The following is a 144,179-nucleotide window of genomic DNA, read 5'->3' on the forward strand; positions in this document are numbered from 1 at the left end:
CCAACTGCTGCAGTAAGATACTCTGACAGGTCTGGGTCAGTTATCCACGAAGAAGGTGAGGAGAAAGCAGCCTCCTGGCCACAGGAACTACACGGGGATCACGCTCAAGAAACTCATGGATGCAAAGACCTCCCTCGAGTATTACAGCTCATTTTCGACGGCAGATATGGAGTTAAAGCACACTTGCCCAGCCTCGACCGTGCTAATGTTTTGAGCTTATTAAAACGTTACTGACTTTGAGCTTTAACTCGGGGACCTGCTTTATTTGTATCTGTAAGTACTTCCTGCTGAGGTTTAATTTTTGGGACAGTAGCCTCGTTGCCTACTTGTTACTATTCTCTGACCCTGCTTCGAGGGTCAGAGCAGGGTCAGAGAATAGTTACAAGTAGGCAACGAGGCGCCGCTCAGGAAGCACTTACAGGGTTACAGCAAGTGCCCAAGTTGAAGTTAATTTCTTCGTAACCCTTTTGTAAACGGTTACAAAGAAATTAGCTTAAACTTGGGCACCTGCTGCTGTAATCCTGTAAGTGCTTCATAGAAAATTCGTCCCGTTCGCGGATTCGCTGATTTTTCTGCGAATTCGCGGATCGCGAAATCGCAGAAAATCCGCAAATTCCACAAGCGGAACGAATTTTTGGCCCACACTTACATTTAATTACTTGGCAGATTGATGAGGTACTTCTTTATGCGAAATATTGTGGTGATGATATTGAGTTGTAACATAAAAAATTAAAGGAGAAAATGATGTTGGCCCAGATGAAAGTGGTGAAGAAAGGAGGATTTTTGAATATGAATATGAATTTTACAGAAGTTTATCAGGGAAATGGTCAGAATACTACTGGAATGAGAGGTGTAGTGTCAAATGGAAATACTGTGATGCAAATGATACCAATACAAAGAAGGGAGCGGTCAAGGTAGTTATATTGATGAATTAAAAAAGAAATTTCCTTGTCATGCGTGCGGTAATTTGGGACATTGGAAGTACAAATGTAAAAGTTAACAAGCAAATAGTTGATACAGGGGCGGAGTCACTGAACTAATCTGAGACAAAATCCTAAACTTACTACTTTTGATTTTCACAGAAGGTATTTAGTAGTAGGAAAGTTAGGAATCTTAACTTTACTACTACTAAATGCCTTCTGAGAATACCAAAAGTAGTACGTTTAGGATTTTGTCTTATTTACTTTTGTCAATCGGGCCCCCAGTTTGTAGATACAGGAGTAAATGGAAGAAATTAGATGCAGATGAATAAACAAAATCAGAATCAGCAAATGTCAGTTGGTAGCAAATACCTCCAGCTCCTATGCATAATATGAATGGTCAAGTATAAAAATACAATGATCATTTATATGAAACCCCCATTCGCATTTAAATTTGAATGTGCAGGTGTCTTTGCAGTATTAGATGCAGGGGGATGGGGATGATTCAGATACATCTCAATGACGGTGCCTGAAAGGGGGGGGGGGGGGGGGGAGTGTCAGTCAGTCAGTCAAACAAAACTTTATTTGATTTGTTAAACCCTTAAAAGTACATTCCACATTCCGTGATAAGAGAAAGGACAGCAGCAAAACATGGCAATATTCAACATGAGAAAAAGCAGCAGCATAACATGATAATATTAAAACCACAATTACACCTCAAGATACATGTAATTTAACTTCTCTTTTTCCTTTTAAAACGGAGTATTATAACATTTATTTGTTAAAATCGCTAAAATTTTCCTATATATAACTTCTTCAGAATGCAATTTTTACTACTGTTGTCCCTTAGTATCTCTACCTTTATTCAAAGATAAGGGCTACACTATACATGTTCTTCTGCGCATTTGAGGAACAGCCTAACTTTATTCATATATTTCCCCAACGCACAGGCTATATCTAAATTCTCCATTTCCACCAAAAGAGTGGCAGCTTGCATTCTGTGCCAAATCTTATATTTTTTAAAAATCGGACATAAAAACTCCTTTCGAAAGTCTAAAAATCTCGTACAATCTAATAAAATATGTAAAATATCGCAGGTGGTTCCTAAAGTGCAAGTGCATTTCCCATTACATCCTATCATTAGGTTTCGAACCCCGTTATTTGCATAGCCTGGGTTTATGCCAATTCGCATTTTCAAGACTTCTCGCCTCAGACTATGGCTGGGTAACCGATCCACATAGGGGAAGTGTTGACTGCTCTCCCAAGCCACTTTCATGTGTGCTACCGAGGTCTTTTGAGCAAGGTATTCCCGATCATAACTACGGGACATATTGACCCCTTGAGTCTTTAATTCTTTTTTTCCAAATATTATGGGGTCTTGCGGCAAGCATACCTTCAAATCTAACACCCCATAAGCCTTGCATATTGAGGCTCTCACCTCTTTTGCCCAGGGGAGCTCACTAATGGTAATTTCCTCCTTAGCCCATTGGGAGATTTTAGCGATTTCCCCTACTCCCAACCGCTGCCAGAAGCGTACAAGGCTCATACAAGCTGTTATAGCCCAGGAGGTTATTCCCAGCTCCAGTCCTGCTGCCTGCACCATAGAGGATTTTGGCAGAGCGAATAAGCTTTTTAATATATTTCCCTCCTCACTATCCCAGGAGGTCTTGCCACTGAGATAAATAACCTCGGCTCCATTCAGAAATTGTGGGGGGACCATTGCTTAGTAGGCTTTTAAGACCGGTCTATCTGACCTTTCACCATAGGTGTTATTAAAGCTTTTTAGGCCTTTGACCGACGCCAGTGCCCTTATTTTTAATGCTTGCAGGTGTGTGTGCCATTTCAAGTTACCTGAGAACCACATTCCCAAATATCTGTAGTTGGCCACCCTCTCAAGCAAAATTGTACCAAGATACCACGAGAACTTCACTTTCCTTCTCCCAAAACATACAATTTTGGTCTTATCCATATTTACCACTAATTTTTTAATCGTACAGTATTCTTTAAACCTATTTAGTTTTCTCTGAAGGCCTATCTCCGTTTGATCCATAATTACTAGATCATCGGCATAAAGGAGGCACGATATGTGCTTTCCTCCCAATTTCGGGTTCGCCCCTCTTACATCTCTTAATACTTGGGGTAGGTCAGCTAAAAACAGGGCGAACAGCAGGGGGGCTAGGACGCACCCCTGTCTTAAGCCGTTCCCAATAGGGATTCTCCCGGTCAGTCCTCCATCCGTGTCCAATATTATCTGTGGCCAATTTTCTGTATGTAATGCTTGGACAAGGACCAGCAGGTCATCCTATAGTTCATACCCTACTAGTGTTGACCACAGCTGTTCCCTGTCCACAAGATCAAAGGCTGCACGGAAGTCAACGAAACAGCAGAATAAATTACTCCTCTGATCAATTGACTTCCGTGCGATGGACCACAGAGCAAAACAATGGTCAATCGTTGAGTGGCCTTCTTTAAACACCCCCTGCTCTGGGGGTATTATCTGTTTGTCTTCCACCCACTCCTTTAGTATCCCTAGGATTACCTTGGAGGGGGGGGTGTGCTTGGCGCATCCTTAGAGGTAGATCAGTGTGCTCCCTATGTGGATGGTGAGGTTGACAGAAAAACAATTACTTTCCTCATAGATTCTAGTGCTACCCGTTCCACTGTGAGAATTGTGAAAATTCCCAACCTACCCCTCTCGGGAGAAAGTATCCAAGTTGCAGGAGTTTTGAATACATTGATTACGTGACTAAACCAATGAAAGTACAGATTGGAGAATTTCAGTATTTACAAAAATTTGTGGTGTGACACAAGTCCAGTTAATCTATTAAGAAGGGACTTGTTGTGTAAAATGAACTATTCCATTTACTGAACACCAGAGGGAATAGCATTTCATACAAAAGATGAAGATGTCATTTTTAAAATGGCAAGGCAAGGAACAGAAGTGAATGATGTATATCGTCCATTTACAGCGGATGATTTGCCTGCTGAGTTGAGAGATACAGTACTGTATGATGTGTGAGACTTTTCAGGAAAAGATATTGGTTTGATGGAAGGAGTAGCTCCAATTCAGATTATGGTTAAACCAGATGCAGAATTTCTGCAAACACCTTACAAAATGAGTCCTGAAACAATTGCAGGAGTATCACCTATCTGAAAGAAACACTTTAGTTATAGATTCCTTATCTTAGAATTACCCCAAGGCATCAGACTGGATCCAGAAAGTTCTTTCGTCAGCAGTACCTCTGCACGTCAGAAGTTGGCATTTATCGGCTCAGCATCTGTCATTGGCATTGTCGCCAGGATGACATCGCAGCAGCTACTTAGACACCACCCTCGCATGCTGAGGTCAGTTCTTTCTTTTTCCCACCAGCGAGCGCAGATGGGGAAGAGCGGTACCTCCAGTCACTTTTTGACTGAATTTTTCTCAATTTTTGTCGACTCCTTTTTTGAGTCCATTGACTCCTGGGGCATGAGGGATGCCCAGCTTCAAGGCATGCAGTTCCTGTAACCGATCGATGTCGGTGATGGATCCACAACGCGTGTGCCTCTTTTGCCTGGAGCGTGACCATGACCCCAAGTTGTGCTCCGACTGCCGGTCAATGGTGCAGAAGATTTTGGGTGAGCGGTCCCAAAAGCTGCTTGAGCACCAGCAGTCAGCTCTGAGCCGCTCGAGGTCCTTGGCGTGAGGGAGTTTGCTGCACCGGTCGCGGAGCCACCAACACCATTTGTCCAAAATGTTGATGTCTTTGCACTCTGGTTCGGGTAAGTCGAAGAATAAGAAGAAGTTGAAGAAGCATCATTGCTCTTCGACTTCTCGTCAACCAAACCGATGAGTGATGCGGGTGGTGCCCCTTCCGCAAGCCCGAAGAGTCAACTCGGTGTTTCCCTCCCTTTCCGGGACCCGGAACGACTCCCGCCCAACTTTGCATGTTCTATGAGGCGATGCATGCCATCTTTGGGCAACCAGGACCCGCAGGCGCGCCTTCAGTCCCCGTGGAACTTGTTGTGGGGGCCTAGGCCGACTTCGCCGTCTGCTCTGTCCCCGGCACCGCAGGCCCCCCTTGGATCCAGGTCTGGAGCCGGATCGGCACTGGTTGACCTCATTACACCACCAACGGCGCCGATTCCTCTGGCACCATTACCACATTAGCCGCCGGTCAGCCCCCTGACCGGCGTCGGACCCAGCCTTCATCCTGATGTGGACCTGGAGCCAGACTGGAATTTCCCGACACCGGATCCGGCACCGAGAGGGGGTTTTGTGCCCCTTTTCACTCCTGGGGTCCCTTTTCATCCAGATTGGCACCCAGAGGATGAGGAGGGGACGGGGCGATGTCAGGTGACTCTTTCACTGATCAGATGGAATCAGAGCAGGACTGGAGAGAGGAACTGGGGGATGCCAGTGGTCTTGACACCTCCCCTGACCTTGGCATGTTGTCTCCTCCTACCGTGGCTACGGAGGAGGGAGCGTCGTACGCAGTGGTGTTGCCTAAGAAGGCTCTCAACCTCAAGCTTCCTACGGTGGCGGTCATGACTAACCTCCTGACAGAGGTGCTTCTACCGGCTGCAAGCTCTTCTGAGCCCCTGTTGCCATTTAATGAGGCCCTCACCGACGCCCATTTGGGCACATGGTCCAGGGCCAACACAGGGGCTCCAATGGACAGGATGATCGCCTGATGCCACGGTCTGGCTCCAGGCTACCCCACTTTCCTCTCCCAACACCCTACCCCGGAGAGCTTGGTGGTCCAAGCCTCCACTTACAAGAACTCTTTTGCTACCGCTTCTCCGGAAAAGGAATCCAAGAAGCTGGACCATCTTGGGAAGATTTTCTCTTCCGTCAGCTTAGGACTGTGGTCGGTAAACACCTAATGTCTCTTGGGCCATTATTACCACTCTGTGTGGGATACGGTTGCGCAGGTGCTGCCTCTGTGTCCAGAGGAGGCTTGGACAGTGCTCTTGGAGGCTGTTGCCGCTGGGAGGGATGCCGCGAAGTCTGCCATCCGTTGTGGGCTCGACACCGCCGACTCTGGGCAGGACCATTTCACGGCGGCGTCACAACACCTGGATGAGATAGTCTGCCCTCGATCTGCAAGACTGGTTGGTAGAGTTGGACTTGCAGGATGCTTATTTCCACATCCCCGTCCTGCTGGACCACCGGCGTTACCTGCGGTTCACGGTCAGCCAAGAGCATTTTCAGTTTACCTTGCTCCCCAGGGGCCTTACCAGCGCCCCTCGGCTGTTCACGAAAGTAATGGCGGTGGTCCCAGCTCATCTGCGCAGATCAGGGGTTTCATTCTTCCCCTATCTCGACGACTGGTTGTTGAAGGCGGGCTCACCCCAGGAAGTCATCTCCCACTTCCAGACTATGGCTGACGACCTGCTTTCACTGGGTTCTCTATCAATGTGCCAAAGTCACACCTGATTCCCTCCCGGAAGCTCCTCTTCATCGCAGCGGTTCTGGACACGATGTGGTTTCGGGTCTATCCTCCCGAACAGCGAGTCTGGGATATTCGGACTATGATTCTGATATTTTAGCCTCTATCCCGAGTTTCGGTTAGGCTGACCCTGAGGATGCTGTGCCTCATTGCCTCCTGCTGGTCCATAATGCCAGGTGGCATATGAGGGCTCTGCAGTGGGACCTGAAGTTCGACTGGGCACAGCATCAGGGGAATCTGTCTGATTGCGTCCAGATCTCTGAGGGCACAGCACATCAACTGCAGTGGTGGCTCACGAATCAGGAGTGGCTCAACGGCAGATCCCTCTCCCTTCCCCAACCAGATTACACAGTGGTGACAGATGCATCCTTTCTGGTATGGGGCGGCCACATGGGAAAGGCGGAGATCAGAGGCCTCTGGTCTCCGGCAGAGTCCGAGCTCCATATCAACCTTCTGGAGCTCTGGGCGATTCATCTTGCACTGAAGGCATTCCTTTCCTCTGTCAAGGGGAGAGTAGTGCAGGTGTTCACAGAGAACCCCACCACCATGTGGTACTGCAACAAACAGGGCAGGGTGGGGTCATGGACCCTATGTCAAGAGTCTTTGGACATGGCTGGAAAATCAGAGCATATCCCTGGTGGTTCAACACCTGGCAGGTTCTCTGAATGCCAGGGCTGACAAACTCAGCCACAGGTGCATGATGATCACGAATGGCGTCTGAACTCCGAGGTGGTGCAAGATCTCTTTTGACAGTGGGGAGAGCCTTGGTTAGATCTATTCACCACCAAAGAGAACCCGCAAGATTAGTAATTCTGCGTGTGATAATTCCCAAGGCGGCACTCGCTAGGTGACGCTTTTCGTCACGAGTGGAGTTGCGGTCTGTTGTACGCCTTTACACTTATACCACTTCTGCCCAGAGTGCTGAAGATCAGGCGTGACCGGGCCCAAGTCATTCTTGTGGCTCCGGATTGGGCACGTAGAGTCTGGTCTCCCGAGCTGCTCAACAAGGCCATGGATCCTCCGATCCGACTGCCTCTTCGGGAGGATCTTCTGTCACAGCAGCAGGGGACGGTCCTCCACCTGAACCTGTCAAGCCTCCACCTCCTTGTGTGGAGATTGAGCTGCGGCAGTTGATGTTTTTTGACTTCCCTAATGAAGTTTCTGATGTAATCTTGGCCGCCAAGCATCCCTCCACTAAGACAGTAAATGCCTGCCAGTGGAACAAATTTGTTGTATGGTGCACAGCAAAGGCTGTGGATCCCCTCTCTGCTCCTCTTTATGAGGTTTTCTTGTGCTTCCTTTCTTTGGCCCAGCAGGGCTCTGCTCTGAGCACTATCAAGGGCTATCTCTCGGCCAACTCTGCCTTCCTTCGGCTTCCATATCAGCCTTCTCTTTTCAAGTACCCGGTTGTAAATCCTTTTCTGAAAGGATTAACTCACCTCTTTCCTCATGTTCCTTTTGTTATGCCTCAGTGGGACTTGAATCTAGCATTGACCTATTTCATGTGTGCTCCCTTTGAGCCACTTCACAACTGTCCTTTAAGGCTTCTCATGCTTAAGACTGCTTTCCTGGTTGCCATCACGTCTGCCAGGAGAGTGAGTGAGCTCCAGGCTCTTTCATGTAAACCTCCTTTCTTATCTGTCCATCTGGACAAAGTGGTCCTTAGGACACGTCCATCCTTCTTGCCCAAGGTTATCAGTGCCTTTCACATCAGGCAGACCATTACTTTGCCCACCTTCTTCCTGCCTCTGCAGCCTTCGAAAGAGGAAGAGAGGCCCCACTGTCTGGACCCAAAACGTGCTCTTTCTTTATATCTGGATTGCACCAAACAGTTCTGGGTGGATGACCAACTCTTTGTTGGGTACGTAGGTGCAAAGAAAGGTCGAGCCGTACACAAACAAACTATCTCCTGATGGGTTGATTTGTGTATCAAAGTCTGCTATTCTCTACTGAAGAAGGAGCCTTCAGTGGGGCTGCTCGCCCATTCTACCAGGGCGACGGCAGCAACTACTGCTCTGGGATGAGGCGTTCCTCTAAATGACATCTGTCAAGCAGCTACGTGGACCTCGCTGCACACGTTTACAAAACACTACGGTCCTGATGGTCTGGTCCGGAGGGACGACTTCTTTGGCTCCAGGACTTTCTGGTATGGGATTGGTTCGCAGACCCACCACCATGGTTAGTATTGCTTGGGTATCTATTCTAAGGTAAGGAATCTATAACTAACGTGTGAAGTTACTTACCTTCATTACCGATATATCCGATAGAGATACTAGCCGCAGATTACTTCACGTAGAATTATCCCCAGGTGTGAGACTGGATCCGGAAACTTTTTGCCACAGCATACCTGCGTGCCGGGGGCGGGGCGACATCACGCGACTCCGCCCAGGCGTTGTCCGCGCACGTGACATCAGCGAGGTCACATAAGCCCCCCCTCGCCTACATCAGTTTTTTCAACGCAGATCCGGTCTTGCTGCGGGCCTGTTTGGGGCCAATTGTCTATTGTCTTTTATCTGGTAGAACAGTGTGCGAATGCCTTCGGGCTTCTAAACTTGCACGTCTTGTGGGCATCTTATGTCTGCGACGGACCCTCATCTCATTTGTATGTGGTGTTTGGGGGAGGATCACGGCACCACTGATTGTGAGGTGTGTCAACAGATGAAGCCGAAGTCGGGGCGGGAGCGCCGCATGAAACTTCTATTGGCGTTTCTCTCCAGGTCGACCTCCTCCCCTCGAACAGCTTCAGCAGACGGCTTCAGATACGGCTGTGGCCGTCGTCCTCATCCTTCTCCGATGTCGTGAGAGCGTCACTCACCGGTGTGTACGTGTTGCAGTTTGTCCCCAGGGGCTGGTCTTCAGCCTACCAGGGGCATGGGCTGTCCACGGGTGATGCGGCCCCGTGTGTCGCCCCCCTATCCACTGTTTCCTGGTGAAGGGGCATCGAGAGTCTAGATGGAGACATACACTGCAGCTTTGCGGGCCTCTCTGGTATCTCTTCCTCCCTCCCCTCCTGGGGCACCGGTGGATCCCTCGCTTCGTGCGGGGCTCTCCATGGCACCGAAGTAGCTCCAGCCCTGGCACCGACTGGTTTGGATCCAGGCTTGGAGGATGTGGTGCTGTTTGGGTGCCGCCCCTCTGGGGTCCCTCCTTTGCACCACGGCACCTCTGCCTCGCCACAAACTCCAGCAGGAGTCCCTGTGGTATCGCGGGAGGTCGCCGGGCATCGGGTCGCATCCCCGAGCCCCGCTCAGCCCCCTGGACAGGCAAAGGTCTCGTCCAAGACTGAGCTGACACCGTCCAGGTGCCAGTGTCTGCTTCAGGCAGAGCCACAAGGGTCAGTGACCTCTCCTCGTCTTGCTCTGGGCCGAGGTGGGGTAGGGACTCCTCATACCCCTCCGGGCCTTTCTCGTTCCTCCCTACAGGTGGCTGCCTTGTCAGGGGGCGAGTGGGAGGTTGAGTCTTCTTTGGCACCTCCACATGGGTTGCCGGACTGCCTCTGCTACATTCTGGGCTGAGTCTGGAGGAGGACTTCGGGTCACTCCCCCGGTCCCTCTCGTCCCTCCACGCAGGCGGCTGGCCACTTCGGCTCCAGCCTCACTCCGGTCCCCGGTGCGGTGTGACTTGGAGGAGCCCTATCCGGTCTCTCCTTTGGTGCCGGATGGTGCTGGCGTCCTACCTCGGGGAGCGGACTCCACGGCTCCACACGGAGGTCGTGCAGCAGATTCGTCTTCGGACGCTCCCTCTTCTCCGGAGGCTGGCTGCATTTTGGTGTCCTCTTCCCCTTGAGACTGGCCGCCACGTGGTGTCTTTTTCACCGACGTCGACGATTGGCTTACAGCCCTTTCTGAGGCCTAGGTGCTCGTCTGAGGAGCGGCAGGTGCCCCATTCCTCGGTACATTCTGCCTTTCCGGTCTGGCCCTTGCCTGTCCTGCTTGGCTTTAGGGACGGCTTTCTTAGTCTACAGCTGTCACCCATGGAGGAGCTGATTTCTTCTCTGCAGGGCCCTACAGAGGTGGGTGCGGCCTTTGCGCACGCGGTGTCCACAGCTGTGTGCATTCTGCGCATGGGGGACCTGATTGCTCATTTTCCGGCGGACCATCTCTTGGAGGTTCTCCACCAGGGCTCTGGTGGGAAGGATATGTTACTCCCCTTTGAGGGCTGCCGCCTTTCTTCTCTGGAGGGAGCTTGGAGACCTCCTGCCTCGGGAGATACGGTGCCTCAACATCTTCTGCACCGTCGCCTTCCGGCGCCACGTGACCCGGCGTGCCTCTCGCTCCATCCCTCTGCTACCAGTTCACTCTTGAGGACCGCTTTTCCCTCCCTGCCGCCACTGTTGACTCAGATGTCCTGGGAGGCCCACTGGCTGGACTCTTGGGGGTGAAATATGTTCTCCTCGACCAGCGCGGCACTGTGGACCCTTAACAGCTTGTGTGTTTTGGTGAGGGCCTCCTCTTGTCTGTGGGATTCTGCTGAGTCTCTGGGTTCCACGGCTTCCCAGGAGACCGTTCGGGTGAACTTACGGCATCCTGCTTTGGATGGCCGGGAGCTAGCGGCGTTTATTCTCCGCTCCGCTCTGGACATTTGGGAGGTGTTGGGCCGGACTATGGCTTCCTCATTCGCCCTCCGTTGCCATGCTTGGCTTCGGGACGGCGTGTTCCCTGAGAATATTTGGGAGCGACTTATTGATCTTCCGTTTGAAGCAGCTTGTTGTTCCAAGCTCTGGCTGACTCTACCATCCAGAGGTTCCTGGCGGGGCTCCGTCCTCCTCCTACTACTACTACTACTACATCTCCTCCTCCTCCTCTGCCTTGTTCTCCTTCTCCTCCTCCTCCTCCTCCTCCTCCTCCTCTTCCCCCTCCTCTTCCCCTCCTCAGTGACTGCTGAACTGCGCTGGGTTTGGGCCTTTTGGTTGCCCTTGTGGTAGGTGGTATTTGCTGGCCATTGAGTCCTCCTTGCTGGGACTTTGGCATTATTGGCTGCTGGACGGCCCTTGTTGCCTGTGTGTTTATGCTGGACTTGTTACACAGACCTGGCCCTGAGATTGGGCCGCCTGTTTTTCTTCGGCTGATGTCAAGCCTTCCGCTGGGCTGTTTTTCCCGTGGTGCTTTTGCTTTGCTTTCTCCTCTGCTGCGGAGGTTCTTCCAAAGAGGATTCCCGTGTTTGGGGACTTACTGTACCCTATGTGGGGTAGTGGGAGCTGTTATATAGCTTTGCTCTGCTGAGGAGTGCTGGTTGCCTTCTGGGTGCCCGTTCTCCATGGCTTTTTTGAATGTTGCTTATGCTTCTTGAGGCTGTGTGTGCAACCCTTTTAGTGGTAGGTCCGACCATTCCTCTCCTTCCTGCTCTTGTGCTGAGCTACTTCTCTGTCCTTCATGCTTCTGGCGGATTATGGTTATAGCTGCCATTCTGGCTGGCCTTTTGCCTTCCTTCTGGGTTGGGCCTGCCTCTTCCTTGGTTTCCACAGGCCCTCTGGCTTTCTTCTGTTCCTCTGCCTGTCCTGGCGTTGGGTGGAAGCTCGGTTGCCCTGGGGGTGAGTGGGGCGTTTGGACCTCCGGCCTTGTCCTTGGTTCCTCTGTTGTGAGTGTATGGCCCTCCACTCTTTCTTCTTCTTCCTCCTACATCCCTTTGGGGCTGCTGGCGTTTGACTTGTGGGGTTCCTCTTGCCTGGTGGGACGAGGTTGCCTCCCTTGTCTACAGGGCTGTTCCTCTGTGTGCCTTCTGTCCTGTCCAGCCGGGTGGGGTTCTTTCACAGACCCTCCTTTCCCTTGGGTATTTCTAGGGTATCTATTCTACGTGAAGGAATCTGCGGCTAGTAGTCTCTATCAGATGTACGAGTTTCTTACCTTCGTTAAGGATGTATCTGGTAGAGATGATTCTAGCTGCAGGTTCCTTCATGGCCCGCCCTTCCTCCCCGTTCTGCGAGGACACCTGGGCTGGTCCTTGGTACTCGCCTCCAGGTGGGTGCCATGTCCTCTGTGAGTGCCTTCTTTCACTCTTGACGATGTCTGTCTGGTTGCTGTTCTTCCCTCCTCTTTGGTTCTGGGAAGGTGGGGCTTCTGGTGTTCCTATGCCCTGCTGCTAAGTCTGGTCCAGGTTGGGGAGGTTTCTATCTCCCCCCCCTTTCTCTTGCTGCTAGGGGCCTGGCCCCTCTACCACCTCCGGGTTGGGGCTCTCTGGTCGCGCCTTACCCTTGTTTTGTGGGGGGTGGACACACTCTAGGTTGGAGTGGATGGAGGTTGGTCGTTCCTGCCTGTTGGGACTGTCTCCCCTTCCTTGTTTCAGGGGTGAATGTAGGTCTGTTAATGTTTCCTATCCCTCACTTCTCATTTTTCACTCTTCACACTCTATTCTTCACTTCTCATCTTTCCTTTCTCATCCTTCATGAATAATTACTCATGCCTCATTCCTTTCCTTCACTCTTCACATTATTTGCTACATGGTCCTCATCCCTCATCCCACAACCCTCACTCCTCATTCTTTACCTCTCATCTCTTAATCCTTGTCCTACACTTCTCCTCTCTTTCTCTTCAAAATTCACTCCTCGCTCAGTACCCCTTGACCTGCAGTCATCTCTGAAACCTCACTTTTAATCTCTCCCCTCCTGTGCCCCACTCTTTAATTTCTACTTCTCACTGGGGGCGGAGCTTGCTCGCGACCGAGATGGCCGCTTGAGCCGTGAGCTCCCTGGAACCAACACACTATCCTCCAACTATCCTGCAGCTGCGCTGTGCTAGCACCTAAAATTGGTGATTATCGAGCTCCTGGTTCCCGCAGGAACATTTTGCGGTGCCCCCGACTTCTCTGCGACAATCAGGACCGAAGTTCTGGCGTGTGGCGCGGGGAGGCCGGACTGGGCATGAGACCACGGGCTTGAGTTAGAGGCGGAGGAGGTGAGTGTTTGGTCCGACAGCGGCTGAGGGCGAAGTGGTGTGAACTCAGGCGCGATTGAGCGCTGCGATCGAGCCCCCTCTGGATTAAAACACAGTGGGGTGGTACTACGGCAGGCGCCCTCTCTCCGGTGGTACTGAAGAGGACTGTGGAAGGACTCCGACGGCAGTGTTGAGCGGTCAAGCTGGTGGGGGGCCCGCGACACGAGTGACCTGAAGGAGCAGGATCCGGCCGGGCTCTGCAGAAGTTGCGGCATATGCGAGACAGACCCGAGGGTTCCCCGGATACACTCGCCGGGGGTGAGCCCCTTTCCTCTCTATTTGGCTGCACGAGCGGGCTGGGCTTCGATTGACTCAACAGCTGCACCCACGAGACATGCGAGCGTGGCAGGTTAATCCCTGAGCTGGAGTGGGCGCTGGGGGCAGAAGTAAGGGTGGTGGTGCAATTGGATTATGGAGATTGACTGCTGAGCTGCGGCTGGTGCAACTTGGGCGTCCCTGGAAGCTGACCGCTACAGATAATAAGAAGGTGTCTGTGCCACCCTGGGGGACATATGCCCGCGCCAAGGATTTTAGAGAAGGGGTCTGGATTGTCTCTCAATGCTTGCAAGGCTTGCCTGAGGCCTAGTTGAAGACTTTACACAGAACCCCCATAGAAGCTGGCGTGCTGCTAGGCCACTGTCTGGTACCCACCTGACACTGCGGCGGTAGAGCTTGTGAACTTACCTTCTCATTGTCAGTGTGGCTCTGACGTCCGATACTCGTTGAGCTGTACCCCACTCTACTGTGGTGCGTACTGACCAATACCTGCTGTTGAAATCGATCCCCTTCGCGACGATCCGGTCGAACGGGCAAGGGGGTGCCTACAAAGGGCAGAGGGGACAGGGCACAGCCAAAGTTTTCTTTTGATCAGAAGAGATCCAAATCCGATGTTGCCGCCGAGGATGGAACTAGGGACTGTGGGCAGCCTGATGCAGACCCTAGGCAAGACATTTGAGGCCTGCTGCTGACCATGAAAAAGAGTCTGCAGGGGGGCATCACGTCCCTTGGCTCTAAGATGGACCTGCTGTCCTCTAGGATGGACAGTATGTCGGAACGGCTGGACAAACATGCAGAACGACTCGATATGTTGGAGCGCCACCTCACGGAGACAAAAGTAGCGCAAACAGCCTTGGATACTGAGCCCAAGCAGCTTTGCAGGGTTCTGAAGCTCCTGCAGGACAAGACGGAGGACTTGGAGGCGCGTTCTCGATGATGTAACCTGCGCATCATGGGCCTTCCAGAAAATACACCAACTGGCAACATGGAACTCTTCATTTGAACGCCTGCTGAAAATGCTCCTTGGGGAGTCTTCCTTCTCAGACATGTTCGTGATGGAGAGGGCGCATCGCTCTCTGGGCCCGAGGCCTTCTCCGGGGGCGGCTCCTAGGCGAATCATCGCCAAGTTACTTAACTACTGCGATAGGGATGTCGCACTGAAGCTAGCCAGAGAGAAACAACCATTGCGACATAAGGGGTCCATGATCTCTCTTTTTCCAGATTTCATGGCTAGGGTCTAGGAGGCTCGGTGACAATTGGTTCCGATGAAGAGACAACTCCGAGAAATGGGTGCCGACTATGCCCTGCTCTACCCGGCGAGACTACGCATCAACAGGCAGGGCGGCTCCCACATCTCTACGGACCAGAGGGCCCTGCAGTCAGCCATGAAAGGATGGTGCAAAGATGCGAGACACAGCCCGGAGAAGCACTTGTCTGATGAGGTGACTGGCGGTTCGCTATAGGTGCAGGACTGATGCCCACCTACTAATCCTGTGTGATAAGTATACTGCTGGGGGGGTGGAGTGGAGGGGACAACGATGGGGGTCAGGGGATAGTATGTGGGGATGCTTCTGTCTCCTTCATGATGGCCCAATGGGACGGCTCCCTGGGCCTGTTTCCCCTGGGACGAGGTTGCAATGACTTGAGGCCTGGACTGGAGACTAATTACTGGTCGGCAGCTGAGGGACAGACCCTTGTCTGGAAGACTAGCCCTCTGTAATGTGGGAGGGTCTGCTATAGGGAGGGAGTGGGATGATTGGGGGGCCTCATCCTTAGTTTGATGCCAATTGATCAGGGGTGTTATGGTTCGATCTGCCCACAGCACTACTCACTTACTGCTGGAACTGTAGCTGACCGCGCGGGGTGTGTCCCATTGCATCTGCACAATATCCACTGACTGTGCATGGAGTGGGGCCTTAACAAAGCAGAGCAGTTCTATTTGTTTACTGAGCAACATCCACCCACATGTGAATTACACTGGGGACTGTTCTTTTTGTGGAGGGTAGCCTTTTTGGGTTTGTAGGGTTATGTTGTGGCCAAGTTGGGGCTGGTCTAATGTGGGTGGGGGAGGGGAGGGGCTAGTATTGTGTTTTGCAATTTTTGGAGTAGAGGCTCTTTTTCAATATGTTCAAGACTGGGTTTTCCACATCAAGGCCCTGTTGGGCTAGGTTTGATGTGGGGAGGGAATGTTTGACTGACATGTGCAAGGTTTCTATGATGATTATTCCTGGGAGGCAGTGCTCTCGTGATATCGACTAGATGTGTAAAACCCCAAGCCACATGTTCACTCCATTCTCTTATGACTGATAAGACTGAACACCACATAGAAAATGGCCCTGAGACGCTTGCAGTGCGCACGTGGAATGTTCGAGGCCTGAACGACTTTACTTAAATAGCTCAGTACCTTCCTAACTTTCCTAGGCATAACATTGATATAGCTCTACTCCAGGAGATGCATTTACCACAGGATAGCCCAGTTCTGCGTGCTAGAGGACTCTTAGGCAACGTACATGCAGCCGGTTTCACCACACATGCTAGAGGGGTACTGCTGTGGGTTAACCCTAAGAAGGCAATTAAACTGACACCGACAGCGATGGACAGGCAGGGGAGATATGTACTTACCAAATGCAATGCTAGAGGACTTGACCTGCACATCCTCACTGTTAATGGTCCTAACAACGATAACCCAGAGTTTTACAGCAGTTTGACCGACCTCTCCCTTACTCACGCGACGGCCCAGATTTTGTGGGGGGGAGACTTTAACTTAATCAGACAGCTCCCACTAGAAAGGTCTGATGGCCCGGACAGATGGGTGTCCGCTTCTGCTACTGTTATCGAATACTCGCTGCTCTGGTTAGACATGCATGATGTTTGGCGCACCAAAAATGCGGGACAAGGTCGGTGCACGTACTACTTCGCATATCATAATGTTCATACTAGGATAGACTACTGGTTTGCTACAAGACGGGTAATGCAGCGCATACAGTCCTGCACGATCTTGCCCCGCACCTACTCGGATCACTCCCCCCTTTTGTTGGTCCTCGCAACCCCTAAGCCACGGGTCCCCCGTTATGTGGCGTTTCCCGCCCTATTCCCTAATGGACAATGCTTTTAAAGAAGAGCTGTCTACTGCCATTGAATCTTTCTTTGAGACGAATGTGGATTTGGTTGAGTCATTCCAAACGGTATGGGTGGCCTTTAAGTGTATATTTGGGGGGTTACCATCTCTAAGCATGGGGGGGGATCCTCAAAATGATATGAGTCAGGTTGGCTGACCTAGAGCGCAAGATCAAGCGTTTGGAAATCTCGTTGACTGGTTCGGATGCAGCACTCAGAGCGGAACTTGTACAGACTGTGCAGGAATACAATGAGGAGCGGATACTGAAGTTAAGCATCTTGGGAAATACACCACAGCTCACACTTATGGTGAGGGGGAGAGGCCGGGGGCTGTCCTGGCGCAGCTCCTCCAACGAAATAGGGAGGCCTCTGCGATACCGGAAATTTCCTCGGACACAGGGGCGTCCCCCTCACAGATGCCCAAGTGGCGAAAAAGTTAAGACAATGCTATTCCGACTTGTACTCCTCTAGGGGTTGCAGCCCAGATGAACAAATATTAGACTATTTAACTCGTATTAAATTGCCATGGCTGACGAATTTACACAGGGAGTTCCTGATGCGCCCCATAGAACGGGGCGAAATACTGTTGGCACTCTCTGGCATGAGGGCTCTCTGCTGATCCTTTAATTGAGCCCGCATCTTTCCCATGAGCTCTGTGGCAGGCCCTAAGATGGCAGGCGGCGCCCGGCGCCGATTGTCCCTCTCCCAATCCACCGTCGGTGAATCGAAACCAGCTGCGCACCAGCGCGGAGCGACAGCAGGCAGGAGCGGTTCAGCGAGTAGGGATCTCTGGTGTCCCAACGCATTTGTGCAGCGGACTCGGGTCGTCTGCGCCTGACCCGAACATGGCGGCCTCTTCAGACTCTATGGCGGCCTCTTCAGACTCTATGGCGGCGCCATCGGATCTCCGCGGGAGGCCTTCATTGTTTAACCCACCTCTGCCACCACATGACGGATGTGTTGCTCCGCGGCGGGATCGGTGTCCACTGGGAGGTAACGCTTTGTATTTCATTCTCGCGTTAGTGTCAGGACGCTGCCTCCCCCAGGCACGCTGCTCCCCCATTGTCTTCATGTTCCCGTCTCCTAACGGCAGGGTGCACTCCACGCGCTCGCCCCCGCCTGACAACCCTGCTTTCTGGTTGGAATCCATCTTGGCTATCGGTAACTGGCCCCATGACTCATGCTGCTTGGTCATTGGGCCTTTTGGACCTGCACACAGCAAGGGCCTTCAGCCCTGTATCCAGTGCTGCTCCACGATACTCCTCACAGGGGGACGTTTGCTACTCCACGGCAAGCCTTGCCTCACTTGCTCTTCTGACCTTTTTCACGCCGGGGGGGGCGCTCCTGCGCTCCCCGTGTTCTGCACTACCTGGGAGCTGCTGAGAGGCGGGGGCACTGGTGCTGGTGTCCCTACTAATCTCCACCTCAAGCTACTACCCCTGTGGAAACTGACGCGGACCCCCCACCTTCTTGGACATCACCACCTTCCTGGAGGGTCCACCTTATGCCGCCAAAGAAAAAGTCTTACAATGGGCGTTGACGGGAGCCTGCGTCACTACACTCTGTTATCTCAACTCTGTGACCTCAACTCTAAAGCTACCTTTGTATGATGCCCGGTGGAGCTACCTCGCGAACCATAGGGGAGATTAACTTTGGACTCACTCCTTTGACTATCACCTACCTAGCCAGACTTCGGGCAAACACTCCCGCGTCTCTCTGACCTTATCTTCCCCCTCCCTCTTACCCCAACCCTCTCCCCTCTCCGCTCCTACTCTTTCCAGTTTCTGTCCTCTGCCATCACCTGCCCCTGCCCCTTGTCCCCACCCTGTTTCTGAGTGAACCTCTTCCCGCTATAGTGGAGATGGGCCATGGATTCCCTCCTTGGTCATCACCTACCCAGTCGGTCTTTAGACATATTTCCTTTCGTCTCTACGATTGTCTCTTCCCTTATCCTCTCTTTCTCACCTCCCCTACCCCCCACTACTTTTCTCTCTCCTTTCTCTACTCTTCTAATGTATCACTGATTGCTTGATGTAATGTGTAATTGTTGATCTTTTTCTATTATATTGTTGAACCACATTGTTCCACTTCCTTTTGTCTCTCCTGTCCTCTCCTCCCGCATCCTCCCTCTATTTTATGTCTCTCCTTCTCTCCTCTCTCAATGTATTGAGACTGAACTATTTTGTCTGATGCCCGATGGAGCTACCTGGTTTAGCTATAGGGGAGATGGGCCATGGATTCCCTCCCTGGTCGTCACCTACCCTGTCGGTCCCTTGACAGACTTCTTTTCGTCTCTCCTTATTGTCTCTTCCCTTATCATCACTTTCTCACCTCCCCTAGCCCCCACTACTTTTCTCTCTCCTTTCTCTACTCTTCTAATGTATCACTGATTGCTTGATGTAATGTGTAATTGTTGATCTTTTTCTATTATATTGTTGAACCACATTGTTCCATTTCCTTTCGTCTCTCCTCCCTCATCCTCCCTCTATTTTATGTCTCTCCTTCTCTCCCCTCTCAATGTATTGAGACTGAACTATTTTGTCTGAGGCCCGATGGAGCTACCTGGTTTAGCTATAGAGGAGATGGGCCGTGGATTCCCTCCTTGGTCGTCACCTACCCAGTCGGTCTTTAGACAGACTTCTTTTCGTCTCTCCTTATTGTCTCTTCCCTTATCCTCCCTTTCTCACCTCCCCTGCTCCCTCCACTACTTCTCTCCGTCCTTTCTCTACCCTCCTAATTGTATCGCTTATTTGTTGATGTATTGTGTAATTTGTTGAACTTGTTCTGTTACATTGTTGATTCTCATGTAAAGCGCTCTGATACCTTCGGGTCTAGCCAGCGCTATACTCTTTTGAATAAATAAATAAATAAAAATAAATAAATAAGGGCGGGTAGTGCACCGGTAAATGACGGCCTCACTGTTGCCTTTTATAAGGCGTTCCTAGATTTGCTTCTACCACATCTCCTTAGGCTGTACGAAGATATGGGCACCTGAGGGGTGATGCCTCCAACTATGAGGGAAGAACTCATAGTAGCTATCCTCAAACCGGATAAACCACCAGGTGAGTGCGCCTCATACCGGCCGCAGTCACTGATGAATGTAGATGCTAATATCTTCACGAAAATACTGGCCAACCGCCTGCTCCCTCTCGTCACGACCTTGGTAGCCCCGAATCAGGCTGGCTCTGTGCCGAGCCGGAACCTGACCTATAACCTTCATACTGTCTTTGCGGCCTTGAAACATACAAAACCAGATGTACCCGCCATTGCGGTATTCCTAGACATGGAGAAGGCGTTCAACTGCGTCGAATGCCCATTTATGAAGCAGGTGCTCACTCGCATGGGGTGGGTGAGGTGTTCTTTTAGCTTATAGCGGTATTATATCACGCTACCTCAGCGCGCATAAGAATAGGCAATCTGGTTACCGAGCCTATACAAATTAACTGGGGCAAATGGCAGTGATGCCCCTTGTCTCCTATTCTTTATGCTCTGATTGCTGAACCACTGGCATGCGCCCTTTGGTAGTACCATAGCCACAGAGACATACGCTTCCTGAAATACCGTTTGATAGTCTCCTCGTATGCGGACGATACACTGCTATATGTCCGCATATCCGGATACCAACCTCGCACCTGTGGGGTGGGAGATTGTACTATTTGGCTCTCTGTCTGGTCTACGGGTGAACTGGCACAAATCTGTAATGTTCCCCCTGACCCCTGCTACGACACCTGTAGAACCTGAATATTCCTTGCAGTGGACTACAGACGAGGTGCGGGTTCTGGGGGTCAAACTACATAAGGACTCCAAGGTGGTCCTCAAAGAGAAATACGGATTCACAATTTCTAAATTGGAAGACGACGTTAAGCGACGAATATGTCTACCTTTTTCACTGATGGGCAGGGTGGGTCTCATGAAAATGGTGGTCCTGCTGCGCTTCCTTTTTCTCTTTACGAATATCCCCATGATACTCTCCCGAGCGGTCTTTCAACGGCTACAAACTCTAATGATCCAATGATCCATCTAGCCTGGGCGGGCAAACAACCCTGTGTGGCCTGGCATATACTGACACTACGATATTCACTAGGTGGCTTGGGAGCACCGGACCTGGAACTATACTGCCATGCTGCTCAAAGTTCCCGTGTATTTCATTGGATACACAGCCCAGCTGATATCCCTCATGTGCAGATTGAGTTGATAGTCTCGGACCCTGTGCCCCTTCCAACTTTACTGTTTACGCCGCCCAATCGACGTACGGGCATCTTACAGTCTATTGACTCTGTCGTACACGCCTGGCAGAGTTTGCTGTCCATGTAGGAGGGCAATTTGCTGTACTCACCCGCCTGGAGTGGTGTCGCTGGCTGGCGCCGTGTGGGGATAGGGGCGTTATAGAGGCGTTACATACAATTAGTGCACAGGTGATAGGTGACCTCTCCACTGATGGGACAGTCCGCACATGGACTGACATGCTGGATGCTGAATCCACCCCCACAACCCTGGCTCAATTTCAATACCATAAGCTTGCACTTAAGGAATTGCTATATGGCGGAGCCTCATGAGGTGCTAGCCCTCCCGGCCGTCATAAAAGTGCAATCTCCCTCTAAGATGATTTCCAGAATATCTAATATGTCCACGTCAGCCAGGGGTAGCACGTACACGAAACCAAGGTTAGCATGGCAACAAGATTTGCAGGTTGACCTCACGGATGCCATGTGGTCTTACTGCTGTATGAACACTAAATGGATTTCACTAAATGGCTGACACAAGCTGGTCCATTTTAAATTCCTTAACAGGGCATATTTTATCCTGGAACGATTACATCGGTCTGGCTCAAGGGATGAGCCCACGTGGGAGAGGTGCGGTGAACGGATTGCAGACTTTATCCATCTGACATGGGAATTCCCGGGGATAGCTCACTTCTGGAGTATGATTTTTAATGAACTCTCATTATTACGAAACTGGCTATAGCCCCTGACCCGTTGCTGGCACTAATTGGATATTCTAAGCCCCTTCACAAAGCTACACAATGCTTGATTGATATGGCATTACTGTTGGCTAAAAGGTGCGTGGCGATGTGCTGGATGCGGGGCCCCAGGCCTATGATAGCACAGTGGACCAGAGATATGACATACTGCTCCACCCAGATGGAAAATGATATCGAGTTGCTACCGCCTCCCAATCGTCTGAAGAATTTTTGGACTCTATATCAGACTAGACTGACGCTCTTAACTGAACCGGACTTGGATACAGGCGCCGAGGTGCAATGTCCCCACCCCCCCAGACTGACAGAGCACACTGGAGTAGTGGGCCCTTACAGGTAGATCTTCATAATTCACAGCGAGGGGTTTCCTGGGAGGGAGGGGTAGAAAACACAGAAGAGTAACAGGGCTTGCATGATTCGTACTGTATACATATGTGGTTTCATCTTGATATGATGGCGAGGAAGGGGGCTGCTTATTATTGATCTTCACGGGAATCTCATTACTATGTAGAACATGTTATTGTCTTTGGTAGGTTTTGTAAAATTAATAAAATAATTTTTAAAGAATCGTACTTCTCACTCATGATTCCTCACTCCACTTCCCTCATCCTTCAACTTTGGTTCTAAGTTTTTACTCCTCAGTCTTCATTTTTCAGCCTTCACTCCTAATCACTCATCACTCACTTCCCATCCTGCACTTGTCATCTTTTGTACGTCATTCGTCATTCAGCAGTCCACATCTCTCACTTCTTACTCCTCATGCCTCACTTAGGGCCAGATGTAGGTATCGAAATACCGGTCGGTAACGGCCGGAAATACCTATTTTCGTCCATTACCGATCGGTATTTGGATACTGAGATGTAGGGCCACCTAAAACACAGATTCGGCAATTTTACAGATTCAGTAATTTTACGGATCCGGTAAAATTACCTATTCTGTAAAATTACCGAATCTGTATTATGAGATGTAGGTAGCACTGTAATCAGTGCTACAGGGCTTTAAGAATTCGTTATTTACCACCAACTAGAAGTTGGTGGTAAATAATGGAAAGTCTTGAAAAAGCATTTTTTTTGCTTTTTAAACGCTGCCATATTGCAGACATATATGCCCTTAGGGCATGTATGTCTGCGAAATGTGCACCCATACACGATTGAGAGGTGCAACAGGGTGTCAAAGTGACACCCTGTCACCTTTCAATGTTTCCCCCAATTACCGAATCGGTATTTACCGATTCGGTAATTGACATTCATTCCTATGGGCCTACCGAATCTTACCGATTCGATCATTTAAAAACAGAAATTACCTACATCCCATTTACCTACTCTTAAATACCGAATCGGTATGATTCGATAGTTAAGAGTAGGTTAATCAAGATTAACTACATCTGGCCCTTAGTTCTTATCCTCATCCATCAGTGCTTCACTAATGATCATCCTGCGCTCAGTTTCCCTGTTTAATTCCCACACTGTGCAGATGTTTCCTATGATGAATTAATGAGTGCTGTAGTCATTTTGGAATTTTTTCACAGTTGTGACATTACAAGACATACAAATACAACCCATGTCTTTACCAAACATGTAATACCACATGCTGACCTTTACAATGCAATGTATGGCATTACGTCATGGACCTTTATCACACATTTGTTGGTATATGTGTGTTTATGTGTGCGCACACATTTATATATGTATGAGCATATATATATATATATATATAATGTTTAGATTTATAAATAAGTGTGCTTGTGTGTGGATTTAGGCCTGGCTAGTGAATGGTGGATTGCGTGTGTGTGTGTGTTCGTGTGTGTGTGTATATATATATATATATATATATATATATATATATATATATATTATATATATATATATATATATATATATATATATATATATATATATTGTTCAACCATCTCGCATGATTTAATTCTTGAGATTTCATATTATGACTGGGAGATTTTATACATAAAAAGTTTTTATTTGACCAACTTTTTAAAATGTATTTTACTCGGCATCCTATTTTGCAATCTTGTTTTGCATGAAGGCATTCTTCATAAAAAACACAATCTTTTTAACAGATATGCACCTATTTAAATATTTATTTTTTATAGTTGCATATGTATTGATATTTATTTTTATCAAACTGTTGAAAATATTGATACATCAGTTAATTTATTATGAATGCATGCTAATTGATTACGAGTTTTCTTCTACCTCTACCTAAGCCATTTGATTTCTTGCTAATTTTTATTTTCAATAGTATACCACGATTATTATGCAAATGCTCTGGATGTTATTTTGTCAAAATCAATAAAAATCATTTATAAAAGAAAAAAAACTTATTATGAATGCATTTATTCATGTTGAGCATGTAACCGACTCTTCTATGCCTATAGTAGTTTTGGATCACCAGTATTAGGCACTATCCCTTTAAATATGTGAAAAATGCCAACCAGCTAGTCATGTGATCAAGGCCACTGGCAGGCTGAAACGCATTATGGCGGTTGGTGCAGGGCACAAAATAAATCAATAGCGCCAGCATTTTGGGCCCGCACCGTCTCTTCCTGGTTTAAGGGGAAATGTATTAGACGAGTTACAAGGAAAAATATATATATTTATTGCGTATACTGCATGTGGTTTAACTTTGTTTGATCGGACATTTTTCACTGCTGTCGCACGTGGCCTATTTGTTATTTTTGCCAGAGGAAGTATAAGCTGTTGGACATGTGGTATGCCTTCTTTCATGGCCCACAGCCAGAGGTGTACGAAAGTTGAAACTCAAGTTAAATGTGTAAGAGGTAGTTAGCTGCACATTTAACACACTTCTCCGTTTTTGCAGCAATACCTTATTACTACAACACTAATGTATGGTAACACCACCACAAAAATAAACGTGGAAAAACAGAATCACTGTTCTGGCAAGTTATTCCATGTATCTGATGGAAACATCTAGCCGCAGATTCCTTAACCTAGAATATCCCCAGGCGTCTGATTGGATACGGCAAACTTTCTGCAGCAGCACCTCTGCGCGCAGGGGGAGGCGCCACACCGCTCCGCCCTGATGTCGTCCACGGATGTGACATCAGGGGAGCCATATATGCCCCTCCTATCACACTGACATCTGTTTTCTTCTTTTCCACATCCCAATGCGCATCCTGGAAAACCAGTGGTTCCTTGGCCTTTTTTTCCGATGCCTTTGGCGTCCAGGAACAGTGTGCAATGCCTTTGGATTTTAAGGTGTGTGAAACTTGTGCACATCAGATTTCTAACAGACATGCATGCCATCTGTATGTGGTGCCTCAGAGTGCACCACGACTCCAAAGAGTGTGACGCCTGTCAGCGAATGAAACTGAAGTTCTTACGGGAGCATCAAATGAAATTGCTGGCCGCACGACTGTCCGGTCCTGCACCTTCACGTCGCCGCTGTCCCTCTCGCGATCGAGCCCATTCCTGAGGTCATTCCTGCGGATGTTGTTCAGAGCTGGGTAAGCACAAGTGTAAGTCGCAGAGTTCTTCCTCCCACACACGTGACACTGGCGCCTGTTATTCTCGCTCCCTACCGGGCACAGGTGTCCGGCAGTCACCTCCTCCTTACTCTCCCTTTCTGGGTGCCGGAGCAACGCAAGCCCAAATGGAGGCTTATTCTAAAGCACTCCACTTCTATTTTGTGTCACCCCCTCTCTCTGGTGTGCCTTCGGGTCCCATAGAAGTGGAAGGCACTCATGTCTGGTCCTCGCCGGCGGATTTGTCCTCGGCACCAGCTGTGTGCAGCGACTCTGGTTCCGGAGCTGATACAATGCTGACGGCAAACGGCCCAGTGGGTCCTCACAGTCGTCTGTCCAGCCCACCCCTTCAGTCTCTGTATAGTCCTGAGCAGCTTTCTGCACTGCCATCAGAGGCGGCACGGGGCTTGACGCCCTGTTCCCCACATGTTGCAGTGGGGTCGGACGGTGCCCAGGCCGAGTATCCTTTAGAGGTCGTCGACGTCTATACGACTCTAACTCAACGTCGGTCCACGTCGGTGCCGATGTCCATGCCTTCTCTATTTCATGAGGTTGGTATCCAACCCAACTCATCAGACGTCAATGTGACTCCTGCGCGGCGTCAGTCGACGCCGATGCCGGTGCCTATGCTTCCTCTTATGCCACAGGTTGATGCTCTTCTGGACTCCCCTGATCCAAGGTAGTTTCGACCCATGGTGCAAGTACCTTGTGTGGCGTGGCCTCCGGAATAGCCTCCGGCTAACAGGTTTGATCAGACAGTCCACACGTCTAAACAATCAGGTCCCACGTTTAAGTTAAGACAGGGCTACACCTTTTTGCATTCACCCATCAAATGGAGCCATTTGGTAGCGAGGTTATTTGCAGACACATAGTTAGCTCCAGCAATCCCCCATAAGCTATTTCCAACATGGCGAACGCACATTGTAGGTTAGTGTTCTAGTGCTCATACATTCCATTTGCCAGCTCAGCTATATTGGGCGCGCTCACCTGGTATTCTGCGCTTTTCAACGGTCTTATTTCTCCTATTGAGACGTGTCTTCTTTCTGCGCCACAGATAATCCTCATTCCTGTCCAGTGGCGGCTGGTGACATTTGAAAGAGGTGAGGCGTAAACAATTGTCGTACTTCACTGTAGCAAGCTCGCCAGACTGAACCACCTACGGGATGTACCCGGGAGATACCTCCTAAACACCCTAGCCCTCATGGTATATCACCTATTAAATATCTTCTCGACTGCCCAAAGCAAGTCCCTCATCAGCTGCCAAAAAGACCAACAAGAAAGATTCCAAACACAATTCTGGTGTTTAATGCTGTGTGGTATGCCCCTCGGAGAGTAATGGATGAGAGGTGCCTACAGTCCCAGAACACATTACTTGAAATTACTATGAAGCACTCCCTAGAAAGTAAACCACACTGGGAGCATGAGCAAAGCATCCCTGGACTCCAGGTTTCCAGGCCACAGGCTTGTTGTTTTGTCGGTGTGTCCCTGTCCCTATAGAGAGTGGGATTTCCAGGCTACAGGCCTCTTCTGTCGGGTGTCACTATCTCTGGAGAGATTGGGGTGTCCCTGTCTCTGGGAGAGTGGGGTTTCAGGCTTCATGCCTCTTCTCGGGGTGTCCCTGTCTCTGGAGAGAGTGGGGTGTCCCTGTCTCTGTGAGAGTGGGGTTTCAGGCTTCAGGCCTCTTCTGTCGGGGTGCCCCTGTCTCTATACAGTGGCGCTGCAGGGCCACAGATGGGACCTGTGTCCTGGGGTTGGTGCGAGAAGGCAGAAACAATTTACAATTGGTAGTTATTAACTACCATTGTTTCTGCCTTCTCGCACGGCGAGAAAGCAGGGGGGCGGCGCCCAAACGCCCCCATGGAGGATCCGCCACTATCCTGTCCCTGCGAGGTTTTCACGCTCGCACTTTCCCAATAGAAGCCTTCAGCTCCGCAGTGACTTCAAGTTCCAGTTTCCGCTAGGTGTTTCACCCTCGCATATTTCAAGTTTCATTTGATGAGGTCTTTTTGTTTCCTTTCTGTGAGCAGGATTCTCTCCATGCCATTTCACCAGTGAAGATTGCTATCACTGTGGCTGTGTCATCATTCTCAGGTATTTCCGTAATCATTAGCGTTTACTCAGTCTGGGAAAACGCTTGGACTTTTCTGTGCAGCACCAATTAATGTGTCCTTAGTTTGGCATTCAGCGACGAGTTAGTCAAGGACAAAGTCCTAGGGCTAGATGTAGGTAAATCTAATTTACCGACTCATAAATACCGAATTTTACCGATTCGGTATTTATGAACCGGTAAATTAGAAGGAGGCAGATGTAGGTAAATCAAAAATCTAATTTACCGAATCTGTAACATTCGGTATTTACCGATTCGGTAAATACCGAATCGGTATTGCCCATTGATTCCTATGGGCCTTGAAGCCCATAGGAATCAATGGGCAATACCGATTCGGTATTTACCGAATAGGTAAATACCGAATCCTGCAAGGGTGCAGGGAGTGTCACTTTGACACTCTCTAGCACCCCAAGTACAGGCTTGTGTGCCATGTGGCACACATACATGCCCTAAGGGCATGTCTGTGTGTCACATTGCACAGGTGTGCATGCACAGATGTACATGCACACCTGAATTCGGTATTTTACCACACACTGCGATTTTGTGGTAAAATATGCAATTTACCTATGCATTATTCCGTATAAGTATCAATACAAGACAGCTCATTCAAATGAGAGGCAGAGTCCGTGGTATCTGAGTCATACTGGCTTTAATGGACAATGATCCTCGAGGATGGGATATCATGTTCCATCACCTCTAAGGTTCAGGAAGAGACATTCAACGTTTTATTAACATTACACATTATATATAGTAAAATGACACAATTGAATTCAATACAGTAGGCGTAGCAGGTGAAAAGAGAGAGATAAGAACACATGTGCGTAATAGGAGGCGTGAAAAAGGGCGTACACATGGGCGTGCATTGTACATGTCAGAGAAACGTCACAAGAATCGTCACATGTGGGTGGATGCATAGGGAAAGTTGCAGAATCAGCAGAAACCCTTGACCTGCATGCGCGCGCAACTAGCATGACGTGTAACTGGGGGCTTTGACTTTAGCACTAGTAGAGGAGACTGGTGTCTGGAGTGTCAGGGCAACCTGTACCTATAGCATTTTCTTTATCTTTTAGGAAGAAGGCCCCTGCTGGATCTGAAGGAATTGCTGAGAATGTAGGTAAGTAAAATATATATAAATATAATATATATATATATATATATATATATATATATATATATATATATATATATATATATATATATATATATATATATATATATATATATATATATATTTTACTTACCTACATTCTCAGCAATTCCTTCAGATCCAGCAGGGGCCTTCTTCCTAAAAGATAAAGAAAAAAGATTAAAGAAACATCTTTTCCATTGAGTTACATTATCTTGCAGACAAGGAATTTACTTGAGTTCTTAAGAAGCATTCATCTACACCCAATTCATATTTTACTAAAGAATAGGAGAGAGGCAATGTTCCACACACATTAAGGTAATTGATGTTTATGCTGAGAATAATGAGGGTTCATTAGGGTGTTCAGATCTGTAGTAATCGTGTGCTTATTGTTACAGGTGCAGGTTATTCCCTCTTGGGAGATTCCAGTGAAGACACCAGCGTGGCAGTCTATCTTTCATTCCCATTTCCCTTTCCCCCTTGTTTCTGATATCAGAGAGAGTCTGGTTTAGAGGCGTTGGGGAGTTGGGAAATACTCATCAAGGTTAAACTTCAGCCATTCGGTTCCTGTGGAAGCGCTGGGTCAGGTACCGGAGCTTGACACGGGCTCCTCCACTTTTGCTGTCTGATGGACAGGTTAGTGTACAACCATCTCCTACTGATGGTTTATTGTCACCTCCCCGGATGGCAACTGTGGCTAGTGTTGCCTACGCACGGGCTATGTGGTAAATAAATTTACCTATGCATTATTCCGTATAATTATGAATACAAGACAGCTCATTCAAATGAGAGGCAGAGTCCGTGGTATCTGAGTCATACTGGCTTTAATGGACAATGATCCTCGAGGATGGGATATCATGTTCCATCACCTCTAAGGTTCAGGAAGGGACATTCAACGTTTTATTAACATTACACATTATATATAGTAAAATGACACAATTGAATTCAATACAGTAGGCGTAGCATGTGAAAAGAGAGAGATAAGAACACATGTGCGTAATAGGAGGCGTGAAAAAGGGCGTACACATGGGCGTGCATTGTACATGTCAGAGAAACGTCACAAGAATCGTCACATAAGGGAAAGTTGCAGAATCACATAAGGGAAAGTTGCAGAATCAGCAGAAACCCTTGACCTGCATGCGCGCGCAACTAGCATGACGTGTAACTGGGGGCTTTGACTTTAGCACTAGTAGAGGAGACTGGTGTCTGGAGTGTCAGGGCAACCTGTACCTATAGCATATCTATTATCTTATGTTTGGAGGATGTAGTGTCTGAAGTAAAAGGTCTCTCGGGCAGTAGGCATGAGCGAATTTTGCGGATCTCGCGTTCGCGAATTTTGCGGATTCGCAATCCGCAAAATCCGCGAATTCCCGCGAATTTGTGGATTTTTTATTTTTTTGTATTCGCCCGTGTTTCTGCCAGTTCGCGAGGATTTTGTACACTTTCGCAAATTGCGAACTTACCTGTCGGGTCGCAAGTTTCGCGAACTTGTTGTTTCTACGTGTCCAGCCTGTTTGGGACACTCTTCTTCATCACTGCCACTCTCTGTCACCACTGCCACTCTCTGACTACTCATGCCACCCTCTGGCCCACCCATGCCACCCTCTGTTTCATCACCATACCCTCTGGTTGTCCAGTGTACATTATTTTCGGCAAAGCAAAGCACACCTTCCCTGCCTCAAGTGACCTGAATTAATTTGGGGCTGATTAATGTGTCACAGAATATTTTTTTAGCTGGCACCTGCTTCCTTAGTGCGCCCTGATTAGTGATCTTTTGCACTTGCTAAGTGCTTTCATTGTTGCAAAATTAGTTACAACACCTGCCCTGCCCCAACTGACAATAATGAATTAGGGGCTGATTAATGGATTTTAACTTCCAGCCTGGCTCCTGCTTGTCTCCCTTAGCTGTAATTCAGGACCTTTGTGGCATATGTGCAACTATTCTGAGGTTCAGAGCAGGGTCACATAATAGTTTCAACTGGCAACTGAACTCTGGAGGGGCCCCTCAGGAAGCACTACAGGAAATGGCTACTAATGATGAGCCTGAACTTTTGAACCTGGTAAGTAGTTACTTTCAGTTTTGCTAAGATCGTATTTCTGCAATTTTGCACTTATTCGCGGGGCGCGAACTCACGCGAACTCACGCGAACAGTGCGAGCAGTGCGAGCAAAATCCGCTGCTCGCGGATTTGCGGATTTTGCGGGAGATTCGCAAATCTCGCGGATTGCGGATTTCCCGAAAATCCGCAAAATCCGCGAGCGGAACGGATTTTCCGCCCACCCCTATCGGGCAGGGGCCATCCAATACTGAATGCTGGTGCGTGCATACGTGTCTTGGTGCAACGTGCGGAGCCATGGGCCTACCATGGTAACGGATTCAGTAAATCACTTGCAAGGAGGACAGAAAAGGCCGGGCCCTTTGCTCTGCAGCCGGGAATATGTTTACCTATTTCACTAGACTGGAATGTGTTTTCGAGGAGGCTGAGCAGATAACTGTAGGCAAAACATGAATTTGGCGGGTAGTTCAGGCCGAGCCGGGCACCGCTGCGCTGGCAGGAAGTAAGGCAGGGGTCAGGGATGCGTACAGCTTTCGGAGACAGGAGAGATGAGGCAAAGAGACCTAGTTTAAGGGCCTAGCTCGACTGGGCCAGGAAACATGGAGAAAACGTGTGCGAATTTCAGAAGTGCACCATGTAAAGATGTTGGCACCGTATGCCTAGAAGCCTAATTAATGGGATTTCTTTGCATGACTGGATAGCTAACATGTTAAGGATGGACGCAAATGTATTTGCGTCTTTCTAGCATGTACAGAACAGAAGTTACACGACATACATGGAACATGGGTGCATGGATATGGTGCGAGTGGGGGACACATTGGCTACCTGAAAATTTCTATTACCTCATTCCCTCCTTGGACCCTACTACACCCTTTAGGATATATCTATATTCATGAGACCATCTATCTGTTCATAAAGCATCATTTGTTCTTCTTTCTTTATACGGGAACGGGAACGTGTACTTGGACGGGGAATACAAGCTGTGGCGCACAAGCCGCAAATCGCTGGCCCACATTGCAGACAGAGACAACAACTGAATACTATGACCAATATTATTCCTAGGAATGACAACAATTTCCATCCCCAGGCGGATATTACACTCCAGAACCAACCGGACCAAGTCCAGGAGCCTGGATTCTGATGTATCAGGTGAGCTATTTCATGAAGCCGAGTTATGGCTTTATACACGGATGGTGCGTTATTAGGAATAAACACACAACAACTGGATCCGATGACACTACAAGCCCCGCCCCTATCTGCCAGGATGACGTCAAGGACAAGGCGATTTTGAAGAACAACAAGTCTCATAGCAGACTGTTCCTCGGTCAGGTTTCCTAAAGCAGAAGTAGTCACGTTCACTACTGCTTCCAAGGTTCTAGTTAACTTGTGTATTAGTTTACTATTTGAGACAGTGCCTATGAATGGAAAGAATCCTTTCTTGAAATCTATATATTGTTCTAATGTAGTTTCAGTCTGATCGACAATTGGGATCTTGATCTCCCTTCTATGTCTTACATGAACGAGATGTGGCTTTCTGTGATAATAAGGCGGGCTAGAAAAACAGGTGGCAATAGGAACGCAATATAGCACGTCCCATCCCAATCCAATGGCAGACGTACATAGGCTGTCTGACCACATATGAAATAAGAATGGCGGGAAGCTTTGAAAGTAGACTTTCCTTTATCACTGAATTCGACAACAGTATTACAATCACTGTGTCCTAGATGTACTGAACCATTCTTCCTGACGCATAATTCACCTTTCACTGGCAAAACTGTAATAAACGGCAAGTCCGAATTAGTCTCAGACTGCACATTCAGGATCATGAGGTTAAGTGTAAAATTACCTAATCCATACACTTCATTTTCTAGATCGGTCCCTGTCCTCTGGGGAAGACCTTCTTGGTCTGGGAAACATATTTTATTCATGACTGTATTCAGGTTCCCCCATATCCAATTGCCTTGGGAAACCGTGGACTTACTTTCTAGGGAGGACATTAAAGTAAACCATGCACCACACAAACCATTATGTGTGAACGGATAGGGAAAGAGGGGCAGAACTCCCTTGTACTTCTGATAGTGAGGGAGTCGGCCACATACCCAGCAATTAGTGGCATAGCTGGTCTGGTGTGAATGATGTAACATACGGATGAATGTATTGTTGCGCATGGCTAAACGATAGGATAGTTCATGTGGGGGCAAATCACTAAAAGTGTGCTCCACAGTGTCATTAGAGGAAGCATGTACATGTGAATCAAGAGGGAAAAAAACGTGTAACATTAGACTAATGCATATAATCGTAAGACTCAGAAGAAACATCGAGATCAAGGCAATTATGCATCTGCTGTGCAAAACTTTACAGTACTTTGTTCTTTTCTCGATACGCCTATCTCTCTGACTACTTGGGTCTATTCTATACATGTCAGAAACCTGTCTAACCGCTTCACCCGAGGGGGACTTAAACAATTAAACGCTGTCTGACTTACTAGACCTTAACTTAGTACGGTACTCCTCTTGGGGAGTTTTCTCTAGCAGGGGGAGTTTAGAATCAGTCTCTGAAAGTGGGCAGTCCTTAATCGGAGAGTCTGGACACAGTCCGTGAACTTTTTTCACATGGCTCGAATGCAGCCATCCCTTCCTTCCTTCTAGTTTGACTGCAGTCCTTGTTGATAATAAAACCAATTTTGGCTGTTTCCATCTGGGTTCCAGCGGACTCTTCCGGTCGAAGTTCCTCACGAGGACCAGATCACCAGGGCGGACTTCATGCGGTTTTACTTGGGTGTTGTCCGGAAAGGCAGCCGCGACCTGTGAACGACAAGATTGTAGTGCAGACATCAAGGAGGCCAGGTCAGCATACAACTGTCAACATCAGTAATTCTACGGGCATAGGCGTCCCCCACATATTCGGAGGCCTACCGAAGACCACCTCATACGGGGATAGCCCTGTCCTAGAATGAGCTACCATTCGCATGTAAAAGAGTGCAACTGGCAAGGCAACTATCCAATCTACACCTTTCTCGGCACATATTTTGGCTAGACGTGTTTTCAGGGTCTGATTATGTCTCTCTACGAGACCTGCGGCTTCAGGATGTCGGACACAATGGAACTTCCACTGGTAACCTAACAGGAGTGATACCTGCTTCATAAGCTCGGACGAGAATGGCTGTCCATTATCAGAGTACACGACACGGGGCAAACCGTACCGTGGGAAAAACTCACGTACCAGCTGTTTGGCAGTGGTTACAGCAGTGTAATCAGGGACTGGATATGCTTCTGTCCATCGGGAAAGAGCACATACAACTACGAGGACATACTTGAATCCTCGACATCGGTCCATCTGGATATAATCCATCTGGAGGACTTCAAAAGGATGGTCAGGAGGATGAAATCCACCCTGTTCCACGGGGACACCTTTTCCTGGATTGAACTGACAACAGATCATGCAAGTACTCACTTTCTGTTTTGCGGCTGCTCGTAAATGTTTGTTGTACCAGAGATTCTGTATACTGTCTAACATGGCTTTCTCTCCTAAGTGTGCTGGACTATGTGCTGTGTTAATTATGACTTGAACCATAGAGTCGGGGAGGAACCATGTGGCCCTTCCCTTCGTCATCCATCCCTGATCTGTTTGGATCCCTCCTTATTCAGTCCATTTCTTGATTTCATCTGGTGTGGCATGTGTCTGTATGTCGAGTACATCTAGAGTGGGATCCTTAACTGTCAGGCAATGTGTCAGTGTAGTTATATCAGTCTTTGTCATGTCAGTCGGAATGTCTGTCTGAGCTGTGAGTTTGGCTGTACGATCTGCCAGGTCGTTACCCTGGGAAATAGTGTCGGTGACTTTGGTATGTGCTTTGCATTTCATAATGGCTATGGCTGTCGGCAAGTGTATTGCTCCTAACAGGGCTTGAATAAGGGGACCATGCTGGATTTTGGTACCGTGAGAAGTTAAAAAACCTCTCTCTTCCCAAAGGACTCCGAAGTCGTGAACGACTCCGAATGCATACTGTGAGTCTGTGTGTATGTTGACTTTCTTATTCTTGGCTAGTATACAGGCTTGAGTCAGAGCAATAAGCTCTGCAGCTTGAGCAGATAGGGTGTCAATACGGTGTGTTTCTATGACTTCAGTTTCAGTGGTCACTGCATATGCGGCCACTAATTCTCCTGTACTTGTTCTCATACATGAACCATCCACGTAAAGTGTCAGGTCTGGGTCGGTCATTGCAACATCTGTCAAGTCTTGTCGGGGCTTTGTCACTTTATTAATGACTTCTACACAGTCATGTGGTGCTGGATCGGTTGTACTCGAGGGTAACAATGTGGCAGGATTAAGTATGTTGCAGCGTCTGATTTCTATGTGTGGCTGGAACAGTGTCAATTCATAACCTGTCAGTCGTGCTATGGTCAAGTGCTGAGTCTGGGTACGGTTCAGAAGTACTTCCACGGAATGTGGAACCTGTACTTTCAAGGGGTGTCCTAACACTATTGAATCGCTTTGTCTGATAGCTAGAGCTGTTGCTGCAACTGATTTCAAGCACGCAGGCAAGGCCTGGGCTACTGGATCCAATGTACTAGAAAAATAAGCACAAGGCTTATGGTGTCCTGCTTGATCTTGTGTGAGAACAGATAATGCTGTGCCATCACGTTCTGTGACGAAAAGTGTAAAAGGTTTACTGTAACATGGTGTCGCTAAAACTGGTGCTTGACATAATGCTTTCTTCAAGTCATTAAAAGCTTGTGTATGTTCCTGAGTCCAAGGGAGGACAGTCGAAGTCGCTACCTCCTGTGTTGTCAACTGTGTGAGTGGCTTGGCTGGAAATGCATACTGGGGAATCCATTGTCTGCAGTACGAAGTGAGGCCAATAAAAGCCCGTACTTCCTTTTGTGACTTGGGTTGTGGCAGATGTGCAATTAACTGGATACAATCTGGTGTCAACTGTCTACCCCTCTTGGACAGCAAGTGTCCAAGTATACCACTTGCTGGGCACAGAATTGGAGCTTCGAAGGGGATACTTTTCGGCCAGAAAATACAAGACTGTCAGTGACGCGCGCTCGCAGTCACGTTCGGTCCGTGCTGTGATCAGTAGATCATCAACATACTGTAGTAGAGCAGTGTCAGTAGGCATGTGAATACTGTCTAGTTGTCTTTTCAATGCTTGACTGTAAATACTTGGACTTTCCGTGAACCCTTGAGGTGCACGTGCAAATTTGAAGCTTCGGCCATTTAAACAGAAACCGAAAAGGTATTGGCTATCAGGATGAATGGGGACGCTAAAGAAGGCGTTCTTCAGATCAATTACAGTAAAGAACGCGGCTTCGGAATCAATGGCAGTCAATAGTGACGAAATATCTGGGACTACTGGATACTGTGGTACTATACATTTATTGAGTTCTCGAAGATCGATCACCAGTCGATAGACTGGAGGTGCATTTGGGTCAGTTCGTTTAAGAATCGGAATGATAGGAGAATTACATACATTGGAGTCAGTTTCTACAACTACTCCTTGGGCAATGAGTTTGTCAATAATTTTCAGTAAGGCTGCTACAGCCTCGGGGGGTAATTTGTATTGTCGGATTCGGGGCAGTACAACACCTTGCTTGAGTGTGACACGGTAAGGAGTAATATGCATACAACCTACATCAGTTGGACCTTGCGCCCATAAATGCTGCGGAACATTTTTCAATCTTGCATCAAAATCTCTTAACACATAATGACCCTTAAAATCACGAAGGAATAATCTCACTCCTTCCGGGGAACAACATATAACAGCTCCTAGAGCTTTCAGCGTCTTAATACCAAGCAGGTTTTCAGGACATGATTTCGTAAGCAATAAATCTGTAGTACGGGACAATGGACCAACTGCAAGGGGAACTGGCTGTGATACTTCGTTAACAATAGGCTTTCCTGAAAATCCAAGGGAAACATTCTGTGAGCCTGAGAGGGGTGCCCCTGGGACCTCGTCATGACTAATGGTAGTTCTGCTCGCCCCCGTGTCAATCAAAAATTTTCTGTCTTTCCCTAATACCCGACTATGTACATAGGGACCATCTTGATCTACAGGAACCTCGATAAGGGGCAAGCCAACCTCCCTCTCTAGGCTGTTTCATGTGTACTGCTGATAATCGGGGTAATCGGATTGTGCATACTGGTACATTTGCTGTGTGACGTGTTGTGTTGCGGCAATGGGTTGGGGTTGGGGTACAGCTACTGTCTGTTGCTGTGCATTCTGCGGAGGTTGCGGATTCTGTGGAATATTCTGTTGAACGTGTTCTGGTCTGGGCGGACGTGGTCTTTCTTTCGTTTTGCCTGTAGCAATATTGTGTCTGAGAACGGCACATTCATTTATAAAGTGACCTGGCTGTTTGCAGTAATTGCAATTCCCTTTAACAGGAGCTGTAGAATGACTAGTCTGTGAGTTCTGCGTGTTACCCCTCTTCTGACCATCTGCTGGAACAGACTGGGCAACTAGTACTTTCATTTTCGTGTCTTTCATACGTCTCTGCTCATGATCGTGTTCCTCTCTAATTCTGTTCTGGTGGTACTGTAACATTTGTAACATTTGGGAAGGCGTATTAGCTTGCCATGTACTTTCAACTTTCAATACTCTGTTCTTAACCTGGGGTAAGGAATTCTCTACTAATTTGGTCACAAAAAGATGTGGGAATGACTCGCTACTTGTTTTCAGGCCACTATTAATAATGAAACATTTCTCGAATCTTGAATAAAAATCACTAGTGTCTTTGTCTTGTTTCTGTTTGCAGGCTGAGATTGCATCCCAGGCTTCCTTTTTAACTGTCAATAATCTAGGCAAAACCTGTACTAATAATCCTGGTAATGCTTTAGTTTTTTCCCCAAGACCTAACCCTGGGGTAAGTCTATTTTCCTCGTCTTCTAATTCAGTCCAAATAATCTTTTTATCTCCCACCTCCCATTCTTTTTCTTTCAGTTTTTCGTAAATCCCTGCTGGTAACAATACTTTTAGCATTTTAAGAATGTCGGAATACGTGTAATCTCCCATAAGTAACATGTCTTTTAATTCACGGTGGAACCCTTCAGGATTTTTATCGTGACAAGGTACAATTTTCTTCATTTCCAATAATTCCATTTTGGTCAAAGGAGTGTATACGAATACGCGTTCAAGCGTACCCCCTGTACCCAGAACTGGATGAACTTCTCGTAAGGGATTCTGTCTACCTAGGTGATATGGCTGTCTTACTGGGGGTGGAACGGAAACAAGATGTGGAGTTAGGAAAGTTCTGTATTTATGACGTTGTTCTAGGATGATATCAATTAAATCGGTACCTAGGCCTCTCCATCTTCTCAGGAGTAAGTCTTGCAATAGATTATACAATGGCCCTGGATCAGATTGCTGAGTCTCATATAATGTAATGAGATGTTGGATCATGTATATACCAGCTAGTCGCTGTTCTTCTGGAGTAAGGCTCAAAAATGTTTGCACTACTAAATCATCTTTATATATACTGTCATCCCCGGCCCATTGGACTGCTGACCGGGCTAGTTCCTGATCACGTAAGGTATTAAGTTCATGATAACCTATTCTTTCTTTCAGTATCTTATCAGTGACTTGGAATATATGTTCAAGAGAACATTGCTCTGGTATCGGGGAAAGGAAACGTTTCTTGTTTTCTAGACGAATGGGTCTGTCAAAAGGTCTATCAAAAGAATACTGTTTAGGGAGTTTCACTCTACCTACGTACGCTATTTTATCCTCAATCTCTACTGGAGTTTCTGCTTCTTCCTCCTCCTCTGAGGAGTCATTCTTGTCTGACTCGGCTTCTTTTTCAGCCTTCCGTCTGTTATGTATTGCTACTATTTCTTTACGGATCTTTCTGGACATGGCATCTATACAAGTCTGTTTATCATGTTTACAATCTGCAATATTTTGACCCCATTTTATCAGGACATCCATCTCTTCTTGAACAACACCTGACTGATCTTGTTCCCTTATCAAACAATTAATTAAGAATCGTAATAGAAAACCTTGTGTCTCCACTTTCTGATATGCCATGGCTTCACGAATACATTCTGGTTTCTCTCCAGTTCTAATAAAATGATATATTTTGTCTAGATGTTCTGGCATTTCTGGTAATATCATCAAATAATATGTAACACGTCGTAGACGTAACGAGGCTAACATCATGTCTCCTTTCTTGCCAGGTACTGGATCATATCTACAATCCGTAAGATACTGTCTAAGTTTTTCATGTGTCATCGCTTTCGGAGTACGCTGTGTTGCTAAGTCTCATTGTCACTCGTTGTAACTGTGGCGGGGTGCGAGGGCGACCTCCTACGGCACCTCCTGAGGCAGAAGCGTGGGCATGACCTGACGTCATGGCGGGTAGTAGAGGTACATGTAACGGGGACTGACTCTGGGTTGTATCTGTCGCAAAAGGATTGTGAGGACCAATAATAGGGGGACCAATAGCAGCAGCAGCAGAAGGGGAAGTGACAACAGGTGCGGGAAGCGAGTCTTGACGTGGAGGGGTCGTGGCTTGATCAGCCGGTACAGGCTGCTGTACATTATTAACGGGTGGTACGGGTACATGGGTATATGCTGGAGCTACATCATCTAAATAGGAGGAAAGGAAAATGTCTGCTGCGGTCTGTTTGTGACAGAGTTTAGTCGGAACCAATGGTGGTGGCAAGTTACGGGGTACTTCCGGGTCGCCTTGGGCAGGCCCTCGGCAAGAACTGGATACATGCCTGTAATGAGTGCATTTCTTTGGCGGTCTAATTGTTCTAATCTGACCTGTTCTCCTTCTTCTAGTAACTCTTTTTCTCTGGCTTTTTCGGATTCTTCTCTACTTTTCTCTGTTTTTCTGATTGCTTTTTCTGTTCTTCTATGCGATTCTTTACGCCATAATTCTATGGCATCTTTCTGAGACTGTCTGGCTTTCTTTTTCCATAACGCTTCTTCTACTCTCATGATGCATTCAGCATCCCATGTCCCTGAGACAGGCCATCTAAACTTCTCTTCCAGATGCTTGGTGTAATCCACCCATAAGTCTAGATACAACACAGCATCTAAGCCGTGTTTGTGGTACATAAAATATCCTGGAAGGTCCCTAGGCGGGACAGGAACTGCTTCTTCGAGTATCCCTTTCCTTGTACCTATCTGACGTAATTTTGAAAACAGCGGCATGGCTGGAGTGATTCGGACGTGAACACAAAAAACACAGTAATAAACAGTAAACAATCATTCATACCACAACATTAAAATACATTAAAACATGTCGGACTGAAATTACCTGGAACACAGAAAACACATATTCTGAAAAACTCTCGGGATAAAACTGAATAACTAGATACACTGCTAAAACAGTACAGACCGGTCTCATAAAGAGACACGTCGGACCGCATCCACCTAAGTGAACACGTCAGGACCAGATCTGCGTACCAAATCTGTCTTTACCGGGCACAAAAATAATGAACCCGTCTAGATGCGTTCCCAACAACGGTACTCACCGGGAAGCAAGAAACTGAAGGCCTCGGAAACTGAACCGGACTGGACTGCTACGACATCTGACTGGCACGCATCACGCTACCACGCATGCGCTTCGGACAGGTGGGCCTCCGGACACCTCGGACCTTGCTCTCTCGACTAGGGCTCTGGTCGGGATCCTCCGCATTCCTCACCGCCTCGTCTGGACGCCGGACCGCAGTCTCCGTCTCCCTCGTGGACCCGAGGGAAGATAGCAGGAAAACCCGCAAACGTGCACGGTTTCCGTCGGGGCTGTAGAAGGGGTCAAAGGGCGCGTGACTTCACCGGCGAGTGGGGAAGGGGGGGGGTACCTGTTCGGGCGCCAAATTATGTGGTAAATAAATTTACCTATGCATTATTCCGTATAATTATCAATACAAGACAGCTCATTCAAATGAGAGGCAGAGTCCGTGGTATCTGAGTCATACGGGCTTTAATGGACAATGATCCTCGAGGATGGGATATCATGTTCCATCACCTCTAAGGTTCAGGAAGGGACACTCAACGTTTTATTAACATTACACATTATATATAGTAAAATGACACAATTGAATTCAATACAGTAGGCGTAGCAGGTGAAAAGAGAGAGATAAGAACACATGTGCGTAATAGGAGGCGTGAAAAAGGGCGTACACATGGGCGTGCATTGTACATGTCAGAGAAACGTCACAAGAATCGTCACATGTGGGTGGATGCATAGGGAAAGTTGCAGAATCAGCAGAAACCCTTGACCTGCATGCGCGCGCAACTAGCATGACGTGTAACTGGGGGCTTTGACTTTAGCACTAGTAGAGGAGACTGGAGTCTGGAGTGTCAGGGCAACCTATACCTATAGCATATCTAGTATCTTATGTTTGGAGGATGTAGTGTCTGAAGTAAAAGGTCTCTCGGGCAGGGGCCATCCAATACTGAATGCTGGTGCGTGCATACGTGTCTTGGTGCAACGTACGGAGCCATGGGCCTACCATGGTAACGGATTCAGTAAATCACTTGCAAGGAGGACAGAAAAGGCCGGGCCCATTGCTCTGCAGCCGGGAATATGTTTACCTATTTCACTAGACTGGAATGTGTTTTCGAGGAGGCTGAGCAGATAACTGTAGGCAAAACATGAATTTGGCGGATAGTCCAGGCCGAGCCGGGCACCGCTGCGGTGGCAGGAAGAAAGGCAGGGGTCAGGGATGCGTACAGCTTTCGGAGACAAGAGAGATGAGGCAAAGAGGCCTCGTTTAAGGGCCTAGCTCGACTGGGCCAGGAAACATGGAGAAAACGTGTGCGAATTTCAGAAGTGCACCATGTAAAGACGTTGGCACCGTATGCCTAGAAGCCTAATTAATGGGATTTCTTTGCATGACTGGATAGCTAACATGTTAAGGGTGGACGCAAATGTATTTGCATCTTTCTAGCATGTACAGAACAGAAGTTACACGACATACATGGAATATGGGTGCATGGATAGGGTGCGAGTGGGGGACACATTGGCTACCTGAAAATTTCTATTACCTCAGCTACTCACAAGGGGGGGGCAGCTATTCTTCGTTTTCAGCCCCCTGTGGTTTCCCTGCCTTCTGATCCTTTGTTGGATCTTCTCCACATGGAGCCATTTGAGGTGGAGCCTTTGCTGCCCCTTGGGGCATCTTTGTTTGACATCCTGCTGGGCACATGGGCAAGGCCTTACTCTGGTGACCCTGTTGATAGCTCATCGACACCGTCCTGCCCCGGATGATCCGCTCTGCCTATCCCTTCACCCTAGAGCTCAGGGCCTAGTTGTTGAAATGAAATGAAATGAAATGAAATTAGATTTATAAAGCGCATGGCTGCCAGGGAGTGTCCCAGCGCTATAGAACAAGGAACAGCTGTGTTGGAAAACCGCCACTTAGGAGTCCTGGGGGAACAGGAACGTCTTCAGAAGCTTTCGAAACCTAGGATAATTTGGTTCAGTACGGAGTCTGACAGGGAGGGCATTCCACAAAGTAGCCGCATTAACTGAGAATCCATGACCCCCTGTTCGAGCCTTCTTGACTCTCTGAATTTTGGCTAGATTTCCGTGAGCAGAACAAAGAGTCCTAGTAGCCTTATAGGGGTAGATGAGACTTCCTAAGATAGGGGGCCCCTTCCCCTGTAATGCCTTATGATTCAGGCTGCCTTTGACTTAGTCTTCCTCTGCCTTGCCACTGCTACCTCCCACCAGGGAGTCTAGGTTGTTGGACGCATGTGGTCACCAGCTTTTCGCCTCTGCCAGTGCTGGCATGCACGCTTTGAATACGGCTTGCGTGTTCGCACCCACATCCTCTACCCTTTGGGACTTGGTCGAGAACCTTCTTCCTTCCATTCCAGAAGGCCAGAGGGTAGAATTGATCCGCCTTCTGCATGATGGCAGGGGAATGGCGCAATTTTCCCTCCGCTCTTCTCTAGACGCCACTGACTCTGTGGGACGAGCTCTTGCTTGAGCTGTGGCTTTGCGCCGCCGTGCTTGGCTGCAAGATAGTCGTTTCCCAGACAATGTTTGGAATGCTCTTACAGCCAGATTCATCAAAGACCCGTTTTGCGAGTCTTTAATAGCGATTCATAAGGAATCGCTATTACAGACTCGCAAAACGGGATTCATGTAGGTATGGCAAAATAAAATGCGATTCCTACACATTCCTGATTTGCGATTAGCAAATTGCTAATCGCAAATAAAGAATAACTCCCCATTCATTCCTATGGGCCAAAAGGCCCATAGGAATGAATGGTGAGTTTTCCTTATTTGCGATTAGCAATTTGCTAATCACAAATAAGATAGCGATTTAAAGGGTGCCAGGGGTGTCCAAAGGAAACCCTGTAGCACCCCTTAAATGCAAATTTAAACAGGTGTCGCGCACACACATGTCCAACGGACATGTGTGTGTGTAACATGCAAAAGAAAAAAATGCACTAAAGTGCTTTTTACTCTTTTTTCGCAATTTACCACGAAGTCAGACTTCATGGTAAATTGCAACCAAATATTGCGAATTCGCCATTTCAAATTGGTTGATGAATTGCATTTAAGGAATCTCTATTAGAGATTCCTTAAATCCAATTCCTCGCAAATATGCGATTTCGCTAATAGCGATTTTTGCATTTGGGATGATGAATCCCAAATGCAAAAATTGCACTCGCAAAGGGCCAGATTCTCAGAATCTGGCCCTTTGCGAGTGCAATTTCACTTGATGAATCGGGCTGATAGAGATCTGCCTTTCAATGGTGTGAACCTTTTTGACAGCCATGCAGATTCAGCAGTCTCCCACCTCATGTCTGGGCTACCGTGACTCTTTTTGCCTTATGAGTATTCTTTTATTCTGCGTAGGTGATGTTGCCTTGTTGGTTTGATTTTCAAACAAGTCCAGGTTCTTTGCGTAGCACCCGGATAGTGTAAGCGGTTGTTCCGCCATCTCAGTCTTTTTTCAGTACAGCCGGACGGCTGGTTCTCTTTCCTTTCAGTCCTCTGAATGTGTGATTTGCCCAAGAGGACTCCCCTCGCATGGGTTAACACTTACCCTATGTGGGGTATTTGGTAGCTGCTTTAGCCTTGTTATACTCCTATGGAGTGTTTCACAACAAATCTTGCTGTGGGCCTCTTTTTCTGCGATCCTGATGTTGGCATCTCTCTATTGCACTTTGGGTGCAGTTGGCTCTAGTTGTCAGTAGTCCTTCTACGCCTCGGTATGGGTTCCTTACCGTATGAATTCTGTCTCGCCTGTATTCACAGGGCGGGTTTTCAGTGTTGCTGTGATCGTCTTGCCCTTGATGGCTGCACTTTGTTTGCCAGTCGCTATCCCTAGGACCTTGTTCTGTTCAATTCAGGTGCAGTGCTCACCACTGACACCATGTCCTCGTTTTGCACCAGGATACAACCACTGTGTGGCACGCTTCTTCGTATTGGGGCAACCTGGAAATGCACCCTGGTATTATTGCTATCATAGGGTGTTTGCGGTGTTTCTTCCCCTTCTGTGGTGCTGGTTCTCCCCTCCCCTGTCTTTGAAGGTGGCGGCTTCGCCCTGTACCTCTCTACTGTACATTGTCTTGTGCTCTCTCGATTTCTGGGCACTTTCCAAACAGGAGGTTTTTTCTTTTAACACGTTTCCTGCTGATTTCCACGCAGCTGTTTTCAACACTTCTTCTTGGGTTCCTGCTGTAACCACTCTCAAGGGGAGTGGTCTCTTTAGGATAATCGCTTCTTGGGTCCCTGGAACATTCTGTTGGTCCTGAATGTTTCCAATTGTTGTGTCTAGCTCCGTCTCCTCCTCTATCTTGCGAGGGACCATTGCTCCACCCGGCCGAGGGGCTGATGTAGCTTACTGGTCTGGACATTGTTCTGTCCTCTTCTGCTTCCTCATTACTGTTGGTACTTTTCACAAACCCTAGTCTTCTTATGTAACACTTCATTTTTTAGTGTATTTCTTTTGCCTCTATCTGCTCTGTGCTGTTACACAGCAAAATCAACCGTCAACGTTCCTTCATTCGGTGTCCGTGGTCATAGACCCGGTCTACTCACCTACGAGCTCTTATGTGGGTGTCCAGCTTGCCTGGTGACCCTTTTTGCCGGTTGCCTTCTTGCTATTGCGTCTCTCGCTTCTGGGCTGCTCATTCAACCCTACAGAACGCTTCTTGTTATACTTCGGGTGGTTCTACCGTCCAAACGGTATGCTTCTGTTTTGTCCAGTCTTCCACTTGACTATCATTCTTACTGTAGTCATAATGTCGTGCTTCTGCTGGTTGCCGTCAGCCCTTTCACATGCCCTTTCACATGAGTGACTCTCCAACGGTGTGTCTTCTGTTTCTAGTACTACTGGCTCTTTCGAATCATGGTTCCGCATCCTGCCAATACTGACCCATGTATTTGGCTGGTACAGGATTCAACAGTGCTTTTTTCCACTGTTGTGCATACTGAACAATATGTTTTGACTCTGTCATACCAGTTGTCTTCTCTCTGGGTATTTTTTACGGTCAGCACGCCAAATCCTGTGGGTCTATCAGACGCTGGGTTCAGTTCCACTTCTTGTAAAGTCATGAACTTTCCCTTTCACACCAGCCCTGATTAAGACTAGGACATTTGTTGTATAGTGGGTGATCGGATCTCGAGAGACCGTGTTGATCACTGTATTTATGATATGCACCCTGATGAAGGAAGCTCCTATTGTGACTGTTCCCGAAAAGCGCGTCGGCGCTTTTTTTCTGTATGATTGATGAAATGTTGTTTCTGTCTGAGTCTGTTTGTGTGTAGCGGGTTAAGAATGAGTTTGTGGTTGATAGAATGAGTGATTGATCTGTGCGCCATTATTTGGTGCTTGTTGTGTTCCTGGGCTGATGCTGTGCTTTTCATGTGTATTTTTGCAGACAATATGATATATTTTATATACAAATGAGATAGGTAAATGTCTTATGTATTGACTCTTACTATTTATATTTGATATATATTTTCTATAAGAGCAAAAATAAAAATAAATATTGAAAAAAACAGCAACAACTGGAACGATCTCTGGTGGCCCCAATCGCTGGGCCCAGCACCCCCTCCAAAAAATTTAGTAAAAAACCTAGGAGTATGGCTGGACTCGACCCTTAGCTTCCAGTCGCACACGAAAAAAGTTGCCGCAACTTGTATTGGCCTACTGAGAAGTCTATACCCCATCTTAGGCTACTTCGACTCCAAGACACGACAACTCATCGTACAGTCTACCATCTTGTCCAGACTAGACTACGCGAGTGTCCTGTTGCTAGGAGCAAACAAAGCTGAGATAAAAAGATTCCAACGAATCCAGAATTCGGCGGCAAGAGCTATAGTAGGTCTTCCAAGAAGGTGCTCAGTGAGAGCGACTATTTACAGACTACATTGGCTGCCCATGGAAGCCCGCATCCAGTTCAAGGCCCTCATATTTGCCTTTAAAATCTTGAAGAACGAAGGTCCAGAGCTCCTCCGTTCATTGTTGACCCCCTATAATCCCAAACGGATTCTTCGGTCTATGGGGCAACACCTAGCTTTGATACCCCATACGAAGTTCTGTCGCATCGGAGGGCGCTCTTTCAAACTACTGGGGGCCAAGTTGTGGAACTCCCTCCCTCTCCACATCCGTTGCATGGATAATCTGCTAGCTTTCCGCAGATCGATCAAAACCCATCTCTTTCCCTCCCCGTAGGTCTCTCTTTCGTTGCCAGCTGATTGTGTTACGGTTCTAGCGCCGGGACGCCCCGTCGCTGGGGCAGCTGTTTGCGCTCTACAAAACAGGTAACATAACATAACATAACATAAAAATATTCAGCTGTTCTGTGGGCGTATTTTGCTGAGTATCGGAACTTTTGTTCTTTTTACTCTGGGAACTCCCTTTCCATGTTGTTCGCTATTTATTTTGCCCTGGTGGGTTGTTCCCATTATCCTGTTTAGGTTTCAGGGTCCCTCTTTTGTTTCATTGCACTTTCCCTTTCACACCGACATATCTAGCACATGTATGGTATACATATGGGGGTTTTCATGCTGTTCCTTGATGGCTTGTGCTGCCTTTGCCTCCCAATGTTCTTCGCTCTTTTCTGAGCTTCATGGTCTGGTGTGGCTGCGCTGGCTTGCGCTCCCCACGGTGGTTCGTCACCTTGTTGACGTCTACGTTGCCTCAGCAACTTAATGGGGTTCAGAGTCAGACGCAGACCTGCCTCCTCTACGGGTATGGCGTTGGTATCTATTCTAAGTTAAGGAATCTGCAGCTAGATGTCTCTGTCAGATGAACAATTTTCTTACCTTCGGTAACAATTCATCTGGTAGAGACCCAGTCTAGCCGCAGATTCCTTAACGCCCGCCCGTCCTACCCATTCTGTGAGGGCCTTTTCAGTTTGGGCTTTCTACACTCTCCTCTCTCCGGGTGGCTTGCCCTTCTGCAGGGTGACTTTTTCACTTCACTCCGCCACTGAATGCTTCATTCTGTTTTCATTGCTCTACTCCACCCATTCTCGTGATTGGGCGGTATGCTCATGTGTCATGTATCCTTTCCAACCCTACGCCCTGGGTTGCACTGTGTGGGATCTTTTCATGTTTTTTCCCACTCTCCCCTTCTCCATTGCCTTGTGGTCTCTTGCCACAACTGCGCTCCATTGGTTTGAAGTTGATTGGCTCTGCACATTTTATAGTTCTCTTATTGAGAATACAACATCTCTTTCTGGTGATGTCTTGTGGTGAATTGTCTGAGCTCCTGTGTTCCGGATTTGTTGTCCTTCACGGTTATACATTATAGTTACGGACTTTCCGTCATCTGCCATCATGTTTTTCACAACTTCATCTACCTCCTCCAAGTGTGGTTTGGCCTTCACTTTTGCGGAGTTGCTTCTCAGAGTGGTGCTCTGATCTTTCCCTTTACTAGTTTTCAACGTACAGTATCTGGCACTGTCCTTTATGATGCTGTTTTTCACCATTTAATTTCTTTCCTTTTTTCATCATATTCGCACACTGTTCCCATATTCTCACAGTTTTTGGTGGTGACTCCGTGTTGTTGCGCAGAAAAGTTTCTCTGACGAAAACTGACATCCGCGCGGCGGGAGGGCATATATGGCTTTGTGCCGTCACGTCCGTGGATGACGTCAGGGCGGTGCCCTGCCACGCAGCACCCCCCACCCCCTGGCACGCAGAGATGCTGCTGCGGAAAGTTTTCCAGATCCAGTCTGACGCCTGAGGATATTCTACGTTAAGGAATCTGTGGCTAGGCTGTGTCTCTGCCAGATACATCGTTACCAAAGGTAAGTAACTCATTCTTCAAAGTAATTCTATGTACTACCACTGGTACTCTGTTCCGTAACTCAATTACTAATTGATGTTACTACTGTGAGTTCAGGGAGTACATGTAAAGGAGGTACATTGAATGTGAAGGAAACGTGTACTGCTTGAACCTGTGCTGTACCTATTCAATGTGCTGAGAAAAGTTACACTGATGCGCTCTCAACTGTACCCATGACATTGCCATTAGTGAAGCGTGATAAAATCATATCATTATGCAGAGCCAAACTGATTTGTCGTGTAAATCGCTGTTGAATAAATGCAAGCCTTTCGTTAGCATACATTTTGATGTAAGATTTAAGAAAGTGCACAATTACCTGCAGTGTTATACGTTGATTAGTTGTATATTAAAACTTAATTTAATACACTCATTCACAAATAATTCCATCATGTATTTTATCATTTGAGTATAAGATATTGCATTACACATTAACTTCATTTGTTTAGAGGATCACTTGCCAGACACTCAGTTCTTGCATTTTGAGTGCACATATTTATCCAACATTTATATCTATCAAGTTAGGATACTTAATCTGTCATTCTCAAAAACATATAAATAAAGTATCCTATTCCATTTAAATGGTATTAAAAAAAAGAAACATTGCTTTAGGATATTGCATAGTAAGAAAAAACTGCATTGAAGTTTTCTTAAAATACATTTAAATAAAGCGTATTGGTGTGATATATGTTTTATCCTTGCTGATAGATCTATTTATATAAGCTGTATTGCTAATAAATATATATTTAAAAGATAGTGAACCGCCTGTAAAAAAAAATATATTCTGACCTGATTTTAATAACCTCTGAAGTCTATGTCAAATTTGGTATAGGAAATGAATAGTAAACCTGAATGTTTGGGGCACCAATGAAAACATTTAGGCATATGAATTGGATGGATATAACTGACATGGAAAGATGATAGTGTAATGTTAGGCAGGCTCCACTGTTAGAGGAATAGGTTATTTTTACTACTGTGGTGAGGGTGCACACCGTACTGCCTTCCATTTTATATTACAGACTCTCAAAGGCTTGTCTGACTCCCAGTTAATCTGTTCTTTGGATTGGAGTGTAATCTGGGTAATGGCAAATGCCTCACTGAAGGGTGAGAAGGACAAGGGAATTCACCATGAAATGAGTTTAGACAAGTATTTGGACTGGGGAAAAAAAGGAAAAGAAATGCAGACAAATTATTCCAGACATTTTCCATGGAAAGATACAGACTCAGCATATTTAGGGTAAGCAATGTGGCTTCTATTAGGCTTGAAGCAATTGTGGTAATACATGTAAAATATTCATCCATGTTTATGGCTGTTCTACAATAAAAGGATGGAGAAGCAAATATACACATCCATTACAAATATAATTATTATGACAAATTTGCAAAACCGAGCCAATAGAAATTCATATACTTTTCAGTTTAAAAATAAAGTTACATTTACAAAGTTTCCATGGGTTGCATACACTGTTTCTGCTCAGTCCTTACACAAGCCCTTGGCCGCAGGAATGTTCAGAATCCTTCGGTATGTGTCTCCCCGGACTCCCTGTGTGCTCCTCGGTGCCAGAAGGAAAGGAGCTCCGTACTCTTGGCTGCGTTGCGATGGCCTGCGGTCACACACACGTTTGAGGTGATTGCACCGGAGGCTGCCTCATAGGCGGGAATCAGGCTTGTGGTCGGCTGCTCAATTTGGAGACATTTGGTTTTATCGTCAGTTGAAAGCGAAATTTCTGTTGATATGGCAGTTTTATTTCCATTCATAATTACACATTAGCTGAGCTAAGCACGAAGAATGGATCTTTTGTGCTGAACAAGAAAGCGTGCCAAGATCAGAGGCAGTGTGAACATGCCCACATTTTGTAGATTAGGAGGTACGGCGGAGCGGCGATGACGTAAATTACGTAATAAGATTCCCATCTACCCTGGCAATGGAATGAAAGAAATACATCGGTCAAAATGAAAACCTCTGGCAAACGCTCGCTTCTGATCTGCATTTCTTCCAGTCTTTTTTCTCAAACACAACTGAAAACGTTGTACTAATAGAGCCAGTTAAACCAGCTCAATCAAGACACTCCGGTGTGGCCTTCACTGGGGGCCACGTGCATGAGCGCTGCAGCCTCTGGCTCTGGCCCTCACGCGTGTGAGATGAGCAGCGCTCTGCAGAGAAGTGGGGGAGGGGGGCAGAGGGTCACGTCACACAGAAGCAAACTGAACACAGTCATCTTGCCTCGGTCTCTTTCTTTAGTTGTAACAATATTTTAAAGCAGTACTCCTTACTTACTGTTTACAAAACCTTCAGAATAAAATACTGCCCACATGGAATCTTCCAATTATCTCCTCTATCCCCAACTACAATGTACCCCATTATTGAATTGTTACTCCAATAGTATTAGAAAGAGCCAACATCCTTCTTACAGTCACCAGTCTACTGCTTTGGTCAAACTCTCTTTCTCTTTACATTGAAAGGAGCAGTGTAAGGTGAAGCACCCACTCACAACTCCACCCGCCCCAAGGCTTCTTCAATGCTGACATGCTTAAGCACCAGCTAGCTCTTGTGAGAATGACAATTCTATGTCAGGACAGGAGGCTGCGATTATGCTATTCTCATTTCTTTTTAGAAATGCTCCGCAGCCAATAAAACAGTAAAAAAAACTACAGTACCCATGAACACCAGGGTATCAACCATATATACTACAGTATAAAAGGTCCCATAGATAGTCTCTCTTCCTCTTTCTTTGCTGCTCCGCAGCCAGTTAAGTGCATTTGACTTCTTATCTACTGTTACTTTACATTTTCATGCTTAATTACTGCTTACTTGACCTGCCCTGCTCGACAACGGGGAAACAGCGGCCCTCATCCTCCTGGACCTCTCCGCAGCGTTCGACACTGTCTGCCACTGCACCCTAGTGCAGCGCCTCAACAACATCAGAATCCAAGAGAAGGCACTCGAGTGGTTCATCTCCTTCCTCGCCAGAAGAACCCAGAGAGTCCGCCTCCCCCCTTTCAGATCCGAGGCCACCAAAGTCATCTGCGGCGTACCACAAGGATCTTCTCTCAGCCCCACCCTCTTCAACATCTACATGAGCCCCCTTTCGGCCATCGCACGCCAACACAACCTCAATATCATCTCCTACGCCGACGACACCCAGCTGATCCTCTCCCTCACCAAAGACACCGCCACCGCCAGAACCAACCTTCACAAAGGGATGAAAGACGTAGCCGAGTGGATGAAGAACAGCTGCCTGAAACTGAATTCAGACAAGACGGAAGTCCTCATCCTGGGATCGTCACCCTCGGCATGGGACGACTCCTGGTGGCCCCCTGCCCTAGGCAGCGCACCCAAACCAACGGGCCACGCACGCAACCTGGGCTTTATCCTGGACTCCTCCCTCTCAATGACCAGACAAGTCAACGCCGTCTCATCGTCATGCTTCAACATCCTACGCATGCTCAGAAAGATATTCCGATTGATTCCCACCGAAACCAGGAAGACGGTCACTCAGGCACTCGTCACCAGCCGACTGGACTACAGAAGCACCCTATATGCCGGAACCACAGCCAAACTGCAGAAAAGACTCAAACGCATCCAGAACGCCTCCGCACAACTCATTCTGGACATCCCCCGATACAGCCACATCTCCGGACACCTGAGAGACCTGCACTGGCTCCCCGTCAGCAAAAGAATCACGTTCCGACTCCTCACCCACGCACACAAGGCCCTCCACGACCTGGGACCCAGGTACCTCAACAACCGCCTGACCTTCTACACTCCCACCCGCCAGCTACGATCGACCAGCCACGCCCTCGCCGCCGTTCCACGCATCCGAAGAGCCACCACGGGAGGAAGATCCTTCTCCTACCTGGCTGCCAAGACTTGGAACTCACTCCCCATCCACCTCCGTCTGACCCAAGACCACCTCTCCTTCAGGAAGCAACTCAAGACCTGGCTGTTCGAGCAGTAGCGGACCCCCCTTCCCCCAAGCGCCTTGAAACCCTCCGGGTGAGTAGCGCGCTATACAAATTTCTTGATTGATTGATTGATTTGGCTTTGCGCTTCTCTCACGCTGTGTTTCGCATCTCCCGCGCTTTGTTTATATCGGCTCATTTGGTTGCTGTGTTCGTTGTTGCGCCGCTTCTGTGTGTGCTCTGTGGGGAGCGTGGGCTCACCTCCCTTTCAACCGGGCGCTTGTTGCCCGCATAGTGCCTTTCTTTGTGGAGCGGGAGACCGGGGTTAGGAGGCGCGCACGCTGTGCGCGAGCTCTTCTCTTAGTGTCTCGAGGCGGCCGTTACCGAGCATGCGCGGCGGCCATTTCCCGGATTCGCTACAGTGTTTCCACAGCGCCGGGAGTCATTGAAGGTCGTCTTTGTTACGGCAGAGCCCACAGCCTTGAAACTTAACCCCTTTGACGTATCTTGCTCTCAAATTGAGATTGGGCTGGATAATTTGCAGAGGCTTTGCCTAGAGTGCGATTATTTCTTTGGCAGCAAGCCCTCCCTCCACACTTAATTAATTACTGTGCAGGTTTTGCCTGTATTGCTGGCCTGCTGTGGTTTTTTTTGTCACTCCCCCTGAATTGTGCCTTGCGCCACGCATATTTTTAGTCATCTTGTGGGCATTACTTTTACACATTGTGTAACCATGGAGGATTATTACGATGACGATGAATGCTATTATGATGAGGATGCCTCTGGCTCTTTGGAGCATGATTTAGTGGAGGCTTTAGACGAAGGTGTGCAGCGCTCCGTGAATACGGCGCTTGTGCGTGCCATTAACCCTTTGAAGCGTCATTTGACTCAGAATGCTCAACAGCAGGGTTGGTTGCCTGCTGCACGTAAGTCCTCTAAGTCCCCTGTCAATCCTCACAGGTCTGATTTTCAGAAGTTGGCTAAGATTTTGGCATCTGGCAAATCCACGTCCGCTGTGGGTGCGTCGTCAGTCGCTCCTCCTCCTACTGACACGGATGACACTCACTCTTCTACGTCTTCAGATCATGATGACCCTCCCCCTAAGAAGAGGGTCTGTAAGGAACATTTTGTGGATGCTCCCACACATCCTCCAGTGTTAACTTTTGATCCTGCATATATTATCCATCCCCATTCCACCTCCTGGCTTCCCTCTCCTGCGGTGGCAGAGTATGTCCAGGCGCACGTCCGCCGGCCTTTTGAGAAGGATGTTAGGGCACGCCTACGGTCCGAATGCCGTCGGCCGGATCTTGCTGATCATTTGGCGGAAACTCCTGAGGTTGACCCCACGATGGTCACCTATCTCAGGAAGTACGCCAAGGGTCTGAAGAAGGGTCTGGACAGATCTTGGCGTTCCTATGAAGACAAGGTGCTTGATTTGCTTGGTCCTTTCACAAATATTCTAGATCTTGGATTCCTGGCGAAAGAATCTGCAGCTCTTGTGGACCCGGATGAACTTATTGAATGGGCGCAAAGGGCTATCTGCCAGTTGGGTAATGCCAACTGTACGCTTTCATGTGAGAGACGCCGGTCTATACTTCTTAAGTTGGATCCGAAGTTGGCAGAGCTCTCCACCTCAGAATCTGGTCCTGCTGCGCAGGGTCTGTTGTTTTTTTGAAGGAGCTCACCAAATTTGTGGCCACCTTCAGTGGCTTGGATAAGGCTCAGGCTTCGCTGCGGCGAGCGTTTCGACCGGTTTTTGCCAAGGCCTGATGGATCAGGGGACGCTCGTTCAGCCGTGGCTCTCAGCAACATTCCCAGAGGGGGAACCAGTCCCACAGAGGCGGTGGTCAGGATGCTAGATATCAGTCCTGGTCAAATTTCTACCCCTCTCGCAAAGGGAGAGGTCAATATGGGAAAGGCCGTTCCGGAGGTCACCAAGGTGGCTACCAAGATTCCAAAAATCCAGGTGAGCCTTATTCCTGCTTGCGATGTGGTTCGGGGGGGCAGGATACAATTTTTTCTAAACAATTGGCGTCTGATCTCCAGCGATGCTTGGGTGCTAGAAACTGTTCAAGGGTACAAGATAGAGTTTTACCAACCTCAATGTCAGGCCCACCCTCCTACTCCTCTGAGTTTTTCCCTTCAAGATCAAGATTTCATTTAGGCGGAAATAAACTCACTCCTACAGAAAGGGGCGATAGTTCCGACGGTCTGTCATCCCAATGGGTTCGTCAGCACGGGGTTTCTGGTCGAGAAGAAAGGGGGCGGGTCCTGCCTCGTTCTCAACCTAAAGGAGTTCAACGGAGGGATCGTTTACAGGCATTTCAAGATGGAAGGGATCCATCTGTTGTGAGATCTTCTGCGAGAAGGAGATTGGACTGTCATCTTGATCTCAAAGACGCGTACTTGGCGATCCCCATCTTCGGTCCTCATCGTCGCTTCCTTCAATTCCTTTGGCAGGAGACTTGGTTCGAGTATTAGGTTCTCCCGTTCAGCCTCTCGTCAGCACCTTGGTGCTTCATGAAGCTTCTGAGGCCAGTCGTGGAACACTTGGGCGCTCGGGGTGTTCGCCTGATTATTTATTTGGACGACATTCTGATTATGTCGGATTGTCCGCTCAAACTCCTGTCTCATCTGGAAAGGTCCATCGAACTCTTACAATCTCTGGGGTTTCTGGTGAACGTTCAGAAATCTGTCTTGGCTCCCACTCAAGTGATCAACTTTCTGGACTTCAAGGTCAATTCACTTTCGTGTCAACTTCTTTTACCTAATCAAAAGATTCGGTATGTCAAGAGGGAACTGACTTCGGTTATTTCCAAACCGACTGTGTCATTGAGATCGTTAGCACGAGTTGTGGGTCTCTTGGCCTCCTCCATTCAGGCGATTTTTCCCAGGTCCCCTACATTACAGAGTGCTTCAGCGATTAAAGATTCATCATCTCCAAAAAGGCCTTCGCTACTCAGATCAGATTCCTCTTTCGGAGGAAGCGAGGTGGGAGATGCAGTGGTGGTTAGACGACATGGATGCCTGGAATGGACGAGCCCTATTTGGTGCGCAGCCGGAGCTAGTGATCGAGTCCGATGCCAGTCAGTGGGGCTGGGGAGCCCGGTGCGGTCCTGTCTCGATGGGGGGTCGTTGGTCTCCCCAGGAGTTGTCTTTCCACATCAATTGCCTTGAACTCCTGGCAGGGTCATTTGCGATCCGTTGTTTTTCTCCTCTTCACTCCAGTTGTTGCATACTTCTCCGCATGGACAACATCTCAGCGGTTAGCTATGTCAACAAGTTGGGCGACACGAGGTCCAAGATATTGGCGGAAATAGCCAAGGATTTTTGGCATTTTTGTCTGCAACGCAAGATCACGGTTATTGCAGAATATCTTCCCGGCCGCAACAATCTGATTGCAGATTGGAATTTGCGGCATCTTCAGGACTTCAGCGATTGGAGGCTTCATCCTCGCGTATTCCGTTCTCTCCTCTGGCTCTGGGGCCAGTGTCAGATCAACCTGTTTTCCTCTCGCCTCATTACTCAGCTCCCGCTGTTCTTCAGTTGGAGGCCGGATCCGGAAGCCCTGGCCACGGATACCTTTCTGCAGACTTGGCCTTCGAGCCTGTGCTATGCCTTTCCCCCGTTCATGATGATTCCCAGAGTCCTAGCATGCACAAAACGTTATCGTTCCGAATTGATTCTGATTGCTCCTCTGTGGAGGGCTCAAGCGTGGTTCCCGGTTCTCCTGGAAATGTGTTGTGCGGTGCCGCTCCTTCTTCCCCAGAAGTGGAATCTCTTGCTGGATCCTCTCGGCACTCCGCATCCCCTAATTGTCTTCGACAGTCTTCATCTGTTGGTGTGGCGGATTTCGGGGACCGCTGGATGGTCCCAGGCCTTTCTCGAGATGCTTCCAAGTTCATTAGTGAAGCCTGGTCACCCAATACTCACAAACGCTACAAGGGATCCTGGAAGCGATGGTGTGACTGGTGTGCTCAACGGGAGGTTGATCCCACTTCAGCGGATGTCTCCATGATCATTCATTTTTTGGCCTCTCTAGCTTCTTCTGGGTTGGCTTATTGCACTGTCAACAATTTCCGTTCCGCCATTTCGGCGGGTCATATCCATATTGAGGGTAAGCCTGTAGGTGAACATCCTCGGATTGCCAAATTGCTTAAGGGTATACGCCTGGCGAAACCCCCTTGTCCTAAGTACGTCTCTTTATGGGATGTTTCCATTTTTTTGCGTTTTCTTGAGGCCTGGCCTTCCAATTCTCAATTGTCCCATAAACAGCTGTCAGCCAAACTGACTATGTTGTTATCTCTTGTTTCCTGCAAACGGGTATCTGATGTTCGCGCTTTGGATTTGGCAGGTCGCAGAGTTACACCTGAGGGTGTTACGTTTCTCCTTTCCAGACGTACCAAAACAAATACTACTTCAATTACCTATCCTTCTTTTCCCACTCATCCCAACCTTTGTGTTGTTCAATGTGTCAAAGATTATGAAGTAAGTACTGCTCCTTTACTTTCAGATATGCATGGTCAACTTTTGATTGCTTTACAGAAGCCTTTTCGTCCCGTTACCCCAGCTACTTTAGCTCGCTGGGTTTGATGGCTCATGTCAGAGGCTGGCATTGATGTTTACATTTTTGGTGCCCATTCGGCACGTGGGGCGATGGCTTCTAAAGCATTCTCCATGGGTGTCACTCTTTTTGACAATATGAAGGCCGCTGATTGGTCTTCTGATTAGGTGTTTAAGACTTTTTATTACAAACCGATTGATCATATTGCTTCTGTGGTGGTGGATCAGCTTTAAACAAGCATAATCGCAGCCTCCTGTCCTGACATAGAATTCAAAATTTGCGAACATTCGTGACAAGAATTTTCAATTCTATTAAGGACAAGGAGGCGAGGATTATCCCACCCATTGTTGTTGTTCTGCATATATTGCTATTATGTACATATTTGTTAACTGTATATGGATTTCTTAGACTTCATTGTTTTTTCTACCCCCCCTGATTTCTGCTTACGACTTATGCACTGGATGTGTATTACGGCTTTGTGTCTCTTTTCAGGTTCTGACCCGAAGTAGAGGTTTTTCTGTTCCACCTGGCTTCGCTTGACTTTCTAGGGACTTCTGGTTCCAGACTTCTTCAACGGGTTGCATCCTCGTTCAGCTTGGATTTTCCGGCGTTCTTGGACTTCCTTCCTGTTGTTCTTCATTTGGATTTCCTGTTTTGATTTGAACTGTTTTCCTCACCAAAGAAAGAGGAAGAGAGACTATCTATTGGACCTTTTATACTGTAGTCTGCTATGGTTGTTACCCTGGTGTTCATGGGTACTGTAGTTTTTTTACTGTTTTATTGGCTGCTGAGCATTTCTAATAAAGAAATGAGAATAGCATAATCCTCACCTCCTTGTCCTTAATAGATTTGAAAATTCTTGTCACGAAAGTTCGCAAAATTTGAATTCTGCCATCCTGAGTACCTTATCTCCCAGACTACCCACAAGAACGTATGCATTGCCTGGCTGAAAAAACTGTCGCTCTCTGGTCCTGTCTGCCGCACAAACCTCATGAAACTGCAAGGGAAGAAAAACCAAACATTGGCCACACCAATAGGTTTTTTCTTTGGGACCGATTGTCTTTTATTTTTATTGATGCTGTTCACAGGAATTTGCTAACATTTCCCCAGGAAGCAAAAATAAGGTCTGTGGTATGGCTGAGGGCCACATTGATACCAGTAGCGTGAGAGTCAGGGATGGAACGTGGGCATAGGTGCAACAAAACATGTCCCTCGTGTGGACTGAGTTGTGAATTAATTTGAGTGTTGCATTCCATACTGCCCTCAAAATTATGGCCATAGTCTCTAGAAGAGCCACAGGTCTGACAATATTGTGTTATGTTCCATCTTAGTCACTGTCCATCTACCAGACCCTGGGTAAGTCTTCTCTGCTTGCTATCACTATATTTAGTGAATCAGGTGAGCAAAGAAAGTAACTTGATTATTTCATTGGAATGAAATCGAATCTAAGGCCTCACTACCTACTTTTCCCTTTAGTCTCTTACCTGTAAACATAAGGATTGCTTAGAAACAGGCTCAGATATTGGAGCAAGTGCTATAACATTTCTTTGACAGAGAACACCCTCATTGTCAAGACGTGCACTATAAGTGTTGCTGGTAAGGAGCATATTTGAAGGTTCTTTTAATTATTGTTTGTAATGTCCGTACACACACTTCCTTTATTGCTTTTGATTATAGTGTGTTTTCAGATTCTTGTGAAAGTGCTCTGAATGTCATGTTCGTCCTTTCGGGGTCACCAGGGGTCGCTGCTGTGACCCCTGGCATGCTGCTTGTGACCCCTGGCACTGTCTTAGTGACCCTTAGCATCAGCAGTGACAATCAGTGGCAGGAACAGAAGCAGATCGTCCTTATGGACGTCAGTTGGGGCTTCGCTCACCTCGGATTTTGTCAATTGTTTATTGTACTAATATAGAATATTATTACATTATTCGCTATTAGTTTAATAAAAAATGGAGTGCAAATAGCTGGAATATGACTTTCTTCTCTGGCAGCTGAGGTAAGTAAAAAAATGCTTTTAAATGTATGTATGTTGTGTGCATGCTTACAATTTTGAGTGCATTTATGTAAAAGAGTGTGGGTATGAGTGAATGTGTGGATGTGTAGGTAGTGTGTGTGTGTATGTGTATGTGTGAGTTTGTGGATGTGAGAATGCATGTGTTTGTATAAGCATTTGTATGTGCGAATGACAGTGAAGGTCAAGGGGCATGTGAAGACATTTCTGCTACCCCAGGAAATTTGGTGTATTGACTGCGCCGCTGAATGTGACCCTGCACTATTTTCAGAGGGTCCTAATAACATCAATTTTAATGTTTTGTTGAGATGTGAATAACAGATGGTAATACAGTAATCTGTATTTATGCCTCATTGACGAAGACTATTAAGTGTTAACACATATTCTGAAAAGAAATACTCAAGCAAAACCTAATAAGCTTGCACCAGATAGCTGAGCAAATGCTAATTTAATTACAGTACACTGCTTACTTCAAGACCTGAATAGAAGCAGGATTGTTGAAAAGAAATGTACCAACAAGTGCTTATGGGGGAATGGCATTTTGCAATTGACATACACCAGTGGTGATGAAACATTTTCAGAGTGAGGATGCTGCTTTTTATGTTACATCACTGAAGTCACAGAGGTTGTAAAAAATACATGCATGACACCAAGAATACGTGTAACAAATGTATTCTGCAGGAGAGTGGAAAGGGTGCAGTAAGCAGCTGGTACATGTTGGAGCATACTGTAGCAAATGTATTACTAAAGCAATGTGTGGTGGCATAACACATTTCCACTAAAATGACCACTACAGTTACACAGACATACAGTTTTTTCAAATAAATCTGAGCAGTGCACAATTGATAATCTGTGAAAATTGAGTTTTAGTGAATCACCAAGTGCATTGATTTGTTTTCTTCTTTTTACAATCTTTGTTTCCACCACACTTCAGAAATAAATACATGTGCTTCATTTGTTCTTTCCTGACTGCTATGTATTCTACAATATTAGAACAGTTAATTTAAAGGTTTTAACATTTTGTTGTGTGCTAGAAAAAAGACATGCTGCAGCCTTTTCTTTCACACTCCCTGTACCCACCATGGTTGGTGTGCAGCTCAGTTTACAAAATCCTCTAATTTTGCATCCAGAGAAAGAAAAGTAAACACTGACCTCCCTTTTAAAAGAATAAAGAGTAATTTGTCAGAAAACATTACCTGACATTTGAGCTCTGTCTTTTAAGTACAGCAAATGTAGGAAGGTAACAACAAAATGTAAGGGGCTCTTTATTGCTCATTCACCTTCTGAACTCCAGCATGGTTACAGGCATGGGTGTGACTCTTGTCGAAGAAATACAGTGTGTGAACTAGCATACAAAACTGACAGCAGAAAGCACAAGCAATCTCAAAGAGTGCCTTGAGAAAAAGATTTTTTTAAAGTTCCTGGAAAGTGTACGCTACTGGAGGACTACAAGGAGCCAATCAGAGAAGTGGTAACGGAAAGGACAAATACATGCTGGACTCTCTAAAACAAATGAAGTCGGCAAATAGAACACAAGTAAATGTGAACTTCAAAACACAAAGCCAATGGTTAGCAATGAGTGGAATGCATTCCTAGGTAAGCTGTCAGCATGTTCCCAATATGTCTTTGCAATGATAGATTTCTACATAACAAGGGAAAAACATGTTCTACGCTCTGAACCACTGCTAATATATTCTCTAGTTTTGAGGCTACTCTGCTCACTTTTGGATTCAATATCCTGAGCACAAAGAGTCTGTAATGAATTTGAGTCCACACAGTATTTTCATAGAAATCTTATTTGGTCTTGTTTATTCCAAGTTTCTGTAACAGTCACTTCAGCCATCAACAAAACAACTGCGTTTTGCGAAACGCTGTTGTAACAAAAGGAGGACTCTCCTTAAAGACCTTACTGATCGAGGATTTCGTTTTCCTTACATCATGGAAATTGATTTATAGAACATGATGACATGAGTTTGTTTTTGCCTTTGCTATACCAATTGATGTAGTTGTCCTGAGGAAGTCTGTGGAAACTTCTACAAAGACGAAACACGTGTTGGCTAAAGTTGTTTTGCCGATGGCTGAAGTGACTGTAATCTTACAGAACTTGGAATAAACAAGACCAAAGAAGATTTCAAGAAAATACTGTGTGGACTCATAAATTCCTTACGGACTCTTTTTGCTCAGGATATTGAATCTAAATGTCTTGTATATGTGTAAATTGCTCTCTACATAGTTGGCAACACTGGGTGATCTTCACCCATTATCCTTTTAGCATTTCATCTGAAAATACGTTTGTTATGTGACCTTTTCACGACATAGCACATACCATACCCAGCTACCCGCTCTTTGTTCTGCTCACTTTTGACATTCCGCAAAAAATGGAAGACCCTCTGTTTCACTCTTCTTACTCCCAAAGCATTAGTTTTGGAATCTAAATGAAGTATCAGTAGGTGTTTGCAAAAATAAAAGACTGTACTGTTTGTTATATAACTTTGTATTTGAAAGCAACCATCTGCTATCTTATGTGCCACTGCTCTGCTTCAAGGAACAAGTTCCCTCAGTATTTATTTAGATAAACTCCCACAAGATCTATTGTTCTGGAAAGGCGTTTTTTAAAAAAACCTTTTTTTTTTTATTTCTATGGTGCATAGTCAGCAGAGGCATCAATGAGCCCAGCATTCCGAGAGAACCAACACAATAGAACAAGGTAAGAAGCACCACAAAAGACAGACGATTAACAAAGAGGAAATTATTCAGTGCTTTAGGAACAACATAGTAGCCAGTCATAATGTACAAGTGGAGGGGGAGAATGTTCGAGTTTTCTGACATTTAAGTGTGCTTTGAAGATAGACTATTTAATAATCTAGTTTTCAAGTCTTTAAGAGTGGGACCAAAATTTAGCAGCAATTCAGCATAGGGCAAAACCTTAAACTTGAAGCTGCAAATTAGCTTTCCAAGGATTTCCAAGTAAATATTTGAAACAAAATAGGAGAAAGTGCAGATCCTTAAGAGACATCCCTATTAATGTGAAATTTAGCTGACTACAAAAAATGGACCAGCAACTCAATTTACATTCAGCCCTTCTAAAAAAAACTTCAAAATATTTTAGGGCAGTTACTAACAGTCTCACTTCTTAATCTAGCAAAATGGAATGCTCAACCGTTTCAGAGGCACCAGCCTGGAAGGGACACTCTTGTTGGTTTAGCGCAATAAGGACCTCATTCTCACAGCTAGTAAGCAGATATACATCAACCACAAGCACTATCGCACCATCAATGTGCATGCCGTCAGTGATAGTATTGTGTATTTCCAGAAAATCTGGCCCCAAAAAATGGTGATTTCGGAGCTGCGCTGACAACAGTAATCTGATAGAGACTACTAGCCACAGATTCCTTCACGCAGAATTATCCCCAAGCACGAGACTGGATCTGGAAACTTTTTGCAACACCATCCCTGAGCGCTGGGGCGGGGTGACATCACGCGACTCCACCCAGGCGTCGTCCGCGCACGTGACAGCGAGGTCACATTGGCCCCACCGCGTGTGCCTACGTCAGTTTTTTCCTTTTCCGCGTGCAACGCGGATCCGGTCTTGCTACGGGCCTGTTTTTTGGGCCCTTCTTTCTCCTCATTGTCTTTCTTTTGGGGAACAGTGTGCGAATGCCTTCGGACTTCAAGACTTGTATGTTTTGTGGGTGTTTTATGTCAGCGACGGACCCTCACCTCATGTGTATGTGGTGTTTAGGGGACGATCACTGCACCACTGACTGTGAAGTGTGCTAACAGTTGATGCCGAAGTCGCGGCGGGAGCGCCAAATGAAACTTCTCTTGGCGCTTCTCTCCAGGTTTACTTCTTCTCCTCGGTCAGCCTCGACAGACTGCTTCAGATTCGGACGTGGTCGTCGTCCTCGCCCTTCTCCGATGTCGTGTGAGCATCGCTCCCCAGTGGGTAAGTGTCGCAGATTGTCCCCGGGGGCTGGTGTCCGGCCTACCGGGGGCGTGGTCTCCCCACCAGTGATGCCGCCCCACGTGTCGTCCTATCCACCGTTTCCCGGTGATGGGGCGTCGAGAGTCCAGATGGAGACCTACGCGGCGGCTTTGCAGGCCTTGCTGGCGTCCCCTCCTCCTTCCCGTCCTGGGAAATCAGCGGATACCCCCCTTGCGCGGGGCCCTCCGCAGCGCCGCCAGTGGCTCCAGCCCAGGCGGCGACTGGCTCAGATCCAGACTTGGAGGATGTGGTGCTGTTGGGGTGCAGCCCATCGGGGGTCCCTCCAGACTGCGGCTGAGCTGATGCCCCCACTGTGCCAGAGTCCACAGTGCCAGTGCCTGCTGCTCCGGGCGGTGCCACAGGGGTCGGTGACCTCTCCTCGTCCCGCTCTGGGGCCAGATGGGGACCCCTTGCCCCTCTCCGGACCCCTCTCGTCCCTCCCCGCGGGCGGCTGCCTCATCGGAGGGTGAGTCGGAGGTTGAGTCGTCCCTGGCGACGTCGCATGGGTCGCTTGACCACCTCTGCTTCCTTCTGGGCTGAGGCTGGGGGAGGGCTTTGTGTCACTCCCCCAGTCCTTCTCGTTCCTCCACGCAGGCGACTGCCTCGGCGGAGGTTGAGTTGGTGCCGTCCTGGTGCCACCCCTTGGCCAGTTTGGCTCCGGCCCCACTCTGGTCCCTGACGCAGTGTGACTTGGGGGTGCTCTGTCCGGTGTCTCCCTCTGTGCCTCCTCCTGGAACAGTCCAGCCTGAACTGCCAAGTCAGGTCCTCCCTGAATCAGAACACGAGCAACCCAGGAACAATTTTAACCTGTTATGGCTCATCAGCTAGGTACAGGTTGGTTCAAGTGGCAAAGTGAATATGGTACCCACTTCTATGCATAACCATGCCACTAAGGGCAGTACATGAACCCCACAAAAGGTGATGGAAGCCTGCTTGAAAAAAGTCTAACCACTAGAATGTAGTTTAGGATGGCATTCCAACCATTGTTTTTTTTTAATCATGCCATCTCAGTTTGGATCCAGCCATATGCAAATCAGTCTTGACCCTGCTCTTCATGGGAACAGTCCAGCATGAATTGCCAAGCCAGATCCTCCCTGAACCAGAACACAAGCAGCCCAACACCAGTTTCACCCTAGTTATGGACTCCTCCGCTAAGTACAGCTTGGTTCTAGTGGCACAGTGAGTATGTGGCCCATGTTTTGGAATACCCATGCTACTAAGGATGGTAGATAAAAGACACAAAAGGTGATGGTAAGCTGCATGCAATAAGTTGGATGGTGAAGGTGGAGTATGGAACACTGTGGTGTGTGCTTCGCTTCAATCATTTTGTGTTCACAAGCCAGTAAAACCAGCCCCCTTCCTCTCCCCTCCAGCAAAAGGGATTTTCTACATCAGAGGGTGCTTGTGTGAGCTGTTTAAACTGTGTTTACTAGGGACTGTGCACTTCGTTTTTTGGCCAGGAGAGGGAGTAAAGTTTCATTCAAACCGTATTGTTGGATTTCAAGTTAGTGAGGCCTTTACCTGCAGAAGTCCAAAGTGTGGATTGAGCCTGTCTCTCCTAGGAGATTCTGAACAGGAGAAGCAGCTTCCAACTCCTTGGCCAGCAAACCTTGTCTGAGGTCACTAGGACCTTATATGGTCTGCTAGTGGTTGGTACATGTGTACACTAATTGGTGGTTGTATCTGGTGTTTCTATTGGATTAGGGTTAGTGTCCTCATGGGTTGGGTATTTGAGGGTTCAGATTGGTTTCTGGGTCAGCGATTCAATCAATGTAGGGTTAGGATTTCTATTGGAAGTAGGGACTAGGGCTTCCTATGTTATTGGTTGTTGGGAATAGGGTGGGACTAGGGCTAGGGTTAGACCTTTAATTGGAAGTAGCAATTAGGACTTCTGGTGTGATTGGTTGCTGGACTAGTTTTGGGACAAAGAGTAGGATTAGGCTTTCTATTGGAAGTAGTGACTAGGGCTTCCTGTGCCATTGGTTACTTGGACTTGGGTTGGGACTACTGGTAGGGCTAGGGCCTCTATTGGATGTAGAGATCAGGGTTTCTGAACTGATTTGGGGCTTGGAATAGTGATAAGATTGGCTGTAATGTCCTGGTCTCCTATTGGTTCTAGATTTTAGGGCTAGTGTTGTGTTGGATAGTGTTAGGGCTAGGGTTCCCATTGGCAGAAGGGGCCACCTGATTTCTAGGGCTATAAAAGGCCAGGGTTAGGGTATCAAGGCTAAGGGTAGAGAGGACAAGGGCAGTTGCCTGTTTAAGCCTGTTGATGGAGGAGAGGACAAGGGCAGTTGCCTGTTTGAGCCTGTAGGAGAGAGGCCAGGGCCAGACATGCTGCCCATTAACCCATTTAGCCATACCCAGCCCACACCATCCACATCCACAAACTTATGGTACTTATGGATCTATATATTTATCACTTTCTTCTAATTTAGCATTTCAAATGCACTACCCTACTCCTCAGCCTATACTTCACTCAATATATCTTCTAGCCCAACCTTCTGACTCATCTCAAACATCTTTCTACAACTCTTTCCAATGCACTGCCCTATCTCTCATCCTATACATCTATCAATATATCCTCTACATCCACTCTCATTTTTCCCAAACCCCATACCACTACTATGATCCCCAAAATAACCCTTTCTAGACTCTCTCCTACTCTACCCCTCCTTGCATCATCTGACACCTCTTTTACTATACAGAGCCCCGAAAACAAACCTTTCTAAACTCTTCCCTCTGACTCCTCCCCTCCAAAACTCCTTCTACTGCTAAAAAGAAACAAAAAGAAAACATCTTCACTCTTTTATCCCTCCACTATCCTTTTCAATCAAAATTAACAAACTAAAATGTTCACTTCTCAAATTCCATATTCAACTATACTAATTCACCACTAATCCTTTATGGGTTCCCGAGTGGTGTGCCACTCGCCAGAAAAGCGCTTAAACACCCATCAGGGGTAACAAGTTCTATATGAATGCAAACCTTTCTTCCTCTTTAACTCTCTGCTAGCCTTCTTACTCCAAATAACTGACTGATATCCACCACTGAAATTTCACCATATTAATTCACCACTAATCCTTTATGGGCCTCCTGAATAGCGTGCGTCAACACCCCATCAGGGGTAACAAGCGCTACCCCTCCTCTATCCTTCTGCTATCAAACCAAACCCAAATAACTGACTAACCTATCGACCACTTAAAATGTCCTTGCATGTTTCACTATACTAATTCAACACTAATCCTCTATGGATCCCGAAGTAGCGTGCTGCTCGCCGAAAAAGCGCATCTGATAGAGACTACAAGCAGCAGATTCCTTCAGGTAGAATTATCCCCAGGCGTGAGACTGGATCCGGAAACATTTGCCACACATCCCTGCGCGCCGGGGGCGGGGTGACACCACGCAACTCTGCCCAAGCGTCGTCCACGTACGTGATGTCAGCGAGTTCACATAAGACCCACCCCGGCGCGCCTACATCAGTTTTTTCCTTTTACGCGTGCAACGCGGATTCGGTCCTTGATACGGGCCTGTTTGGGGCCCTTTTTTCTCCCCATTGCCTCTTTGGTGGACCAGAGTGCGAATGCCTTCGGGCTTCAAGACTTGCATGTCATGAGGGCGTCTTATGTCGATGACGGTCCCTCACCTCATTTGTATGTGGTGTTTGAGGGAGGATCAAGTCGCGGCATAAGCGCCGGATGAAACTACACTCGGCGCGTCTCTCCAGGTCGACGTTCTCCCCTCGATCAGCTTCGGCAGACAGCTTTAGATACGGCATAGTGGTCATCGTCCTTCCTTCTCCTATTTAACGTGAGCATCGCTCGCCGGTGGGTTAGTGTCGCAGTTTGTCCCTGGGGGCTGGTTTCCGGCCGGCCGGGGGCGTGGGCTCTCCGCGTGTGATGCGACCCCACGTGTCATCCTATCCAGAGTTTCCCTGTGTTGGGGTATCGAAAGTCCAGATGGAGACCTACTCGGGAGCTTTGCAGGCCTTGCTGGCGTCTCCTCCTCCTCCTTCCCTTCCTGGGGCGTCAGCCTTTCCCTTGCCTTGCGTGGGGCCCTCCGCGGCACTGCCAGCGGCTCCTGCACCGACTGGTTCGGATCCAGGCTTGGAGGATGTGGTACTGTTGGGGTGAGGCCCCTGAGGGGGGACACTCCTTCAGGCCACGGTGCCTTCCTTGCTGCAAACTCCCGCAGGGGTCCCTGTGGTGTCGCGGGAGGTCACCAGGGCTCGGGTCGCTTCCCCGAGCCCCTCTCGGTCCTTTGACAAGGCGGTCCTGTCTAAGGCAGAGGTGATGCTGCTACGGCGCCAGCAGCGGCTGGACCGTGCGGGAGCCGCAGGGGTCGGTGGACCGTCCTCATTCCGCTCCGGGTCGAGGCTGGGTGGAGACCCCTTGTCCCTCTCCGGGCCCCTCTTGTCCCTCCCCACAGGTGGCTACCTCATCGGAGGGCATGTCGGAGGTGGACTCGTCCCTGGCGCTGCCCCATGGGTTGCCGGGCGACCTCCACTACATTCTGGACTGTATCTGGCTGAGGGCTTCGTGTAACTCTCCAGGCCCTCCTCGTTCCTCCGTGCAGGCGGCTGCCTTGGCGGAGGTCGAGTCTGCATCATTCCAGCGCCGCCCTGCAGCCGGTTCGGTTTTGGGTCCACTCTGGTCCCCGGTGCGGGGTGACTTGGAGAGATTCTCTCCGGCGACACAGGATGGTGTTGACGCCCTGCCTCAGGCGGCAAACTCTACGGCTCCCCGCACGGGTCGTGCTGCGGATTCATCTTCGGATGCTCCTCCTTCTTCTCTGGAGGCAGGCTGTATACTGGCGTAGTCCTCCCCGAAGACTGGTCGCCGCGTGGTATCTTTTTCAACGGCGTCGTCGAAGGGAGGCTCCACACCCTTTCTAAGGCAGAGGTGTTCGCCGGACGAGCGGCATGTCCCTTATTCTTTGGTTCCTTCTGACTTTCAGGTCTGGCCCTTGCCCGTGTCGCTTGGCTTCGGGAACGGCCGCCTTAGTTTGCAGCCGTCGCCCACGGAGGAGCTGCTTACTCCACCGCGGGGCACTACGGAGGGGGGTCCTTAAACCTATAGTTCTTAAAGTCCCTTGCGAGGTTAGTGGTTTTCTGATTGATGGGCAAATTTCTAAACTCTGCCTCTTCCTTCTCAATGTATTCTAATACTTTTTTAGCATCCTTAATGTGAGTATAACCTAGGATCTATCTTTCGAGAATGGCTGTCTCTATAGAAAGTTCCAGTCAATCCCGAGAGCACTTCTTGTTTATTATGTTTAGGCTATCTGCTTTTAGGTTTAAACCTTTAATAACTGATAAAACCCCACTGAAAGGAAAATAACCAACACTGGTGTAACCATATAAACACTGAAAAAACACCTTTACAACCACAAACAAAGTGCCATTTAAAGAAAGGAAAAGATGTGTGGGAGGCATTTTTATTTCTTCCAAAAGGGGCCAATACAATGTAACTTTGTTATACAAGGTAGCATCAAGAAAGACTGGGTTAACATTACTATGCTTGAGTTTTGTTGTTTAGGGATGTTACTATAACATTCTCATCTTCCTTCTGCTTTTTTCAGTTTTGTGGTCTTTGGTCTAAAGATGCAGTGTTTAGATGCCTGTTTTAGGTCCTAGTTATTTTATAAACTGTAGAGAATTGGGAAATATACGAAAATCATATTTGATATTTTGGCTACATTTAGTTTCACTGATAGGTAAAACGGTTGGTTTCATAAGAATCTTTCCAAATATGCATCATCACATTTACCCACTGACATAGAATAGGTGAAATCCTTTGATACATCAGCCCCCTTTTCTAGTGAGTCAGTATTGCTTGTAAGTGAATTGCCAAAACCCCCAGGCGTAAAACATTAATTGCAAGATATAGTGGCAGCTAGTGAAAACATGACACCAGATGTTTGGTAAATATGGAACGCAGTGTCACATGGAAGGCCGCTGAAAAAAGTTCCTACCAAGTTCAATAAAGATTGGAGTGATAGTGTTTTTATTTGCAGTAATTCAGCTACGTATATGAAAACGTTGTATGATGGCCGTCAAGATCGAAGTGCTTCCCTGAAAGAGATCCTTGTCACTTGCTAGATGGTATTGTGAAAGCTTCTTTAAAATCTTCAGAGATAATGAAGAATGCTATTGACTTTGTAGGCCATTCTGGTGCAGTGAAAATGTATTTGGATCTCATATACCTGTGCACACACTATCTATACACATGCACTATCAGTGCAGAAGGCAAGCAATAATTAAAATTAAATTAAAATTCCATTAACACCGGAAAAACACTGTTTCTGTTATTTTTAATGGCATGAAAATGTGTAACCACTGATACCCACGGTTTTTTTAAGGTACTGAAAACCCCCCACCAGAATTTTTCAAACCTAGAAACTGAAAACAGGACAGCTTAATTATATTTCAGCAGTGAATATGACCAGGCCATTTTTAACTTGAAGGCTCAAAGGGATGGTGTTATTCTTGAAGTCTTTTAGTAAAACTTCAGTATGAAGATATGTTTTAATTAGTTTTTTCGTGAGTCTCTTCAGTATTTCTAATTTATCTGATTTGCTCTCTGGGAGGAGCTTTTGAACTCCTGCTTAGTAGTGAAGGGTTATCCAAAAATTTTGTAATCTGTTCCTTCGTGTAACTAACTGTATGTGACTTGGACATACCTGTACACATTTCCACTTCAATAGTTCTAAATGTATGTCGGAGACATAGTTAGTGTGATAGTCTGCAACTCTGTTTCTTCAAGGATTCATGCTATGAATGTCCTGTGATTACTTTATCAAACTGTCCCTCACACCACAATGGTTCTAATATCCAACAGTATAGGTTGTTGGAGGGGGGGGGCTAAATAACACTATGTGAACCTGTGCATGTTTATTTCAGAAAATAAATGGGGTCTCTGTGGGGATAAATTATATTTTCAATTTAGGCTTAACATTTGAGACCTAGGGCTTGATTTATATATATTGGTTTGAGAAGGTGCTCTGTCACACCGGCGACACAGTTCCTTCTCTGCCAACATAGCGGTCTGCCCCCTACCTCCCACATTTGCATGTGGGCACACCATAGGGTTAATCCCGGTAGAGACTAATCTATCTGTCGTGATGAATCCCCACCAACGGACCCATGGAGTAAGAGCCATCAGAGAAAAAGCTACATGTTCACCCACCTAATTTAGATGGGCAGACAAGTAGTCGTCGTTAGAAAGGGGATTCCTGATTGGCTTAGGTATGCATCCAGGTCAGGCAGGAACCACCATTCTAGTCCGGGTAAGCTAGATACAGACTCCGGTAGCTTGGTACAGAACAGTCTGGCTTCTCTGAAGAGGCAATGTGTAATGTATTTGTCACACACACACACACACACACACCACCGCCACTTACTTGAGGTTGCAAGGGACCGGTGCAAATCCAAAATTCAGGCTGACTGCGATCAACAGCAGGCCGGTTACAGGTCCCACTGAAGAAATACCTTGGATGGAGATTTTGTCAATGTCAAGAGTCTACTGTGAAATCATTGAGCTGCTCAAAGGAGATCCATGTGGTCATCGAGCTCCATTGAAGTGAATGCAGTGCATCACCTTCGAGCACACGCAGAGTGTCGCCATCGAGTCGCACAGGCTGTGGAACCACTAACATCGGGGAGCATCTGTATCAAAGGGTGATGCTGCCGAATTCCTCATGCAGTTGATGCAATGCATCGGTTTTTGATTAAAACAATTGCAGAACCAACTTATGCAGCCCAGAGCTTTGAAGGGGCACCTCAGGCAAAGGTAGAACTCAAAGAAGGCAGAGTCCAACTGCATCATCAAAATTGTAGGAAGTCGTTTTGGTCCCTGAGACTTTAGAAAACAGTAGGCAAGCCATTGGACATTACTTGGAGGGAAGACAGAGTCCTTCCAGCAGAGTCAGGGAGCATCTGGCAGCAGGCAGAAAAACAGCCTTGTCTGATTCCTTTTATGGGCTTGCTTCAGCTAGTTCTGCAACGCGGCGTCCTCCTGCAAAACGGGCAAAAATCATAAAAATATAAAGACAAGTGTGAAAAATTATTTAAAGCTTCCCTTGTCCTCTTAGTTTGGAGTACCAGTCTAAACCTCGATAAACCGAGTAGCAACGCTGAAAATCCGAGGTACTGGATTTATTATTTATTCAATGAATTACAGCTAAAAGTGTCTGCTATCCGAGCCTTTGACATTTTCCGTGCCCTCAAGAACTCACCAAACCTTTGTCCTGAAGAGAACCCGCAAAGACACTTTGGGTTCGAAATGTGTAGACAAGGATTAATGAGGGATCCCCGTCCAACGAGCATCAATATGGACGATTAAAATTCATTTTTCCATAAGTAATCATTTACAAGCCCATATTAGATCCATCTGGACCCTCTTATTGTCCTAACCCCAAGAGCGTTTTCTGTGAACCTACTGCTCTGGTTTTTCAAGTTTAGATTGAAGACTGAATTATAGTATGTTTATGTAATAATTTTGAGTTTGAATCTTGTTTGTTTTTGTAGCTTTTTTACACTTTGCCAATGGTTTTTCACAAATTATTCACTGTATAGCCAATTAATTGAATGTGATTGATCTTTTCTTTCATCATCCCAATTGTGAGAATTTGAAATGGGTTTTTTGTCAAATATAATTAAAGAAACTTGAGGTCATCTATTGAGCAAGGTGTTCCTCATGCATAAGTAAAGATGTGTTTGAATCTCACAACCACCTGATATTGCATTGTGTTATAGGTTTAGTAATTAGGCGTGAGCAAAAATCCTACTGCAGGAGCACAGGGATAACAATCTAAAAGGGAGTTAGCAGCTTCTGACTTCTACTGTTTGTATCCCATAGCATTTATTGCTATTTTCTTAGTTCATGCTCTGGCAACTTTTGGACATGAGGGTCCCTTTTGCACTTATGTGTATGAGATGAATGCTGGATCACGCTTCTCACATAATTGCGCATACTAACAAGTGATTTTGCTGTATTTATGAGTAATTACACCAGAGAAAATTATGCCAGGTACACCCAACACTACCATAAAAGAACTCCACGAGGCTACAGAGAAAAACCTCCACACAACACAGCAGTTGCACACAAAGCAGTAAGGCAGCTTTGGAATCAACTGGAAGGGTACAGGCAGCTGATATTTTATGAGAATGAGCTTAAGATCAAATTGAATGCAATCATTAAGTTGAACCCTAGATCACTGGTCAAGTAATGAAATCTACAAGCTGAGTATCCAGTGGAAAAAGTGGAGGGTCAAAGTGCCCAAAGTGAATAACATGTCCAATCATTTATCAAACGATGGGGTCCATTGCAGTTGGGTCAGAATTTTAGAAGTGAATGCATGCCTTTGTGTAGAAATCCAGACAGCAAGCCCATATCACAGGATAAGAGTGGACAAGAATATCATCTCACAGGTCTCGGAGAGGAATGCTTAATTAAAGGTTTGTTGCTGTGGTACATTGCTTGAAACATGCTCACAGCCCATCATGGCTTTTGCTTCTTCGCCGGAACATTTCTCCTCTTATCGCCTGTTTAACACCGGGTATTTCCTGATCTTATGTTTGGTGATGCCCCATTCCTTGTAATTATGGAGCAGCATCAAAAAGCAATAGGTGTTTTGCAGTTGAAAGCCCACTGCACCACCCATTACAAGACCCTTTCACACTAAGGCCTGCATGAATAGGAGCATTATTTACAAGGTAGCATTAAGCCACGGTAAGTAACTTAACGCCACCTTGTAAATCATGCGAAGGACTTAACACCAACAGAACGTCACTTTTAGTGACGTTCTGGTGGCATTAAGTCCTTGTAAATGTGCCCCAACTTCTCATACAAAGAACATATCAGACTTGAGTGTGATCAGACTGAGAGGGCAAACAATTATTTTTCTCAATGTATCGTGACACTGGATGGAATTTTCCACACTTTGGGAAATAGTTTTTAACACGCAATGTCTGAATCGGTAGTTGGATGTTCAATAATTCTTATCTGTCATAAAAGAATATTTTTTTCAGCAAACTGGATTTAAAATAAAATCACACTACTGTCTGGCTGCAGGCCACGCAATTACTGTTTGCAGCTGTATCAGGTGTTCAACCACTTCACTCAGTGATTCATCGAGGTTAACAATATGTTAATGGAAAAAGTTGTTACCTCAAGAGATAAAGGGCCAGATGTAGGTAGCCTGATACCGGTCGGTAACGGCCGCAATTCGGTAATTTCGGCCGTTACCGACCGGTATATTGTAAATGAGATGTAGGAGTTTAAAATCTACCAATTCGTAAAATATGAGTCGGTATTTTTCCGAATCGAAATTTACCTACCGAATTCTTATTTACCGAATCGGTAAATAAGAAATGGTAGAAAATGTCTATGGAGATGAAGGTAACCAAAAAAGTACCAAATTCCATGAAATTCGGTATTTAAGAGTCGGTATTTACCATGGATTGAAAGCAGGTGGTAACCATGTGCAGGCTATAAAATAAAGCTCCAAAATGCAACAGTGTAACCAGAATGGTGGCATTCTACGTCATAGCAAGGCGGCTACAGCTACAGGCAGCAGGAGAGAGGGAATGGAGAAGGGAGGAGCATGTGTACAGGCAGAGGATAACACTCTTCCAACTGACTGAGCCAGAGATACTGCAAAGGTACAGGCTACACCCCCAAGCCATCCTGGACCTGATCAGGGACCTGCACCCACTCCTGGAGCATCCAACACCAAGGGCGCACGCCATCCCACCCCATGTGCAGGTGCTGTGTAGCCTACACCTGCTTGCCTCTGTAGTTACTAGAGTGTGATTGCTGCAGTAGATGGTGTGTCCCAGAGCTGCCTGTCCCGTTTCTTCAGGAAGTTCCTTGAGGCCATGATGCAGAGGATGCATCATTATATTTGTTTCCCTGACACACCTGCGGAACTTGCGAAGACCAAAACAGATTTATATCAACTGGCACACTTCCCTCACGTGAGAGGCTGCATAGATGGCACCCACATCCCACTCTGTCCACCTGTAGCCACAGAACACATATACAGGAACCGGAAGTCAACGCACTCCTTCAATGTGCAGGTGATATGCAACGCTGGCAACATCATTACAGACATTGTGGCCAAATTCCCTGGAGTACCCACGACTCATACATGTTCAAGAACAGTGGGATTTACACACGCCTTGTTGCTGGAGAGTTTGGGGACGGATACCTGCTAGGTAAATGACTGTGACACACCCTCATAGTAATAGCAGATGAATGTATCATGAGTATGTAACTAATGGTACTCTCTATTCCACCTAGGTGATAGTGCATATGCTCTGAGGTTCTTTGTGCTCACCCCTTACCACAATCCATCTAGCAGGAGTGAGAGGCGTTACAATGTGGCTCACAGATTGACTCGCAACGTTGTTGAACGCACATTTGGACTCCTCAAGAGCAGGTTCCGCTGCCTCCACAAGAGCGGAGGTGCACGCCAGTATATTCCAGTCCTGTGCTGCAAAATGATAGCGACCTGTGCCATGTTGCACAATTTTGCCACCAAGGAAGGCACAGAGGTGGAGATCACACATCATGAGGGCATTGATGATGACAAAGAACAGGCAGAGCCCTATGCAACAGGAGCAGCACCAGCAACAGATGGGAGACTGAGACGGGCAGAGATCACACGCCGATATAAGTAAGGAGACACAGACAGGCTTAGTTTTTGAAGTACGTAGTTTAATTGTCACTACGGCATTTAAATAATACAACACCATAGTACTTCAGTGTCTATTATCATGAGTGGGTGGTCACAGTTAACCTCACCGTGACCTATCCTGTGGGTTGAGGGCATGTTCAAAGTTTGTGTCCAGGCACTATAGTGCAGGATGCAGGAGGCTGGGTCTCAACGCTTTCGGTGGTGCCTGGGTCATCAGATTGGCGCCTGCTGCTCCTACGCATTTCAGGGACAGGAGTGCTAGAGCCACTCCTGCTGGTGGAGTCTTCTGTTTCCCCGACACCTGTGTCTCCAGCAGTGGCTGCCTGTTGTGTGAGCATCAGCTCCATGGCAGAGGTGACTCTCCCCATCCCCCTTGACAAATCCGTGCAACAGTGCACAATTGCATCCTGCATGGCGACAGAACGCCGGCACAGCAGGGAGGTTGCAGTAGCAAAGTGGTTCATTGCTTTTGTCTGTTGCTGCATACACTGATGATCCCTGCGCCTCTCTGAGTGGTCTCTATCTAATTTGTAGCAGAGAGGACTCAAGCAGTGGGTCATGTCTGTCATCCCCTTTGCCATGGACTGCATTGCCTCTGTCATGTTGCCAATACCCTGGTCTATGTTTGACATCTTGCCATTTATACTGCGAACCTGCCTGTGAACTGCTAATATTGACTTTGCCTGCAGGCGCTGAACTTTTACAATGGTGACCTCAAGACCGCAGAAGACCCCCTCACCATCTTGGCCTTCGCTCTCTCCCGTGCCCTTCAGCCTCGGACACTGGCCCGCACAGCTCCTGAAGTAGTCTGCTGCCCAGCACTGTCAGACACAGGTGGATTACTTGGCATGACACCCTCCTCATCTTCCTCATCTGTTGTTTCAAGAATCCTGAGAGGGGGCACATCAAGCCTCCTTGACCTTCCCTGCACAGATGACTGTGATGTTGGTGTGGGGGATAGTGCTGCTGGTTCTGAATCTTTTGTCCCGAACAACAGAGGTGACTGAGGCTGTGGTGTGGTGGGTCGTTCAGGTGTAGTGGCCTCCTGCGCTGTGGTTGTGTCTTGCTGAACAGCGCTAGGACCTGCTCTGTCTTTTGTCTTCTCCCTCCTCTCAGTTGTCGGTGGCCTCTCCTCCCTCTCCTGTGCTGTACTGTGCAATGACTCTCCTGTGGACAGATATGGACATTGGGTCAGTGGTGTAGTTCACCTGTGTGTCATGATTAAATCACATTCCTATCACACAATTGCCTAGTCTTCCTCAGCTTCTGGAAGGAGTGTGTCGCATGCCTTGCTGAATTCCGTGGTGACTGCATTGATGTATGTACCTATGACTACATCTCCCATGATGCATTGCTGGACACAAGTGAAACCTGTACTGGAGTGTGATGCAGACACACACAGTGGGGAAGGGGGACAGGGAAATGGGTGGGGATTTATGTCCATGCATCTTAACTTGTTTCCTTGCAGCTCTGGCAGAGCTGTCAGCGTCCCCAATCCCATGGATACTTTCCGGCTCCAGGGTGGATTCAACCAGCTCGTCAAGGTCTGTCAGTCTTGGTGCTCTGTTTTTACCTCCACATGTGGCTGCAGCTTCTTTTTTCTGTGCAGCAAGTTTTTTCGTTGTGATGATCCGCAGATCGTACAATCTTTAATCTTTTTTGAGGTCATCTATGTCCCTGTGGGTGACCCAATGGCATTTACCTTGGACTGGATGTCAAGCCAGGTGGTACGTTTCACAGACTCTGCAACATGCAGTGACTGTTTTCCAAAAATTTGGGTGTGTTGTTTCACCACCTCCTCAACCAGGACCTGCAGTTCTGCTGGGCTGAACTTGATTTTCCTCCTGCGCTCAGCTGCATCCTTCTGACCATCCAGGGTCTCCATGCTGCTACTCAGGTATGCTCTGGGAAGCCTGCTCCTCTGTATTTCCTCCTGGTCTCAAAACAGTTCAGTTTCTCTGCACCTGCATGGGTGTGGCCACTCCCAGGTACTGGGGAGGGGTGGTTGCATCTGATTGGTTGGTTCCTCTGTGGCTTTGTTGTGGGGTGTGGTGGGTGTTCCTGATTCACAGGCTCACATGGGTTATTTTCATAATTACCGAATCGGTATTTTCCGAAACGGTAAATACCGATTCGGTAAATCCCATTCATTTCTATGGGCCAGGAGGACCATAGGAATAAATGGGTATTTACCGATCCGGTATTTACCGATTCGGTAAATACCGATTACATATTCCGAGTGTTACCGAATAGGTAAATTTTATCGATTTTTTTTTTCTACATCCTGTTTTTTCCGATTCTGAAATACCGATTCGATATGATTCGGTATTTAAGAGTCGGAAAACTGATTTTACCTACATCTGGCCAAAACTGTTTAATGTAAGTGCTGGGATTAATTTGTGCAGCCTGGCACTTTGAATTCAGGCTGTCTTTTCTTCACCAGTTATCAGCATGGGACATTTGGGAACATGCGAGGGGGCTATATTAGACAAAATGTGGGACAGCTGGGAGTAGCTCATGCTCTGGGAACTTCTAACCAAACATCTTGAAAGACATCATTTTGTCATAATAGAGGGCATGGAATTTGTGTTCTGAGTTGAACTCCAATGGCATAGGGTGGTAACCTTCAAATACTCTGACTATGGTCCCTCAAAATTACCTTAAAAGCAGGAAGTGTTTGGAAGGACCACCTTTGGAATCCCAGGACTAAGGAATTGGTAAGCTTTCTGTCGGCTGTGACCTGATAAATGTGTCTGGGGCGTGCAAGGCGCCCATGAAACTTTCTGATGTACTAACTCTGAGGCCCTGATTGACACAGCAGCACTGCTTCTGCAAATGATTTTATAAGATGACTCATGAGCATTTTCATTGTTCAGTGTCCGGCTCAAGAACAACTTGCCAGGTACAACCACCAATTCGAACATGATTTTGACAACAATTCACTTGACTCTCCTTCTTAAAGTATCCTGCCTTGAACACTTGACTAGGAGCGTTATTTACCTTGTTTGGGTCTGTTTTTGCTAACAATTTTTAATCCTTGCATCTAATTTGGAGAATTTCTGATACTAAATAATGAGTGCATATTCCAATTTTTTGGCTAAACTTGGTTTGAATGTTAAGTTCCCTATTCTATTCCGTAAATCATTACAAAGGTATTGTAAGTTTAATCACCTAGACAGCTCAGACTACTTTGCAAAATCTAAGTATTAGGGTATGTTATGAGAAACGCTCTTTACCTCTGCAGAGCTCTGTAGGGTATAGCTCAATAGTTTCATACACTAACTGTGCCAGTTGTTGACGGGCACCAGGCAGCTGTCATTGCCTGGGTGCAAGTGGGCATGTCTGAAACATTATTAATCAGTATTGAAAGGTATCCAGACTACCCCTGGAGAGAGCCATGTCATTCTTTGTGGTCTCGCACTGTCCTTCGAGATTTCTTGATGGTTCTCTGATGGTGTCATTCTAACATTTCATAAAGGGAAATTGTTTACTCAGAAGCTACGATCTGCTTACCTCTCCCAAACATGAGTCCCTTATGGCCTGAATCGAGTTCTACTATTGTTTTTGTGAGGTTTCCAACAACCCTTTAGCACCACCTCTAAACACAGCAGGCTCTCTTGGGGTATGAAGAGGGGGCCGGTACATTCATGCGGAGGGCCAGTGTAGTGACTGCCAGGGATGACAAGGACGTCACATAGGTTTAACCAGAAGTATTTATTTTCAAGATATAACTACTGCGACCTCAGCCACAGCCTAACGCTTCAGCAGCCTCTTAACACCATGTCCCCGGCGCTCGCCATGGAACGCTGGTCGCGGTGACATTCTAAGTGATGTCACCGCGAGCAGCTCCATCACACGCAGAGACGCCGGGGGGGGAATGAGGAGGAAGATACCACACATCCCCCTTCCTTGCGGAAAGAAAGCATTAAAATACAACATGAACAGCCAAAAAGCACAGGGTGACAAAAGGAAACCAGATCAGGGTTGTAAAACAACATAGGACCCTGACCTGGTAGAAGTAATGACTCACGGTAGGCAGAGTGGCAAAGGTTACATCATAACATATTGATCAAAATGCCTAGGGGGTCTAGTCACTCTCCTGTTGGGCCTATTGCCTGGGTGAGGGACTGCCGACAGCCTCTTGGTGGTGGAACTAAGGTCCTGCCTTGAGTCACCCTCCACCCCTTGCATTCTCAGGGTCTTTCTCTGGCGGGTGGTACTTTACAACTCTCCCTAGGTTCCATATTTTCCCCTCCTGTGTCTTGACTGCATTCTTGAATAGTTTAGTGATTTTAGTGGGACTGCTGTACCCTGACCAACTTGCCCTCTCTGTGGGGGCTCTGATTTTGATGCTATCCCCTACTTTGAATTCAACCTCCCGTGTGGCCTTGTGCCGGTCATATCCTTCTTTCCTCTTTTTCATGGCTTCCTCTTGCTTCTTCAAACTTTCCGCTCCTTTGGTTCGGTCTGACCACCCCTTGTGCCACTCCATTCACCCTGGGGTTAGCTTGGTGTTGGGTATCCTGGCGCGGAGCAGTTCGAACGGGGTGACGCCCGTCGTCTGATGCGGCGTGAACCTGCATGCTTCTAACCGCCTCCACGCCTCTTCTTTCCAGCTTATGCCACTGGCTTTGGCCAACTGGATGCTCTCCTTGAGGGTTTTGTTAAATCGCTCGACCATGCCATTGGTTTCGGGGTGGTATAAAGCGCAACGCTAGTGTCTGATGCCTCTTTCTTCAAGGAAGTCTTCCATTTCTTTCGAACATAGCTGTACTCCATTATCCGTGAGGATGTTGCTGGGCAGCCCTTCTCGGATGAACACCTCCTCTAGAAATCCGATGACTGTCTTGGTTGTGACTTCATTGACGAACTTTATCTCCGGCCACAGAGAATACAAATCCACGAGCACCAAGATGTAAGGCGTCCGCAGTTCTCCAGACATAGGGCCCACGATGTCTAATGCCAACTCATCCCACGGTCCTGACGGGGGTGGCCTACACACCATAGGGGGCGTCTGTTGTCTTAGGACCTTGTCGCTGTTGCTGCACGGAATGCACTCTCTGATTCTCCTTTCGGTGACCAGGTACATGTTCGGCCACCAATAGCTCTCTCTGAGTCTTTGTTTCGTTTTGGTGATACCCAAATGCCCTTCGTGGGCTATCTCGACCAGGTTGTCTCTCACTGTTGCAGGTGGTACAAGTCTCATTCCCCTGAATAGGCATCCGTCTACTATGGACAACTCATCCTTAATGGCCAGGTATGGCCGCAGGTTTTCATCCTGTTTGTCTCCGTGCTTCCATCCGCCTTTTACTCTTATGCAAATCTCCTCCAGTATCTTGTCCTCTACCAACGCCTTTCTCCATGTTTCTTCTCCCAACGCCCTCTGGATGGTGCATACATCCTCCATCTGAAGGCCCTCCTCTTCTTCATCCGTCTTCTCTTGCCTCTCTCTCGCCTCTTCATCACTGACGAGTCTGGATAGACAATCAGCTGCAAGGTTTTGCGTTCCTGGGACGTACTCGACATCGAAAGTGTATTCTTGGAGGCTGACCACCCACCGCCTTATCCTGCTGGAGATGGCATCCAGACCTTTCTTACTGAATACTTCCACCAATGGCTTGTGGTCAGTTCGGAGAGTGAACTGAGTTCCCCACAGGAAGTCTCTGAACTTCCCTACTGCCCAAGATACTGCTAAAGCCTCTTTTTCGATCACCGAGTAGTTGTTCTCGGACTTCTGGAGTGACCTTGAGGCAAAGGCTATGGTTTCTTCTCCTTCTTCGCCTACTTGGGTGAGGACATCTCCCAGCCCTTTGGCGCTTGCATCGGTGGAGACTACCGATGCCCGGTTGGGTATATATGACTTCAAACTGGGGGCCTCTGCAAGTGCCCTCCTTACATCCTCGAACTCCCTCTGGCACTCCTGACTCCATTTGAATTCATTCTCCTTCTTCAACAGTAGCCTGATGGCGTAAGTCCTTCCCGCCAGGTTTCTTATGAACTTCCCGTAGAACTCCAACATCCCCATGAATGACTTGATCTCGTCCTTGCCCTTGGGGGGGTGTCAGATTCACGATGGTGTTTTGCAGTTCGGCCTTGGGACATATACCTTCTGTCGTCACCTTGTGCCCCAGGAAGTCTAACTCTGCACAGCCAAACACACACTTGTCTTTTTTCACAGTAAGGCCTTGTGACTGGAACCTCCCAAGCACGCATCTCAGTCTTTCATCTTGCTCTTCATGGTTCTTGGCGAATATGAGCACGTCATCCTGGTAACACATGACGCCTGGGATGCCCTTCAAGATGTTGCCCATGATTCTCTGAAACACGGCGGCCGCCGAGACTAGCCCGAAAGGCATCCTTTCAAACTTGTATACGCCCATTGGTGTCACAAATGCTGTGAGTTCCTGAGACTCCTCGTGTAATTTTATTTGGAAATAGGCCGAGGTGAGATCGAGAGTGGAAAATACCTTAGCACCCTCTAGCATGCTCATCATTTGGGTGATGTTCGGTAAGGGGTATCGGTCGACCACGACCTCCTTGTTCAACGCCCTTAAGTGGATGCAGAGCCGGACCGACCCATCCTTCTTCTTTGCTGCCACGATGGGTGCCAACCATTCCGTCGCTTCCACCGGTTCAATGACTCCGGCCTTGCACAGTTTCTCCAATTCGGACTTCACCTCCTCCTGGATGGCAATGGGGAGTTTCCTAACTTTAGCCACGACTGGCCTGGCGTTCTCCTTCAATCTTATTTTGTGACAGTAGTTTTTTAGGCATCCTAGTTCTTCCCTAAACACCTCTTTGAACTCTGTTACAATGTCAGCCTTGTGTTCTTGTATCTCTTGTATCAAGATCTGGGGATTACTGTTGGGATTTAAATAGACCCCTAGCTCCTTCTGTGCTTGCCAACCCAAGATGTTGTCTCCTACAGTGGACACATACACTTTGGAGACCGTTGCTCTGTTGCTGTATTCAATTTTCCCTAGAAAATACCCTTTCATAGAGATGGGGCGACCGGCATACCCCCCTGGCCTTAAATCCATTTTCCTCAAAGTTATCATTCCCTTTGAAACTCGTGAGAACTCCTTTGCATTGATAATAGTAATTCTAGAACAGGAGTCGAACAATGCTTCCAAGTCAACCTCCCCTACTTTTATGGTGTCCTTGGGGCTGCTGACCTGACCTCCCTCAACCTGCACCACTATTTCCGCACACATAGAGTCGCTGGGACTTGGAACCTGCAACTCTTGTACTTGCACCACAATCTCGTCGCACACTACATTCGTCCTGTCTCTACTCTGTCTACTGACTCCCTGCCCACTCTTGCAGTATTGCTTGAAATGTCCTTTCTTACCACCCTTGTTACACGTGAATCTGAGAGCGGGGCACTCTTTGTCGTTTGCTAGGTGCCCTTGCTTGCCACACCTATAGCAGGTACCCTTGAATGATCCCCCCAATCTGCTCTCTTTCTGTTCTCTGCCCGCTAACTTCTGGCCTTTGACCGCAGACACTGCCTCACATTCGGTCACCACTTCACTGACATTAGTCTTTTCATCGTTTTTCTTTTCCCCTGCGTCTTGTTTTATCTCCTTGACACACTGCAGCATATGCTCCACCTGCTTGGCTATTATGAGAACCTCTCTCAACGGCGAGTCATCCTTGAGCCATAACTCTTCACGCACTCGCTCCATCCTACAAGCCAAAATAAATTGGTCCCTAATTCTTTCCTCACTTGCACCACCAAACTTGCAAGTGGCAGCTAATTTCCTCAAGTCAGACACAAAATCTTCTATTGACTCTCCCTCTTTCTGTGCTCTTTTCCCAAAGTGGTACCTCTCCATGATCGTGCTAGTCTTGGGGAGGTAGTGTAAATCTAGTTTCTTTAAACTTACTTCAAACTCGTTCAGGCCCCTTGCTTCCTGCGCCCCTAAGTCTGGGAGGTGATCTAGAACTTCCTCACCTTCTGCACCTAGATAATAGGCCAACAACGCAACTTTTCTTTCTAAACCAAGGTTTGGCCCACACACAGTAGCGTAATTTAAAAACACTTTTTTCAATTTTTTCCACTGGATAGTGGGATCACCTGGGGTGGTTAAGAAAAAGGGTGGAGGAGTCACACTTTGCATGGTTGGATGCTATATATCTGTACTTGTACCCAGGAGAATACACAAGCCCACTGGACCACAGTGACAATGGGAGAGAGGTCTATTTGCATGTACCAGAAGGCGTATGCATTCTTATTCTACCAGTTCCCAACCCAACTTCTAGCAGGAACAATTGGAGAGAGAGATGCTTGCACGGTCCACAATCCTTTGAGAAGAGAATACAGTGCTTAAAACTGAATGCAGAACAGCGCTGACTCTAATGATGCATGGCTATCCTCCTTCAGAATGACACTGCTACGCTCTCCTGATACACCACACCACGCTCCACTCTTCTTACTGCCAGCTCAGTCTGACTGGAACCACGCCCGTGGCGGAGAAGGAAAACTTGTTCATGGGACTGCCCTTCAGTGCATCAGTTAATAGAAGAAAACTGGCTAGAACAATTTCCGCAAACTGGCAACGCTTGTACTTCTTTGAGATAGTGCGTGCGTGTGTACTCCGTTCACCCTGGCTGACGGCAATGTCATTAGTAAAACACCCTCTGACGTGTCAGGAGAGCTGCTGCCTGCACCACCTGCGCCTCAGTGTATAAACTCCACAGAGCTGAGATCCTCACGTCGCGCATGAAACACAGGCACAGGCTCTGAGGAAAGTGTATTGCTTTGATTCCAGTGCCAGGCGTGCTGTTTACTACACACTGCCCTTTACACGCCTCCCTGCATAAATTCTCCACACTAGACGTTAATGCGGTCATGCACTAAATTGGGCAAAAGTCACTGAGGAAAGCGGGTGGGGCGAAAATCACCCGCTCCGGCCGTGCTGTTACTTCGCGCTGCCCTGGTGCGCGTTACTTATCACTCGGGACGACGTGGTTGGGGGTTGTCGGTTCTGCTCTCGTGACTGCCTGTCACCAGCTACCACAAAAGCCTGAGGTGAGCGAGAAGACCGTGCACCATGCTCTCGCTTATAGGACAATATGACTGGTGCAAGGCTTCCCCGCTTGCCAGACTCCAACACTCCAGAACGCCTCACACCACTAGCGACCAAAGATGACAGTGCTAGCTGCGTAGGACGTCTAAGAAAAGTCTCGAATTTTGCGCGCTGGGGTGGCCGACAAGCGTTACCTTACTATTAGTCTGAAGCAGTCGAATGACACGTTCTCCCCGACCCGCAGTCACCTTCGTCAAGTTCCTTCTACTGTTGCGCCTTCTTTCGCTACACCTCAAAACTGTGATTACTCCGCGACGCGGTGCTACCGGATACATTCAGCAGTCAGCCGCCTCTGTTCCTTCAAGTCAGCTGATCACCTCTTCATATTCCAGGCGTGTTGAGGTCGCAGAGGAGTTTTCCCTCGTCGCCAGTGTAGTGACTGCCAGGGATGACAAGGACGTCGCGTAGGTTTAACCAGAAGTATTTATTTTCAAGATATAACTACTGCGACCTCAGCCACAGCCTAACGCTTCAGCAGCCTCTTTACACCATGTCCCCGGCGCTCGCCTTGGAACGCTTGTCGCAGTGACATTCTAAGTGATGTCACCGCGAGCAGCTCCATCACATGCAGAGACGCCGGGGGGGGGAATGAGGAGGAAGATACCACAGCCAGTTATGCCGTACTTGCCTTTGCACCTGGACTGTCTGTACATGTGGTATCCACAGGTGCTTGTACTGTTGTGGCTGATGAAGAGGTCTGGGCCTTTCCATGGACGCCCTGGCCAGGATATTCCAGCCAATGCATTGCCAATGATGTTTCTGGTATTCGCCTTCTGCCAGCAGCAACTAGAATCGAGTGTCATGGTCATAGGGGCCTCCCCTTTTTAGGTCTCGCGACCTATCGATGTGCGCAAGCGCATCGAGCGGAGCGAGAATTCAAGTGGCGAAAACATCTTCAAACCAAAGAGCTTTCAGCCCCGCGGTTTTCATGTAGTTCACGTGAACCACGTGATTAAACATGCACGCACATCAGACCCATTTGCTTCCCAATCTCCTTCCACCATCAGGATTCCCTCCTAATCCGCAGCAACATTTCTCAATCACCCTCCCACAGGCACGCCCCCCCACCAGGCTCTCCCGCCCCCATCAGGCTTCCCTCCTAATCCGCCGCAACATTTCTCAAACACCCTCCCACAGGCACGCCCCCCCACCAGGCTCTCCCGCCCCCATCAGGCTTCCCTCCTAATCCGCCGCAACATTTCTCAATCACCCTCCCACAGGCACGCCCCCCACCAGGCTCTCCCGCCCCCATCAGGCTTCCCTCCTAATCCGCCGCAACATTTCTCAATCACCCTTCCACAGGCACGCCCCCCCACCAGTCTCCCGCCCCCATCCGGCTTCCCTCCTAATCCGCCTCCCCTCGCTCGCATTCCCGCCCCAGGCTATCCCGCCCCCATAGTATTCAGTTGATCCAATTAACACACATGAAAATATTGGTGTGCATAAAAAAACTAAGAATTGTTCTTGATGCAAAGGGGCCATCTGGTGATCTTGAACAAAAAGCGCAATGGCATCTCATTTTGCAAGGCGTGTGCATACGTTGCCTTTAAATGGAAAACAAACAAAGCTAGAGGCTGAGAGGTTTTGTAAATTATCTGAAGTGGGGCCATAAAGCCTGCAGCTCGCCTCTTGTTTCTCCTTCCTTCAGCCCGTCGCAGTTTGTTTTCCTTCAGCCCGTCGCAGTTTGTTTTCCTTGCACCGCCCCTTCTTACTGGATCATCCCGTTCTTCTGTTACCAGATCTTCGACTTCGCTCTGAATACTTTGGTTGCAGTCAGCGTGCTTGTGTATCCGAACACAATTCAAGACTACATACTTTCACCAAGTGTGAAGCCCCCCGAACCCCCCGCCACCCACCCCCCCACACACACACACACACCTCCACCCCACCCGGTGTGCTCGTGCAGCACAATACCCTCCCCTCGTGCAGGCTTTCTCCCGAGAAGGTGAACTGGGTCTACCACCCCTAGGCACTTTGATTCAACCAAAACGTTTTACACTCCTCACGGGCTGTGCGTGAGGTGCATGACCTCCCGAACCGCTCCTGATGGCGCAATATTTACACTCCGGGAGCCTTTACGGTGCACACAATAAGCACGCGGACTGTAACATCACTATCTTTACGCTCAGCCCATATTACGCATCGCAGTGGTTGCAGGGTCTGCATTTACTACACACAGCCGAATGCCTTAAGTGAGCATGTAATACAGCCAGTCTAATGTACACAGGCCTCGTGCACGCGGGAACGCAATAAAAGAGCCCAATGTTTACAGTGGGCGCGCGCACCCAAGCTGAGCACATAACATTGCAGTGCAATTCTTCCAGTCCCACTGCATAAAGCGCATAATACAACAGCGCCATGTATACAGTCCGTGTGTCTACGCAGAGCTCTCTGTGCAAACAGCTCAGTATGAACAGTCCACGTGTAATTAAGAAGCGCATAATACAAGAGCGGCATGTTCACAGTCTGGGTCTACACCAAGCTTTTAATACAGTCACTGTGAACAGCCATGTGTGTCTCTACACCATCTCTGAATGCAAACAGATCAATGTTCACAGTCCACGTGTATACAAGAAACACGTCATAAAACAACGCAAGGTTTACAGTTTGTGTGTCTATACCAAGCTCTTAATGCAAAAATGTCTGAACAGTCCACGTGTCTATAAGACGCTCATAATAAAATAGTACAGTCTGTGTCTCTACACCGAGCTCTCAATACAAACAGTTTTATGGGAACTGTCCATATGTGTTTAGGAAGAACAGAATGAAGGAGTCCAGAGTTTGCAGTCTGTGTGCGCCTACACTCCGCACGAAACACTAGCAGTGCAATGTTTGCAGCCTGGGTGTAGACATAAACACTGCCGTGTCTACATGCCTTCTGGGCCTACCCGGAGTTCGTAAGAACAGTCCAAGGTTAACAATGAATGTGTAAATGCGATGCACATAATAGAATCGTCCTTTCTGTACAATGTGTGTGCCTCTGTAGAGTGCATACTACAGTATCATGTGTAGAGTGAGTGCATAGACACAATCTAGTAACGTGTACAGTCTGTGCACACAGTATATAATGGAGTCCTTTCATATCTACACGTTTTACATTCTATACATTTACACAAATAGTGTACAAGTTTTACAGTCTACGCCTGCCTACAAACAGCACAAAACCAACAGTTGTGTGATAACGAGGCGCATTCGTACACAAATTAATCCCAAGGTGTAGCTGCTTACTAGATAATCGAGAAAGCGCTTGTTTTTATTGGGGCTGTTGTTATTGTGAGGTTTATGGCGGGGTATTCTGGCCGCCTGAAAGTGTGCAGAACAAAAGAAGGAATTCCATGGCTTGCAAGAGTGTGAAACATCACATGTTTTCACCAGATGGAAACGAAACAAGAACGGGATACTTTAGTGCTTTAAGCTGCGTCATAAAGATTGTAATCTGTTGCCTGGCAGCATCTGTGAGATGCAAATCAACTAACAGCAGGAAGCTAAGCTCCGGGGTAAAAACAATAGAAGTCACTGCTGAAGTAAGGGGTAAAAACACAACTCCCTCTTCGCATACGTTTAAATGCACGGAAAATGCTATTACTTTGTAGTCGTCAAGATAAATAAAAATGTCATCTTTGCCTATATTTTACAAAGAAAACGGACCCAGGAAACTCTGTCAAAAGCCGTAAAATACATCACCACAGCCCTCAGGGACACCACCACAGCCCTCAGGGACAACACCACAGCCCTTAGGGACACCACCACATCACTGATGTACATCACAAAATCAATCAGGGACACCACCACATCACTCAGGGACACCACCACACCACTCAGGGACACCACCACATCACTCTGGGACACCACCACATCACTCTGGGACACCACCACATCACTCTGGGACACCACCACATCACTCTGGGACACCAACACATCACTCTGGGACACCACCACATCACTCTGGGACACCACCACATCACTCATGGACACCACCACATCACTCTGGGACACCACCACATCACTCTGGTACTCCACCACATCACTCTAATACACCACCACATCACTCAGCACCATAACAGCATCACTCAGCACCACAACAGCACTGTCCTTGCTGGCTAACAACAAGCATTCCCATAGCCTAAAGGACTCGCATTAGGAAAGTGTAATCTATTGGCTTTGTAAATAACAATGCTATTAATTTATATATTTTCAATGCCAACACATATTAAAAAAATAATTGTCATTTACAATACCAATAGCTCACACTTTCCTAATGCGAGACCTATTGGCAATGCCAGTGCTTGTTGATATCCTGTCTGCCATTGGCAGAGTGCATTGAAATGTAGAACGTTTGAAGATATTTCAATAACAGTCTCTCACCTCAGAAGTAGCCATGTCTGTGATTATTTTACATGTTTTTGGGGAAGAGGAGCTTGTGTCACATTTTAATGCCTAACGTGTGGTGGCATTAGACAGTGTGTTTCGGTACTTGAGGCACACCGCATAAGAGGGCACAGCTTATTTTAGTCTATGGGCCTGATTTGGCAGATGGGTTACTCCGTCATAATGATATTGCGTCCTTACATTGAAGCTTACTAGGTGCAACCATACCATTTCATATCATCGGATGTGCAGGGCAGTTTAAATGGGGTGCACATTTCATCGTATGGAGTTGTGTTCACATTCAGAGGGGCCACAGCAGACATGTTAAGCTTGTTTACCCTTCTGGTGTGGGACAATGTTTAATTTGTAAGTGGTGAGTGCCTCTTTGTTATGCCACACAGCAAAAAACAAAGGAGCGACGTACTAATCTGATCAGTAGAAGTAGCTGTGATGAATGGAATTCTTCTATTCACCATATTTCTATTTTGCTGTGCACATTAAATCGGGCTACATTGTGCAAATGTGCAATGCTGGGGGATGCAGTGACTATCCCATAACTGGCAATGACATCTTTAATGCCTATTATATCTTCCGTCGATAAGATGCTCAGTGTGCTCCTCCCAGAGCTGCAGTCAGCTACACCCGTGAGGCGCCCTCTACTAGTGACTAGAGCACACTGTCTATATTTCGTTACAAGAGTATGTATTGGTTTATGTCATGAGACCTACTCTTTTCCCAGATGGCCACCAGTAAGGTCAGGGTTTTATTTTGTTCACAATTACCTATACAATTGCGCTCCCCTGCTCCGGGCCGTCATCTGCACCTCTTACTTAAAGAGTTACGGTTTCACTTTGATGGTCTTATCTACCAAGACCTCTACTTCACCGTTATAGAACCTGGATCCTCAGACACATATTGTTTCTCGTTTCTGTGTTGCTGCAAGAGTGTTTTTACAGGAATTAAACGGAGGTGGTGCCTTTGTGAACACAGCCTCTTAGGTTGATGCTGCACCCGGTGTTGACCATTGGTGGACAGTGAAACACCAGAGTGTGGCAGAAGTGCTACAGTCATCATATTGGTTAATAGCGTTATTTATTACCAGTTAGAATGTAAGTCAGGCCGATAATGTAAACTATAGAACATCTCTCAGTACGGTGTAACTTCACTTAAAAGCGGGGATTGTATTTTACGAGTTGTTGTAAAAGGAAACAATTGACATAAACTAGTATCTACAATTTTATTTTTTTGGAAGTGGTTTTTATTTGAAGGGCAAAAATCCAATCTTTACATGCTCTGATGGAGCCTCAGACTTTTATTCAAAGTCTTAAAAGTACAATTGCCCTGCAAAATTACATATTTTAATGGTTAAATTAGTTTTAATCTCAGAGGTGGAAGTGGAAAAAGTGAGTACGCCAAGTATCATTACCAGGATTTCAAAATTATTGGTGCTTGCCGTGGCATTCACATGCTCAATATTCTGAATGCTCTGCCAATGAACAGAAATTCATCCTGTTTGCACCACTTCACCATAGGCAGAGCTCGGCCTGAATGCCAATAACGTACAATATTGCATTTTGCAATGATTAGGCCAATCGCTGCTAACATGCGGTATCCCTGTAATCACTGCCAGTACGTCAATATGCATAACAGTGCAGATTTAAGGTCCCTAGCAAGCATGATTATGACAGTTAACTGACTGGCCCCAGTAGTCTTGTACGACTGATTATTCCTATACCATGGGAACATTTATGCCTCTGGTATTGTTACAGGGTATGCAATTTAGACTTTCACGTGTGTCCATTTTCCATATTTTCCTGTGGGTGTGATATGTTCTGTGGAAATACCTGATTTGAATCAGGTGTGGTCTAAATTATATAGTCAACTTTTTGGCTGCCATCTAGTCACTACCAGGCCATGTAAAACTTAAAAGATATGTCCCACTTTTTAGATACCCTGCACCCTACTCTCTGGGCTGTGTATGGCCTACCCTTGGAGTGGCTTATATCCATGCATATCCTGATGAGACATCACTAGGCTGATGGGCCTTTCTGAGCTAGAGTGGTGGGAGGAGTTGTAACTGACACCTGAATAGGGCTGCGCTTGTCCTCACACAAAGCTGTCTCCACCTCCATGCAGTGTGTCTGGAGCCAGGCCAAGGAAAGGCTGGGTCGTGTGCACTACAAATACTTTCTTGACGTTTTCGTACTTCAAAGCAGAAAGAGGTATAAGTATTGGACCTCTGACACTCTAAAATTAGAACACTTCAAGACTAAGGACATTCTGCCGGAAAGAAGAGCTGGATGCGATAGGAGGGACTGATACTCTGCCTGTTGCTTTGTGGTGCCAGCCTGCGACTCCTGTCCGAGGAGTGAAAGGACTGGACTTTGCTTTCTGAATCCTGCTTCCAAGGTTTTCTTCATGCTTCCCTCCTGTTAAGAAATCTCAGGCCCATCAAAAAATTCACTTACCAGTGCCCAGGCTGTGTTGCTGAGAGCCTTGATTGCCAATTGGTGCCATATCCAGCTCCTGGGCCCTAGGAAGTGCAAACTGTTGCGAAAATAAACAAATCAACTCTCAGCACCCATTTTCTTGGTGCAGCACTGTGGTGCAGCTGAAAAATCGGCGCATCACCACTTTGTGGCTGAAGAATCGATGCAGCGCATACTGTGTGGCAGCAAAATCACTGCAGCCCGAGTCTATAGCACAGTGTCACTGACATCCGTGGCACCCGCTCTGACTCCAACACAGCCGTTGCTTTGAGGCTGAAGAATCAAAGCATCACCTGCTTTGCATCTGTGAAATAAATGCAGCTCTTTCTTCACCAACGGCACAGAGCATCTGGATTTTTTCATGCACCGTACTTCGACGCTGTCCCTTCATCGACGCTGCTCAGCCGTGAGGAATCGAGGCTGCATGTTCAGAGTTCGACACATCACCTCCCCATCCAGTAAGGAACCAACACATCACCTCCCCTGGGAGGTGGGAACCGATGCATCACTTTGTTTTTCCAGTGCCTCACCTCCTCTGTGACTTTTGTCGTCTTTGAATTTTGACGCATCCCAGATACTTTGTGCTGAAAGTGACGCATCCATAGATTCCTATGGACTACATTTGCTTAACCTTCGAAAATTGATATCTTTACTTGTGTATGTTGGAATTTTGTTCTGTTGGTCTTGTTTTATTCAGGTAAATATTGGCTATTTTCTTAAACCTGTGTGGACTCATTTAGAAGTGTTTTTACTGTACTACTGTGTGTATATGTACAAATGCTTGACAAATACCTTCGAGATAAGCCTGACTGCTCGTTCCAAGATACCAAGTGGGTGAGGAGGGGTTCTCTGCACTGTGTGATTCCCTTATCATGACTAGAGTGGGGGTCCCTATTGCACAGGGTAAAACCACTGCTAACTAGAGACCCCATTTCAAACAACTCCATCTGCTTTTCTCAAGACTATACCAAAAGTACCAGAGATAGACACAGACTTTTGAGTATGAGACTAGTGCTTTGCTCTCAAAGTGCTTTTTTGAATTATTCCAACCATACGTATTCAAGTGACTTGTAAGAATAAAACAACAACGTATAAAAACCCCATTTGCTTGAAATCTTTTCTTGAGACTTGCAGGGTTGAGAATATGGATACTTTAAAATCCCCTAAATTCAAATGATTAGTATTATTTTAAAGTATTTGTTCTTTTACAATAATGGCTTAGTAAGTTGGTTGCACTTATTAATGTTGAGATGTTGTTGCTTTGATATAATATTGTTTTGTTATAGATTATCAGCTAGATTCATCATTGTCCCGTTTTGTGAGTCCTTAATAGCGATTATTAAGCAATCGCTATTAAGGACTTGCAAAACGGGATTCATGTAGAAATCACTAAAAAAATTGCGATTCCTAGAGCTTCCTTATTTGCGATTAGCAAATTGCTAATCGCAAATAAGGAATGACTCCCCATTCTTTCCTATGGGCCCCATAGGAATGAATGGTGAGTCATTCCTTATTTGCGATTAGCAATTTGTTAATCGCAAATAAGGATGCGATTTCAAGGGTGCGAGGGGTGTCCAAAGGACACCCTGTAGCACCCCTGAAATGTAATTTGAGACTGATGTTGCGCACACACATGTCCAAAGGACATGTGTGTGTGTAACATACAACTTAGAAAAATGCACTAAAGTGCATTTTTCTAAGTTTTCGCTATTTACCACGAAGTCAGACTTCGCGGTAAATAGCGGCCAAAAATAGCGATTTCGCAATTTTTAAATGGTTCCTGAATTGCATTTAAGGAATCTCTAATTGAGATTCCTTAAATGCAATTATTCGCAAATATGCGATTTCTAAAAATGCGATTTTTGCATTTGGGATGATGAATCCCAAGTGCAAAAATTGCGCTCGCAAAGGGCCAGATTCTCAGAATCTGGCCCTTTGCGAGCCGTTTTCGGCTTGATGAATCTGGCCGTATATACTCCGACACTCATTCCTCTTCTCAGTTAACTTGTTTCCTCCCTTGCAGGGGTTGTCTTCTTCTCTGCTTGTTCTTGTTCCTTGTTTTATGTTCTACAGTCCTCATCACACCTTTTCCCTGGAGTTCGGACTTGTCAGCTTTTCCATGTGGCCTCACCTCCCCCATCTTTATTGAAATATATTTAGACATGTTTTTCTTTCGCTTTACCTCTACTATAGTTTTCTCTTTCTCTACGTTCACAGTTCCATCTTCTTTCTCCTGTCTTTTTCCCCTCATCTTTGTACTCTGTATTTTCATTGTGCTATTCTCTTTTTCTGTATAGAACTTTTCAAACCTTTTTTTCCTTTTTACTATCAAATCCTATTGCTGTTACATGGTTTATATCTTGTCTCCTATTTATTGCATCTGAGTTTTTGTATTTTGTTTTTATCTTATGCCTTTGAATGTTGTGACTTGGATTGTCAGGGGTCTAAATTGTCCAATTAAACAACACCAAGATTTGAATCATTTAATAAAACTCAGTGCAGATATCTTACAGAAAGGGAGCCTTAGCAATTGATTAAAGGATGGGTTGGTGACGTTTTATTTTCTCTGGTAAACAGTAAGAAAAGGGTGTTATCACTGTATGCCATAAATCCTTACATATTAATTTGACATCCCCAAAAATTGATGAGGACAGACAATAGCTACTCATCAAACTAATAATTGTTAGAGTTTCAGTCTCTCTTTTTAATGTTTATGGTCCCACTGCTACTGACAATCAAATTTGGTCTAATGTTTCTCAAAAACCTATGCAATCCTCAGATGATAACTTTGTTTTTTCCAGTGATTGTAATCAAATTGTTGATCTATTTGTTGATAGGAATTCCACATCTCATTATATTCCCCAAAAATCACCAAGAGTATTTGTTCATGCACTTAAACAAAGACATTTTTATGATGCATGGAGACTATGTAATCCCACATTGCATAACTACATATATTTTTCTCCAGTTCATCACACATATTTGAGAATAGATCACATTTTTATCTCACAAGATTTATCTCAGAACCTACATTACTCAGCTGTAGACTTCATCTTAATTTCTGATCAAACCCTTGTATCTATACAATTAGATATTTTTCTCAAATCCAACTCACCAAAAAGATGGAGATTTAATAACTGGTTTTTATTGGACACATCCTTTACCTCATTTGTTCATTAATATTTCCACCTTCATTATACAGACAATATTGCTTCCCAAACAGTTTGGGATGCCTTTAAGGCCTCATCCCAGGACTTTATAATCAACTATGTATTTAGGAAGAGAAAATGATCTCATACTCAAACTAAAGACATTTAGTCAGCAATTAAGGAGCTAGGACACTCATACTATACTTCTAGATCAAACACATTTTAACAAGTACTTATTAAGGTGAAACTTCAGTTTAAAGAAACGATCTGCTGACGATGCATCAACATACCGCCTTAAATTCAGTGCAACATTTTATGGCAGTCAAAATAAATCTGGAAAACTAGTAACAAATTACCTCAGAATTAAAAAGAACAAACTTAGAATCCAATAAATCATAGATAATCATCAGACCTCATGACACACTGATTCAAAAATTTTGAGTACATTTATTCAATTTTTCTAAGATGCTATGTACAGCAGAAGAGTCTCCCTCTGATACTGAAATTTTAGACTATCTATCCAATATCCAAAAATATTTTAATGTTCAGCCTGGTTTTGCAATGCTAGAATCAGATATTGCAAGGACATAACTCCATAACGCATTAAACACACTTAAAAAAGGTAAAACTCCAGCCCTGGATGGCTTTACAGCTGAATTTATTATGCACCTCTCCAAATTACATCTTCCTGAACTCTATTCTCTCATATACTCCTTTTCACACTAATGCAAATCATCTGGTTCCTGTCTAATCCCAAAAGAGAGGAAAGATCTACATTATTGTAAGAATTATAGAATAATATCTCCCTTGCCAATTTTGATTACAAACTTTTTTTGAAAGCTTTATCTCTAAGATTGGAATCCTTTATTCCTGAACTCCCAAAACTCCTATTCAAGGAACAATCAGGTGTTGTGAAAGGAGGAAAGGAAGATATATATATATATATATATATATATATATATATATATATATATATATATATATATATATATATATATATATATATATATATATATATATATATATATATATATATATATATATATATGTGTGTGGGGGGGTATATATATGTATATATATATATATATCTGATAACCCCTGTCGCTTATTCAATGTTTATCAAAGTTTACACATTTGACTGATCCTTTCGTAGCAATCACTTTGGATGCTGGGAAAGCTTTTGACCGAGTACATTGGCCTTTCATATTCCACTGTTTTCAATGGGTTGGATTCAGCTGGAATCATTGCCCTGACATCTCTCCTATGTACATCTCCTCAGGCAGCCATCTTTGCAAACAAATATGCTTTATAATTTTTTACTCTAGGTGGAAACGTTCAACAAAGTTGTGTCCTTTGTCCTTTGCTTTTTTATTTAGCATTAAAACCCTTTCTTTCTAAACTAAGACAAAATCAAGATATCCATGGGTTTATTTCTAGCAATCCACAGAAAAATTGTAAGATATTTTGCTGTGTATCTCATAACTTCAATCATTGCTCCAAACCTTTTAAAATGAAGTTGCCGCTTATTCTATTGTATCTGGTTATAAAATAAATAAAGATAAGTGTGAGACACTTCCCATAAATAGATTCATATTCTAACAAGACTTTTTGATATCTAATTTCATATGCAGTGCACAACAAATTAAATATTTTGGTCTATGGTTTCACTGTATCCCTCAAATCCTCCATCTCATTGAATATAGAGAAGTGTATACACAAAATAACCTAATTAATCAGTCGATGGCACCCTTTACACCTTTCTTGGTAGGGTCCCCTTGATACTATCAAGATGATGTTAGTACCTATTCTCTACGCTGTTTCGAATTTGCCATAAACTATTCCTCTTAAATACTTACGAACAATTATTCCATACTATCTTCATTTCTTTGGAACAATAAAAAACCTTGTATATCCATGTTAAAACTTAAACACACAAAATTGATGGTGATGTACATTCTTATATCAAAAATAGGAGGGAAGAGGATTAGAAGTCCATTCATTTCCCCTAGGTAAACGTTCAATAATCAAAAATAGAATGGACACTTGTTTCTACAAAACCATTGGTTTGTATTTGAAAACCCTCCTAGACATCCTGGTATTATCGTTTGCGGTGTATCTTTTCTCCGCCCCATCAGGAGTCATGGCGTATTCATTGGGTGATCGATTGACGTGCTGGGCACCCAGGAACGAAACCACACTGATCAGGCCTCAGCACTGTGGGCAACAAAGGGAGCAACCAGATAGCCAGCAGCCTCACAGCCACTTCTGGGAGGCGGGAGGTGAGGGCAGCGAATGGGCAGTGAGGGGGGTGGGGCCGCAGGGGACACAGTGGCAGGGAGGAGAGGGATGACGAAGGAACAGAGGGAAGGTCACAAGAATGAGTGAAAAAAATGGGTGTTACAGAAGGCAAAGGGCACAGGAAACTGGGGGAAAATGAGTGGCACAGACTGCAAAAGGGCTAAAAAACGGTTGTTACAGAAGTCAAAGGGCACAGGAGACAGCGGGGAAATGAGTGGCACAGAAGGCAAAAGGGCTAAAAAAAAACGGGTGTTACAGAAGGCAAAGGGCACAAGAAACGAGGTTGAAGTGAGTGGCACAGAAGGCAAAGGGCTAAAAAAGGGTGTTACAGAAGGCAAAGGGCACAGGAAACAAGGGGGAAGTGAGTGACACAGAAGGCAGAGGGCTACAAAAAAACGGGTGTTACAGAGGCAAAGGGCACAGGATTCAGGGGGGAAATGAGTGGCACAGAAGGCAAAAAGGCTAAAAGAAACAGGTGTTACAGAAGGCAAAGGGCACAGGAAACAGGGGGGAAATGAGTGGCACAGAAGGCAAAAGGCTCAAAAAACGAGGGGACACAAGTGGAACAGAAGGCAAGAGGGCACAGAAATACAGGGGCTGCTAGGAGACAGAAGGCAAAAACGGGCAGAGAGGCATGGAGCAGCGAGGGGAACAGTGGGAAAAAACGGCACAGATCAAGTACAGGCAGCGGGGAAAGACGGGGAACAGCAGTCCCAGGCACAGTAATGAAGACAACGGCAATACAGAAAGTACATTGAAAACAATAAAACAATACACTACAATACAATAACTAGCGGACAAAAGCGGAGATGGACACACCAACGGCCTACTATTGGCCACCAGGGATGAGGCGCAGGTGGTAGCCTGCGGGTTGAGGAGGGCCTCAAACTTCCTCAGCAGTGGCAGCTGGGGCAGGGACACACAGGCGGTGCTGTGCAAAGGGGGAGCGACCTACCAGGTCTCTGGTGTTATAGCCGGGTGTGGCCCGGATCACACCAATCACCTCCTCCTCTGAAAAAGGCTTGTTGAGGTACCTACGCTGGCCATCACTTAGCCATATCAGTTCAATCAAGTAAAGGAAGGGAATCAAATCAGGGTGTGCTTCTGATTGGCGTGCAGCATATAGCGAGGAGTAGAAGTTGAGCATTTCTGTTTGTGCAGTCTCCTGTCCAGCAACTAGCCATCATTACTAGTATGTAAGTCACTAATGTATTCACTTGCCCATGGCTTTTTCAGGAGGCTTTCCAGTGTTTTCCCAGCCCAATCCCCTTCACTGTTTTGGCGAACATGTGTTTCTTTCACCAGATAGTGCGTCTCTCTGTGGGCAGCCTCCTCAAATTCCACAAACTTTTTTTTGATTCGTACTAGGATTGCTAACTGGCCAGACATAAAATACTCTGATTCTAACACTTGTATCTCCCCCTCAAGGCATTTAAATCCCCTTTAAGCGAGTGCAGGCCACCTGCCTGCTTGGCAATGCACTTGCCTCTAATAACAGATTTAAATGCCTCCACAGCCTGGAGGGGGGGTCCACCGTCCCGATGTTTATCTCAAAACATTCCACTATGGCGGACCGGAGCTACTCCCAAAATATCTGGTCCCGAAGTGTGCAGGCGTGGTCTGAGAGGGCACAAGCTTGGTGTGTGGTGGTGTGTACCCATGTGTCCACATCCCGTGACATTAACCAATAATCAATCTTGGACCAGGTATGGCCCGCTTTGGATACACACATGCCCTTCCTACTGTGTTGGTGTCGACCACACATCTATCGACTTGTCTTTCATAAGGGGTTGCAACTGCTCCGCCGCCCGTGGATGGGGCCGGCTAGAGTCGCCTGATCTGTCTTTTGTCGGATCTAGTATAACATTAAAGCCCCCCCCAAAAGAGAGCCCCAAGGCCTAGTGTCTCAGCCAGCCACTAAACCTCGCTGAAGAAGTACAGATCATCCACATTTGGGCCATAAAGAGATATCAGCTTAACTGGTTGTTCGCCCAGCACCCCAGCCACCATTACGTATCTCCCTTGGGGGTCGCAGAGCACGGTGCGCGTGTGCCAGGGGAGACCCCTCCTAAGAATGATAGCTGTGCCCCTAGCATAATTGGAATACCCCGCTATAAATTTCTCCCCATCCAACCCGCCCACAGGAGCATGCAGCCAGCCCCCGACAGGTGCAATTCCTGCAAAAAGCATATGCTCGCCCCATGGTAGTTCAGATAAGCCGCAACCAGTCTAACCTTTCTGCAGTCATTAAGGCCACGTGCATTCCAAGTTACTGCTTTCACTGTGGTAACTCTGTCAGTATTCATGCCCGCACATGCAATCACACTGCTCCTTGTGTGCCATTCCCATGGCAGCGCCTAGTACCTGTTGAGAGGACGCCAGAGAGGGGAAGGGAGAGGAGAGGTTGAAGAAGAGAAATTGATAATTTTTTTAATTTACTTATTATTTCATCGTTATCCGTGAGGTTTGTAATTTATCTCCTTAACTTATTACTAGTTCTTTTCAGTTTTGTTATTGTATATGGAAGATTTATATATGGTTTCATTTCCTCTCCTTGCTTAGTTTGGTTCTTCCTAATTATTGGTATAGGGACCTGGCGTTTAACCAACTTACGAGTAAAGTTTACCCATTGTTCAATTGGTGACACCAAACTTGTATCATTAAAGCAATCTTCTATGAGTTTCTGCACCAGTCATTCATCTCCTCTTTGTTATGTACAGTCCAGATAAGTTTCTTGTAATTGATCGTTCCTGTCTGACCACGCATAGATAGGTATGTTTGATGTTTATTACTCCTAAAGTTTGTAGTAAATATCTGCTGACTATGGTCACTATCTAAAACCTTCCTCAATTGATATGAGGTATTATTACTAAAAATGTTAAGTGATGCAATTGTATAGTCAATCTTTGTCTTCGCATTATGAGAATGGAACGTATATGCTGGCGGTGCGTCTGACATAAATCTCCCATTTAGGATTCGTATGCCCATCGCTTCTATGTCTTTTAAGAATTGTGTTCCAATTTTATTTCGTGGGTGATTTGTCTCCATTCCTAGGTCCTGGTGAGGGATAGCCCATTGATGATCTTGAGACTGCATGATGTTGTCTCTAATAAAAGGTACTAATAGATTTAAATTAAAATCCCCACTCAAAATAAAGTCTGCTAATGGGTCAACCAACGTTTGTTCCAACAGAAAACCATTAAGGATGGCACACATTGTTTCTCTAATGCTTTGTGTTGGATGTATATATACATTAATCAAAATTAAGGTCTTTGGTTTATTATGATTCTTTGTTTTATATTCCACTATTAGGATATTTGGGCTGATTGTGTCCAATTGCTCGTGCTCCGCTAGTATATAAATGTTGCTAGTCCCCCACTCGGACGGCCATATTCATGTATTTTATTTGCAGGTTCAAAATAGCCTTTATATCCCTGTAATATAATTGGATTGGTTTCCCATGTTTCTTGCAGTAGGATAATTTGACATGTGTTAGGGATAGAATGTATGTGGTCATTGTTAATCTTACTTCCTACTCAGTCAGTCAAAATACTTTATTCGATTTTAAATAAAATCATAAAAAGACATACATTCCATACATGTTAAGAGTGTAAAATACATTTTCACAGATTGTTATGATACTATATATTCAATAAAAACTATTAAAAAGAGTTTGTGCGAAAAACAGGGTTCCACATACTAAATAACATTATAGACTGCAAGGGGTTCAGTAAAAAACTATTAGTAGAAAGTTTGTGCAAAAAGGCAAAGAACCACATACTGAATGACAATATGGACTACAGAGGGATGGACAGAAATTAGGGGCTGGCTATTGTTGTAATACTTGATACTTGATTTGATACGTGACGCTGCAACCCAAAAATTTCCCATACATAATATAGTGCGAGTGTTATTCATAGACTGGAGGTAAAGAAGAGCTTGTCTGACTTGTATAAAACCGGCCTCCCTCAAAATTGGTAACAAATGTTTTTTGCGGGGAACTGAAAATAAAGAGCAAAACATAACAAAATGCATGGTGTCCTGGGTTGAAAAGTTATCACAAGAGCAGCGAGGGGCTGACTCAGGTCTGGCCCAGGACTGGTAATTGCCCAAATGATAATGATAATGAATCAGATTAAATCTAAATTTAATTAAAAGGAATCTGTGGAAAGGCCTAGTGACAATACTGAGGTAGGGTTCCAGTGAGATCGAGCTTTTTGATATGTAATGAGACCTCACCGATGGCTTCTGCAGTTCGCTTTTCCTCACGGGCTAATCTCGCCAAGATCATAAACTGCCTCTTAACTGAGGCCACATCCACGTTCCTAATACAGGAAGGGGATTCAAAAAGTTCCGGTCTCCCCACCTGGGCAAATGACTTCCTCAGATATTCCAACCAGTGGATCTTTTTGGAATGGTCTAGCGACATGACATCCTGCAGGATTGAGTGATTCAGAGTTAAGTCCTTATTGAGCCATGTCTTTAACCAAAAAATCAGCTTTAACCAAAAAATCAGCGGTGCCAAGTTGAGCCTATCTGTAACATAGTCCATGCCCACCTCCGCATGGATTGAGTATGTTGGAGTTGATGTCGGGACTGACAGTAAGGAGAGCAGAAACCTATTTTCTGCCCTCTGTATAGGTTCAAGCCGTACATATCCCCAAATTGAAGCACCATACATGGCAATAGGAATACATTTGCTACTTTATAGCTTCAATAAAGCCTCCATCAGTCTAGCCCCCAGTCTCTTTGAGAAGCCCATAACAGCCGCCGATGACCTGGCCACTGATAGGCTTTATGCCCTAACCTGTGGGCCCCATGATCCCCTCACATCGAAGAGCACCCCCAGGTAGGGGAAGGTTGCCGTTCTTCTGACTACTTCACCCTTACACTTCCTACTCCGTTTATGTTCCATGAACACATCATAATTTTTTCGGAATCTTTTTCGTACTTTGTCGGCACAGTGACTGTATTCCGTCATGGATCGTTATTGCTGTGGAATGCCAGAGCAATCCATTTTTCATTTATTCCTGCTGGTTTTTCTATTTTTCTTTGCACAGGTGTTACCTCTACATTATGGGCAGATCCACCAAGGGCATTTTTTAATACGGTGCAACTTTGCTTGATCAACTTTACCTTCTGTGTCAGACCTTCATCACTAATAAGTGGTGTTGGGTAAACCTTTGGTACTGGCTTACTAATTATTATACCCCAGCTGCTAAATATTTACAGTTTGTTTAAAACTTGATCTGCTATTAACACAGAATTTAGAATAATCAAGGTTGATTCCCTGATACCCTCACTATTTGTTAGGAATCCTATGGAGTCAATGTCCTTACTCGAGACTTTAGCTAGGGACGGGATTGATTTAAATAGGCGAAGAATGTTCCCTCTATTTAGTATGTCTTGTTTGCCTCTCGAGTCAAATTCTGGTTTGAAAATCCGCTGCACCTTCTCGTTCGATGGGTGTTCTTCATACCTATCTTTTTCCATATTTTGTATAGCCTTATATGTGACTTGCTTTACCCCCTCACATTTTTCAATGACCAGTTGATCCTAGTCTGATAATTGCCTTATCATTTCTGCTTGTTCTACTATAGTTCTTCTGCCCTCAGCTTTTGTAAAAAAGTTCTTTTGGTTTTCTACTTTTTGGACAATTTGTTGGGTTTGTTGTTGGCTTGTTTTTATATTTGCCCTATGTGATATGTTATCGTCCCACACCTGTGGTCTATATACAGTTGGTGGGTGCAGTGGGGGTGAGGGCCCTAGTGTGTGTAGATGTAAGGAAGGAGTGAATTAAAATAGGTCAGTTAGTCCTAACCAAAAACTACATCAAAGGGAGGCATTACTGGAGTTACATCCCAGACCACCAACCACTGAAAATCTCACATGTGTCACATCCTTCACTCCAGACTCTGCCAGAATTAGGAAGATAATCTTGAAACATAGGCACATACTTAACACAAGTGATCTACAATTGCCAAAACCTAGGTTCGCATACAAGAGAACTCGCAACCTAAAGGATACATTGGTCCATACCAGACCCAAAACATACAACACTAACACACAGAAGACTCTGTGGGGTCTACCGCCAGTGACTGGGCACTACCCTTGTGGTTCCTGTATAGTATGCCCTCTGACTACTAATAACTAGTCCTACTACCTACTTTTAAATGGGCTCAAAAGAGGCATACTAACTGCAATGCCAAGCCCTGTATATACATGATTACGTGCCCATGCGGCATGAGGTATATAGGTATGACCATGCGACCCATTAAGATAGGATTACTGAACATAGAAGCAACATTCGCTGCCAGAGAGTGACGACTAAACTATACACACACTACAGAGAAGCACCACACTCCTCTGACAACCTGTGCTTGAAAATATTGAAAGCTTTTCCAGTGATTACCAAGACGGCATTGTTTAGAGTTGAACAGAGATGGGTTCATAGACTGTCAACACATATTACCGGCATCAACGATGATGGCATCAAGGCCGCATCGCTCGTCCCCCTGTCGTGTTGATAGTAGAGCCGAGGAAGAGACAGGCAACCCCCGGCATCAGCAAATAACCTGTTACTTGGCCATGCTCATCCAGTCTATCCAGAGGCCACCATATTGCTTCCTCCGACGGCACCCACAGCTCCACTCTCCCTCCTCCGCCGCTCAGGCCCAGCAATCCAAGCCGTCCATTGCACACTTATTGTCTGCCACAGGTGATTGGATTCGATCCCCCACAGTGAGGGCCTGCGATGTTCACCCAAACTGCAGGATTAATGCTGGACCATCCGTCCATCCTGCATACCCTCACTATGTGGCGGCCATATTGCAACTGGCACTCTTGCACCCCCCTCTTTCCATGAATACTTGACATTCACACCCAAAGTCATAAACCACAAAACCTTGCCACTCCTGTTCTCAAACACTCATATACATTTCTAGAATCTATACTCTCATATACTCCCAAAGATCTTCATACATTTCTTAACTCCTATCTACTGGAAAACCTGGCGAACAAAAAGCTTCATTTGGGTCGGACAACGTTTAGTTCACAACCACCTCATATCCTTTGCACAAGCTCAAACTCTTTTTGGCTTTCAACATTCCTTTCAACACACATTTCAACTCTTACAAGATATCATATCTTAGGCACATGCTCACTTTCAATCCCACACTCAACCTACTCCACCCCCCAATAATCGCTCAGGTTATCTCTTACTTACAATTCCAAAGACCCCGCTATTTATTCCTATATGCAGTGTGTTCCCGCTGACAGAGAGAAAATGGATACAGAATTATCTCGAGAAAGTTTTTTAGAAGTGGCATGGTCTGTTTTATTATGGAGGAAAATATGGACAAATCTCAGAAAATCCTCCCAAGCAGCAGATACTATTCAAGCACTTCTCTACATATGCAATAGACTCTTAATATCTCTGTGACATTACACAAGATTTACCCAAACCCAATTCCCGGCTCGGAGGGGTCTTGAGTCCTAAAATGTCCATGGACTCGACAATTCTCGCTCCGGCGCCTACTCGATTCATGGGTTCACACTCTGCGACTCTGGGCAATAGCTTGCTTAATCTCCACAACGGCCCCTCGCGGCGGGATGCCTGGCTTTCACCTTGCAGATACCCTGCCGGGGTTATCTCACAGGGGAATACCAGGATGGGTTCCCTAAGCAAGCGCTTAGAGACCGGTTGGTGATTTACGCTATATAAATTCCTGTACATTTACATTTACATTTACATTACATTTACAAACCTCCCTGATACTTGTTGATCATGTTCTTTACCACATGCAGATTTAAAACACTTACGTTTCACGTGCCCTCTACTCCATCTTTCACTCTAGGATACCTTTTTCTATTATTAATATTTTCTTAGGAAGTTTATCTGATGACTGGGCAATGCTTTATTGGATTTACGAATAATGAACTTGTTATTAGCAGTATCTTTGCCACAAATACCAAAATATTGGAAGGACCTTTCCCAATTATCTTTTCAAGCTTGCTGGTACTCAGTATGCCATAATCATAGACTAGAAACTGCATATATGCTCCCTGTATTACATGTTTTAAATTGTTCAATCCTATGGACCTAAGGGCCAGATGCATCAAAGGGTTTTGCCCATTCTGGGTCTATGGAAAAATGTGTTGATGCATATGGCCCTAAGTCACTAACTTTTTAAACAGATATGCAAGTCCATCTTTCACAAGGCAACCTGATGAAGAAGAAGTTCTACGACCCACTTGAGTTTCTTTTTAGTGATGGTATTACTACTTATCATTTAGAAATTGATTCATAAGCACAAGAATTTTTCTGTGTAATCATCAGCCTGCTTTTACCATGAATCTTGTATGCCCTCCTTCCCTCTTCTATGTTGTCATATATTCCCAAATTCAAATGTCTTTTCATTCTGTATTGTACTGCATTAGCTAAAGGTATTTTTATTTCACTTCTAATAAACTTGCTTTTAAAACTTTTAAAAAAGTCCTCCTGTCCTTCCCACCCCTTCCTTCCTGCGACTCATCTTAAACCTTTCCGACAAGTATGAACCTTTCTGACCACTATAACTCACAAACAACCTTCTCAAACTTTCATCCCTCCTTTTAAGCCATGCCACCAACTAACAAGCACACACAACCACTACTTACAAAAACAACTTCCTACGCCCCCTTCTCAAATCCACTGCTAAGTTATATCCCTACCACAAACTATACCTGTGGGGTATTTTATGTGTTGTTAGTAAAGCCACCAGAGAAGACGGCTTCAACTCTGACTTTTACAAAATATTTGCCCACACCCTCGCCCTGTTGCTTTCCCACCTCTACAACTCATTTAGCAACTCTGGGTGTCTTACTCCCTGCGTGCAGATGGCTGCAATTGTAGTTATTCTGAAGTGTGTTAAGGACCCGACACGTTATGCTTTGTATCGGCCTATCTTCCTGCTAAGTGTAGAGCTGATTTTTTTTACTGGTGGGCTGGCCTCCTGCCTGGATCTGTACATGCAGAGCCTCATATATTCGGACCAGTTGGGGTATATCCCTTAAAGGGGCTGTAGCGATGGAACCGAGTGACTTTGCCACCTCCTCAATAAATCACAATGCTCCCAGAGGCCTGCGTTGCTCCTGTCTATAGATGCTGAAAAGGCCTTTGACAGGGTGTATTGGCCCTATTTGCACGCAGTTATTGCATTTTTTGGGATGGGGAGAGATTCTGGAGATGGGTAGGCTGTAACTATACCACACTGTAGGCCAATGTCTATGTGAATGGTATTTCACTGCACCCGATTAGGATTTCACAGGGCACCCGACAGGAGTGTCCCCTGTCCCCCATATTATTTACGCTCTACATGGAACCCTTGGCTGAGCAAATTTGTCAGCACACCAACATTTCCGGGATCCGCATAGGAGACAGAGCACAAAATATTGTTCTATGCTGATGATGTTATGCTAATCCTAACACAAACGTTTGCATCCCTGCCCCCCTTTTGAGTGAACTGGAGGACTCTGGCCGGGTGTCCGAGTTTAAGACCAAACTGCAGAAAATGCAAGCCCTCAGCCTGACTATCCCTAGGAGAATGTTTCCCTTTGTTTGGGCGACTGATGGGGTGGCATTTTTGGGACTCCGGATCTTCACCACACCTGAGCATATGTCCTAAGAAAACTACGCCACCCTCCTTGCCATGACTAGAACAGAACTGTTGGCCTGGAAAAAGTATACGCTGTCCTGGTTGGGTAGATGAGCGGCGGTTAAAATTACTCTACTCCCCCAGATTTTATATGTCATGCAGACATAACCGCCACAACCCCCCTCTTGTCAGTGCTGTCTAAGCTGTAACATCTATTGGGAAATGTGCGACTTTATATGGTGTGAAAAGAAAGGTCATATAGCCTGTAACCAAACATATCTTAAACAAATGGAGACCAATATTATTAGGTGGCCCATCTACGCTACAAGATTGAATGGTACAGTACCACCTCTGAAAAGTATTGGTGTTTTATGGATCGTGCTGTCGCTGGGATCAACGCCTGGAAAGTTCCCTGGCTGCCGAAGAAATTCCGGCCTCCAGGGTTTATACTTCTCCAGTTACCAGGGCTACATTGATGGTATGGGACAGGGTACAGGAAGCGAGCCGCCTCTCCATGCACACATCACACCTAACGCCGTTTATAGGCCATCCGGACTTCCCCCGGCAATAGAAGGGGATGGCAATATTAAGTGGCAGGAGCACAACTGTAAGAGACTGGGGGGCCTCTTTGGCGTGGAGGGTGCGATGGACATCACCCCGCTCCGCGCTGGACACGGCCTACCCCTTGACACCTATTAGCATTGTAGCGACCTGAGACACTGGGTCACGCAGCCCCATGTCCCCCCCATGCCAACCATCCACTGACAGATTTCAAAATATGGTTTATTACCTGTCGCTCGGACAATTGCTTACTCTCGTGTATGTATTCTTTACCCCTTACATCACACCAAATCACCAGCGCAGTGTAGTAGGAGTCTGAATGTGAGCGAGAATTCTCCATTAAGGAGTGACAAGATGTTATCCATAGAGCCAGGGCCTCTTCATGCAGCACTGCAGGCAAGGAAATTTTCCTCAAAATGTTCCATTATTGGTACTATACCCCAGTGAGGGTGGCCTATTGGAAGCCAGGTGGGGACCCGCAATGCTGGCGACGATGCATACAGGAGGGCACCCTAATGCCCCAGCTGTGGCACTGCACAAAGATCCAGCAATTTTCTAAGGTCATCCTGTCTGATATCGACAACACTTATGAAGCAGAACTGCCCAGGTTCCCTAGCTACATACTACTGGGTGTGCCAAACACATTGACCTTCCCCCTAAGATATTGCCAGGAACGTGCCTTCACTCTGGCTTTGGCGGCTGTCAAACAGATCCTACTATCCCGCTGGGGTACTGAAATTATTCAGACCAGGCTGGACTGGTTGCACAAATTGTGGGATATTGTAGGTATGGAGAAACTGACAGCGAGTATCACACATACACTGCCATGCTTTGATAAAACATGGGGCTCAACCATTAGGTTTCTAGTGACTGAGTTTGTTGAATTGGCATGTCCGATGTATTTGCGGGTCCTTCACCTTACCCAGGCAACCTATACTGACTCATAATGTCTAATAGTGATATTTATTGTGCTGACACAGGACTAGCTTAGCCACCTCATGATGATTCTTTACCCTGGCTGTCGAGTGCTTCTACTTCTATGACTTGTTATGATATAATAACCACCTTTCCCTACTGTCTTCACTAGTCTTATTCTCATGTCAGTTAGTTCCTATTCCCCACCGGCCTATGGATGTAGGTCGGTGCTGTTGTTATTTGTTCTCAAATTATTAAAAAAGATTGAATCCTCCCACACAAGAAATCAAGAGTACAAACCTAACGCTACTAATGCACACTAAAATAAAAAACATTACAACTGTTCTATCTATTACCTACTAATCTTGAGTTCTGGAGTAGTGTGCTACTCGCCGAAAAAATTGTTTCAATGTCTTCAAGGTCGTAAGTGCTATATAAATACATTTACCATTACAATTAACATTGTCCCCTGATCTACCTTACTCCAAGTGTCACCAGGGATTAGAGTATGTTTGCAACAAAGGATCTGTAAAGTCTAGGATACCTTTCCCATCAAAATGATTTATATTGAGTGTGCGTTCAAGGTGGCTAAACTGTAGGAAGAAGCCCAGAACTCCCTACACATGTATAGTGCATGGAGCAGTTTTAGATAACAAAAAAATTGAGTCTTGTGGAGTGAAAATCTCCTACCATTTTTCTAAGAATTAAAACCTGGACGGCCTTCCAGATATCTTTGAGCTTCAGGATCCTAATCAGATTGCAAATCCTGAAGCTGTCAAGGGCAGCAATGCAAGCAAGTTGCATGCCCTGCCAAAGAGGTTAAAGAGTTAAGTAGCTCGCCAATTTCATCAGTCACATCTTGTAGGGTTCTAGTGACTGAGGGCAATGCTTGCATGGGTTTTGTACTGTATAGTTGAATAAATAATCCATGCTTGCTAGAATATTAATTTGAAGTCTGACCATTGAGTCTTGCCTATCCTAGAATATCCAGTCATTTCTGGCAAGTAGTTGAGATGCCCAATAGTACAGTTTGATATCAGCTATATGAAGGCCTCTGTCGTAGTGTGATTGTACACATTTAGCAAATCAGACTCTCAGGTATCCACCCGCCCATAGGTAATTAGTTAAGGTGGATTGCAAACCATTGAAGAATTTTTGGGAAATAGTATGTGGGACTTTATCCCATGCGTACAGTAATGAGAGTAATGTGATAGTCTTAATAGAGCGCCTTTACATATAATGGATAATGGGAGCATACTCCAGGTATCAAGATGATTTTTAACTTGGCTTTATACAAGATTTATATATGCATCCCAACATCTATGCATGTAAAATTGATCCTAAGTTTGGCAAATTTTGAATATCATCTGGCTGGTAGGATGTCGACCACCACCAATTCAGTTATAACTGGATTTCTCCTAGTTAACTTTGAGACTAGAGGCATCACCGTAAACCAAAAGGATTTCAATTGACCTCAGTATGGTGTGCGCAGGACATTGAATACATAGGAGCATATCATCTGCATATTGAGTGACTCAATCTTTGAATCCTGTTTTACATTCAGCTCCCCCTTAGTGGGCGTCTTGTCAAATTCCCTCAGCTCGTTACTCGTTCATGAGTGCAAATAAAAGGGAGACAAGTGCCATGTTCTATAAGGAAGGGGAAATGGGGATTCTAATTACTTCAACATGGGCAACTGGAGAGGTATATACACTTGAATATAATCCAGAAATAGGAGGCTGAAGTCAATCTTTCTTGAAATTTCCTAAACAAAAGCAGCAGTCGATTGAATCAAAAGCCTCTCGAAGAACCTTAGGGTCTTAGATTTTGTTTATGTTTGCCAAAGAGAGTTGAAGGTCTCTGATGTAAACGTTCATGCTCCGACCTGGCATGAAACTATTTTGATCCTGATTACTTAACAACCTAATCATTTTAATCAATCTGTTGGCAAGAATTGCTACTAGGATTTAATTTTCTATTTTGATTAGTGAGATGGGTTCGCCTCCTACATCTCATCTGCTTAAATTGGGAGATCTAAGTCCTGCTTGTCTTGCATCTGAAGTTTATTAATTATTAGCTCATTTACTATTGGATTTTTAGTTGCAAATATAATTATTTACAATAGTTTGTAAATATTTCTGCAATTTCACATGAGTTAGTCCTATGTAGGAATCTTGAATGTTAACTATTATTCTTGGCAATATTGCACAATTTGTCAACCAATACAAGAGTTTATTAGTTGTTGGGATGCTGTCTGTGCCTGTTTAGCTGTATCTAATAACCTTTTCTTTAGGGATACACTCACCTTTTCTCATTTATGACCAGTTTCTTCATCATGTACCTGTGTAAGCTTCTTCTGTAAAGTTTCAAAGGTATGTCCAAGGGAGGCAACTTCTCGTTCATGTGCTCTAGATTTGTCTATCAGATAAAAGATTGCTTTACCAGATATTGTCTTCTTTAAGGTCTCCAATAACACAATACTGAAGGGAACAGAGGGATGTTTCAGATCAAAGTAAATCTTAACTTCTTTCCTCAGGAACTAAAAAAACTCGGGATCTAGCAACCTCCAGGTGTTTAAGCTCAGGTGTCTGACATTAATAACAATTACCTACAGACCATAGTGAACCAGAGAAACGTAGACACTAAGCAGCATCCATGTTCACCCATCTAGAAACCCAATAACCCTTATAAAGTGCCTGAATTTATCATTTTATACTTACAATTAATGGGAAACGTTTGTGAAAGAGAATGGCTACCCTTCAGGGTCCTTTGGTAAATCCCAAATGATAAACCTTAGAATACCAGGGAAGGTGTAGTGGGTGCTCAGTAGGTGTCTCCTACAGCAGAAGGATGTATGGAGAGCACATCTTGGCTTATTGTAAGATAGCTCTGCAGTTAAAAAGCTACATTGGCTCCCAGTATGCAAAATAATTTGACTATGACACACTGCTTTTTTATAAGTCAGGTCCCAAATACCTCATTAAGAGACTTACCCATTACTGTCCCTCTAGGTCTCTTAGATGTCCTAATGGATTACTGTTAGAGATCTGGAAGTTTAAGCTGGCAAGGAAAGGAGGATACAACTTTATTTGTGTGTCAGTAAATTCATGGAACAAGCACCTGTTTTTGCTGCATTGTATTGCTAATTGAGATCTTTTCACAAAACAGTTGGCAACATGATTATTAAATGCAGCTTAATTTTGAGGCGTGATCTCCCTTTTCTCCTATATAAGCACTGGGATGCCCTGAACTGGTTAGTTCCTGCACTTTATATATTATTTCATTCATTCATTCATTACATTTATTATTAAGGTAATTTAAGTTCCAAGTTGTTGCTAATTATTAAGATGATTTCTTCTTGTGTGTTATCTTGGGCATTTTTCCTACTGTGCCTGTTTATTTTATGACTGTAGTGTATGCTTCAACAAGCTTATCAACGCTTAAAACATGAGACCCCCATACCTTCGTCCCACACTCCTAATCTTGTAGCATTTGTCGCCCATTTATGTCTGCTAACTTTTGAGGATGAGGCAGCTCCCAATCCCTCTGTCACTCTGTGATGAATTTGCACTGCCCTAACAGTCATTACAGAAATCTGAATCTTATCATCATTAAATAAAACACTCATTACATGCTTTCGAATCTATTTGGTACGGTGATCTTGTAGCTGTTCTGTTGTGTAGGGATTGGTGTACTCCCTCTTGCTGGCTCCCAATATAGTTGATTCATCTTCAGGGTTCCTTACTCTGTTTGTATGGTTATTTCTTCAGCAATGTAGCCTTCTCAATAGCCATTATTATAGGGAGTCTCGGTTGTTCATTCGTCATCCATCTTTGCTATATGGAATTACTCTGATTTGTTCTTCAATATTTCCACTCCTTCACCCAGGCCCAGCCCAGCAGTGTAGCCGGGATCTGGTACTCATACACTACAGACATCAGCTCCTACTAAGGGGTAAATCTGTTGTGCAGCGGACAGTGAACACACATATTGGATCAGGAATTCTGTCTTTCTGGTGCAGACCATGAGTGAGGAGGCAATTCTCAAGGTCCACTACTGGGTCTGTATTTCCTGGATTCTGAGTAGCTTATATTGGGCTCATCAAGATGTCACACATCAACAGGCCTCATGCGCAGTTAGATCACCTGTGACTCAGTTCAGACATGGCTCTACCATGACACTCTGCAACCTACATCAGGGCTGAACTAGGTCCAACAACCCGGGAAACTGAAGATGTTGAGAGGCCCAGTGCTCCAACAGAACTTTCCCACCAACAACAGTTGCACCTAGGCAGTGCCCAAGGATTAGGCTCTCTTATTTAGGGTGCAGGAGGATTCCTCCATCAATTCCTGCAGGTGGTGGCACTCTCTGTCCTGGGAGACTACCCCAGGGAATCCAACATCTGAAGGGCGCACGTGCTATAGACACACAGGCAGATGAAAAACAAGAGGCACCATGGGCCTCTTACATTTTAGCTCCAGTTGCCCAGTAAGCCTTGCCTCATGGGTGGGAAGCACCCCATCAATCTTCCACCCTTTAGGGTCATGTCCTCAATCAGGTGAGAGTCAGAAAATAAAGAGGGGACAACACCAAGGGGCAAGACTATTCTCCTCACCCGCAGAGTGTCTGCAGAAACACAGTGAAATTCAGCTGCAGGCCTGTGGCCCAGATACCACAGGTCCCACCAAGGCAATCAGACCAGGCCCTCAAAGTTATCCCAGGCCACTGCACTCAGCATCGCCTTGGGGTCTGCCAACTCTGGTACCTCGGCTTGTACCCATCTCCACATCTCTTGTTGTCCAAAGTATCAACGCACTACTGTCTGGTGAGTCCAGTGTTGTGGATCAGGGAGGGCCTGGTGATACCAGCCACCGCGGCGCGAGCGCCTCTCACCTCTGCAGCTAGACCAATCTGTTCTCTATGATCGGGGCCTCTGATTTTTCTGGGTGGAATTCCGAGAGTAAAGCAGCCATTTGACCAATATATTACCGACCAATATATTACCAGAATAACAAAAGTCTTCCTATGATCTGTCCTACCGCCAATTAAATATTAATCTGTCATTCTTTCTCTAATTCTAAAATTGCCACTCTATTACTGGAAAATATTGTGTGTATAAGTGGTGTAGCTATCAATAGAGCAAATCGTGATGTATCAGTAAGGCCAAGCTGTGTGAGTGGCCCATTACATGCTCGTTATGGCTGTCGTTTCTCTACAAACAGCGAACAGAGGAGCTTATTTGTGTTGCTTGCTCTAGGGCCAAACATACCCATACTATGTCATTGGCAAGTATAATTTATTTTGGCCAAAACTGCAATCATCATCTAAGGTTACAGTTTGGGCGATTTATATGTGTGTGCGAATGTGTATATGTGCCATGGTTTAATTTCATGTACTTCTTGTCATTGTAATAATTGGTCTACCTTTCAAAAATGTGCAACGCGGGTATTTCCTCAAGCTTTCGGTCAAAACTTGAATTTAAAAAAAAGGATGCTCATATTAAAATATCTTTTCAACAAGTCAAGTGCCACGTTCTTGATAATATGACTATTTATTTGGAAAATCTAATGTAGTGCTAGACCTGAGAGTTTGCTAGCATAGAAGAAAATAGAGACCAACCCACAATATTTTACACATGACTGTTAATCGTAGGGCTAGGGAGGGTACAAGCAGAGATTGCCAACAAGATAGACAGACAGACAGACAGATAGGGAGGTAGATAGGTAGTTAGGTAGATAGATAGATAGATAGATAGATAGATAGATAGATAGATAGATAGATAGATAGATAGATAGATAGATAGATAGATAGATAGATAGATAGATAGATAGATAGATAGATAGATAGATAGATAGATAGATAGATAGATAGATAGATAGATAGATAGATAGATAGATAGATAAAAAGAAGGATGGGTTATTTTCTATAAAGAGAACCATCTAAACAAGTATAATGTTCCTCAATTATCCTTGTCTAACTCTTAACAGGAAGAAATGTATGTGCACCCTTGAAAAAGGCATAGATGTTAACAGAATCTTGGGCAAATAAAACCGGTGTTAAAAATAGTTGCAGCAGTCAAATAATAGTAATTATGAATTGTTTAGCATTTTTAGTCACAGTACAATAAATACAATACAATAAATACAAATGTAAGCATGTTCACATTTAAGTAGCATCCTTGTACATTGTCAGCTTAAGACTGTAGGACAAAAGTCTGACAACATTCAAAGGTCTGAACAGAGGTGAAAAGAAGAAAAACACAAGTAGATTGTTCACCTATTTATATGTATTTACATGATCAAATACAAATATTTATTTTTTACTAGCTGTACCTGGCCACGCGTTGCTGTGGCTCAGTCTGGTTAAATGGAAGAGAAAGAAAAGAGTAAGCGCACATTTCTAATATGTTTAATTTCACAATGCTTGTGGGTATACAATATGTTTTTGTGACTATTGTCTGTATGTGTTCCTTGTAGTTATAGGGTCTGTTTGCCCTTTCGATAAAAAACACGCGCATATTGTACACGTGCGTATTCTAATCCAAAATTGTGTATATATAAACACGCGCCAATGTTGCAAAGTGAACCAACTCCTCCCCCTTCCCTCCACCCACTTCCCGGTCTGCCATCCTGACACCAACTATCCATCCTAATATATGAAGACTATTGTCTATATGCGTCTCTTGTATTTGTTGCGCAGCAACCAAATCAATAGGGTCTGTTCGGCCTTTCGAATAAAAAACACGCGCGTATTGGCCCCGCGCACATTCGAATAAAACGTTGTGTATATATAAACCCGTGCTAATGTTGCAAAGTGAACCATCTCCTCCCCCCTCCCTCCAACTGTCCATCCTAATCTATGTAGAATATTGTCTCTATGCGTCCTTTCTTAATGTTGCAAAGGGAACTAACTACTCCCCACTCCCTCCAACAACTTCCCGGTCTGCCATTCTGACACTAATTGTCCATTCTAATATATGTAGAATATTGTCTCTATGTGTCCATTTTAGTTGTTGTGCAGCAACCCAATTGATAGGGTCTGTTCGTCCTTTCGATTAAAAACACGCACATATTGGACACGTGCATATTCAAATCCAACGTTGGGTATATATAAACACGCGCTAATGTTGCAAAGTGAACCAACTCACCCCCCCCCCCTCCCTCCACCCACTTCCAGGTCTGCCATCCTGACACCTACTGTCCATCCTAAAATATGTAGACTATTGTCTCTATGCGTCCTTTCTCAATGTTGCCAAGTGAACCAACTCCTCCCCCTCCCTCCACCCACTTCCCGGTCTGCCATCCTGACACCAACTGTCCATCCTTATATATGTAGACTATTGTCTCTATGCATCTATTGTAGTTGTTGCTCAGCAACCCAATCGATAGGGTCTGTTCGTCCTTTAGATTAAAAACACGCTCGTATTGGACACGCGCGTATTCGAATTGAACTTTGTGTATATATAAGCACGCGCTTATTCGAATTCAACGTTGTCAAATTTTCAAAATCAATTGGTGAAGAACTTTCATAGATTTAAGATTTTTATCAAACACACATTGACATTTTTGTGTCTGTTTGGGGTTTTGATTAAAAACACACGCGTGTTCGACACACGCGTATTCGAATCCAACGTTATGTATATAAAAACACACGTGTATTCAAATGCAACATTGTGTCAAAATTTTCAATGCAATCGGTGAAGAACTTTCAGACATTTGAGATTTTGAGCAAACGAACAGTTACATTTTAATTTATATAGAATTATTTTTCTTATTTTGTTTGTCCTCCTCTCACCATTCAGCATCTGCAATTCTGACAAGAAGCCATCCTATCGACCTGGGCACCCAAGGCTTCTACACCTGCTTTGGCTTTAGGCCTAACCAGGCCAGCTTCTTCGTATAAAGCTTGGTGTAATCATAGGACCAGGGGGCATTCAACCAGTCTCATCTCTCTACCCCATGATAAAAAATGGAGCCAAATATTGGGATTATTATCACTTAAATACCCCTGGTCCATGCGAGCCAAACCAAATGCAGCTTTGAACCAGTTATCAAAAAGTGGGGGTCGAGGGTCTTTCCAAAGTTTGCATACCTCCCTTCGAGCGATAAGAATTAAGTATAGCAACAAGCCTCTTTGAATTGCCCGCAGTAAGTTCATCAAATCAAAATCAATACCAAAAATTACTATAGAAAGGTTCAGATTGATCTTAACTTTAAAGATGACATGAACAGCACTCTCCATATTTTGCCAAAACCCGCTTAGCTTAGAGCACTCAAAAAAAATATGTACATCATCAGCTGCGGAAAAGTCACATCTTGGGGATTTTGGGGAAACTAAAGGGGCAAATCTAGCTATTTTCACAGGGGTATAATATAATCTATTAATAACATAAACATGATTCTTTTTTAAGGATGCCGGTTTAACAAATTTATATAAGGTTTGAAGTGATAGATCCTGTAGATCGGCAGCTTTAGAATCCAAGTATGACTGGTTCCAGACTACATATTGTGGAGGGAGAGCTGTGTCGTCTGCATCAAGGAGCTTCTTGTACCAATATGCAACCTCCTTTTTTTGGGGATTAGAATTCTGAAGAATAAGCTCGATTTCCCAATCACCACAGATAGACTCCTTTTCTGCTGTGTGCCACGAGGCCAATTCTAGATATTTTAGATCTTAATAATTCCCTCGGATGGACTCCATCTGCGGATACAAGTTCCGACCAAATCGAGATGCCAGCCCTATTAATAGGCAATGCAAGACTGTCATCTATACAGGCAGGCAACCTGGGAGAATCCCAAATGGGGCAAATTCAGAATAGTAACCAATCTCCCACCTGCATCTAACTGTGTACCACACATTGAGGGCTGCTTTTAAAACTTTCAGGTGAACTTTAAAAAAAAACCTTGGTGCCCCAAACTTGTATAGAAAACCTTCTCCCGCACCCTCAACTGTAGCCATTTCTCTCAATATCTTCCCCCAATTAGTTTCCTCGGTTATGGTCAACAGCATCCATATGTTTTTAAATTAAAAAGAGTACCAAGCTAAGTCAGAGAGAGCAAGACCTCCCTTCAGAAGCTTACGTCTTAACTACTTCCAGGAGAGTCTAGCACTCTTATTAAACCAAATAAAACTACCAATTTTGCTCTGAATTTTGCTGATGTCCTTGCTGGGAAAATCAAGGGGAATAGTACTGAACAAATATGTCAACTTAGGTAGGATGACTATCTTTACTAAGTTAACCCTACCATAGATAGTCTGGGGTAGGTTTTTCCATCTTGTAAAAAGGTGGTCTACATCCTTAGACACCTTCTTTAAATTGATCAAAGGTTTATCATCTAGATCTTTAAAATATCTAAATTCCTTGCTGAATCTGCCCACCCAGTTATTGATGTTTCAGCACATCACCTCTGTCTTGGAGGAATTAGCTAGGTAACCGGAATATGAACCACATTCCTCTAAAAGGGCTTCCACTCTTGGTAATACCTCCACTGGATTGTTAGCATATAGCAGCAAGTGGTCTTCATATAGAGCTAATTTGCTGCTATATTGATGGAAGCTAAAGGGGTGATTAGATCATCCAATCTTAATGCTTGAGCAAGACGCTCTATATATAAATCGAACAGCAAGGGCGAGATGGGACAACCCTGCCTTGTTCCCCTAGATATGCTAAAACTTGGGGTTAACATACCATTTAACAGAATTACTGCAGAGGCACCCTGGTAGCAACTGATCAAGGTCTGAGTAAGAATAGGTCTGAATCCAATTATCTTTAGTACTTCCCAGAGGAAAACCCAGCAGACCCTGTCAAAAGCCTTGGCTGTATCGAATGCCGCCACAGCCATGGGTTCCCACCGAGCCACCGCCATGTCTATACTACCAATTAATTGGAGCGTCTGCTCCTGAATATACCTCCCTAGGATGAAGCCCTTTTGATCCGTATTAACCAACTGCGGTACTACCTTGACCAATCTACCTGCTAAAACACTCAAAGATCTTATAGACAGCATTCAGCAGGGAGATTGATCTATACGAATCAGCTTTAAGAGGATCTTTCCCTGGCTTCAGAATAAATATGATTGTGGCCTCCTTCTAAGACTTGGGAACTTTACCTTCCGGATTATAGATGTAATTAAATAATTTGCGCAGTCTTGGAACTAGCGCCTCCTGGAGGAGTTTGTAAACCTCACCAGAAAGTTCATCAGTCCCAGCAGCTTTATTCTTCTTGATGTTATTTTTATACAGTCTTATCTCACTCTCTGTTATAGGGGCATCAAGAGTATCTAGGCTAGGTAGATCTTTATGCCGCAACCATTTTGGGATATTTTCTGAGCTGGGTATAATATCTTCTCTATACAGGTCTGAAAACAAGGAGAGGAGGTGCGTTTGCATCTCCTCTAATTTACAAGAGGTAGCCCCGCTCTCGTCTATTATTAATTCACTAATATTATTTTTAGCTCGATCTACTCTTGCCTTCCAGGCTAGGAGAGCGCCCACCTTTTCACCATATTCATAATTTTTCATGTTATGGGATGTCCACTGGGCCTTTACCTTTTGGTCTAATTTGCCCCTATATTCCTGGCAAAGACGAGATCACTGAGAACTTGTCAGTCTTTCAGGTTGGACCTGGGAGCATCTTGTCCTTTCGTCTTCCAACTTAATTATCTCTCCTTCCAATTTATGGAGTTCTTGGACCTCCTCCCTATTCTTAGAACAAATTAGTCTATGTAACTGGCCCGCTTGTGAGCTTTAAAGGCATCATAAACATAGTCTAAAGATGTTGAACCTATATTAACGGAGAAATAATCTAATGTAGAAGCTTTAAGTAACCTAATTATTTCCACATTCGACAACATTGCCCTTATACCCTCCCTAAACACGAAAAGAGATCTGGGCATGGTCTGATAAAATTCTGGGTAAAATGGAGATATCATGTAGATTTTCTAAACCCAACCTGTCAGCGAAAACATAGTTGATTCTGGATGAATTACCATGTTTTTTTCTGAAAAAGGTAAAACCCGATTTATCTCCCATCTTAGCCCTCCATACATTGGCTAGCCCAAGGTCATGAATCATATGGGTCATTGCCCGACGTACACTTGGGACACCAACATATTAACCTCCAATTATTATAGGGGAAGTGGTTTCTATTAGTTTAGATTGCATTTTACAAATATGCGCCGGATCGTCAACATTGGTGCCATAGAATGAGGCTACAGTTAACTTGATCCCTCTGATCTCCAACTGTGCAGTAATCCATCTCCCTGTCTGATCAGTTGATACTGATTTAACATTACCTCTAGCTCCTAACTTGATTGAAATAGCCACCCCTTTATTATGCGCTGCCTGTTCAGAGGAAAAAAAATGTTCAACCCGATGATGTCTAGAAAAAAATAGCCCTTCATTCTGCTTGGCTCAAGTGTGTTTCCTGTCTTGTCTACGTGGACATCTCAAGCCATTGATATTCCATGAAACAAATTTTATTTTGCTATTCATTAGGGCTGCTTCGTCCACCTGATGTCAAAACTTTACATAGACGTTTTAAGGATGAATTAAAATGTGAAATAAGATTGAGATTTAGGACATTTTTTTGATTTTCTCCCACTGCATCCCCACCCTTGCTCCCCCCGCCCATCTGTGATGTAGTAATTCACAAGAAATTTAAAAAAATGTTTCAATTGTGCTGGAGGTTCCTTTACAGGCTAATGTCCTCAGAGTGAATCTGTTACAATTGTTGAGCAGCCAGTGTGAAATCCCATCTGTGTATAATCAAAAAAGGTACTTTCCTTGGCCCTCCTTTCTAATTTTGCTAATAAAAATCTGGGAAAGACCTTTCCTTCTGAGGCTAATATTATACTAATTGGTACGTACGCCGGTCTGGTTTGTTTCCCTTTGTATAGGTCGGGTGGAAACTTCAGCCCTTCCAGGATTAAGGAAGTAGCCTTTTGTTAAATTGTCTCTAAACAAAGGGAGGAGAATTACATTGCTGTCCCATTTGGGTGGTCAACTGGTATACCATCATGATCTGGGGCTCTTGATAGTTTGTTAAAAGCTGTTAGGGTTGATGTAGCCTGAGTAGAAGGAGTGGCTGTTAGGGGTTCTCAGAGTTGGGATGCAAATACTTTTTTCACCATTGCTTTCATCCACAAACAATCAGTAGATTCCTGCTGGGCTCAAGATATGCTGAAGTCTGACAAGTGGTTACTTTCATTGCTGCCACTACCTATTAGAAGAAAATATGTACTGCTGTTTTTTTTCTCTTATCGTAACATGCATCTCCATCGATCCTTCTCTTTATCTGCACCATCTCAATTTTGTAGGAATGTTTGAGTAGTCAAATTTCTACATTTGGATCCATGTAGGAGCTTTCATATAATTTCGCAAAGATCCACCATGTATGGTCTGAGCTTTAAAGAACAAATATTTAGTTTGTTGGTTTGGAGGATGGGTGAACAAGTTAATCACATAACTAGTCGTAGGAATGATTCCAAGTAAGAGGTGCAAAAATCTCCAGCTGCTGCATATCAGGATGTAATTTGTAAGCTTACTGAGATTTCACCATTCTCCCACAGGGTAGTTAATTTTGACTATAAAGAAGTATCTCAAATATTTCTGAGACCTTGTGACCTTCTTGACAGTGGCCTCTGGATACTCTTCCTTGAAGGTTTCCTGAGATTCAAAGGTAAAAACAACGAATTGTCAGGATGATAACTGTCCATTCTCTTGATAATTTAGCAATTGCTACAGTCGTGCAGATCAGTTTAATGGATAAATGTATGGTCTTTGTTGTACTGCTCCACACTGCTTCATATGTGGTTTGAGGTGGTTGGTCTTCTTCAGTCCTCCAGTTAGGGCTTGAAGCCAAAATCTTTCAAGGGTTTCAAAAATAAGTTTGTCTTGCCTGGTGCATCGTTGTGAGTAGAATCTGAAAACTGGTATCTTAGGACCTGATTATGATGGAGGTGGGACCGCCTCCATCAGGCCATCATTGGCGGTCTCACTGCTATCCAGCCCATTGGTCTGAACGCCGCATTAGGATAAAGGCGGTCGGAGCTCGGCTGTTCGGGGTAAAGACTGGCGCATCTGACAGGATCAAGGATCCCATCAGCGCGGCGGTCGGACTCTCATTTCCTGCAATGAGGGCGGTGCCTGCTCAGGTACCGCCGTAAGGATTACAATGACCCTTTCCGCCTGCCCTGTCATGGCGGCGCCATGAAAAGGCAGATGGAAAGTGACTTTAGGGGGGCCAAGCAGGGCCCCGTTCCCCCCGGCCCTCCTCTATGGGGCCTGTTGGGCACACATGGAGCCCCCCTAAATATCTCTGCACCATGATGGAGGCACCACATTGTGCCTGCCACATAGTGCAGGAAAGTTTTAAATGTGCATATTTTGTATTGTTGCTTGTATATACATATTTCAAATCGTCATAAAGGCAGTCACATCATAATGCGGTCAGCGGGACCGCTGACTTCTAGTTGGGCGGTCCTGTTTCTGCCACGGTGCCGGTTGGCATCATAATTAGGCCTTTTGAATTTTCATTGCAAATATGGTTTGAATCATAATTTATGTTACAGTCTGGTTGGAGTTTACTTAATTTCATCCACTTCCTACATTTGCACATTTGCTTCGTACGCATTTGCTTGGTCAACCTGGCATTCCGAATACCTCTTACTTTCTTACTTTTGTTATTGTGGATAATCTAGTTGAACCATTGGTTTCTGGGCCTGATGTTGGAGGAAACGTTGAGTGCTGTGCATTGTCTGCTTTTTGACTAGTTGGTTGATAGATTGATTATGTTCATGAGATCAGTATTAGAAGTAGTCTAAATCACTTATTAGCGCTGTTTATATTTTATTGGATGACAAATTATTCAAACAGATTGAAGAATAATTTCTTGTTTGCTATGTGTGGTCCCAGTAATATGTCTAGTCTCTCTAATGCTTTCAGCTGCTTGCCTGTTTTCTCCATTTGGACACCAATGAATCTACTATGGTTTAAAGTGAGTTAAAATTGAACTTTAGTGATTGGATTTGTGTAAATTGGATGAGACTCATCTGCTTTCTGGTACTGGGTGGAATAGTGCTCACTTGACCTCCCTTCTAACCCCTTCTAACTTCCTATTAGCTGCCTTCTATGCTGTAATGTACTGTTCTAAAGTGTGCTAATTGATTTGACTTTGACTGTAGTGCAAGGGGGGTCACAAGTGCTAGTTTTGATCATTTACTTTGCTTCATAAGCAAACAGTTTATGGTTTTTTGTGATTCTTTCAAATGTCACAAAATGTGACAGGCATTAGAGGTCATTAGAAGTCGAAGGAAGCTTCACCTAGGTGTTTGGTGTTGTAGGGATAACGTCCAGGTTCTTTGATTAAAATGTATTAGGCTGAAATAATCAGTTTTAGTTCTAACTAGTCATAGTCTTTAATAGCCTCAATAATTCATGGTTGGGCTTAGACTGTCAGATTCAGTTAAATTCAGACAAATCTGGCCAAATTTCCCAGCTCTGTGAGATCATTGGATCTTGAAAATCGGAATCGGCGCAACAACCTTCACATTTACGGTCTGTCAGACGGACTTGAAGGATCAGATGCCCTTGCCTTTTTCAGATCCTTACTCCCTAAGTTACTTCACATGCCAGAAGGAACTATGCTTAACATCCAAAGGGCACACAGATTGGGTCGCGCTCCTTCCATCACTTCACGTTTACAGAGACCAAGAGGTGTGATCTTATATTTCTTAGAGTACACGGACCTGCTAAAAGTTTTATCAGCGGTTAAATCCATTAAAAAATTTACATGGTCTGGCTCACCCTATTTTTTGCACAGGATTATGCCAAAGCCACTGCTAACAGGCGCAAAGCCTTCCTTAATATGAGATCTGATCTTCGCTCAATGGGAGCTCGTTATGGACTTTTTCATCCTTTCGTCTCTTTAAAGTCACTTACAATAATAGAACAACTACATATGAAGACCCAATGAGACTACAAAGCTTTATTAACTCTTGTAAACCGACCAACACGGAGTCCTCCACTTCTTCAACGTCATTCAGCATTTAATGTTATACTATTGTTTAATGTTCCGTTATCATTTTCATTTCATAACTTTATTCGGTTAAAAACAGGTAACCATAAAAGTACACATAATTTTCATAATAAAAGAGCAAATTGCATTACAATAGGAGACAGTCATAAGGGAATCAAGTAAGTATAAAATTCTCAGATACGGATAGATTTACGCAGTCTAAAAACATTGTTAAAAAATTCAGAGATAGTTGCCACAGTCAATACGACATCCAATTTCTGCAGTTCTAAAAAAGCTGGGCGACAGCGGTTAACCTCCATCTCCTTCAGTATAGGAACACTCAGTCTTTTTCGGGGTAAAGAATAAAACCTACACGTGGACATTTAATTAAAGCACGCGACCAGGTATTCATGACGGGGAAACTATAAATTCTAAAACCAATATTTAGCTTAAAGCGTGTTAGGACGAACCACTCATGTTCGCTCATGCGAAGAGTTAGGTATGGTTGTATTTTATCCTGTGCCAAAATCAATTGGTGAGCTAAAACAGTCTTTTTCTTAATTTCCTCACTTGCTCTTTTCTCTTCTAAGTATCTCATACAATGATTTTTCAAAGATTTCCTAGGAATGTTACACATTGAAAGTGGGTCATCGAAATAAGTCTGGCAGCCCATTTTCACTAAGAAATCTTTTACATAAGCAAACCATTTTATCCTAGTCACATGTGCAGAACTTAACACATCCTTTATAATGGCATGGTTTAATACACCATCCTCATTAGTCCAGACCCTGTGCCATAGTAGTATTGGCTGGGCCCTGATTGTGTCTTCGATATGCGGTTGGCCGAGTTCCATGTGACAAATATAGCTTGAGACACTCCCTGGTACAGCTAAGATGAATCTCAAGAACATGTTCTCAGCACACTGGATTGAGTTTACATTGTCATAACCCCATAAACCAGCGCCATAGACAGCAATTAAAATACATGTAGCATTAAAAAAATGTAAAAGTTCAACAGTAGGTTTTTTTCCCCATCTTTTTAGCGAAATATTTTAAGGCCATATTTGATTCACAGAACAGAAATCTTCTTGCTTTAATGGCACATGCCCATGTGCCAGCTTCGTGGAACAAAATGCCTAGGTATGGGAAAGTGGGGGTGGAATCTAAAAGACTCGCATTGATATACATAATCTTTTTCCTTTTGTTGATGCCTAAACCACAATTAATGGAAAACGTTTTAGTACAATTAATATTCAGATCTAAATTTGACATAAAAGTATTAAAAGATGTTATCAGACGTTGAAGGGCAAGGGGCATTTGCGCCATAATGACCGCATCATCTGCGTAAAGAAGCGCAGGGATCGGTCTTTTATCTACCATAGGTATGTCCCTGGACGCTTGCAATAGACTTTTTTGTCAAGCGATCTTGTACATTCTCCATTTCTACCATATCGTAGAGTTGCAGTGGCACCTGACTATAGTTCTCTAGGGAAATAAATAATTTTTTCTTTCACTCCCAGATTTTCTAAAATCAACCATAGTTTACTGTGTGAAACACAGTCAAACGCTGACGTTAAGTCAACGAATTCAGAGTAAATCCTCCCCCTCCTGGCCCTAGTGTATTTTTAATGTAGAATGAATAAATTTAACCCTTGATCTATTGTTCCAACCCCTTTTTGGAACCTGTACTGGAGGTCGCTGATAACAGCGTTATCGTCCGCCCAACTATGTAGTCTACTTAAAATAATTCTCCCAAGGATTTTCATGGAAGAATCCAGTAAGGTCGGTAGCACGTACATTGTTGCCTATCTTCCTTTTTAAATATGGGCACGATAACAGAAGTAAACCACGAGGGAATCAAACCCATCTCGGTGGAGGCATTAAATAGTTGGACTAGAATAGGGCCCCACAACTCGATGTTACTTTTAAACAGATCAGATGGTATTCCGTCTGGGCCCGAAGCTTTGCCTCCCTGTGTTGCTTTAATGCTCGCATTTACCTCTTCCAGGGTGACGTCTAGTTTCATACCCTTAGCCCTCAATTCCCCCATACTTGAAAGTGGAGATTGTTGCACCATATTCGGGATGCTATACAGTTGGGCGAAATGGTTTACCCATTCCTCCTCTGAGATCGCGATTTCAATGCGTGTTTAGTATCATCAGAGAAGAATGGGGTATTTACTGCTTTCCAGAAAGCAGTTATATTACTACTCTCTGAGGCCTCACATAGTGTCTCGCACGCACCCCTTTTAATAGTTGCTTTCCTTTTTTTCAGTGCCTCATAGTAGATTTTCCTCGACTCCTTAACCAATAGGGAATCACGAGGGACCATGTGCAGAGCGTGTTTAAGTTTCGTGTGGGCCTTTGTACATGCGGAATCAAACCAACTTCTAGTCACCTCCTTACGATTTTTTGATTCAACCCATAAAATATCCCTGATATAAGATGCAATAATATCAAAGTGTTTTAGAATGCCCTTGCTGTCAGCATTCTCATCCAAACAGATCAGGAAACTTGTCAAACACCTGGACATTAAATTAGCCTTAAAATCATCAGGGACCACTCTACACCATTTAAGGGAATAACCGTTGTCTTCTCATGCTTACGTCCCGGACAATTTGCCTGCAAATTTGGCCACCACCTACTTCCCGAAATGGGTTTAAGATCTCCATAATTAGTGGATAATGATCACTTAATGAACTATTAATAGTCCAACAAGTTGTAATCTGACGTCCATGCTTCACAGGAAATAGAATAAAATCAATTATGGTGGATGCACCCCTACCATTAAGTGTTGGATAGAAGGGAGATTCTCTTTGCCCAATTTCATTTGCAAACCCCAGATCGCCAGAAAACAAAATATCATTTAACAGATCCCCGCACATAGTATGCTCAAAATGTGTTAGGTTGGTATCCTGATCTAACATAATACCGCAAATTCCCTATCGTCCCCTTTTGCAAATTGTACAGTTAAACCCCCCCCCCCAGATGACAGATACTTCTGTAGAATTTGTATCAATTACCTTTTTTATATCGGTACCCATATTTTTTAGGGTTACTTCGATTTCATCTGTGGGGATGTTATTGTAAAAACTTATAATTATGACAGACGCCACTTTGTTAATACTTATCTTCACCAGTTGATAGTAGCTATTATGCACAAGTTGTTTAACTTCCTGATATTTCAACTGGTTCGATAGGTATGTGCAGAGACCCCCTTTAGCCCTACCATGTGCCACTTCCACTGCCGGTGTAAACAAAGTATAATAACCACAAAGATGGAGTGGGTCTGTTATCCATGTCTCCTGGTAACACAGGATATCGTACCCATTTACAATATTTTGCCAAATGGGATTAGTTATTTTAGCTCTAAGGCCTGCCACATTCCAGAACATTATACAACATGCTTCCCCAATATCTGTAGCAATAGTTGGATTACCTGAGTCTTTCATTACTGCGGACTCCCCCAATGGATTTCCCCTTGGAAGTAGGTTCCTGGATGCGTCAATTATGCCAGGAATATGAGTACCTATTGCAGTGGGAGAATTAGAGAGTCCATCCTTATGTGTAATATCCTATGTCCGCTTCTAACCATTGCGCAGTTCTCTGAGAAGTCATGCACATCACGCTACGTCTCAGCAGACCCCTCCCTGCGCCCCCTCTCTGTCGTCAGGACACAAGCCCCTGGTCTTTCTAGTGTAATTAAATTTTCACCGTGGCTGGATATCTCTATCGTAAGTCAATCAACTGCCTCTAAGCCTGATAACAGGGCAAATCGATTCGAGGTTGGGATATTAAAACTATTAAAGTAGGGGTCAACTGGTCTGGCTGTATGGTAGTTTCCTGGGTGAAATCTTGGCGCTGACGTATCTTGTAATCTCGGGTAAAAGTAGCCAAGGTCCCCTGAGACTATACCACCCTCCCCTCCCTGGGCGTACCAGCCTTGGTTGTAAGAAGTAACACGCCTATCCTTAAAGTTAACTATGACCAGGTTTCCTACTCAGTTTTTTGGCCTATGTCCCAACCACCCAACTCTCCTTACATGGAGAATTTCCCCATCTATACATGGTGGTAGTGGTCTATTCTTGCTTAGCCAATAGACTACTTTGTTTTTCAGCTCGTAGTTGAAGAACCGGGTTTTAGAACCCAGCGGCACCAGGGATAACGCCCGATGTCTTCGGATTCCCCTGCCTCGGCAAACAGAGACACGGGACACTTCTTGATGACGTCAAATACCAAGTTTATTGGCTGCAAACAGGAACAGAGGTCTACGAAGCACAACACGGATGGTTCGCTAGAGACTGCACAAATTCAATGAGCGGAGCATGGACTTTTATGCCAAAAATCACATTCCAGGCTAGCATCGATTACATACAAACTAACCAATGGGAACATGACATTTTAAAAGTTGCGCATGACGACAATCCCACTTTCTGTTGTCCAGCCCACCAGAAATGACCAAGCACATTCCAATATCCTGTTCGATCAGGCCGGACAAACCCATCATAAAGCCTCAACCCAAATCAGTGATTAAGCCATAAAGGAAAGAACAGAAACAGATGAGGAGCAAGATAGAAGGGTGAGTGCAGTGTACCATAAACTCAGCAATGTCCTGCTCTTTGATCTTTATCTGGCCAGCTGCTTAACAAGGAACTGGCTCAGCGAGGTCAGACTCGGGCAAGGGAGTCAGTTCGGCCAAGTCAAACAAGAGTCAGCTAAGGTGTACGTGTCCCAAGGACTCGTTCGGCCGCAGTCATCGGCCTATGTGAGGGCAACCACACAAAATGGCTTCCGCACACAAAATTGAACCCGAGGGTTCAAACGAAATCCCTGAATACGTAGTGTTCTCATTGATCAATTATTACGAAAACACTCGTACACACCGCACTCATGATTTGCGGTCCGCTGATACCAAAATCGTCTTGATACGACGACCTTTATTGAACGGGTTCAGAATCACGGAACCTCAGACCCTCCTTTTGCCCTTACATAGGCAATAAACCCAAACCCATGTCAGTCTGAATCCAGGTATATATTCATAAGATTATGAAGATGTTGCTGTAGCATCATCCTAGTACTTAGCAACTCTCTCTGGACAGGTCTCCTTGCACACGAAGTAGCACAATGGCCACATATAGCAGGAGCACACTGTACACAAAGATAGAACAGTAAAAGGATAGCTAAGATCATCCCAATGACCATCAGAATCTTCCATCCCCACGTGGATATCATTCCCCAAAACCATCCCATCAACGACCAATCTTCCTTGTCTATTTGTACAGAGACGGAGGTCTTATGTAGTCTGGAAATGGCCTGAAAGACTGTCGGAGCGTTGTCTGGAATGAAAACGCAGCAGCTCGATTGAATCAGTTTACACACTCCACCTCTATCTGCAAGTATGACATCAAGAGCAACTCTATTCTGAAGTGTCATAAGTCGATCCGACTGGAGCTCAGCAGTCAAGTTACTAAGGGCACCGGCAGTTTTTACTATGGTGGACTCAACCACTCTCGTCAACTGGCGAATGTTCCTGCTGTTAGCCATCGGTCCACAGAACAGCAGAAAACCCTTAAAGAAATCTTCCAATTCTTGCCCTGCGGTATCTTCCTTGCCGAAGACACCTCTAGCAACTCTCATCTTATGGTAATCTGCAGCAGCTGAAAAAGTGGGAGGCAACAGGAAAGAAACAAAACATGTGGCCGAGAAGTCAGGGGGCAACCATTTATACGCTTTGTCGTAGCAGATGAAATAGGTACCCTTAGCTGCTAGAAACGCTGGGGAAGTCTGAGACGCAAATACATACGTCTCAGTGCAAACACTCTTCCCTAACTGAGCTCTCGGATTCTTGCCATTACCTTGCAGACAATAGCGACCCTGATGGAGCACTATCCAAATCGGTGGAGAACTTTTCGCTCGCTGGTTAGCACTCAGACTAACTCCATATCCAGTAACGTTCCAACCAACGTATGGTTGTCTCTCATGTCTCGGAATAGTCTCATACGAACTAGTTCCTTTGACCATATCGACTATACCCTTGGCCAGAGCACTATTCTTCGGATTATCTTTCGCTGAACGTTGGGGATAGACACTATGAGCATAAATGTACATCGTTCTATATGCCCAACTAGAACCATTAAGGCTGAAAGGCAAAACCAAGTACGGAATACCTTTATCGGTCGTATGGGGCATTAGGCCACAGATCCAACAATTTGTCGTGTTCATAACTAGCTGGTGTTGGTGCAAAGGTTGAATAAAGGAATTATTAGCAAATTCCAATCTTCTAACTATTTCATGTTCGGGCAAAGGGTGAAAAGAATGAGAAGAAATAGTAGGAGGAGGTATAGGTTGCATAGTGGGCACAAACGTCACTTTAAAAGAAAATGTCACATAACCAATTAAAAATATCATTAAGCTCAGTAACATGAATAAACACAATATTAAAAATCGTTTTCGAGTCATCAGTTTGCAAATTTGCTCTTAAAGCTTATTGTCTCAACAGGTCTCTCCATCTCGAAAAACTCCATCCTCACTAATATGCTGCTCGCGGTGGTAGGGTGTTCTATGCTAAGGAATGCCTCTGTCAGCCCAGGGCAACTCCCTTAGGCCAACCTGAACCTTCGACCTAGTGTCTCCGGCTTGCACTCCAAAGACTTGTCGACCGCGACCCTACAGCTGAACCCGGATGGCGGTTCGAAAAACAAAAATCAAGTAGTTCCTCGGAGGAGAGTTAACCTGCAAACAGAAAAATCATTAAAAAAGGAACTTTATAATTTTATTTGTCCCGCGACTCTCGGTCGCAAATTATAACGGTCTTTGCTAGGCAATGTGTGTTCACAGAACAAAAGTTCAGGTTCAGTAGTGTTCAAGCGGTTCAATGGAGGCACAGCTTCTTGAAGAAGATCATCACTTTCTTTCTCAGTGTTCGTTCCAATCAAACGGGCATCGCTGAATGGCAGAAAACGAGGCACGGTCTCAGTCTCAGAATCTGGAAGTCCCTTCTGGACCCACCGGTTGTACGGCAGGGGCAAAAGAGCCCTTTTGTAGTGTACGCAGTGGATCCAATTCTTTTTACCGTGCACTCGTACCGCGGAACGGGTCGACAACAGCTCGAGGAGGGGTCCTGTCCAGCGGGGCTGCTCGTTCTTGGTCCGCTGAAAATTCTTGACTAGGACCCAGCTACCAGGTTCGATGGCATGATCTGAATCTTCAGAAGGCTGTGGCAGAGTGTCATGAACCTGTTGATGTAAAACACGCAATTTAGCTGTCAATTCGTACAAGTAATCGAGAAACACAGGATGTTCAATCTCACTAAATTTTGTCGGTCTTGGCACACCCCAAATGTTCGCCGGGCGGCCAAACACGACCTCATATGGACTCAAACCCATTCGCGAACGCACAGTCATTCTAGTGGACAGAAGAGCTAGGGGCAAAGCATCTGGCCATTGTAAACCAGAGCTCGCTTGGATTTTGGCCAATTTTAATTTGAGAGTGCCATTATAGCACTCGACTAAACCAGCTGACTGGAGGTGATTTGCAGCGTGGAACTTCTGCCTTATACCTAACCCATCACACACTCTCTTCATCACTTGACCCACAAATTCACTCCCATTGTCACTCCAGATCATTCTCGGCAAACCATACCTAGGGAAGAACTCTTTGATAAGGGCTTTCGCTGTGGACAAGGCAGTATTGTCCTTCAAAGGGTAAGCTTCCACCCATCTAGAAAAAGAGCAAACAACCACTAACACATACTTTAGGTTGTTGCATCTCTCCATGTGGATGAAATCTAGCTGCAAAGCCTCAAACGGATACGTTGGAGGAGCAAAATGACCAGCTGGAGTTGGAATTCCCTTACCAGGATTGTACATCAAACACACCATACAGTTCTTAACCAGATTCTCTGCACATTTAGGAATTCCAGCATTCTGCCAAACCGGAGCCAATAACTTGCAAATCCCTTTCACGCTGATATGTGCCATTCCATGAGCTATTGTAACAACTGGAAGCACATACGCATCAGGTAACAACCATCTTTGATGCTCAGACAAATCAATCCAACAACCATTCGAATCCAGTCTACCCTTACTCTCTCTCCAATCATTCAACTCTTTCTCTGTAGCTTCAGCTTGGATGGATTTCACACTCTCAATCGTATCTTCACACATACTTCTATCTGGAACCCATCTCGCCGGACCTGCAACATACATTCGGCTCATCACATTTCTCGCAGTTTCTTTCGCGACCTCATCTGCAAACGCATTTCCGCGACCAACATCATCCGTGACTTTCTTATGCGCACTGCATTTCACAATCACTACTTGCAATGGCAAAGTAAGTGATTCAAGGAGTTCATTCACCAACTGACCATGCTGGATTTTCGTCCCATGCGAAGTCAGGAACCCACGCTCTCTCCACAAACGTCCAAAACTATGAGCCACACTAAATGCATACTGGCTGTCAGTGTACACAGTCACTTGTTTTCCTTTCGCCAACACACACGCTCTCGTTAATGCAATCAACTCTGCTGCTTGCGCTGAATTATGTGGGATACGTGCAGCTTCAACAATCGTATGCAAAGTCGTAACAGCATATGCCGCAGTCGTATCACCATTCGGAAGCTTGAAGCACGAACCATCAACCCACAAAGTACCATCACATTCTGGAAGAGGAGTGTCCCTAAGGTCTATCCTCCCTTTCGTTTCTTCCTCAGTTCTAAGGAAACAATCATGTTGTTCTGTGTCATTATCTGTCTCAGCTGAAATCGGCAACAACGTGGCTGGATTCAACATGTTGCATCTCTTAATATGCACATGACTCGCTAACAAGGTCAATTTGTAACCCGACAACCGAGCACTAGTTAAGTGCTGTGTCTTGGTACGATTCAACAAGGTATCCACTGCATGTGGAACCATCACAATCAGTGTATTGTCCATAACCAAACCAGCAGACTGTCGAATCGAAACAGCCGCTGCTGCTGTAGCTCTCAAACAACTTGGTAACGCTCTAGCTACCGGATCCAAGGTCGAAGAAAAATAAGCACATGGACGCTATTTATCGCCAAACTGTTGAGTCAAAAACTGACAATGCACATCCCTCTCTCTTGTGGACATACAATGTGAAAGGCTTACTGTAGTCGGGAGTACCCAACACAGGAGCCGAACACAACGCATTCCGTAATTCTGAAAAGCTCTTTCGACATTCATCAGTCCAAGGAATAGGATTTGGAGTATCCTTAACAGTAAGAGCTATCAAAGGTTTCGCTAACAACGAGAAATTAGGGATCCACTGTCTACAGTACGACGTAATACCCAAAAACGCACGTACTTCTCTCTGTGTCGTAGGCACACTCATTTTCACAATAGCTTGAATTCTTTCTGGGGTCAGTTTCCTTCCCTCCTTGGATAAGAGGTGACCTAAGTAGGTAACTTCTTGTCGACAATATTGCAACTTCGAAAGAGAAACCTTGTGATTAAAATCAGACAAGTGGCGTAACAACAACAAGGGTAGCCTCTCTACAAATCTCTTCATTGTCAGCAGCAACTAACAAGTCGTCAACGTACTGTATAAGAGCAGCACCATCAGGTAAAACCAACAAATCAAGTTGCGTCTTCAAAGCTTGGCTATAGATCGATGGACTTTCACAATAGCCTTGAGGAGCGCGCTTAAAGCGGAAACTTCGTCCTCCTAAAGAGAATCCAAAAATATCTCTACTCTCCATGGCAATCGGGATGCTGAAGAAAGCATTCTTCAAGTCAATCACCGAAAACCCTGTGGCTGTAGCCGGGATCAAAGTCAGTAAAGCGGTGATATCAGGCACAACAGGAAATTGCGGAACAACTATCTTATTCACCTCGCGGAGATCGATCACGAACCTATATGCAAGAGGCTGTGAAGAATCAGTTCTCATCAGAACAGGCAAAACCGGACTATTGCACACATTACCTCTCGTTTCTTCAACCACACCTTTCTCAATCAGATCATAAATGATCGCCAAAAGTGCTTGTTCACCATCACTCGAGATACGATACTGTGGAATTCGTGGTAACCTAGCATTCGCTTTCAACGTCACAACATATGGCGGAATCTCTAAAAGGCCTACATCGTTCGGACCAGTAGCCCAAAGAGAATCAGGGAGAGAAAACAATTCAGGTGGAAGTCGATCTTTAGATATATATACATTGGAGAGATCACTCTCTCACCCAATGTAAGATGTACTCCTGACGGAGAACAATATAACGTTGCATACAATCTCTTTAACAAGTCCAATCCCAACAAGTTCTCACCACAACTGGTCGTCAAAATGAGGGGTGCTTCGAATCTACGAGGTCCAACAGAAAGAGGCAACGGAGTAGAAATCGGATTCGTAACCGGGGCGCCAGAAAAACCTACAGAAACATTCTTTAAGCCAGACAAAGGTGCGCCAGGGAGTTTAGAGTGCATAATAGAACTCTTCGCAGCACCAGTATCCAACAGAAAAGGCTCTGACACACCTGATGCAATCACTTCAACATAAGGTCCACTCTGATCTACTGGAATTGAAACAACTCCCTCTCTTTGTCTATGGCTGTCCTAGCAATCATTACCATTCACTTCCTCACCTTCAACGTAATAATCATCCGTATAGTACTGAGCCGTCCTACCAGACGCACCATTCTGTTGATCAAAGCTATTCATAGAGTTCTGTGGAGGCAAAGAACACGTATTCTGACCACGACCTCTACCTCTAGGCGCTTGTTGAGCACCTCGACCTCTCACACCAGAAGCACCATTCGTGCACTGTAACAGAACCGGACAACTACTCTTGAAATGGCCCTCTTCTTTGCAATACGTACACTGATTAGGAGCAACGGGAAAACGTGGTTGAGAAGGCTCGTACCTTTGCGAGTTTCTCGAATATTGCTAATTCTGATGATAATCGCGCTGATTATTACGGGGCGGATAAGCTTGTTGTAGAAGAACTTTAGTCTTCAATTCCTTAGTCTTCCTATCCGCTTTCTCTATCTCATCCTTATTCCTATTTTCATAGTACTGGGCAGTAGCTAAAATCTGCGCTGATGCAGAAACAGCCCAAGCACTCTCAGAATCCTTCAACCTATTGCACAATTCTGGAAGCAAATTATGAACGAATTTGTCGACGAACAATCTCTGACAACCTTCGGTACTCATGTCCTGACCACTGTGGTCTACAAAGGTCTCTTCGAACCCTGTGAAAAAGTCGGACACAGTTTCGTCTTTCTTCTGCTTGCACGCAGACAACTTGTCCCAATTAACACGCACTTCAGGCATTAAAGTGTTCAAATAATTAATAATCCTAACAGGAAGGTCAGTAATCAAATCCTCAGGCTTAGCACCACCTACTTGTCTATCATTCGCAGCACTAAGATTATTCCATGTATCACCTAATTCCTGCGCATTATCTGTATGACGAATCTTACCCCAAATAGGCTGTGGAACAACATTCCCAAACAACATGTCTATGTCTGCCAGATTCATGATACATGAGCCCACAGTCTGAGTTAACTCCTTATAGTACCCTGCTTGATTTTTGCGCAGATCAGGCAAAGTCTGCTTAAGCGCTAGGACTTCAACACGCTTCCAAGGAATATGTACCCAGACACGCTGAAAGTGTGCAGCAACAGGTGGAACAGCATTTGCATCAGCATGTCTCCAAACTGGAGGAACCTCACGCATAAACTCAGAACGTATACGGTACAACTCAGGCGGAGTTTGACCTACCTCGCTATCTTCCCATTGTTCACGAATAAAAGAACACATCCTATCGAAAACGTACCGTTGTTTCGGTGGTTCCCATTGCTGGAAAACATCCATAACACCCTCAAGATCATAAAGTGTAGGATACGTAACCCATTTACGCGCCAAGTGATCTAACACTGTCCTTTCATCAACATTAGGCAACTGAGTACGCGATTGTCTACGCTCGACAACAGGAGACACACCCAATGAACCCAACAAAGGAGAAAAGAGACTAGCAACTGCATCAGTCATTCTCTGTCGAGCAGAAGGAGAAGGTGACAAAAGAGGAAGAGATGGAACAGAATGAGAGGAAGCCAAAATCGGAACAGGAGGAGTATACAAGACAGGTGTAGGAGTATCAGACGAAGGAGGTAGCAAAGTCGGCGGCCCTTGAGAAGGCTGATAGGAAGTGGAGCTGGCTGTGGAGGAATCGCAGGTGGCAAAGCAACCGGAGGTGGCGCAACTACAACTGGTGGCGGAGGTGCCGTAGCATTCTGTGCATAAGGGGGTGGCGAACTCAATAAATGCGCCATTAAAGGATCTTTCACAAGATCTTTCTTCTCGTCTTGCTGTTTAGGTGGCAAAGCTGGGTAGCACTTATCTACTGCTAATTTACGGACCCTAAGCATCTGTTTGCTTTCTTGTTCCTCCTCATTATCCCTAAACTGTATAGCAGCTTGCACCATTGACATACCTCGTTCACGTTTATTCTTCTTCGCTAACTTAATTTCTTTCTGTTTGGCTTCTTTTCGCCATAAGCGGAAAGAGTCAAACATCGCAGGCCGGGCTTTACTTTTGAACAGTTTAACTTCGAGATTGTCTAAAATCTCCGTTTCAAAGCTACCATAACGGGCCACTGTAGGACACCGTCTTTTCTAGCATATTTTACCCATATGTCATTATACGCGATGGGGCCCACTCCATGTTTTACGTAGAGCTCATAGGTCGGAGTTCCAATCGGAGGAACCAGACACGAATCCTCCAATCGGCAATCCCTAGTACAACCAAAACCAAGTATTTTTCCAAGTCTGCTAAGACCAGGCATCTTCGCTCACTAGTCTAGCTTCAAACTTCAAGGGAAATCTGAAAATGATAGCCTCATGAAAACACGAGTCCCTCGGCTTTGGGGCCTGCAGGTACCAAATCAAAGCGATCCCGAAGGATACCCAAACAAAACTAAGGACTGGGAGACGCTCCACTTATACTTAACTGAAACGTTGATGGCGTCACCAGAAGACCCGTCTATTGTCCCGCTCTACAAATCGTCTAATGGCTCCAAGACAGGGCAACAGTCAGGGCAGCAGTCCTTCGTAGCTGTCGGAAAGCGGGGAACCTTGCAGCAAAGACTTTCGGACCACGACGACATACAGGGGTCGATGAAGTGGCAGGCCTTCCTCCAGAATTTCCACACAAAGCTCCTCATGATCTTCGGGCTTGGACCGGTACCGCTGAAGTCGCCCCACAATGGCCGCCAACTGAAGAACCGGGTTTTAGAACCCAGCGGTGCCAGGGATAATGCCCAATGTCTTCGGATTCCCCTGCCTCGGCAAACAGAGACACGGGACACTTCTTGATTACGTCAAAGACCAAGTTTATTGGTGCAACCAGGAACAGAGGTCTACGAAGCACAACACAGGTGGTTCGCTAGAGACTGCACAAATTCAATGAGCGGAGCATGGTCTTTTATGCCAAAAATCACATTCCAGGCTAGCATCGATTACATACAAACTAACCAATGGGAACATGACATTTTAAAAGTAGCGCATGACGACAATCCCACTTTCCGTTGTCCAGCCCACCAGAAATGACCAAGCACATTCCAAGATCCTGTTCGATCAGGCCAGACAAACCCATTATAAAGCCTCAACCCAAATCAGTGATTAAGCCATAAAGGAAAGAACAGAAACAGCTGAGAAGCAAGATAGAAGGGTGGGTGAAGTGTACCATAAACTCAGCAATGTCCTGCTCTTTGATCTTTATCTGGCCAGCTGCTTAACAAGGAACTGGCTCAGCGAGGTCAGCCTCAGGCAAGTGAGTCAGTTCAGCCAGGTCAAACAAGAGTCAGCTAAGGTGTACGTGTCCCAAGGACTCGTTCGGCCGCAGTCATCGGCCTATGTGAGGGCAACCACACAAAATGGCTGCCACACACAAAATGGAACCTGAGGGTTCAAACGAAATCCCTGAATACGTAGTGTTCTCATTGATCGATTATTACGAAAACACTCGTACCCACCGCACTCATGATTTGCGGTCCGCTGATACCAAAATCCTCTATATCCGACTACCTTTTATTGAACGGGTTCAGGATCTACGAACCACGGACCCTCAACCTACGGAACCACATAGTATCCCTCTGTTTTCCCAGTGGCTAGTTCAGGGACCCCCTCAAGGACAACTACGTATGGAGCTGCCTCAGGTGGCAGGTCAATGCGGGGTAAGGATCTGTTTCTTTTTCCATCATTACTACTTTTCTTTTCTCTATTAGGGGCTTCCTTAGCCAGTCCCGCAGTACCTTCCTCTCTCTGCACTAAAACACCATTAACGTTGTTCAATGGTGTCGCAGTGTTCGGTAGGGGCGGTAATGTCCAGGCCACCCCACTCGGGTCATTTCTTTTCTCCAGCCCAGATGTTATGATTGGCTTAGCCTGATTCAAAATCTGGTTATGTGGGGGTTCAACCAATTGATTTATAAGTACGGTATCAGATTTTACCACTTTCTCTATGGAACCCAACTTCTCCCCTATTCTCTTTATTCTTTCAATCAGTGGTATTATCAGTGATTTCAAAAGTTGTTCTATTTTATCAAATAAATCTTGGGAGTGGGAAGACAATAGGGCAGACGAATTCACCACTGTTTTCCTAGGAACTGGGCTACTTTCCTTAGATGGACTTATATTTATTTTTGGGGTTTTTGCCAATATTCCCTTATGATTAACCCCCACCCCGCTTTCGTTTAGGTGTAGGCCTTTGGCCATGCGGGATCGGTTTCAAGCTATCTTTAGTTATTGTATTTAAGGTGGGGCATAAAACACTCTCCATAGATATAATTTCTAGCCTAGGCTCTATACTTAAGTCTTCTTGGGAAGATTCCCTGCTCAATGCACTAGCGGCAGCCTGGGGAGAAGGATGATGCGAATCGCTTTCTGCGGTGTTCAAATCCTTATCCATACCAAAGACAGAAGGAAAACTTGGGGGAGTAGTGGCTAGCTGAATTGGGCCCAAGGAGGACCGTTTATTAAGTAGGGGTTCTAAGGATAGGCGTCGCTCCGTGATTACGATCTCATGTTCCAACACTGAAGCCGCCCTCGTTATAAATTGGTCAAGTGTCCCAGTGATTGTGCCTCCCACCAGGGACTTCCTACCTTTACCCAATTTTGAAATCATCTCAATTCATTTTAATCCTAAGCCAATTGCCCACTTGGCAATTAAATGATCACCAGACAGAATTAATTGTCCAACAGCAGTATTAGCAGGCAATTTTGAAGTCTTACTTAGGTGTCCATAGAGACAAGTTAGGGGGGTGGCCCGGCCTGGCCTCCTTTGTCCCCGGACGGCCACATACGGTCCCGCCCTTGTCCCGGTCTTCTGCCGGCGCATCCCGCACGCGTTCCCGTGACACGGCGGTGAGCGCAATTTAAAGCGCCTCCGGGCACGGGAATTGACGAGGGCTTTGGCCGCTGAGGAGCCTGGGGGGCGTAGTCCTCCTCTCTGCGGCTGAAGAAGTTGTATGCGGCGGCGGGAGGACAGGAGGGCAAACAGGATAACCAGCGTCGGATTAGGGAACCACCAGGAACCAACAGGTACAGTTACAAATGCCCCCAAAAGAATTCAGCACCACCCGCTCCACCGGGGGTGAGTGCGATTTAAAGAGCCTCCGGGCGCGGGAATTGATGTGGGCGGCTTCGGCTACTGAGGAGCCTGGGGGGCCTAGTCCTCCTCTCTGCGGCTGCGGAAGTTGTATGCGGAGGTGGGAGGACAGGAGGGCAAACAGGACGACCAACGTCGGATGAGGGAACCACCAGGAACCAACAGGTACAGTTATAAATGCCCCCAAAAGAATTCATCGCCACCCGCTCCACCGGGGGTGAGCGCGATTTAAAGCGCCTCCGGGCACGGGAATTACCATGGGCGGCTTCGGCCGCTGAGGAGCCTGGGGGCATAGTCCTCCTCTCTGCGGCCGCAGAAGTTATATGCGGCGGCGGGAGGACAGGAGGGCAAACAGGATGACCAGCGTCGGATGAGGGAACCACCAGGAACCAACAGGTGCAGTTACAAATGCCCCCAAAAGAATTCAGCGTCACCCCGTTATCATTTCCAAGGTTATGTATAAGGTTAAAATCCTCTTGGTAAAAATTGCTTACACTAGTATGGATATCTGTTGGTTTAATACAGTATTGTTCTGTATTAGTTTAAAAAGTGTTCAGTTTAATGGATATGTTCTTCATGTTCTTCTTCTTTCTCTTTATTTGATATGCGATATGTCTTGTTGTTTTCTGCTTCCACAGATCCCTCTTCCTCTTGGCGTGGTCTACCTCTGGGTTTCTGTGGATCCGCGCTCGGACGATCCGTCTGTCCATGTGGCCTCACCTCCCCCCCTCCATATCTTACCTTTGTAGGTATGTTTCTTGTTTTGTCTTTTTTTCTTTGTGTCACAACTCCTTTGTTTATTCAGTATGATTCACAATTCGCATTCACTTGCTTTCTTGGTGTCCTTGGTATTTTCCTTTGTTATCCTTTTACCTACTTCCTCTCTAATCCTATCATTGCATGTTCATTTTTCTTCATTTCGCTACATTCCTTTTTCTCTGTTATATTATTCACCTTCTACATTATTGGTACAATCTATCCATTTCCTGAATTTTTATTTCCTCTCTTGGCACTTGCTGTATGGTCCTTACATCCTTTTTTTATTTTGGGATTGATTCATTCGTCATTTTACTTTCTTATTACATCCTATATTGTTCTTTGATTGAATTGGGCTCCCATTTCACAATTTTAGGTCAACCCGCATTCCCAACTCTATGTCATTAAAACTGGTTACCTGGAACGTAAGGGGCTTGAACTCTCCCATTAAAAGACAACGGGTTTTGACCCACTTAGCCAAATTAAATGCTGACATTGCTTTTCTGCAAGAAACTCACCTTTCAGAGGTTGAGTCACTAAAATTGAAGAAGGGTTGGGTATTCAATTCAATTCAATACCACTTTATTCGATTAATAAAAAATCATAAAAGTAACAATACAGAAAATGGAGGGGTTACAATAATACGCATAAAACAGTTAAAAAATATATATATACATGTGCATTTTTTGTTTTTTTAAAAACATATTTCGTTAGACTTAATAAATGTACAGGAACAATATCAGTTAATCCATCGCATTCCGATTCCTACAACGAATGGAAGCCTCTAAAAAATTTGCCACTCCATACATGATTACAGGGGATTCCATTAACTGCAAATAAAGTAGCGCTGGTTTGACTTGCAGGAATCCCTTATCCTTTAACAATGGAACAATAAACTTTCTTCTGGCTAATCTGTACAAAGAAAAGAAGAACATGAAATGACTTTTATCCTGAAGTGAATAGCCGTCACACCTACAGGGGGGAGCATCCTCTGGCTTACACCATATTTTACAATCAGTTAAAAGTATATGCATCTGATTAAATCTAAACTTTGTCAATACCCAACGATGGAAAGGAATCGTCACTATCGTGAGATATGGTTGGATAGACAAAGTCGAGATTAATAAGTAGTGCTCCCTAACCATAGGTTTTCTAACTTGTTCCTTCTCTCGTTCCTGCTCTCTGGTTTTAATAAAATTTACTTTAATCCATTTTAAATCAGCTTTTACCAGGGCGTCAGGATTTGTAAAGATTTCTGGTCGTCCCATGTCCTTAGTAATTGTTTTAATGTAGGATAGCCATTGAATGTCCCTGGCTTTCTCTAGGCTCATGCAGTCCCGCAAAATAAGGTGGTTCAATGTGAGGTTAGAGTTCAGCCAGATTTTTATCCATAATAGGATGGGTGCCATATTAATCATATCAACAATGTAGCTCATACCTAACTCCTGGTGAATTGCAAAAGTGGCTGAGGATTGGGGTAAGCCAAGGAGGGCGCGGAAAAATGTATTTTCTTCTTTCTGGATTGACTCAGAGTTTTTATACCCCCAAATTGCAGCCCCGTATCTGGCAATGGCGATGGTTTTTGCTCTATAGATGGATAGGATTGCTTCGCAAGGTTTCCCTCCTAACCGCTTAGCAAAACCTAAAATTGCAGCAGATGATCTTCTAACGGTGTTAACTTTATACTTAATTTGGGGAACCCAGGCGCCCCTATCATTAAATACTACACCCAGATATGTAAAAACCTTAACTCTGGAGATCACACTACCATTACAGTGGAAGTTGTTTGTGCTATACTTTCTAGCTCCAACTGACATCACATGTGATTTTCCCGCATTGATCACTAGATCTAAAGACTTCATAAACTCACCAAGGGTTGGGTAGGAAAGATTTTCTTCTCTCCAGGAGATGGCAAACGTAATGGGGTAATTATACTTTGTCGCAAATCCCACTCACTTTCATTCTTATCTCAGAAGTCAGAGGCTTATGGTAGATGGTTGATGTTAAGATGTCCTTAAAGGGTGTTCCAGTCTCTCTTCTAAATGTCTATGCCCCTACATGTGGGGAACCCTCCTTTTGGCCTACACTTGCTAAGCAAATTTCTCACTGCATAGAAGATAATTGTATCATATCTAAACATTGTAACTTTGGCTTATCCCCAATTGGCATCTTTAAGTTACTTCCTAGTAAAGTGGTACTACATGTACCCAGGGCCAGTTAATTATATGCTGCTAGTGGGCCGGCAGAACTGGTTGTGCCACCCACTTAAGTAGCCCTTTAAACATGTCTCAAGCCTCACATTGCAGAGCTTGTGTGTGCAAGGCCTGGGCGGAGTTGGCTGAGTTTCACTCTGCAGAATTCCACGGAGTTGCCGAAAACAGCAGCGAGATTCCACAGAGTTCCATGGGCAGGCAGAGTGTAGGAAACAGAACAGTAACTGTGTTTAATCATCTTGTGCAGGAAAAAAAGCAGTTGTTCCATGACTGTTATTTTTCAATATACACCTTGTGTATTTCTGAAGAACATGGAGGGTGCAGGAAAGGAAGCTGCGCAGCATGGACCACAAAGGCTTGTGAAAAAATTTACTCAGCATATTCTTCAAACTGTCCTATCCACTTCAAAAGGGATAAGGTGCTGAGCATGTGTTGCAGCGCTACTCCAGAAATAATTTCTAAAACCTTATTATCTTTCCCTGAAGTATTAAATCATACATTTACCCAAAACACTGCGAGTCACTCGTACACACTTTCTCTCTACTTCATGGATTGGTGTGAATCAAAGGAGAGCTGCTGGATCTCAGCGGAGTGTCTAACGTTTTAACTAACTATTTATAATATGAACATCTGCAGTTTAAATTGTTTTACCATGGTTTATCAATCTGACAAATTATACAGACACACCACCATTGATTGTTGATAGATCTGCTAGTAAAAATTAGGCTAAGGATGAACTAGACCAGCTTAATTCTTAATTTATCTAATTTTTATTTAAAGAAAAATCTTCTAGCATGACCTATGTTTATTCATTCAATGCAAAGTTGATTTAATAAAATAAAGACATTTTAACTCATACATTTATATTTCGTTTAATTCAAAGTTCTATAATAAACACATTATTATTGGGGTTATCGAACATGAATATTAGCAAAAGACATAATAGTTCCCAAAGCTCACCTCCCTACTCTCTCTAGCTATTAACCTCATCTAGGGACTCCGTACTCATTCAAGGGAAATAAAGTTCAGGAAAATATTAAAGTTCTTACGCCTCAGGAATTCAGCATTCGGACAGCATGTCAGGATACGCAGATGGAAATCAGAAAGTAGAGTTTTTTCTTGAGTCTGGACATATTCTTTTATACACTTTTTCTCTAGCTAATCTATCTAAATGCTGAAACATTTAGGGTCTTCTACAGTTTTGATTGGTCAGTCCAAGGTGTGGATGAGCATAACCTCATCATTTTATTGTTTTAGGTCCACATGATCTTTTCGATGAAAATGTTCTTTGTTTACAACACATCCGCTTCATTCCAGACCTCTAAATTGTAATATTGCTTTGCGTTCTTACGCTTTCTCATCACAGACATCCATTTTTTTGGCACCCAGCTGGACTTTCAGGGCACACTGTCCTTGAACCATTTTGCTCAGGCACAAGCAGCTCATGTTCGACTTGCAGATGTCTCTATCACGCGCATGCGTACTGCATCTCTATCTCGGAGTTATTGAAACATTCATCTTGTTCTAGGCCTCACAGGCCAGAACGGGAACTATTATAGAAACAAACACAATTAAATATTAATTGTTGAATTATAACCCTTCTGTTTACCTCCCGCCTTACTAAGGTATCCCTGTTAGTTATTACCTAGCGAATAAAGCAACACATATGCATTTTTTACTCACCTGTCTTCATGTCTTTTGCCACAGATGCATAAACAGAAAGCGCATTCATGCCACTTTTGGTTTATATAAAGCTTTTGCCTTAGTCTTGAACAGGACAACATCACTTTAGTTAGTTGATTATAGTTTGCGACATTTAGCAAATTAGTTTCCCTCGTGTACTTGTGTGTGTGCATTCTATTCTACGTTGATTCATTTTCAAAACCTAACGATTCATTCATGTTACTGTTATGAGGAAGTAACTTCACGAGAGGTATACAAAATGTTGTTTTTCCATCTCGCTCCATCACATGCACCAGCTCAGCTTCAAACATCAGCACTCGCCAAAGTTTCCAGGTAGGAGCCAGAGCTGAGGATTCCAGGCCCTGAGCATGGTGGCCGTTCAAGCAGTGGTAATTACACCCAATGAGGACAATAATGAGATCCCATGAAGATGACATGTTATAGTGAAGGCATCTAATGGCCAATAGTGCAAACACCAGCTCTGTCTTAAATTGGTCATTCTGTGCATTGCCCAAACTAATATCAGGTAGCTAATAGCGAAGCAGAATATAAACATTACAGACCTAGAAAATGACTCTCAGGGGCATATGTTCAAGGAAGTGGCAGAGTGAGGCGTTAGCCTCCATGGCTTAATGTCTCACTCTGCCACTTCAGAAACGCAAGACTGCACCATATTTACAACAATATGGTGCAGCCTTGCGTTTTCTCCTGCGCTGGCGATACACTTAGCAGTGTAGCGCCAACGTAGGCACCCTTGCACCATTGTGCAAAGGTGTCACCGTGCAGGATAAAGATTATTTATGTACAGGAGGGTCCCCCTTCCAATGCATAAAAAATCTTTAAATGCCATTTTGTCACTTCTATTTGTGGTGCTAAATGCAGCACACATGGAAGTCACAAAATGGATTTTTTAAAAATTGTTTATGTACGGGAAGGAGGACCTTCGTGTACATAAACAATCCAAAGCGAAAACGAGGAGAAATAATGCATTTCTCCTTATTTCGCCAACTTAAGATCAGGTTCTCCCTGGTCTTAATGTTAATGCTGCCTCCTATTTACGCTGTCCTTGTAAATAGGGGCAGTGCCAAAATAAATGGGTGTTGCAGTGGACCGCCCACCTCAATACCCACTGCCCACCCCTTTCACTCTAAACATAGTGTGAAAGGGGGCCTTTTTACAAGGCAACATTAGGCCATGTTTAGTGGCTTAACCCTGCCTTGTAAATAAGGCAATGCCCTATCACCACCACAACATTGTAGAAGTGACATTGTGGTTCCAATAGGGGCTTGTACATATGCCCCTCAGTGTGTTAACTGCATTTTAATAACCACACTAACAACAACATCCAACTGATGACAGGCGCCCACATTGAACCCACACCGATGCTGGCCCTGCAGTGTTACGTCAAACCAATACAGGCAGCACATCGCAAGTATGTAGCCCTCGCACTACTCATGGCCAAGAGGCGGGTGGCTTGCCGTCGGGGCAGGGGAAGGGCACCCAAATTCAAGGTCTGGCTTGATGACTTCGTTTTTTGTCAGGAACAACTCACCACTTATGCTGAACTGTTACCCAGGACCTCCAGGCTCAGAGATATTTGGGGTCCCCTGACATGCTATCTTTTGGCGCACCCACGCGAGAACCAAGCTGCTGAAACTGAGGCGCCTGCACCCTAAGGTGTCATGAGGGAGTGCACCACTGCCATGTATATGCCTCCCTTGCGAATGACGGTGATGCTATCCCTAAATACATGCACTCCATCCTAGCACGCCCACACATGCCGTACACACATGCATTTGAATTTGAAACCTACAGTAACAGTGGAAACATAGCATAATTAAGCTAAGAATGTGTAAAAAATAACTAGCAATGCTTGATATCTGAGGTCCTATGTACTGCCCTAATGTAATGGTAATTATACATTGGTTTATATGAAGATACTGTATTGTGCCTTATTGTACTACACTGTTGTAGTCCAATAACATGGGGATCTGCGGATTTACTATATTGGTATTGTGCCGACTGTTTTTGCATAAATACTTCCATTGTATTGTTTGATTGAAAATCAATAAAGAAATAAAAAAAAAAAACATGTCTCAGAATTTAAACTGCACGGAAGGCCCACGGGGAGCACCTTCTAGAAGAGATCAGAGAGAATGATATCATCAGTCATTATTTTGCTCACCAACAGGAACTCAGTTTTGTTACCATTCCATTTGAGAAAATTCTTCTGCATTACTTCACAAATGCACAGAAATTTTTAAGGCTGCATATAATTTTGTTGGGGATAATCTGAGTGCCATCTGTATACAACACCACTCAGCAAGTCAAGGGAATGGATGAGTTCAGCTAGTGGGTAAATGTAAATGTGAACAACATAGGTGCAAGTGAAGAACCCTGTGGAGCTCCACACTGCACTTGGAAGTGTGAAACAGTGGCAAAGGAAAGCCATATTTACTGTTCTCCAAAAGGAGGAAAACCAGTCTGCCACCACCCCAGAAAAACTGATCC

The sequence above is a fragment of the Lissotriton vulgaris genome, chromosome 5 (genome assembly GCF_964263255.1).
Source record: "Lissotriton vulgaris chromosome 5, aLisVul1.2, whole genome shotgun sequence".
Classification (NCBI taxonomy): Eukaryota; Metazoa; Chordata; class Amphibia; order Caudata; family Salamandridae; genus Lissotriton; species Lissotriton vulgaris.